Source organism: Chelonoidis abingdonii, chromosome 15 (assembly GCF_003597395.2).
Source record: "Chelonoidis abingdonii isolate Lonesome George chromosome 15, CheloAbing_2.0, whole genome shotgun sequence".
Taxonomy (NCBI): Eukaryota; Metazoa; Chordata; order Testudines; family Testudinidae; genus Chelonoidis; species Chelonoidis abingdonii.
The window spans coordinates 17852120-17996298 of record NC_133783.1 but is presented as its reverse complement, the minus strand read 5'-3'; the positions used below and the strand labels follow the sequence as shown (position 1 = coordinate 17996298).

The 144179-nt window shown below is 40.0% G+C and overlaps 1 protein-coding gene across 4 annotated transcripts; it reads right to left on the bottom strand.

Annotated features, from left to right (window-relative positions):
• Positions 1–27343: 27343 nt before the first annotated feature.
• CABCOCO1 (ciliary associated calcium binding coiled-coil 1) lies at positions 27344–101414 on the bottom strand. 4 transcript variants are annotated; one of them, XM_032784474.2, is made up of 8 exons: positions 101402–101414; positions 87133–87242; positions 82309–82478; positions 77904–78048; positions 71715–71787; positions 31932–32057; positions 31357–31497; positions 27344–28586 (listed from the first exon to the last, which is right to left on the bottom strand). In XM_032784474.2, the coding sequence occupies exons 2-8, from the start codon at positions 87201–87203 to the stop codon at positions 28512–28514; spliced, it is 801 nt and encodes a 266-aa protein (XP_032640365.1). In that variant the 5' UTR covers positions 87204–87242; positions 101402–101414; the 3' UTR covers positions 27344–28511. The 4 variants fall into 4 exon arrangements, with proteins under 4 accessions (XP_032640365.1, XP_032640366.1, XP_032640368.1 ...); XM_032784475.1 differs by lacking the exon at positions 101402–101414 and adding an exon at positions 101174–101247; XM_032784477.1 differs by lacking the exon at positions 101402–101414 and adding an exon at positions 101174–101247 and having other exon boundaries at positions 31932–32054.
• Between the last annotated feature and the right edge of the window lie 42765 nt (positions 101415–144179).

Sequence of the window (144179 nt, the reverse complement as noted above, 5' to 3'; positions counted from 1 at the left end):
CTGGCTGTCAGCAGGGGGTGCTAAGGAGGAAAGGCCTCTACACCATGCCCTGCAGGCAGAGGGTCACAGGTCTCGAAGGTTTTGGTAAACCCAAACCCTTCAGAAATGCAGAGTTATTTTCTGCCAAGTTATTTCTCTGTTGGGTCTACTTTTATAAATTCTTTTAAAATAAGTGACTGATCATTACTTCAGTAATACAGAGAAAGTGGAGAAATTCACTTATAATATATGAATCAACATGATCTCTACCTCATTTTATAGTCTATAGCTAGAAACAGTCACAATAAAGAGAAGCACATGCTCTTGTACATTACAAAGGGACATTTTTTTAAGCCTTTGAATGGATGAACTGCAGATCCCCCCCATCTCCACCAAGCCTAGAAACATATTTTAAAAACTGAAGCAGAAATGAAAAGAGAACAGAAAGAAAAGATAGATTGCTTTTCAAATAGAGTGACACATCAGAAACAATTGTCTGAATTTCCAAGGTGTCACAGATAGCAGGGTGAATTCTGGATTTTTTTTTTTTTTTTAAAGGTTTGAGGATCATAAGATCAGTCCTTTTGGTGATATACTTTCCCCACAGAGAAAGATTCACAAGGAAAGTGAAGTGTGAACAGCAAGGAGTTGGTGGTAGGGAGACAAGCTTAGAGGCAGTTGGCTGGGGGAACAAAAACCTTGTTTACTTCCAGAGTACACAGTACAGTAAAACTCCATTCTACAGAGACAGAGCACCATGCTGTACAATGTTTATTAGCCAGACCCCACAAATAAACATGCAGCTTCAAGAATTCTCCTCCTGGGGTGGGTTTTCATACTTTGACAACATTCAGGGAATTATCCCCCACCAAGGCCAACATTCTTAGACATGTTTTAAAGAAGGGATCATAAATGTTTACAACTTCAATGTATTGTCTTTTTAACACCACATTCTTGGGGCAAAAAAACCCCAGAACCACTATTCAAAATAAATACAAACTTGTGAATAGGAAAAATCTCAAATGGAAGACTCTTGTGCCTGCTAGGGTTCATAAACTCCAAGGGTACTCAAACACCTTGGCTTGGGGCTACTGAATTGAACTTGAAAATTCCAGTGACCAGTTTGTTTCACTGAAACTGAAAGGGCTCTGGACTTCTCAATGCCTACTATCATCTGCAAGGTGACTTCACAACCATTGCCAAAGGATGCAGAAACTATCTGATTTTAAATAAATAATCCAGGGCTTTTAAAATATTTTCCTGGTAGACCTTCATAGATGGTGGGGAAGAAGGGACCTTCTTTTAATTTCTTTGGTTTTATATTTCTCCAGAACTCCAGCTTATCATGTTAGTTATCTATTGCTTAAGACCATCCTGAGTATTACAGGACCAAGAAGATATTATGTTCTCCAAGAACATTATCTTATACAGCAAGTCTTTTGTCCTGCAACACGCTCAACTGGGGAACTACTGTATTGAAACAAATGCACTGGAACCCATAGACCTATGCAAACTTACATCAGTTGAGGATCCGATCTGATCTGTGAAAATTAATTACACAGCTGTGGAATTTTCAAAAAACATGGTCCATGTAACAATCTGAATGTTTATGGTTGCAATTTCTTACTTACAAGTCAGTACACATGTAATGACATCCTAAAAAAAAAAGAAAAAAGTGACAGACCTGGTAGAAAAAGACAACATTAAGAGTAAGGCAGTGCAAAAAAGATAAACAACAACAAAAAATCTTCCAGGAATTGTGTGTATCTGTTTTTTAGTACACTCTCTCCCATATATTTTTAAAAGAGAACCAGTCACAAAACTAATCACATTTGAAAAAACAATGTTATTTGATGTCTTATTTGATCTTGATTTATTTTGATAGCTCTCCTATTTCTTTCCTTGCCCATTGTAGATCTTGGCTGAGAGCCACCTCACAGGGCAGCACTGACAACTACTCCTTGTAGTCCCCATTTGCGTCAACATTCTTCTGTCGGCCTAGTTTTGTCTTTGAGGAATGCCCTTCTGGATGTCATTGTGTTTCTGCTGGGCCTTTGAGGAATGCCCTTTTCTGGATGTCATTGTGTTTCTGCTGAGCCTCTCAACAAATGTGACTTTACAGGTCTGGCTACACAGCAGCTGAGAACGTGCTTCCCAGCAGGAGTAGCCAGACACATGCTAGTTCTGCTTGAGCTAGTGCATTAGAAATAGCAGCTTGGGCTTGCTGTCCCAGTACATACCCAAGAGGGTTCGCCAGGATTGTACTCAGGCAGTTCGCCTATGTCATGGCAGCCACCCTTCTATTTTTAGCAGGCTAGCTCAAGCAGAGCTAGCACGTCTGTCTCCTCCCAGTGTAGTCATACCCTATATGGAGTAAGGGGGTAAATTTGACTCTGTAGTGCAAGTACAGAGTAAATTCAGCAGTGAATAGATGGATTCTGGAATACTGACGAATTGGGAGTATCTATTCATCTAAAGCTACTCTGAATGTTCTACAATTACTTATTCATTTACATTTTTATTACATTACACTTTTTCCATGTTTCATAAAAACATGCACCCGCCTTACATCTCCTTTCAAAAGATGTCATTCTTCCAAATTTGTTAACATAAAAATAACTCTAATCTGTAAGTCATTTGCATGTCAATGTTTCATATGTTAAAATAAACATCCCTCACATGCAGTATTTTCAGCTTCATTACAAGTTTTACTAGTTCCTCTTGAGTCATATCAATATTTACCTTGGACATAGTTTTGTTTCCTTTTGTTTGTAATACCAGAATTCCCCAAGACAAACTTATTGTTCCTGGCCTGGCTTGTCTCTGTCACAGCTTAACACTTCCATTAACATATTATGGATAGCAAGGCAAATAATCTGGTGAATTTGTATCTGCGGTTGGATAATCCTAATCCAAATGACTAACACCATTACACATCAGGACAAAAATCTGCTCTCTGTACACTGATGTAAATTACTCAATTTAACTGGGCTCACTGCAGTTACTCTGGATTTGGGCAGGTGATCAAAGCCAACAGGTAAGTCAAGAACATGGAGACCAGGGAGAAAGTTTGGAATTTGGAGGGCGCATGGGCTATAGCAGGGATAAAGGAGAGACAAGACAAACTGGGACAGGGGAATCAAATCGGTATCTTAGATGTCTTTATACAGTGCAAGAAGTATGGGGAATAAGCAGGAAGAACTCGAAGTGCTAGTAAATAAACAACTATGACATAGTTGGCATCACAGAGATGTGGTGGGATAATACACATGACTGGAATATTGGTATGGAAGGGTACAGCTTGCTCAGGAAGGACCGGCAGGGCAAAGAGGGAGGAGGTTGCCTTATATATTAAAAATGTAAAAACTTGGACTGAGATTGAGATGGAAATAGGAGACAGGCTTGTTGAAAGTCTCTGGGTAAGGATAAAAGGGGTAAAAAAAAACAAGGGTGATGTCATGCTAGGGGTCTACTACAGACTACCTAACCAGGAAGAAGAGGTGCTTTTTAAAAACAGCTAACAAAATCATCCAAAGCACAGGACTTAGTGGTGATGGGGGACTTCAACTACCCAGACATCTGTTGGGAAAATAATACAGCAAGGCACAGATTATCCAATAACTTCTTGGAATGTATTGGAGACAATTTTTTATTTCAGAAGGTGCAGACAGCTATCAGGGGAGAGGCTGTTATAGATATGATTATGACAAATAGGGAGGAACTGGTTGAGAACTTGAAAGTGGAAGGCAGCTTGAGTGAAAGTGATCATGAAATGACAGAGTTCATGATTCTAAGGAATGGTAGGAGGGAGAACAGCAAAATAAAAAGAGAATGGATTCCAGGAAGGTAGACTTAAACAAACTCAGGGAGTTGGTAGGTAAGATCCCATGAGAAGCAAGTCTAAGGGGAAAAACAACAGAAGACAGTTGGCAATTTTTCAAAGACACATTATTAAGAGCACAAGAGAAAACTATCCCATTGCACAGGAAAGATAGGAAGTATGGCAAGAGACCACAATGGCTTAACCAGGAGATCATCAATGATCTAAAACTCAGAAAAGAGTCCTACAAAAAGTGGAAACTAGGTGAGATTACAAAGGATGAATATAAACAAATAACACAAGTATGTAGGGACAAAATTAGAAAGGCCAAGGCACAAAACGAGATCAAACTAACTAGAGACATAAAGGGTAACATGAAAACATTCTACAAATACATTAGAAGCAAGAGGAAGACCAAGGAAAGGGTAGGCCCATTACTCAATCGGGGGGAAAAATAAGAACAGAAAATGTGGAAATGGCAAAGGTGCTTAATGACTTCTTTCACCAAGAAGGTTGGTGGTGATTGGACGTCTAATGTAGTGAATGCCAGTGAAAATGGGGTAAGATCAGAAAAGGCTAAAATAGGGAAAGAACAAGTTAAAAATTACTTAGAGAAATTAGATGTCTTCAAGTTGCCAGGGCCTGATGAAATGCATCCTAGAATACTCAAGGAGCTGACTGAGGAGATATCTGAGCCATTAGCGATTATCTTTGGGAAGCCATGGAAGACAGCAGAGATTCCAGAAGACTGGAAAAGGGCAAATGTAGTGCCCATCTATAAAAAGGGATATAAGGACAACCCTGGGAATTATAGACCAGTCATCTTAACTTCTATATCCGGAAAAATAATGGAACAAATAATTAAACAATCAATTTGCAAACATCTAGAAGATAATAAGGTGATAAATAACAGTCAGCATGGATTTGTCAAAAACAACAACCAACAAACCAACCTGATAGCTTTCTTTGACAGGGTAACAAGCCTTGCAGATAGGGGGCAAGTGTTAGATGTAGTATATCTTGATTTTAGTAAAGCTTTTGATACTGTCCTGCATGACCGTCTCAGACATAAACTAGGGAAATGCAACCTAGATGGAGCTACTATAAGGTGGGTGCAAAACTGGTTGGAAAACCTTTCCCAGAGAGTAATCAGTGGTTCAGAGTGTTGTTGGAAGGGTTTAATGAGTGGAGTCCCCCAGGGATCAGTTCTGGGTCCAGTTCTGTTCAATATTTTCATCAATGATTTAGATAATGGCATACAGAGTATACTTATAAAGTTTGCGGACGATACCAAGCTGGGAGGGGTTGTAAGTGCTTTGGAGGATAGGATTCAAATTCAAAATGATCTAGACAAACTGGAGAAATGGACTGAAGTAAATCAGATGAAATTCAATATGGACAAAGGCAAAGTACTCCATTTAGGAAGGACTGATCAGTTGCGCACATAAAAAATGGGAAATGACTGCCTAGGGAGGAGTACTGCGGAAAGAGATCTGGGGGTCATAGTGGACCACAAGCTAAATATGAGTCAACAGTGTTACAAAAAAAGTGAACATCATTCTGGGATGTATTAGCAGGAGTGCTGTAAGCAAGACATGAGAAGTTATTCTTCTGCTCTACTCCGCCCTGATTAGGCCTCAAATGGAGTATTGTGTCCAGTTCTGGGCACAACATTTCAGGAAGGATGTGGGAAAATTGGAAAGATTCCAGAGAAGAACAAAAAAAATAATGATTAAAGGTCTAGAAAACATGACCTATGGAGGAAGATTGAAAAAAATGGGTTCATTTAGTCTGGAAAAGAGAAGACTCAGAGGGGACATGATAACAGTTTTCAAGTATATAAAAGGTTGTTACAAGGAGGAGGAAGGAAAAATGTTTTTCTTAACTGCTGAGGATAGGACAAGAAGCAATGGGAGGTTTAGGTTGGACATTAGGAAAAACTTCCTAACTGTCAGGGTGGTTAAGCACTGAAATAAATTGCCTAGGGAGGTTGTGGAATCTCCATCACTGGGAATTTTTACAAGCAGGTTAGACAAGCACTTGTCAGGAATGGTCTAGATAATTAGTCCTGCCACGAATGCAGGGGACTGGACTAAATGACCTCTCAAGGTTCCTTCCAGTTCTATGATTTACTAAAGGCAGAATTTGGCCTTTCATTTTTGGTACCATTAAAACATCAGTGGTAGCCTTTTCCATTTATCTTCTTAACTTCTGAGTGTAATGGTCTGGAATCAGGAGGCTTTGCCATTTCCCATTTGCCTTATCTCATCCTTGACATTTTCTCTCTTGTCCACCTGCTATGTTGCATCATGAAAAGGCTCAAAGCTTTCCTGGGGAAGCTTTATGCATTTCTATACTCCGTCACCTCCTTTCCTACCCTTCCTGGAATCTCTGCTCTTTCATTCCTGCTGCAAGCTGACCCTGCACTTGCATTTCTGATGTAGCAAATATGCAAAAAAAAATCTTTGAAGGTTTTCAAGCCAGGAATCCTACAGTCTTGATTCAAATGCAAGTAAGGACAGAATACAGTACAGCATCTTGCAAAATGGCACCCTGCACCTGATTGGGACCTCTGGACACTACTGCAATATATAACAACTACAGGAAGTTTACGGGGACCAATAATGTACTGTGAAGGGACTCAGAAAATGCTTTCATGTTGAATGCTGGAGCGTGATTAAGAGTCTTTAATGCCCTATTAGACTTTTTCAGTGAAGGATTGTGACATCTACAAATGGATAGACAAACTGACATGTTATTTATTGCACTTCATGCTGGGGGATGGGGCTCCTTGCTTTTCTCTTTGAGGTTTACACAGACCCTGGAAAAATAGAGTAGGTATTGCCTGTCCTGCCTTCTCTGGATCAACTGCCTCTGGAGTAACTGAAGACTTGTTATTACACGGCTTAGACAATCCACTTGCATTTCAATAACACAAAAGTACTATGACTTATTAAAAGCTACTGAGTTGTTTCACAGAGAGTGGTGTTCTCCTGGAATCTCTGAGACTGTTCAGAGTAAAAAGAGAAAAATTGGCATCATAACCACAGCAGAGATATTCTTTTCGGAAGATGGCTTCATTTACAGAATAAGCCTCTGGTCACGCAGTTCAGTGTGTTCAGGTAGATACCTGAACAAAGCCATCCCCAAAGAGTTGCAGGGATTGATACCTAAGATATAAGATCTACCAATGCAAAGAAAAGATGCAGATAGACCTATAATGTAAAGATTAAATCTTAGAGCAACCTGTCTGGAATGGGGACTGAGGGTCCCAGGTTGCAGGAGGCACCAGGAAGCCAGTCTGTGTGCACATGGCTGGAATGCTAGCTGCAGTTGCAAAGAGACAGTTTAATTTTAGAAACAGGGAGACTTTCATGTTATTACCACCCACCACATAGTATTTGAAACAGATCCTGCTATGTACTAAGCATCTCATGCAAGGAGCCCTGAACATCTTTAACGCCAGCTGTAGTCAATGGGAACTGAGAGTACTCAGCACTTCCCAGGATCAGGCCCTTTATTTGTAAATCCTAGTGAAGTAGGGATAAATGTTGTAAATCCATTTGAGAAAAGTATATTCTAAATAAAGATGAGAAAGAGTTAAAAGTTTGGAAAAAAGCGATGTAATTTTCCAGACACTTGTGACTTGTTCAGTTCATGTTCTTGCTTAAAGCGTTAGCACTAAAATATAGCACCAGGTTTGATATACATGTATTGTATTGAAATAAAACATTCTGAAATTTATATTGGGATGTTTAAAAATCAAGCTGGCAAAGTGCTCCAAAAATGAAAACAAAGGACTTTCATCTGGGTTTGTTTGAGGTCATTTTATCTGTTGTTCTTGACAGTTTTTAAACTACTTTTAGATTGACAGAAAATGCACATATCACTCACTGAGATATACAATCCATAAGGGCAGGTCGCTGGGCACAAACCATATGGAAACATTTGGGGAAAGAAACTCACAACTTTCTGAGCTCTTAAGAGCTATCCTGGGTGCCTTCCCCACCCAGCCACATCTTCTAGGAGGTGACAGAATGACCTCTGAATAGTCTCCATCATCAGCCAACTTCTTTCTAGCTGGTTGAGAATGCTATTTTGCGCAAACTCCCCTTTTAATGAAGTGATTTTAGTAACAGGTCAAGGAGACCATATTTAGAGCTGGGTCCAGATGTGAATAGATTTAGGACTAAAGGTCACTGTTTGTCTGAGGCTGAATCGGGGCTTGCTGTTGAGTGGCGGGTAGACTGTGCTTAAATCTTGTAAGATGTTCTCATGTGATTTGGCCAAAATGGCTGTAATCCCCTAAGAACAGCCATTTTTGCACGGTCTTAGCCACATCCAGGTCAGAAAGAGGCATCTTCCCATTTTGACCCAATCCAGAATCAAGAAAAGATATGGCTTTGAATCTGGAGATTTAAACCCAAACCCTTTGAGATGCTCCACACCAATAAAGCCAGGGGTTTGGATCTAAGGTTACAGTTCTGGACCATCTCTCATTGATGGCCATAGCTGCAAAACATTTCCCAGCGTAGAAAAAGGGAGGGGATGCAACACCTGCACACACAGAGAAGATAAAAGGGAAGAGTTCAATAATAAATTAATGAGTGTGATGTAAATTCTCACTTACAGAGACCTAATAAATGATACTGTCCAATATATTGTCAGCTTTTTTCACTGTCACTTTTGTTTTGTATTTGTCCTTAGAACATTTTCCTCCATAGAGGATAATGTTCAAGTTTTAACATGTATAAATCAGTCAGTAACTCCCTGTGAAGCAATTGTTATATGAAGTGGCTCTCTCTTTTGTTTTAATGTGTTAGCTTATTATAATGGAATATTTAGGTAAAGGTGCTTTCATTTTGCAGCATTGCATACAACAGGGGTGCATGTGCAGAAACTGAAAAAAAACCAGGATTAATAAATCACAGAAATCACAGTGGGAAGCAATATTTTTTAAACAGAAGAGATTTTAAAAATGTAGGAAGTGCCTAGCCTACCAATCCTACAAACCAGGGGGCAGATCCCCAGTTCATATCAATGGCCCTAGACTCTGTTGGGCAGTCCTTGCGGCCCCTTGTGGCCTGATGCAGTACTGCAGGAGCACCCCCACCTTAATCTCTCCCCTGATTGGCATCAATAGATTCACTTTAACAGCTCAGGCCAAGCAGCTGCCAATGCACATTAACAAAACAGCACTCCCCTCTTTTTTTTTTTTTTTTTAAATAAGTAAGGCTTCAGGACAGAAGCAATTACGAGAAATAGTTCATAAGGTCTGTCACAGTTTCACAGATGGACACTCCCTGTCCTGGGTCGTCACTGAAGGCACCCTTTAAGGTTTTACAGTTCCCAGCCACCACCTCTCTTGGACTGGAGACCTACGTCTCTCTCCCTACAGACCAGGGGGCTTATGCTTGCAGACCTCCTATATCTCACTGCGACTTCCCAGCACATCTGATCAAGGTCCAGCACCTGTAGTTAACTCCTTCTCCAGGGGCTAGAACAGTGTACAGTAGTTATCAACCAACCTTCAAAAGCAAACTGCTTTTGGTCTTAGAGCAAAAGCATGATAAAGATAGACAGATATATAAAGACCAATAAGAGTTTTTGTACACGTGCTAAAAGCTTACCAGAGGGCACTCCTCAGTTTTATGGGGCCCTACAATGTAAAGTCTTTCCAACCTTCTGCAAGTGTACCCTGCTTCCCCACCCCCGCCCCCGGACAGAGGGTCCTGCCCATTTTCTGGACTAGCAGGAAGTCCACTAAAACACAGCCTTTTTACACCAAGAGCCCCATGTCTCTTGGTCTCTGCAAAACTCAGTTTGAACCAGTATGTGCAAGTCTCTCCATGGGGGCAGTACCTCTCTGGAGGGGTTTTCCACCTGGGCAATTGACCTTAATGATCTCCTTCTCCCTATTTTCAGTTCTGGGCAGAGCTGCGGCAACCCTCCCTACCTAGAGTTGCATACAATCCATGGCCTACAGAGATCCATAAACCATTCATACACTTAATACAACATGGTCCCCAGAGATATTGCAATATCTGTCACACGAGGTCCTCTCCTCAGGACCGTGGTGCAGAGCTCCCATACCTGACATCTAAAACATCAAGTTTCTGAATCTGATGAGGCTAGTCTTCTGGAACCTGAGAGGAAAATCACCACCTACTACAGCCTGCATAACTTCTACTCTCCCTCTCCCTTGCTCAGTTTCCCCACTTTCCTCTTCCTCTTTATATAGCCCAGCCCTAAGGCTGGGTAGGGCCACCTTGATTACATGCCAGGCTGTCTCTTAAAGAGGCAGTACACTCCTTCACAGATTCATTTACTGCTATGGAGCTAGGACAATTTACACAGCTAAGAATCTGCCCACAGGTTACTGATAGGCCTCTCTCTCAGGTATAGTTTACTGGCCACATTCCCATATGAATTTTCACACCTGATCTAGGGATGAAAGTTGCTATAAATGCTAAGTAATGTTATTACCCATATTATGCTTCACTGAATGCAGCTATCATTCCGATGGAGATCAAAGGCTTTATAGTTACACTTATTATTTCCTTATATTCCATCTGGTTCAGTCTCTGCTAATAAAGTCTGTCGTCGTCCTCCCCACCCCTAAAACTTGTATACAGTTAACTTCAGTAATAGAAAATTTACTAGCAATAAATCTTTAGACACGGTTTGTGTATTTAATGTAAAAATGAGCACCACTCCCGATTCAACCACTGGTGAGAAGTTATAAAGAAAAAACAACCAAACTGAAAAGAGATTGAAAACATGAGAAAGTAGCAAACAGTATGGCAGGCAGCAAATCACATCACAGAAGCCCTATTAAAATTAAAATTCTAAATGAATGATTGTAACAAAAAGGACAACACCCATCTGAAAAGAAAACATAACATTATTTTTACTATTGCTATCATTCCCTTTTCTAATTTGTTCCAGTTGCGACCTTGATGAAGCTAGGAACAGAGATGTTTGAGATGGGAGGATATTTTAGTATGTTTCTTTTCACAGAAGATCTCAAGAGCACAGATAAGGGAATGCAACATTGCATCCACCGTGCCTACATGCCCTGTCCTTTCAATGCTTTACACGTAGTTTGTTGTGACTGTATGCAGTTTAACCTTAATTGCTTGAAACACAGATTGGAATTATGTGGTGTTAAATTACCAAAGTAAAGGTCATACATACACTGTCTTTACAACCTTTCTTATGGTCAGATTCTGACATCCTTATGCATGTTAGGTTGCACCTTAATCCTGAAGTACTCTCATGAAACTGTGGGGCAGGTAAGGTGCCACCCTCCATGAGCGAGTGTATCAGAATTTGGCCTTAATGAGGAAACATTCACTTTCTGGATTAACTGGAGGCAGGACAGTCTCCCTTTGCCTTTAGTGCTTTAAATGGGGTTTGCATGGTGCATAGGCCCTCGTGTGAGTCCAATGCACTGGATTAAATCCCATGCTCCAGAAATACCCACCAGGCCTTCTCTGTGCTCCCGAAGGTTGTGTATTTGGCGGCTGGTTTTTGGTTAGTTCAGTGTGTGGCAATAACTGGCTGCTTTCAAGGTTTACAGCTCTCTGTGTCTCCAGTGATTTCTTCCTAAAACTGTTGCCCCCAAGGATATAACACTGAACAACACAACACCAGGGAAAGAAAGAGAGAAAAACGGCCATTGACCTCAGGTATGGAGAAGCAGGGGAAGGATTAAGCAGAAGAAAGAGGATGGAGAAAAAGGAGGAATGAGAGATTGAGGGGAAGGAGGACACTGAGGGGATGGAGCCTGAAAAATCCTAATGGAATGCTAACTGCTATAAATGCCTGAGCAGCTTTTCTCATCTTTTATTTGAACAACCATAGATGATAATATAACCCCCACCCACCAAGGGGCTAGCACACAAAGAAGTCACATATGGAATAGTCTCTCCTGGGTGCCCCATGAGTTAAGCTGAGGAGCTAAAAGTACCAAAAGAAAATTTAAAACTTTAACAGAAATCTGGAAAGTGCTAAGTGATTCTTTTGCTATGGGCACTGTAGGGATGAAGAGAAACTAAAACTGGGGCTTTTCTATTGGGAGGACAGAGAAGGTCTGGTGCATATTTCCAGAGCATGAAATTTACCCCAGTGCATCAGGCACACATAAATGCCTATATGCACCACGCGAGCTCTCCAGGACAGAGACTGTGGCTTCATGTGTGTAGACTTAGCATATTGTTGGTGCTGCTCGAGCATAGTAATACCTTGTACAACACAAGAGCTTAAAGTCAGGGTCTCTTTCACTTATCTGCTAAGATGATTTCTAGGCTATCAGGATATTAAGGGAGTCTTTTATATCTTTACTCCATCCATATACCCTTGTGGGGCTCCCTGTTGCTCTCTCAGGCCTTGATTCAGCAGAGCACTTAAGCAAACGCTAACTTGGCTTCTGTGGGACCTAAGCATTTACGTGTTTAAAGTTAAGCAATGCTTAAGGGCTTTGCTGAATCAGAGCCCGGCCCTCTTATTTTTGACTCTCTCCCTTTTACATTTTATCCTCTTTGTCCCACATACCAACAAAAGATTTCAAGCTATTGAGAGAATGTTTCCAGTAGCCAGGTTGCCCTCTTTTCCCTGAGGTGAGTTTAGGTGGTGGGAACAGCACCTGTAACACCAATGGGCCTGGTCTTATGATCTGTCCTCCTTTCTCTATTCTACGTATGCTCTAGGCAGAGAGGAGAGCAGAGCACCAATCACCAAAGGCAGAGCTGACCTGACATTTCAAGGAGAGGCTTCAGCTTCTACTTCACCCTCATCCTTAGCTACTCCTGATTTCTCCCACTCCCAACCCCTCCCCCAGCCTCACTTACCTCAGTGTTAGTCCCGAAAAGTAATGGTCCCCAAGGATATTAGACAGTATATCCTCTGCTCCCCACTTCCCATCCTAGGGATAGGTGGGTTTGCAGCAGCAGATCTGCTTCTTCCCCTTCAAAGGCTTGGATGGGAATTGTTTGCTGCATGGGATTGTCTTCTCTGATCAGCACCACCACTGCTCCTCCTGTTGTCAGCTATTCTTCATGCCTCCTTTCTCTGCCTCCCCACTGCACAGTACAGAGGAGGAAACACCTACCAAGGGAGACCACGAAGAGTGGAAGATGCGGTGGGGGGAGAGCTGCCGCCAACCATAGATGAGAATCAGTCAGAGGGCAAAACAGCAGAGAAAAGGGTTTGTTCTTTCACCCCAGCCCTCCCCCTGCTCTCAATGTTCCAGGACAGGGTTAGATACCATGGTGATAAAGCAACTAGAGGTCAAGGAGGCCAACAGTAGCTTGTTTCTCTTTTCTTCTCCCTGCTTGGATAGAGTGAGGAGATCTACAGGAGCTCTTTCCATGCTCCAAGGAAGGAGAGAGAGGGAAAAGGAAACTCTGCAATAGCCCTTGACCCCTCTCCTTTGTGGAGTAGACAGGGGAGCCAAGCAGCAGCAACAGTTTCTCCTTCCTCCCTGCTCTACCCCTAAGAGATGGAAAGGCACTGCCACCCTCCAGACCTGCCTCTGCAGCCAATGATGGATAAGAACATTCTCAGCTGCAAAAGAGTTAATTTAGGCCCAGATTTTCAGACATGCATTACAGACAGTTGCTACACTTGAAGGCTTGGAAGGATTTGCTTTTTATAGGTAAATGTTGATTCCACAGTACACGCACAAACTAACGAAAAAATATTTCCACGCACACTAATCAAAATTTTCAGATAAGCGAAGAAAGAAAAATGCTGCTTGAGAACTGGAGTTTGTGTCACGGATATTAATGCTGTATATTTGGATATGTGATGGTGATGATTTATGTTTTAGTAGTTATAAAGCTTTAACTTTTTGAATCTTGCCATTCACTTTTATTAAATAATTATTTTCTGACAGCCCCCTGAAATTCTGCAACTGTGAAAAGTTAAAGTAATAGTTTCAAAATTCTTAAAATCTGGATATTATTCAATGAAATTATTAAAAAAAATCAAATTCTGCCAAACCTGTCTATCACAGTCACAGTGATTGCAGTTAGTCATCTGTTCATGAGTTACACCCACTGCATTACATGTCAACTGGTCATCTGCATGTGCGCTTACTATGGATGTGAAGGCTGGGATCTGGAAATTAGGTTTTTGAATTTCTCACTGAATAAAGTTCTTCTCCAGCTCTTTTGACCCTCACTTCAACTCACCTCTTGATCTCTCCTTTCCTCCCTGCTAACATTCCTTCCTCATCACCCTCCATCTTCAACTGTTCCCTTCCCTGGCCTCCCACTCCTTTGTTCTGGAGAAGGGGATGGTTGGATTGAGTGTATTTGTGGACAGGGATCTGGCTAGATTACCCAGATTCAAGAAGAGCATAGAAAAGAACTCTACAAGAGCCAGAAAGCACAGGACTTCAGTTGTTGAATTATTGATTAAAAACATAACCAAACAAAATATAAAAATAAAAAAACTTATGGGTTTGATTTTAACATCACTCACTCCAGTGGCAATTCAGAACAACTCCAATGAAGTCAACAGAGTTACACTGGTTTGAAGTCCCACTCAAGACTGCATGTGTCAAATCAAGATATTGTGAGCACTGAAAAAAATGATCACATACATCTCATCTCTTGCTTGTGAGTTACGTGGAAGGTTTACAGCAGCTACTATATTTGCGAGCATAGCAGAATTTCAGATTTTGAACTTTGATTGCTCATGGTTTATTCAGTATCTTTAATAAAAGTTTGAAAAGATTCCCTTCCATCAAAGAATGTCTCCTTTGATTAATCAATTGAATTTGATATTTTCTCTATGGGGAACGAAAGGCAGTATATTCCTTTCCCAGTTGTTTACAGGCAGCTTCTCAGCACACAATAGAATAATTATTTTCTAAGTCAAAGAGCTGTGATTAGAAATGTTAATAAACCACTTAATAGCGTAGCATCTTTCTATTCCCTTAAAAACACATAATAGGGAAGTATCAAGTCATATTTGAATATAATCTGCATAATTTCAAAACAACATATTCAAGTGAACAGATCCTTTTAAATGCCCCTTTTTGCATTTACATCTGGAACAGCTGCAGTAGCAGGCAGCTCTGCTGAAGCTCACTTTATTCAGTGCTTCAGAATCAACATAAAATCTAGGCTGAAAATTAAGGTGAGTAAATTTACCTCTGACATTCAAAGAAATGGTTTTGGCCCCAGAGAGTATTTCTGACCACGATGCATTTCTAAAAGCAGCATTGAACTTGCTTTGTCATTTGTGCCTGGCCTAGCTCCAATAAATGCTTTTACGATTTGTTACATTTTCTATAGAACCAGGAGACCATTTATTAGCCCGATGGTTATTGTACTGTGCTTCAGTTTATAGAATAGTCATTATTCTGCCAAATAGTGAGGCTTTGTAAGAAAGTTAACCTACTAGAAAGAAATTTAGAAGGTTCTCAAATAAATGATTTTGAGGAAGATCAAACTTCCCTTTTTTGCTAGTTGAAAGATAGAAAGGTCCCTTCTTGATATAAATCATGAATAATTTGAATAGCCTTTTTTCCCCCAAAGCAAAACTCCTTTTTCTTTTAAGGGCATTGATAGCTTGGGATTCAAGCAGAAGAGTATGAAAAAGAAAGAATAGCTTATTGCTAGAAGAGAACCTGACATGCATGCTCTCAGATGAGCAGGATTTTAATTTAATTCTAACTGGGAGAATGTGTGGGTAAATGAGCACAGAGGAGGGGAGAATCTCCCCCATACTCACTTTTAGGGAGTGACAAACATAGGGGAGAAGCATTGGTAGGGGGCAGACCCTGAGGTGGTGTAAAAACTGTCATGTTCCATTGGTGGAGCTATGATAATTTACAGCAGTTGACGACTTGCACTATATATAGTTTTCAGCGGACCATCAGCAGCCCAATCAGGCAAACTGCTGAGCACCTGATGTAAGATGCTGAGTGATTTCCATTTCTGCTGAGTTATTGTCAGACAGCAGCTCACAGGATTGAACCGCAAATTAACAAGCGCCCACTTCCTCCCTTCCCCCAGTAATACCTGCCAGAGGTTTCCATGCATCTCTCTCTTCAAGCTTCATTTCATCATTTCTCTTACTGTTTCTTTTTTAAAAGAATATATACATTGAAATGAAAATTTAGCAGTTCTGAAACTGATTCCAACTAATTCTATCCCTTGAACCTCACTGTGGGTGCTACTGTCTTGAGCTCCTCCAGGAAGATCAAAGTGTATGTGGAATTTTCTCTGCACTCGTTCATGGCCATTTGGTACAGTGCCTCTGGCAAACAACATACAGGAGAAACATGTATTCAGCTATCTTACTGAGTTCTGGGAGGCAACAATACGGACCACTCTACAAATCATTGAGTCTGAGAGTAACAATACTTGAGTGTTTTCAGCAATAAGCAGGGGAATGGGGTGGAAAGGAATCGCCTGTCAGGAGTGATGGGGTTCAGAAACACATACTGTAACACTTTCTTACCCTTTAACATATATGGCCAAATTTACTCTCAGTGGAGATTCTCTGGATTTACTCCTGTTTAAATGAGAGCCGAATTCAGCCAACAGGCCTCTGTTGACTAACATTACACCACTTTATTAAAAAAAAAAATCATAATCAGTGTCAATTTGTAGCATTGATGCCCCATCTACACTACAAAAAGAACCATGTTAAACAAACATGGTGTGACCATAACCATGGTGTAATGTATTTCCGCCCCTGTTAACACAAGCAAAAATAAACTCTGTTATAAAATAGGCTGGCCACAACCATGTTATCATATGGTTATTTCTGGAGAGTCAAGAGGTTCTCATTGGATCAGCTATGCTTACTACCTGGATTTTATTTTTTTATGCCAAAAAGATTTCCTATTTTTCACAGCAAGAGAGAAGAATTCAGATACAAATTTTAATGTAAAAAATTTTATTTAAAGTAAAAGTATTTGCATGTTACACACACAGTATTAAATGAAAAGTGCCAGATGCTGGCATCGTGCCCCTAAGCAAATGATGACTGACTACACAAAGGTCAATAGTTACTGCAGATCCACATGATTCAGAATGGAGTTTGACCCACCCTTATCACAGAAAGTGTTTCCTTCACCGATAAACATACAACTGTGTTGCTTCATGAAAAGTTCTGTATTGAGTTCTAATAGAGCCTTTCACCATCAATAGTGTTGAGCTCAAGATAATAATAAAAGCAAAGGATAAACAGAAAGTAGATAATCTACTCTCTAATAATCTATTTGTATTTATTGAAAACAGCAATTCTGATATTTAATACTTACTGCCTTCATCTTGCAAACAATGAGCCAACAAAAGTCCCATTGAAATCCATGGCAGTTTTGAGTGGGCAGCAATTGAATAATTAGGCCTTTACTTAGCAGTGAAAAAAAATGGCCAAATTTTCCTGTCATTCGCATTACTCAAACTCTAAAATGGATTTGAAAAGTAAAGTTAATCTCATCAGCAGAATGGGAAGCAGAATTGTCAGTCTAAAGTGCAGAGAACATCATTACAATTTTTAATTGATTTTCATACAAGTGTTCCTTTCAGTATAAAATTAGCCCCTCTTCCCTCCAGGAATGGTCAATGGAAAGCGTTAAACTAAGCTATCACTTCTACCAGTAGAAAAATATTTACAGTCAAAAAGCCAGAAATCAAGCTGACATCTCACCCCTGGACTCAACCAAATGCTAAATCAAATAAATACACCTTGCATCATGCTCTGATACACACACTGCTGAATCTGGAAAAGAGAACATTTAGCAGAGCTGTAAAATCAGTAGAGATGGGCAATCAGGGATTTTTTTGAATGGTGTTTGTAATTTAGTCATTTCACAAAAACAGGTTCAGGTGGGCTGCCTTAAAACTGCTTATCTGGTCTGGGCTTGGAGAGACATTTGCTCTCTGTGATCTGCTAAGTATTGAAATTGAAGGGATTTAATAATTCCTTATGAGTTTTTCTCCAACCTTTCCCCTCTTTTCTCTGGAAGCCTGATTAAATGAATATTATTTCTTCTTAAGTAATTTTACAGGTCATTTATCTTAGATTTATGGGTATCAATCTACTTTAGAAGATATTAGATAGCTTTAATGTTTGACACATTCTCTAAATCATTTACTGTGCTTTCCATTTGCACTAGATGATCAGTATTCTTTTCAATATTAGATTTTATTGACAATGCACCATACAGAGTTCTATTTCATTATATTATAATGATGTAAGATAGGTGAAAGATTAGAAATTAATAAATCCAAAGGTTCACTCCTGATTGCTGACACAAAGCACAGGAATAACGTAAGTTCTTTCATATCAAAATGTTTCTCACTGATACAAAAACATGTACATTTCTAATCCTGAGTGTAGAACAGAAACTTGGAAATAGTATACTAGAATTTCTGATTTAAGACTGATGGACCAAATCCTGAAGTTCTGTTTTTACTCAGATGAAACTCATTGAATTCAATGGAGATTTTGCTTGAGTAGAGATTTTTTTTTAAAACCAACACCCACCAATCAACAAAAAAACCCCTCCTCAGAATCTGGCCCCTTAATTTAAATGTCATTGACAGTCAACAAAAACGTATATAAAACATGACCAAGTCTTCATATAACATTATCCAAAGGACCAGATCCTCAATTAGGGTAAATCAGTGTTATCCATTGACTTCAATGGAAAATCTGGTCCTATACTTATACTATACATGGAAAACTGGAGTTGACTGGAAGAGTGAAAGTACACAGGGCCAGGTCCTGTTAATGTAAAATGGCGCATGTCCATTGAGTTTTGTAGAACTATGACTTTATACCAACTGAGGTTTTTCTCCTCACGAGATATATTTTTAATACTCTTTGCTTTTGTAAGGTTTTGCTGCAAATTGAAACAACCTATTGCATTAGAGCTGCTTGAAATGTTTCAGAATATAGATTTTTGGCAATATATTTCGTTGAAACCTCAACTAAAAAAAATAACAGGGTGAATTTTTGTTTTTAATATTAAGTCAAAAAAATGTTGATGAAACGATCTTTGTGTGTAAGAAAAATATTCGTATTTTTCCAACCAGCTGTAGCTGATGTTACAAAATGTAGGAATTGGCATACATTTGTGTAATTGTGAGTAGTAACAACATTACAGTGGGCTCACTGTTTCTCACTTTGCTAATTCAAAGAATCACTAGTTGTGACAAATGCTATGGCAGGCTCACTCAGCTATCGACCCTGATTTAGTAGCAGAGGCTCTGGTCTTGCAAGATGCCTCGTACTCTCAGCTCCCACTGAAATCAATATTGGGCCCCGGGTGAGGTAGTAAAGCAATGCTGCTAGGTTGCATTATTTCAGTAAAACCTTGTGCAGACAATTAGCTAACATACTATGAAATATTACAAACATCCCAAGTCCCATTTTTTCGTAGTAAATGAAGAAAATGCTTCTTTTAATGCAGTACCTAGGTTATTTTGGTTTTGTTCACTCACTTGCCAAATCTGGCAAATGTACTAATTCTCTACGGGTCTCCCAATCAATAATACAAATTCATTAACTACTGGGGGAGGGGTCAAAAGGCTTGGGAAAATTTGTTAGCATGATCCACAACGTTTATCTGTCAGAGAAAGGAATTGAGGACATTTCTTTGGAAAGCAATCAAAGGGCAAAGTTCTCTTCTCAGAGCTGCCTGGTAATTCTTGATTTAATGCTGTGCTCTAGGGAAGGCTGCAACTCTTAACAGTAGGGAGAGTGGAATAGCTGGGCTGAGGTCTGCCTAATGGATCAGATAGTAGGATTTTTTCCCCAATAACGGTAGAAATGTATTATTGTTTACACAGTACCACAGGTATGTATGGCAGTTCAGAGGTGATTACAAAATAACAACCTTTACCCCAAAGATTATAATTTAAATTAGATATAGAACAACAAGGAATGACAACAGATAAGGATAGGGCTGGGGGGAGGGATATAATGCTGGTAAAAAAGACAAACAACTCAAAAAACAGGTTCAATTTACCAGAGATGCCTAAGAAAGGATTTGTCTTACCTGCATGTTGGTATGTATCTCATGCAGAAGATAGGTCTATAACTTGATGGATTTTTTCCTTCATCATAATAAAAATCCATGGTACATCCACACCTTGAATACTGTGTGCAGTTCTGGTGCCCCATCTCAAAAAATGTATTTTAGAATTGGAAAAGGTACAGAGCAGAGCAACAAAAATGATTGGGGGAAGGAAGAGCTTCCATATGAGGGGAAATTAAAAAGATTGGGCCTGTTCAGAGGGGATATGATAGAGGCCTATAAAATTGTTAATAGTGTGGAGAAAAAGTGATATTTACCCCTTCCCATAACACAAGAACTAAGGGTCACCCAATGAAATTAATGGGCAGCAGATTTAAAACAAACACAAGGAAGTATTTCATCCAATGCAGTCAACCAGTGGAACTCATTGCCAGGGGATGTTGTGAAGGCCAAAAATATAGCTAGGTTCAAAAAAGAAATGGATAAGTTCATGGAGGATAGGTCCATCAATGGCTATTAACGAAGATGGTCAGGGATGCAACTCCATGCTCTGGGGGTCTAGTCTACACCACAGACCTAGATGGGTATAAGGACATCACTCAGGTGTGTGAAAAATCCAGTCCCCTGAGTGACAGTTATACTGACCTAAACCATGTAAACAACACTCTGTCAACAGCAGAGCTTCTGTCACTGACATAGCTACCGCCTTTCAGGGAGGTAGATTACTACGACGATGGGAGAGCTCTCTCCAGTCGACATAGAGCAGGGGTTCTCAAACTTTATTGCCCCATGATCCCCTTCTGACAACAAAAATTACTACATGACCCCGGGGGGGGAGGGGGACTGAAGCCTGAGCCCACCCAAGCCCCACTGCCCTGGGTGGGGGTGCGGTCAAAGCCAAATCTCGAGCCCCACTGCCCCCCAGGTGGGGAGGCCAAAATCGAAGCCCAAGGGCTCAGCCCCTGACAGGGGGCCTGCAGCCTGAGTCCAACTGCCCAGGGCTGAAGCCTTCAAGCTTTGGCTTTGGCCTCAGGCAATGGGGCTCGGGCTTCGGCTTCAGCCCCGGTGGTGGGACTTGGGCTTCAGCCCCGAGCCCCAGCAAGTCTAAGCCAGCTCTGGCAACCTCATTAAAATGGGGTTGTGACCCACTTTGGGGTCCTGACCCAGTTTGAGAATCACTGGCATAAAGATTCCTCATTAAAACACTACAGTGGTGCAGCCGACGCAGCGTTTTAAGTGCAGACGTGCCCTGGGTGTCCTAAGCCTTTAACTGCCAGATGCTGGGAGTAGACAACAGGAGATGGCTTAATTTAGGAGAAATTAAGCCTGCCAACGCTTAATTAAAGGTTCTAGAAAGAATGCATGGAAGCTCAGAATTCATGGGGTCTACTTTGTGTGCACAAGGCAGAGCAGGCTTGGATTGGTGTCCCACAACACTATAAACGACCCAAACGAAAGCTCATTTAGTTAAAATATAAACCTTCTCCACTCAAAGAATTTAAAACTTGTAGGTTCTGTCTTGCTGGGAAAATAAAAATGGTACTCCTCAAGCCCAGAGGCTCCCGGGACAATGGAACTGGCATGGTTCTACTGCACAAAGTGAGTGAACCTTTTGGAACTGACAGAATTCAAGGAGGCCTTACAGGCTAAGGGCATGTAAGGAGTCATGTAGGCTACTACAACCATTGAACTGTAGGAACTTATAAGGAGAAGCTCCATAGCTCCTCTGGTAGTCCTCCTTCCAACTCCTCTTCCTCCAATCTGCCCTACTACCTGGGCTGAGGGTTTGACCCTACATGTATTTTTAAGTCTTCCCCAGACTATATGTTACATATCAAGAAGTGGTACAAAAGGAAATGTTATAGTAACTCTTGCTCTGAAGCCACCTCAGCATGGGTTTTAGATTTGTTCCTGCTTACATTAAATTCCACAATAAACAAGACATTGCCACACTCATGCCAGTATTACATGCACATTCCTTTCAGGGAGGAAGGACTTTACCTTCTAGTCTCCAACAATCTGACTGTTTACTATTCAGCACTCCGTTCACTCCACCTCGAAAGGATGTTTGTTACAACTGACATTTTTTAAAGAGACTGTGTACATATGTAAAACAAATACAACTATCAGCTGGTATAGCCAACAGTGCAAGTGTAAAGCTTTACGTCAACACAAAAATATTCTTCATGGAGTTATTGTGCAAACTTTCAAACAACAGGCCATTGCTTTCAAACAACAGGCCACAGTGTGAAGAGCATACTACCCTCAAAGTTGTTTGCCCCCTGGAAATATTTCACATTCTGTTCTGAATTCAAGTGGGACTATATTAATTTATTGGGAAAATTAAATGATTCACTGAGACTATAGTTTGATTTTAACTGCCATGTGTGTGTTGTCTGGTTACCCAGCTGCTACAATTTCAAGCTTGCTATATACAATGAATACCTGAAGAGACATCACCAAATAATCAGAAGCTAAATAACTTTCATTTTTGACTTTGCTCATTTACAAACATCAAGTGTTTTATTTGCATGTTTCATGTTCTTTGTTAGAGCTCCACTCGTTCCTCAAAAACAGGGCAAATTTGGGCATTTAGTCAAAGCAAGGAGTAGGGCAGAGCTGCTCTGCCCCACGGGAAGTTTTAGACAGGGATTTTACTTCAAAGAGAATCGCTGCCTGAGCTGCCCCATGTACAAGGGGACTGTGCAGGTTGCACTATCCTTTCTGAACTAATTGTGAACTCCCTGCTAATGTTGATGATCACTTAACTGACATGAGAACCCTTCAGGTATCTCTAAATTTATGCCAGGGGATAGGCTGGACACATAGTCGAACCAGGAACAGGGCAGTAACAAAGGTAATGCAAAGATGAGCCAAACCCATCTTTGCAACCTCACTCCTGAGCGGCTCTTTGTGTTTCTGGGCTCCAGCTAAGGATCACAGCCGTAGTGGGTAGAACAACAATAGTGGCATCAGGAGGACTGGGGTTCAGAAACAGCGGTTTCTGCAAATCGCAGAGGAATGAAAGTGAGGGATCACAAAGGCCACTCTGGGGTGTAATTCCAAGCAACTTTTACATGGAAACGGGCAGAAACAGAGACTCAAAGTTCTACATATCCTGCTGATTTTTCAGATTGAAAAAGTGTGACTAGACAGCTAAAAGAGCATAAATAATTTCTGAAAATCACAACACAAATGGCTAATATATTTAGGAATGTTTGTAGGCAACCCCATTATACAATTAGTACAACCTGTGACCAAAAAACCCCAAGGCCCTATGCAATGAAAAAAATATATTACACTTGGGGTAAAAGTCAGCAGTGTGGGTGCACTTGGAAAAACCTGCCACAGCACACACAACTTGGGGCTCAACTATACAGCTGTGCTTATCTGTCTGATCTGCATCAACATATGCTGATTATGTGGGCATAATGGGTGTGTGGATTTTTTGCAGGTACACTTATGTCCATTTGGGAAAATTTTAATTTCACATTTGTGAAAAGTGGCTTATAAGTAACTATTCTGAAAATGTAGCCAACAATTTTATAGAGGAAACCTAATTATTTGATGCATTCCAAATTCAAGCGCAGTCTTGGTGCAGAGGGACAGAAAGATGATTCAATGAGAGAAGCTGATCAAGATATTAATAGATGAAAGAAACCATTCTCTGTCTCCTTCTCCCACTCTATCTTTTCTAAGCTCAATTTCCCTTTCCTTCACATTGCTCCTTGCTTAACCTTCCATGCTTGCTTAACCTTCGGTGTCTTCCCACACTAAGGCTATGTCATCACTGCAAAACAGATGTTTTTTTAAACAGCAGGATAACTAATGCATATGAGCTATCCTACTGTAAAATCCTACTGGAGATAAGAACTTATTTTTACCACAGGGCAGGCAGGCAAGGTCAACACTGCACCTCTGATTGTGGTTGATCTCACTCAGCTACCTTGCAGTAAAACTCCAGGTGCCTTCTTGTTGCCAGTAGGATTTTATAGCAGGGCAGCTAAGGATTAAACAAAGACTGAATGGCTAGCCAACAACAAAAGCAGTTTCTCTTCCCTTGGTGTTCACACCTCAGCTGCTAGAAGAGGGACTCATCCTCCCTGATTGAACTAATCTCGTTATCTCTAGAATCCCTCGAAGTGGGTATTCACCCACAAAAGCTTATGCTCCAATATGTGTGTTAGTCTATAAGATGCCACAGGACACTTCGTCACTTTTTACAGATCCAGAGTAACACGGCTGCCTCTCTGATATAAGGCACATTTGTTATCCTGCAGTAAAAACACATCCTTTTTTTTGGCAGTGAGGACAAAGTCAACCACCTTTTCCTTTCTTTATACTGAGTCTCTCCAACTTCTATCAAAAGCTCTTCAGGGCAATGACCTGGTTAAACGATTTAAATTATGACCATTGGAAAGTACTGTGTACATCTATAGTATAACAAAAGTAATAAATAATAAAGACTAAGTATACTGAAAGTTGAAAATAGTCCCATTTGCTTGCACAATAAATGACAATGTAAGCTACTTTTAGACAGACACTAAGGCCTGGTCTACACTGGGGACTGGGGTGTCGATGTAAGATACGCAACTTCAGCTACAAGAATAGCGTAGCTGAAGTTGACGTATTTTACTTCAACTTACCTCCCGTCCTCACAGCGTGGGATCGATGGCCGTGGCTCCCCCATCGACTCCGCTTCCGCTGCTTGCCTTGGAGTTCCGGAGTCAACGGGAGCGCATTTGGGGATCGATATATTGCGTCTAGACAAAACGCAATATATTGATCCCCGATAGATCGATCGCTACCCGTCGATTTGCTGAGTAGTCTGGATGTACCCTAACACAAGAATGCAACATGACAAGGGACCTTAAAAGCAATAAGTCTGATTTTAAACAACAAGAGCCAAGAATCCTTAATTCATCATATTGTACCTACATAATACCAATACATCCAAATCCAAAGCATGACCTGTTGCATTTCATGTTAGCATTTTAAAACATAAAATGATTTTCCATTTTTAAATTAGGGCTGTCAAGTGATTAAAAAAAGTAATCATGTGATTAATCGAACTGTTAAATAATAATAGAATACCATTTATTTAAATATTTTGGATGTTTTCTTCATTTTCAAATATATTGATTTCAATTACAACACAGAAAACAAAGTGTACAGTACTCACTTTATATTTATTACAAATATTTTCACTGTAAAAAACAAAAGAAATAGCATTTTTCAATTCCCCTATTAACAAGTACTGTAGTGCAATCTCTTTATCATGAAAGTTGAACTTACAAATGTAGAATTGTGTACAAAAATAACTGCATTAAAAAACAAAATATAAAACTGTAGAGCCTACAAGTCCACTCAGTCCTACTTCTTGTTCAGCCAATCGCTCAGACAAGCAAGTGTGTTCACATTTGTGGGAGATATTGATGCCCGCTTCTTGTTTACAATGTCACCTGAAAGTCAGAACAGGTGTTCGAATGGTACTGTTGTAGCTGGCATCACAAGATATTTGTGTGCCAGATGCGCTAAAGATTCATATGTCCCTTCATGTTTCAACCACCATTCCAGGGGACATGCATCCATGGTGATGACAGGTTCTGCTCGATAACAATCCAAAGCAGTACAGACTGATACGTTCATTTTCATCATCTGAGTCAGAAGTCACAGCAGACGGTTGATTTTCTTTTTTGGTGGCTTGGGTTCTGTAGTTTCTGTATCAGACTGTTGCTCTTTTAAGACTTCTAAAAGCATTCTCCACACCTAATGCCTCTCAGATTTTGGAAGGCACATCAGACTCTTAAACCTTGGGTCGAGTGCTGTATCTTTAGAAATTTCACACTGGTAACTTATTTGCATTTTGTTAAATCTGCACTGAAAGTATTCTTAGAACAACATGTGCTGGGTCATTATCTGAGACTGCTATAACATGAAATATATGGCATAATGTGGGTAAAACAGAGGAGATATACTATTCTCCCCCAAGGAATTCAGTCACAAATTTAATTAACGCATTATTTTTTCAACGAGTGTCGTCAACATGGAAGCACATCCTCTGGAATGGTGGCCGAAGCATGAAGGGGCATACGAATGTTTAGCGTATCTGGCATGTAAATACCTTGCAACACTGGCTACAAAAGTGCCATGTGAATGTCTGTTCTCACTTTCAGGTGACATTGTAAATAAGAAGCGGGCAGCATTATCTCCCAAAAAAGTAAACAAACTGGTTTGTCTTAGCAATTGGCTGCACAAGAAATTGGGCTGAATGGACTTGTATGCTCCAAGGTTTACACTGTTTTGTTTCTGAGTGCAGTTACGTAACAAAAAAAAAATCTGCATTTGTAAGTTGCACTGTCTTGATAAAGAGAATGCACTGCAGTACTTTTATGAGGTGAATTGAACAACACTATTTCTTTTATCATTTTTACAGTGCAAACATTTGTAATAAAAATAATATAAAGTCAGCACTGTACACTTTGTATTCCGTGTTGTAATTAAAATCAATTTATTTGAAAATATAGAAAAATATCCAAAATATTTAATAAATTTCAATTGGTATTCTATTGTTTAACATTGTGATTAAAGCTGTGATTAATTGCAATTAATTTTTTTAATCACAATTAATTTTTTTGAGTTAATCGCGTGAGTTAACTGCAATTAATCCACAGCCCTATTTTACATCAGTTCTTACATTTTGAGAATCATATGGTATGCCAGATCACTCATCCTGGTGTCTCCTTACAGAACCCGTGGGTGAAAACCTGGCCCTACTTAAGTCAATGGGAATTTTGCTGTTGGCAGTGTTAATTTACTTCAATTGGACTGTTTGTACAAGTTTGGCCTGTGGGACTTGTTTAGGAATTTTAGTAGATTCCTCAGCTGTTCTATATATGTACTAAGTCTGCATGTTAAATCAGTAACAATACTTTGCACTCATATAGTACTATTCATATACCATGGGCTTCATAAATCTCCTAGAGTATGGCTACACAGCAATCAAACACTTGTGGCTGTGTCAGATGACTCGGGATCATAGGGCTATGGGCAGAAGCCTGATCTCAGGGACCCTACCTCCTCACTGGATCCCAGAGTTCAGGCTCCAGCCTGAGCCTGAACGTCTACACTGCAATTTTATAGCCCTGCAGGCTGAGTCCCGTGAGCCTTAGTCAGCTGACCTGGGCCAGCAGAAGGTGTTATTTGGGTGGTAATTTTCATACACAATTCCTTGTGAGCTATCTGTGTGCTCAAACTAGGAACTGTTGGCTTTTATAGCTGGATGTGAGCCCTCAGGTGTTTGCTGACCAATGCTATATGAGCAGAGACCAAAAGTGACAAAATCAGAAACATTAGCATAAATCAACCATAATGAGTTGTCAGAAAGCTAACCTTTTCCTGACTAAAAATATTCTGCCCATGCAAAATTCTAAACAGTTGCTTTACAAGTCATGATGTCCACATTTGAAATATGCTCTCAAGTACACATTCACAGCCGATTCCCACCCAGATGGTGCTACTGGATGTTATTTATTTTTTAAATTACTTTTGCTGAATCATGTGCAGCCACTGCCCCCTTCTGGTTTTATTCTCATTTCTGTACACACCAAGTATATGCCCATACAAGTGAAAGAGTGACAAAACAAGACACTTTAGGTAACTCATTTTCTTGCTTAATCAGGTTTAGACAGGTTTTTCATTAATATTTATTTTCACCACCATAAATGTGGATGGAATGCAAATCATTTCTTTAACATGTTATGAGAAACAAATATGTAATTTTACTGCTTAAAATGTTGTTTTCCAATATTCCAGTTAATATTTAGCCTACCCTTAGAAGCATGATTCATATTTAACCAAGTGCTTTCAAAGGGTCAGAGCTGTGTAATGTAAAAATGAATGGGTTTCACAGTTCTAGAACATATCACACAATTAGGCTTCATTTTGGGCTAACCAACATTTATACAATATGTGACAAAATACAGAACAATGCTAATGTATATTGAAGTAACAAATACAGTCAGTATTAAAGTGTTACAAATTTTCAGACAAAACTCCTATTGAAGTCAGAAGCAGCTATGTCTGAGAAAGAACTGTAGGATCCAGTCCAATGTTTATGTAATTTCGATATGGTGGACATAAAAAAGTGTTATATGATATTAGAGTTTTTAACAAGGTCAGCAAAAAATTAATATGAACTTAAGAAAATAATCGTAGATCAAAAGTGTACAATTACATGTTAATGACATTCTTTCCTTAATATATCCGCAATGTTTTCATATGCTGTTCTCTATTGTAAACCAACAATATGTATCTCCATTAGTGAAAATTTATGAAAATATTGTAGATTGGGAGGGGAGTGGGAGGTGGAATGCTAGAATCATATTTAAAAGTACTTTATAATAGGAGGAACACAAAGGAGTGGAATTGCTGAGAAGTTTAAAATTTTATCAGAAATTGCTATTTAGCAGTAGACTTCACTTTTATATTTTTGAACTACATATCCTTCTAATCCTTTTATCTTACTACGTATAGATAAATATAAATGCTAATGGGGACAGTAAAGTTGTTAAATTTGGATGAATATTTTCTCAAACATTAGCTCAATAGTTTCCTTTGTAAAAAAAATTAAATGAATGCCAACTGTCTTCTTTTGTTTTCGTAGATTCCTCTAAAGCTCGGCACTACTTCTTGTCTAGCTACTCAGGTATTTTTTAATTTGTCTATTCTCATAGTATAAGCCTCTTCCTGCATTTGCAGTTTTTCATTTATCTCAGTCTGTGAAGACAATCAGAAAAAAAAGTGGTTACGATGGAGCTATTTTGTGCTGCACATTGTCTTTGTGGTTTTGACATATTATAGTGGCTTAAGACAGACATTATCCTGTACACACCTTCCTGTTTTTCAGACATTATGGTGTTCCAGCCTGTACTTACGTGATAACACTTTATCATATTACTGTGTACAATCCCAGTGTAGTATGTCTGCCATGAACAGGAAGTGATATTGGGACAGCCATTTTTCATATAACCTTAAATTAGAAGATAGGCTAATTTGTCTGTATTCTCAGACAGATTTCACCACTAACCACCAAATCAGAAAAATTGCTCTGGGGTTTGGTTATTGCAGTGTTTTCTTTCGCTGCAGATATTAGGTCTCCAGTGTAATACATTTTACTGACCCACTACTGGAACTTAGAAAGCATATTGGAAATGAACAATAAAAAACAAGGTCTCTGAGATGTTGCTTGTCTGTCTTGATTATATACATAATAATGAATATATATATTATACATAGGAACTCCAGAATTCTGAAGCATTTCAGTGCTTAAATTTCACTGTAATATTTGCAATGAAGGTACATGGGATGTGACACATTTTAGCAAATTCGTTGGCAGTGATAATATGTAGCTGTCTGCAATTCTGTTGCCTGTAGAAATCTGGGCACACTGGATCTAATTCCATGAATATCAGAGGCCTTGGAATTTATGTAACCTTTTCAGTATGCATAGATGTATATGTCCATGGAAACAGATGGTGTTTCATAACAAAAATAGATCAGAAATGGAAAGAACACAAGATAAGATCCTTCCAAGTGTTTTAAGTTTTCTATGAAAGTTTGGAGAGGGTAAAAAAATACTTTACTGACTCCATACAAAATAATCATAGATTTAGGGCCAAGTTCTCTGTTAACTTCATATTAATTTCAAGAAAGCTATGTAATTTATACCAGTAGAAAAATTGGTCTTTATAATCTAGTGCTGAATTCCATCCAAGAAAGTTTGTAGTAGGTTACCTTTCCAGTTAAACTTCAGGGCTTTAGTCTTAAAATCCCTATATTGCCATACTCCAACATACCAAGCAGTGATGGGCAAATCTCAAAAAATTCTGAAAAGCTTGGATAAAGCACCAAAAACTCTGAATTCTTATTTGAACTTTATCCAGATCTTAGCTGAACTTTACTCAGATCTTATCTTATCTATCTTGTTCACTGTGTTTGGACCACTGTCAAGTATAAACAAACAAGTCCATATCCCATTGACCCATGTCTTCTAGGTACATACTTAATCACTTTCCTGAGGAGAACTGAATCTCCAGGTTAATTCTCTCACTCACAACCTAGCTGCCCTTCTGCTCCCATTCTTACATCCTCCTCTGATAAATGTCTTTAATGAAAATCAGCTGTCCCTGTGGCAGCTCCTGCTTCAGTCCACTACCGTTATCGTCACACCTATTTTGAGCCAGCACTGTGATCCGACACTTTATGGTATTTCCTTGATTCAACAGCACCAGAGGATGTATTACATCCATTGGAGAAACAATGCAAAGTATAAGATCGTAGTTCAATGTCTAAGAATGTAGTGGAAGGATTTTGATCATGGATCCGACAGAATCTAATGATAAGAGCAACTGGGGGTGTGGAGGGTGTCAAAGAGCAGAGGAATCAGTTGCAGGAGAAGAGTCTGTGGAGGACAGTTACTACAATAAAGAGGATATTATTCTCTGGGTAGGTAACCAGAGCTTGACAGATGGAAAAAAATACATCTCTCACTGGATCCTGCAGTTCTTTTTCATGCAAAACTCTCAATGACTTCACTGGGAGTTTTGCCAAGGTAAGGTCTGCAAGATCAAGAGAAAAATGTATATTTAATTTCTTAGAAAAGATGCAGGTTCTATTTGCATGTATAGGCCCAGACTTTTTCACCTATTTCTAATGACAAGTTGAATGGGAATACGGAATCAAACCTGGAAGGCATTACACTGGTGTCAATTTTCCAGCTGATGTTTCCCATTCATGCATAATCCATACAACTACAGTTTAACAATATCAAACTATTTTCAGATAATGTGATATCATTAGTAAAGTGTTTCTCATTCAAATATGTATATCACTGTGAGCGAATGTGCACCATATAAGATTATAATGGTATGTTCTGTTTACAACAGCTAATACAGAGTGATAGGTGCAATGAAGACAATAATAATGGATACTGAACAAGGTTTTGGCTGTTTCTCTTCAGTATGTTCAGATGTTTGATGGAGCAGGATGCAATATGAGATGGTCAAATAGTCTGTTCCACTGGGGCAACTCTTATGTAACTACATACAAAGAAACTAAAGTATAGACTAGGCTTACATATGTTTGTAATACAGAACCTACATAATAATTGAGTGTGTGTATAAGTTTCAAAGATGCATGTTTCTGAAAATTCATATTGAGCATATTCAGTATGGCACGTGTTCTCTCACTGCATCAGATCCTACACTGCTGAAAAGGAATTATTCCACTGATATGAAAGAGAGCAGGATTTAGCCCACACTTTCTAAATAACACAGCAGTTGTGAAGACGTGTTGTTATGTTACTGAATCTATTTCTGGCTCTTATTACATGTGAGATGACTAATTTGCAAGTTATGTATATCTGTTAAATCACATTCCTACAGCAGATGAATGTGTTGTTTGTCAGCACAGTGTGAGTACAGTTTACAGTCATTAATTAGCTAATTAACTACAGTTAGAATTAGTGAACATATTTCCAAAATAGTACCTGAAGACTGCCAATTATTTCAGTTGTGATCTGACCCAATACTGACTTAACATCTTCAGTGGTGAACCCAGCCATAGGATCTATGTCCAAGGATTCTGTTTCTGGTTGGAGCCCTTCTGGATGACATTCTTGATCGATTTCCTAATAAATTAAAAGTAAATGCCACAATAAATGTTTCAGTTTGAACATTCCACTATTATGTACAATATCGAAGTGTTGCCAGCCCAAAGGCACAACAACGTGCTGTGCTGGCATGTGAGAGTCTAATTTGGGAAGAGATCTTCAGAGTGTTTTTCACTGTCCAATACAGAGAATGCATACTACTGAGGTATTGTGATTGTTTCCTAAGGAATGGTGGGAGAGGCTGACTGAATACATGACATACATGCTCCCTTCCTGACCAATTAATGCATCAATGGCAACTTCATTCAGTCTTAAAACTGAGTGCACATTATACCCTGGTAGCATAAGATGGACAGAGGAATCAAACTGGTGACTTTCACTGTGCTCCTATGGGAAAAAGTGGGGAGGGTAAGGTGGCTCATAGTAGAACAGATGAAAAAAGAAACCCTTACCCGAGTTTCCACCTCTGATTCTGGGGGTAATGCAATAAATGATGAATACATATTGTAAGATATACCTTCTTCTAGCGGAGCAGGGAAAAGTGGATCCATTGGTTTGACAAGTTCAACCACATTCTGCTTGGATTAAAAAAAAACACATTGTAATACTGGATTTAATTCTTGCTCACAGCTTTGTGAAGTCCTTTTGAAAGGAAATAAAATGCTTGGCTCACAACAAACATAGTACCTTTTTGTTACCATCCAAGTGCTTGAAATTGGAAAGCCTACTGACAACTATTACAGACCACTGTTTGCTTTCTGACATGGTGTTATAAACAGATAGTTAAGGATTAATGCCTCTTTCACCTGTAAAGGGTTAAGAAGTTCACCAAACCTAGCTGACACCTGACCAGAGGAACCAATGGGGGAAAAGATGTTTCAAAAGGAAGGAGGGAAGTTTTCCTTTGTTCAGAGTCTCAGTTTCAGCCGGAGTGAAAAAGATCAAGGAACCAGCCTCTTAACAGAGTAGTAAGTTTTAGAAAGGGATAAATAGGTTTATGTTTATTTCCTTTGTAACTTGTCTGGTACCATTAGGGAATTATCAAAATTGGGCATTTGGGTATTTTTTTGTGTAACTAAATTTGTGCCCAGGGGAACATCCTCTGTGTTTTGAGTCTGTTGTCTGTGAGAGTAGCTGGTATGCTACTCTCTCCCAGAGGGTTTTCTTTTACCTTTCTTTTCTTTAATTAAAAGCCTTCTTTTTAAATACCTGATTGATTTTTTCCTTGTTTTTAGATCCATGGGGGTTGGATCGGGATCCGTCAGGAGTTGGTGGGAGAAAGAAGGGGGGATGGTTAATTTCTCCTTGTTTTAAGATCCAAGGGGTTTGGATCTGTGTTCACCAGGAAATTGGTGAAGTCTCTCAAGACTACCCAGGGAAGAAAAGTAGTGCTTAGAGGTGGTGGCAGCGATACCAGATCTAAGCTGGTAATTAAGCTGAGAAGTGTCCAGGCAGGTCCCCACATCTGTACTCTAAAGTTCAGAGTGGGGAAGGAACCTTGACACATGGGCTTCCAGGGGCTCTCATTAAAACTGAACAAGTTATCTGGAAAGAGTTCTTGATTTCCATAGGTTCCATAGCACTGCAGTTCCATACCCATCTGGATAATGAAATTCGGAAACTAAAGTGTTGGGTGTATCTTAAAGGTTATTATAAAACATAAAATTGTCACTCCTGAATAAGAATGTTTGTTGTATCTTAGAGTCAAAGGTCCCAGTTCATCACTGCATTATTTTATTAATTTCAAAGGACTTATACTAGGGTTCCACAGCGCCAAGTCAGGCCCCAAGATTATATGATGTACACCTCTACCTCGATATAACGCTGTCCCCTGGAGCCAAAAAATCTTACCGCATTATAGGTGAAACCGCGTTATATCGAACTTGCTTTGATCCACCGGAGTGCGCAGCCCCGCCCCTCCAGAGCACTGCTTTACGCGTTAAATCCGAATTCGTGTTATATCGGGTCATGTTATATCGAGGTAGAGGTGTAATAATCTTCAAGTTTATTACTATAATTTAATACTGTTCATAAGTGATCATCTAGCTATTGCTTCGAAATCAAAGAGTAAAAGAAACCAGTATAAACAATAAAAACTAAATTAGATTTTTAAAATCAATTCAGATTTAATCACCGAATGTGTTTTTTTGAAACATAGATAAGGTTTTAGGGTTTTTTTTTGTTCATTTGTTTGTTGAGTGTTCCTTGTTTTTGTGGTGCTGCCCCTGGCAATATCCCCTCAGTCTCAGGTTCTCCCCACCCAGGGGAACCCCCAACCCTCTATTCCCACCTTGCCTCAGTCATGGGCTACCGCCAGTCACCATCTAGCAGACTGGGGCAGACTGCAGTATAAAAGCCACTCACCTAGCCTTTCCCCTGCCACAGCCCACTCCCAGGGCTGTTTTAAGCCCTTCAGGGCAGGAGCAGGGTAATCACCCTGCTACACACCCTCCCCCTTAACAATGCATGGTGGAAGGATCCCTATCGCCCCAGCATCTCTCTTAGCTGGACCCTGAGGATGTCCCTCTCCTGCCTCAGGCTCTCCAGCATCTGGAGCAGCCGGCTTCTTTCCTGAAGGGTTTGGGTCCCCACCATAGCCCTCCCAACTCCCGTGTGGGTTCCCCCCCTACTTCGGTCCCCACCAAAGCCCTCCTGGCTTCCATGTGGGTTCCCTGTTCTGTCTGAGGCCTCTCTGCCCCCGACAGTTCCTGGTCTGGGTCCCCAGCCTTGCCTGTCCCTCTCACCTGGTCAGGCTCAGACTGGGCCACTTGTCCGGTGCTCCCCCTTATCCTAAAGGGGCAGTGCCTTTTTAAGTGGCGCTTGGTGTGGCAGTGGAAGCACCTCCAGTGCCTTCACTTTGCCATGGCCCTTTCACAGTTCTTTGCACGCTTAGCCCTTCCTCCAGGGCTAACCTGGGCCCTGCAACTCTCCTGAGGGCACTTCCTCATTAGGTGCCCAGGATCCATGCAGGCCCAAAAGCGTTGGAGCCCCCCTGTTAATGTCACACTCTGGTCCTTCCACAGTCTGTCTCTGGCACAGCCCTTCCTTCAGGGCTCGCCTAGGCCCTGCGAGTCCCACAGGGGCACTCCCTCTTCATGTGCCCTGGTTCCCCACAGGCCCAACAGTTCCTCTGCCTTGGCACCAGCCTCCTGCCCCAGGTGTCTGGCCCCCGATGAGACCTATGTGCTCTCCCCCCAACAGCTGCAGCAGCCTTGCTTGCTGCTTGGCGAGACGGGCCACACAGACTCTCCAAAAATAGTCTCTCATTTCTCTCCACCTTCCGTTCCTCAATGCTTGGGTTCGGCCAACAGTCCCAGCGTCTGTGCCCTGCCCCTTGTATCGGGGCGGACCACTATGCCCACATTCTCCACCATGATGTAAGAGTGCGACGACTCACTGCTGCAGCACCTCCTGCTAATCGTCCAGTGAATTAGCATTTCCAGCCTCCAGAGCACCCTCAGCCAGCTGATGTCCCACTGCCGCTGGCCCCCCATGTGCCTCCCAGGACCCAGTGCCCCTTGTCTTTGGAGTGCTGCCCCTGGAAATACCCCCACAGTCTCAGGGTCTCCCCACCCAGGGGAACTCCCAACACTCTATCCCCACCTTGTCTCAGTCGTGAGCTACTGCCAGTCACCATCTAGCCCCTGTTCGCCGGGGCAGACTGCAGTATAAAAGCCACACATCATAGGCAACAGGGGTTTGGACCTGCTGCCTCTGTCTACCCGTGGGCTGCCATCTGTAACCCCAGTACCTAATTGGCCTTCCACTAGGCCACAGCCTGGGGGCGTTTCCAGGCCAGAGCTCCCCAGCTCCCTTGGCCTTCCCCCAGCCCTGCTCCACTCCAGGTACCTTCTCTCAGCTCTCTGCAGCCAGGTCCCTCCCTCTCAAAGCTAGAGAGAGTCTCTGTTGGCTGCTACCCCAGCCCTCTTATAAGGGCCAGCTGGGCCCTCATTAAGCCAGCCACAGCTGTGGCTGCTTTCCAAGCAGCCTAGCCTTTCTCCTGCCACAGCCCACTCCCAGGGCTGTTTTAAGCCTTTTAGGGCAGGAGTGGGGTAACCACCCCGCTAGAGGGGGGTTTTACCTTACAGTTTCCCTTTAAATAGAGTCATATAGTTAAAGGCCAGAATGGACCACAAGTTCATGACCTCTTATATATCACAGGCCACCAACACCAACCAGCACCTGCCCATTTAAACCCAACAACCAAAATGAGATGAAAGTAAATGAGAGTCACAGGAGACTAAATTATTATGTGGTATAGATAAAGAATAGGAGGGACCGAATTGCACCAGTGCTTGCGGCCTGTGCAATGGCAGAGAAATGATTAAGAGAGATATACCCAAATAATCCTGGCAAATGACCTGCAACCACATGCAGCAGATAAAGGCGAAAACCCCCAAAGGTCACTGCCAGTCTGATCTGGGGGGGAAATTCCTTCCTGACCCCAAGGACTCTTCCTTCCTTTTCTGTTGAGTCTTATAACCACCCTTGAATTGTCAGATTATAACTAAATTACAACACAATTAATTTCTTTTATAAGCCATAACAGTCACAAAATTCAAACAAAAGATATTAAAAGTGCCTGACATGGCAAGTAGACTATGAAATATCTTGTTTAGTAATAACAGGTTTATGAGCAGTACTATACTTTGAAGCAAAAATGCAGTGAAAGGGGCATTATGAATTGTCCCTTCCTATATGTTGCATTCTCAGTAAGTCCAGGGGAAAATTAGAATGAATGAATTGTGGTGAAAGCCCAGAGCCAACAACTGTATTTAAATGAATCTTTCTAATGCAATACTTTCCTTTAAAAACTACAAGTAAGTCTTTGTATTTCCTTAGAACAAAACCTTATGTTTAACACCAGAAATGGTTCTATAGTAAAATTTATTTACAAACACAGAATGAGACAGAGTCAGTATTATACTCCTGCTTATAAACAGTTACAATTTCCCTCAGATAAACTTATAAGTTTCTGAAGTCTCTGAACAGATTTAAGACAAATTACACTGATCTATACTAAAATATTTGCGCTGTTTACTGAACAATTCTGAAGATTTTTAATTTTCAGAGAGTTATTTACTCATGACAAAGTTGTGTTGTTCAAAATATCCTTTTAAATCACTATAATTCTTGAGCTGTGAGAAACAGTTTGATGGGGGGAAGCGGACAAAATGGATTATGCAATCTATTTGCGCTAATATGGTGTTGCCCTTGCCACAGAAATGAGTCAGATCTTCACTGACTGCTATAGGCCCGTGGTGCAAAGGACACTTAAACCACCCTTAAAGTGGCTGATGAGGATTCCTCCATATTGGAGGAATCCTGGGCTAGCCCCCACAGTGCAGAGGGTGTCAGGATCAGCTGGGGACAAGGGAAAACGTGATAGAGACAGAGGTAGTAGAACTAAATAACAATATGCTTTGCCAGTCTCCAGGTGGTGCAATGCTCCCTGGGGAACCATGCTAACTGTGACAAGTTACAGCTGTCCAGCAGCTGCTCTAACTTGCACTGGAAGTCAGTTTGGCAAAGGTGGTTTAGAGCCGGCTTTGGATCCCCCTTCAGCTGCACCAAGTATGAGCTTGGTACAGCTGAGGATTGCACTTACTGTTTCAGTGTTACTCTAAACCTATAACCGTATACAATTACTTTTCATTTAATTCTTTTCTAGTGGGGGTTTGCATAAAAATGGACAAGTCTTAAAAAGTAGTCATATTCTTCACTGTATATATCATTTGTATTTTTTGTTGAGAACTAGCAGACTGCCTTTTTAGAAATGTGGGCATAGCAAACAATAAAATAGTATAAAGGAATATTTCTAACAGAATAACAGCAGGATTAGTAAGAAATGCTAATAAAAATGAGTTCTACAGATGTGGTGGTGGTGGTGGTGGATATAAAATTAACTTTGCATAAGTTATGAATATAGAATTACATTTCCCCCAGATGTTATCTGTTACTTAAATTAATGTTGCTTAAGTTACCATTATAATACATTTTATCCAACACTATTATATTATTTAAGTTTCTATTGCATAAAAACAAGCAATGGCTGATGACATAACTTTTAATAGTCTATGTAAACAGTTTTTAATATTCTATAAATGACTGTTTGGTATATCTTAGTAGTCATAGCACAAATGTCCACTCTCAAAATATTATGGAGATTAAAACCAGCTATTGACTTATGCAGAAATTCAAGTAATTGGAAAACTTTGCAGTATTTACATATGCAGTATGAAGTGAACCACTCTATTCATGGAATAAATGTCAGAGTTTGAAAATCAGCAAAAGCTAATAGTAAAGTCAGTTTGGATTTACTAATATGTTTGCAGAAAATCAGAATCTACATCTGATACTTGTTTGTTTCTTCTTGAATGAGAAAATGTAATATTTTGGCCCAAAGCTCTATTTACTTCAAGCTTTTCGTATCCTAAAGAAACTTTAAACTCTTTTCCCCATCTTACAAACCATCTACAGTTCTGTACTCAACTCCACATGGTTAAAACTTTATTTCTGTGTAGTAAATCTTACCAAAAAGGCAAAAGTGCATGTTATATAAAAGATGAAAAGTATTCCCAACTTTCTGCCTTATGGATCTGATCTAAAACCCAGTGATGTACCAGCGAATCTTTCCACTGACTTCAGTATGCTTTGGATCAGGCCATATATGAATGATAGCCAAATCAGAAACTATTCCTTGTTGTTTCTTCTGTATAAATACACACGCCATACTTCAGATTTTTACATGGTATGCCTTAGGGTCATATGATACCTGCAGAGCCACACAGGCTTATATCTAAAAAGTTACTTAAGTGAGATTTCTTGTGAGCCAAAACACTTAATGCAGGATTTGCAGGATTTTACCAGCTAGTCTAAATGTGCTTAATCCCAGATTTGCAAATTTTCTGAGTTTCAGACATTGGGATAAAAGCCTGTGGTTTATATGGTAGAATACTTGGAATAAACAAACTGATGACTAGAGCTCTAAACTCACACTTTTGGCCAAACCACCAGTTTAACCCCATCTTCAAGTACATATGCATACAATTTGCCTACTGTAGCTGTCTTAGCAAGCATTAAGCAGAACACCAAAATTCTAAAAGAGCACCAATTTTATGGGAAGGCTGCTGTGGGTCGCTCCTCAAATACATTGCTTATATTACTTTGCTGCAATGTGGTGTCCACATTTGAGGACATAAGCAAGCCCAAAGAGTGAAGGCTGTTATCAGATCTACGCAGTCTGAATAGAATGTCAGAATTGAGTTCTACAGTAACCAGGGGCTAAATTTTTCCTCAACTTTCTTTACTTGCATGGGAGTTGTGTATACATATTCAAGGGCAGAATTTGGACCACTTGAAGACAATTACAATTACATAAAAAAAACAGAATAATAAATCACATTTCTCCTTTACGTTCCTTTTCTTTATCTTAGAATTTATGTTAATCCATTTTAGAAATGGGTTTCTCAGCTATAGGAACTGAGCAATAAGCAAATACTTGAACTGTGAAACTCAATTTCACCAGGAATGAATCTGGCCCAAAATAGCTATTTTAAATACTTTGGTGCTATAACCAAATTCACAAAACAGGATAACTCCATCCCACCCCCCCCCCCGCCCCCCAGCCATAAATCAGTCAGTGACATCTGGCCTCAAGGACATCAGTGTCATCTGAAATGTAGTAATTTATATTAATGAACATCAATATTAATTTTTAAATAAAAAGAATTTGCTGTAGCCATTATGTTTACATACGGAATATTATTTATTGGTTGTGTTCCTCCTACATTTTGCCCATAAATTATTGTAAGGAGAAAACAGAGTCATGGTTATAAATATTTTCTCTCTGAGTTTAATCTTCTAAATATCGTCTTACTGTTTCAGCAGCTATACAAGACACTCCCCTGTTAGCCAACAGGCAGGATTTTCTTGCTACTCCAGCAACTGCTGCCAATTTAAATACTTAGACAACTAGAAAGGGGTGTTCCTACAGGAAGCAACCAAACCCTTCCTTTCTAGAGGCCCCTCTGTGGAAAACACCTCTTAATGTCACATTCAGGGGCTGCCACAGTTTCAGGGACCAAAGAAAAGGAATAATGCCTCCACTTTACTGAATTGCAACATTCTTTGCAAAAAACATTTCTTTGTTTTTAACCAGGCTTTCAATTAATACTATACAATTCTGAGATGTTAATACATTACAGACATCATGGAGGGGACAATGAAAATATGACCAGTGTGCTTCCACACAGAGGGCATCAATGCAGTACTGATTCACCTTGGAATAGTAGCTGTAAATTCATATTCTGTTCACAGTAATGCTAACCTTCATGGAGTCATGGGATTACATGAGAATCTCAGCTTTCATTTAAAAAAATAAAGCTAGTTTCTAGCCCTTGTGGTTGCTAAGAAAAGATTGCAAATATAAATCCTTGCGGCTCAGAACCAGAAGGCAAATAAAAGAAACCCAGAATTTATTATTTTTAAGTCAATACCGTGATTTCTTGGGGCTTGACTCATGATTTTCAAATGCTTGGAGTTAGCAACACTTAGGTACAGTATTACCTCTTTAAGTCATGTACTGTATTGTAGGAGTTTGGGTGTTTGTTTTTTTTAAACACCAGAAAGCATGGCTCCTGTGTGTTTGAACCCTGCAAACTACTTACTGCCATCCTCTCCTCCTCTCTCATGGAAGTTCTGCCAGCAAACAAAGCACAGAAGCTGGCTCCAACGAAAGTTGCAGGATTTTGTTAATACAGAAATACATGCTCCCTAAAGATGAAGGCTCATGGAGCATGAGTGGTTGGCACAACTTTTACAAACTTGCAGGCCAGGCCTGACATTCTTGGTTTGAAATCAGAGTTGTTATTATATATAGAGATAGAGAGATCTGAAATAAAAATCCAGAGACATTTGGACACCAAGTGTTCATCTTAGTCATCCAAACATTGTAGAACTTAGATGTTTTACCAGTCATATGATACAACTTCGAAGATATTAAATTTGTACTCGGCATGTATAGCTACATCTAGGTGATGGAAAATAACCTTTCAGAAGTGTTGCCTATAAAGCCTCCAGGTGAGCCACAAAGAAAGCAGTCGGAAAGGTGAAAAAAACAGCCTTAGATGAGCTGTATGAATTGAACAGCCTTCAGCTGTGAAGAAAATATAGGCAATCGCATGGAATATGGAAGGAACATACCATTTGTAAAGACGTAGAGGGCAGACTGCTTGTGATGAAAGACACAATATGTAACTGTGAGAATCTAATTAATGCAAACCCTTTATACGTTACACTAAACCGGTGTGAACTGATAATTATGGATATTGATGATCTCTCAGAGGCAGTGGTTAAAGATGCACTGCTGAAGATGGCACCTATAAAAGCAGCAGGTTCAGACAAAATCATGGTGGAAATTACCAAATGTCAAGGGTTTTTCCCCACTTTGAACTTTAGCGTCCAAAAAGTGGGGACCTGCATGATCACTTTTAAGCTTAACTACTAGCTTAAATTTGGTACGCTGCCACCAGCCAAAATATAGTGTTTGGCACACTTCCTGTTCCCCCAAAACCTTCCCTGGGGAACCCAAGACCCAAACCTCTTAGATCTGAACACAAGGAGAAATTAGCCTTCCCCCTCTTTTTCCCCCCCGACTTTCCCCTCCCTGGGTTACCTTGAGAGGCTGCACTGATCCAAACTCCTTGGATCTTAAAACAAAGAGGAATTAACCTTCCCTCCCTCCTTTCCCCCCACCAATCCCTGGTGAGTTCAGACCCAATCCCCTTGGGTCTTAAAACAAGGGAAAAAATCAATCAGGTTCTTAAAAAAAAATTCTCTCTGTAAACTAGGATGGAAATAGTTGATTTACGGGGTATTTCAGATATCATGATAAGCCTAGAGGGGACACCCCTCCGCCCAGTTCTGAGATCTCAAAGTTAAGAAAACAGAGTAAAAATCCTTCCAGCAAAAGGAAAAACATTCACAAGTTAAGAAAACAAACATAAGACTAATCCGCCTTTCCTGGCTATTACTTACTATTTTGAAACATGAGAGACTAATTCAGGAAGATTGGAGAAAACCTGGGTGTACGTCTGGTCCCTCTTAGCCCCAAGAGTGAACAACGAACAAAACAAACAACACGAACAAAGACTTCCCTCCACCAAGATTTGAAAGTATCTTGTCCCCCCACTGGTCCTCTGCTCAGGTGTCAGCCAGGTTCACTAAGCTTCTTAACCCTTTACAGGTAAAAGAGCCATTAACTCTTAACCATCTGTTTATGACACCAAAGCCTTGAGAGTGGTTGGTCACACTGCATGTAACTCTTAGAGCAGTAGTTCTCAAACTTTTTTTTTCAGGGACCACTTGAAAATTGTTGAGGGTCTCAGCGGACCACTTAATGATCTTTCCAAATGTTGTTTGTACCATTAGCTAACTATCATAAAGTGCTTTGGATAGAAGCGCTATATAAAAAAAACCCCTTAATAATAATAAAAGTTATTTTGTTCTACAAATAAAAGCATACAACTCATATTTTAATATCAGTAGTCCTACCTTTCTAACGTGATGGATGTGCTCTCTCCCCCACCACGGCAGCCCCCGAGCTGGGGCTGGGAAGGAGGGTGGTCTCTCACCAGCAGCTGCAGCCCTGCTGCTGAGGAAAGTCACCTCTTTCTCTTGCCTCTGCAGCCCTGCATGTCCCAAACTCCCCCCAACCGCTCTTCTCACCCCACTGCCTCCCTCCCACCTATCTCCTATTTCCCCCAAGGCCATCACCTTACCCTACCTGCTTGGCTCCACTAATTAGGTGGGTGACTATTCATTCTCTTGTGTGTGGCCGCCCAGGCCCGCACCTTAGTGGGAACTATTCGTGGACCACCTGAATGGAGCTTGTGGATCACTGGTGGTCCATGGAACACAGTTTGACAACTTATGTCTGAGAGGGAATCTCTCAGATGTGATTGTCACATTTGCAAAATAGTGGAGTCCATTTGAAGATAGGAGCAGTTTGGTTGTAGAAAAGAAAAAAAGAAGACAAATGTTATGTTCACTGTTGGACAGTTGGTAGAAAAGAAGATGGAAAGGAAAAGAACATGGTTGGGCTTTCCTTGAATTGGAGAAAGCATTCAACAAACTACCAAGTTGACAGCTGGTGCCTTTGCTATGATTTTATCAGGTGCTGGAGGATCTTGTCCAGACAGCGATGGGTTTGTATGATGGTTCTAAGACAAAAGTGCAGATGCCCTTGGCCTTTGGCATAGTGGAAGATTTCAAGGTGAAGGCTGGATTCCACCAGGAATCAGCATTTAGTTTATTACTATTCATAACTGGTGGATTTCATAAGTAAGCAAATTCAAAGAGAAGGTGGGACAAAATTGATCTATGCAAACAATAGTGCACTTATGGCTAATAGTGAGGAAGATTTCATCCAGGTGATTGATGCCTGGAACATGGAACTAACACATTTTGTCTCAAAATGAGTTAAAAAAAAAAAAAAAGCCTGAAGTCCTGTGAGTGACTCATACGGAATCAAGACAGATGAATATCATCGAGGGCCTGCTCCTACATCAGGTTTCTGAGTTTAAGAACCTTAGGGGATGGGTTAATAGCTAATGGAGAAAACAACAGAGAACTGCAAGCAAGGTGCCTGAGCGCACGGCAGTCTGGTGCAAGATAAGTGCAGGATTTATGATCTATGGATGCTCAGACTACTTAAGGGACAACTATACAAAACCATGGTAAGATCAGAGCTTCTATATGGGTCAGAGACACCGGTTTAGTGTAACATATAATGGGTTTGCATTAACTAGATTCTCATAGTTACATATTATATGGATCAGTGACTGAGTGACCAAAGAGAGGCATTTCAAAAGACTTGAAATGAGATGTTTGAGGGCAGTGAGAGGGATGACACTACTGGATCCCATGTGGAATGATACCATCAGGAGTGAGACCAAAGTTTGCAGTATTAGAGAGAAGCTGCCAGAGGGGAGGCTGATATTGTATGGGTATGTATAAAGGATGGTTGAAGGAAATCCTATTAGGGAGGCATTTGAGACTAGAGTTTGTGGATGGAAAACAAGAGGAGAGCCAACAAAATGGCGGATAGACTGTGTCTGGTAGGGATGAGTGGATATGGAGTGAGCACTGGGCCAACAAGCCTGGAAAAGACTGATCCAGTGAGCTCACCCTAGCCAGGGAGGAAAAAGGGTAATAAGAATAAGAATAAGAATATGTAGCTACATCTTAATATCTTGTAGCATATCCTAATTGGGCTGTAGTTTTAGACTCCCACCCACGTCTCATTCTCTGAATTGCTAAACCAGTAGGGGATAACAAACATAAAAATGTTAAGCTATACCTAGCCAATTACCTTTGATTATATCTTACAAATTAGTCAGTGAGGTAAGGGGAGGGATTTACACATTTACTGAAGATTCCTTTCACGTCTATCTTCTTGCAATGAAAGATGGCAAACAGATTTGCATGAGTACCTGTTGAGTTTAGCTGCATAATGGTCTACAATGTTTTGAATATTTAGATGTAAAAAAATGTGGTGGCACTACATTTGTCTCCTGTGGGCCCACCATAGCAGCAGGTACTAGAACCCTGCACAGAGCTGCAGGTTAATTACTATTGGTTTGCCAGAGCTAACATGCTGCAAATGTGAGGGAAGGACCCTGAGCGGTACAGAATGGATTTCAGGTAGAGTTATTTTGGAATTGCTTTTCTGCTAATAAAACCAAACTGTAGAAGGGGGACTTTTTGATTCTGTGATTAGTGGCTAGCTATTGCCTGACGCTAGATAGAGATTCCACCAGCTCACCTATTCTGTGAAACGTCAAGGCTTTGTTATACAAATTTATTGTACATCCTTCTTTTCTTATCTTATCCCTCTAATTAGAGTACGCTCTGCATGCAAGAGTGTCATACACAATTTCCCCAGCCCCAAAATTAAACAAAACAAAACCACCACCCAAACCAAACTATGCATTGTGTGCAGCCTCCAACTGTCAAATGTCCAGGAAACAAATTGTCTAAATTCCTCTCAGTCCATGGGTGGATCCAGTATCATTAATTAATTCTCAGCTGATATATAAGTAAAATAGTTTAATTTTTAAAAGGTTGGCATTAAAAAACCCAACCCTAAACATAATATTGATTCTAAGCTAGTAGGATATACAAATTGCTCATATGATTTAAAAAGGGCAATATGGTGTTTCTTTTTAATATGTTGCACTATAAAAATGTTCTGATGTAGGGTGATATAAAGACAGTAATGTTGCATCCTGTGCTATTAGACATAAAATACAAAGAGAATTGGCTTAAATCTTGGCCTCGGAATGTGTATGTTTCTGTTAAAACAACAATTTGTCCTGTGGACTATAAATTCAGTTTCTGTTTTTATTGGAATCACAGTTTGCTTTGGAAACAAGCGTGCAGAAAAACAACCAGTAACTTAAATATTTTAAAAACATCTCAAAACAGGCATGGTTGTGAGATCAGTTGCTATTATTCTTCCTCTGTGAACCATAATGTGTTTTAAATCTATTTCCATATTTTTAATTAACACCTAGTTCAAACAAAATCTTACTGTGGGTCTTTTTAATCACAAATGGAAAAACAAGTTTACTTTATCAGAAAATTGACTAGAGACTGTTTTAGTAACTTATTTTCATGTTCGTATCATTAAAATTAAGTTATTAACATGCATTTCTGGATTCACGGATGTATACCCTGAAACAGTTTTCCTCTAAAATTTCTAAGTTATACATTTAAAATTGCACCTCTGCATGTGACACTAATTTGAGGTATTACCAGTTTCCATCTTCTTACTACAATATTTGATCAGCACTCATCAATTTAACAAAAGAAAATACATAGCTTAAAAATACTGATGTTAAAATGATTTTCAAGGCATCAGTATTGCATGACAGTTGTGCTGCTGTATAAATTCGAACTCAAGAACTCCAGTCATATCTTTTTTTGATCTGAAAGAGACAGTATACTTCAGTATTGCTTCAGTATACCATATAAAAAGTTGACCTACTTTACATCCCACTATAAACAAGCCAATAATAACTGGCTCTCTCCTTTTATAGTATATGTTCATCAGTTTATTTATGTTGGGTCAGAAAGTAAGTTGAGTGTTTGGGGGTTGGTTAAGCTGTATTGTATGTTCCTGCAATTTATGCTGAATAGAACTGCAGTTGTGGACCGGGTTATATTTTTGTAGTATGACCACTGTACCAACATAAAAACTAATTTAAATTTGGCTTAAACCTGTCCTGGTGGATGACTGGAAATAAACTTCCTCTTGGTTAGCCTCCAAAGCCAGCTGCACCTTGGATGCGATGAGTCTGGCTGGATCAGAGGTTGTTATTGAGGGGGTATGAATCTCCTAAGAGAAGGTTTTTCTTCCCTCCAGCAAGTTTTGGAGAAGACATTTTCCAATTGTTGGGTTGTAATGGTTTCTGATGGAAGAAACCATTTCCAACAGAATAATTTTTCACTGAACTGAGTTTAAACGTAACACTCACTTAAGTCTGTATCCCTCACCAACTGTAATTTAATCTCCATTCTTTAAAAAACAGCTGATTTTGCTTGAACAAGAACTCCACAATCATGTAGAATTTTACCTCAAGCTGAGACTCATGGCAAAGATTTTGAGTTTTAAGATTATACTAAGTTTAATCTTTTGAAGCTGCAGAGAATGTGGCATTTAAAATGGCTGTTTGTAGATACTTGCTTTTGTTGGCCTCTTTGGATTTCTAAGTGACTATCAGTGAAAGATTTTGTTATTGACATCCTTGTTTGTAACTAAATGTTCAAATGATTTGATTTATCGCTGTAGGCCCGTTACATGTAATCTCAAGCATTAACATTTCAGTTTCAGTTCGATGTAAAAAATTATGAAGATTTAAGGTTCAACCAAGCATCACCATAGCACTGAGGCAGAAGCCTTGACTCTTGAGATTAGTGACTGGATAGAGTAAATGTTGTATTCTAAAAGGAAAAAAAAGCCCTTGATATATACAAATTATACCTTGTTCTAGATGCATATTTTACTACTCCATGTTTAACACTTTAAAGGGACTTTGCATTTTTTAGATTTATAAATTAATATACCCAGTAATCATACAAAGGTGAGAAATATTTTCATAAGATCATGAAAGTGGATAAGATTACAAGATTAAATCTGAATCTTGATGGTTCCTCCCCGTCCCCCATAATCAGGGGCAGCTCCAGGCACCAGCGCAGCAAGCACGTGCCTGGGGTGGCAAGCTACAGGGGCGGCGTGCCGGTCTCTGTGAGGGCGGCAGTCAGGCAGCCTTCGGCAGCATGCCTGCGAGAGGTCCGCCGGTTCCATGGCAATTCGGCAGCAGCAGCTATCTGACTGACGTGCTTGGGGTGGCAAAAAACAGAACCGCCCCTGCCCATGATCAAATGCACATCCGTATCCTTGGGGGTAGATGAACTGGCAGAGAAAATGATCATGAAGGGTGTGAAGACAGTTGTGTCTACAGTTAGGGCAATATCTTCATCATGGTCAGTTTTGGAGGAAAAATGTCAAATGGATTTATTATTTACTCATTCTGAGAGCACCTATTACCATGGCAGCTATGCTCTTCAGTTCCAGATAAATGAAACATAAAACAAAAACAGTTAATCAAATGTAAATCAAAAGAAATGCACCGCATCATTATCTGAATGATACCAGGCTAAGGCTATGATGGACAGCCAAGGGGACTGAATGCTAAAACCAGGTCTCTCAACCGAGAATGTCCTGCTACAGGATGTGTTGAAATGTAGGTCTCAGAACCACTCCCTACAGCTGCAAATCCTCCCTTTATCAGAGCTCTGTATCCCGGACAAATCCTAGCACCAGAGCTGCTGGGTTTCAACCTGACCATCAAAATGGGAACCACAACAGGAACACCAGTCATGTCAAGCCTGCAGGCCAGAGAAGTGGGAGAGAGAACATATGTGGAGCTAGAGACAGGCAAAAGTTGGGGGGCGGGGGCTGACAGCAAAGGAAAGATGGGGAAAGCATAACAGTAAGTCAGCCTTGCGGAGGGAAAAGGACTTGTGTGGTGGCTCAGTGAGATGAATGAGCGAGAAACAGGAAGCAGCTAAGAAGAGGTGGGATGGCTACTAGAGTGGTCAGGGGGTAAATGAAAGTGAATAGATTTCTCTTTACAGCTCTGCCAATATACTTTATTCTCGAGCTGAAGCACTCTGCTATTGGAGTCCTGCATTTGTCTTAAGCATTATCTACCAAGAGTGCCAATCTGTGTCAGGTGGATAAGTGTCTTGAATGAAACCGTCAACATTCATTTCAGTTGTGACCCAAGTCAAAATTTAAACTAAATTCTCCAGAGGCAAAATGACAGACCCGTAACCCTATGTCAATGACTCCAATCAAAAAAGTGTTTTGAGAAGCATCATATTACTCTTGGTTACCCTGCCACCCTTTTACATAATCCTCTATCAACCTAGACAAGCCAGCATACATTTTATTTACATAAAATAAAAATTTTATGAAGAACTCTGTCAATGCCTTCCCTTATGTGGTTTTCCTCCTCTAGCCCTTTCCCTATCTAACACTGGCAGAGTATGAAATTATTTATATATTTGTATTATTCTAGCACCACGGAATATGTCCACACTGCAATTAGACACCCACAGCTGGCCCGTGCCTGCTGCCTCAGGCTCATGGGGCTTGGCCTACACTACAAACATATGTCAGTATAATTGTATCATTCAGGGGTCTGGAAATTCCCGGTGTAGACAGTGCTATGCTGATGGGAGGGCTTCTCCCATCAGTATAACTTCCGCCTCTCAGGAAGGTGGTGTACCTACATCGACGGGAGAAGCTCTCCTGTTGGCATAGGTAGCATCTTGAACGGGCGTGACAGTGGCAGAGCTGCACCTGTGCAGCTGCAGCACTGTAAGTGTAGACAAGCCCTAAGGGGCTGGTTAATTGTGGTGTAAACATTCGGGTTTGGGTTGCAGCCTGAGCTATGGGACCCTCCCGCCACACAGGGTTCAAGAGCCCAGGCTCCAGACCAAGCCTGAACATCTACACCACAATTATACAGTCTCTTAGCCCGACCTCCATGAACCTAAGTCAGCTGGCATGGGTCAGGTGTGGATTTCTAATTGCTATGTGGACATACCCAAAGAGCCCAACTACGGGCCAGTATTCCACTGTGCTAACTCCCATCATTGACATTGGACTTGTCTTTTACATCAGCTACAAATATTCATTCCTGCACCAACAGACATACTCTTTCTCCAACTCACAGAATGTATCCATCCCAGGGTGCACCTATGCAGCTGCTATATATCACATTAGACTAAGGCATTTTTAAGCTTGACTAAACAACACAAGCTAAGAAACAACTATGCCAAATATAGAGGCCAAACTTTCAGGTCATGGCTTCTAATTTTACACATAGTATCATTTGCAGCATTTATACATGCAAGGATTGCTTTCAGGAGCTCATATCATTTATACATGTTAATAAATTATATCTCTTGCAGAACTCCATACGGAAAAACTACAGATTGACAAGAGGCCCCATTTAGGAAATAAGGCTCCAAAACCACAAATAAATTAGTTGTTGATGATGTGAAATATCCTAGGCGCATGTTTTTGTCCATCTACAGTAAATTAGTCTCAAGACTCCACTCTAGTAGGAGCTCTTCCCATGGAAGGAGGTTACATATATCATAGGAACATCATATGCAGCTCCTCAGCTCATATTGGAATGAAATCAGCAGCTGATTTAAAAGTTTTAACAATTTTTTTTTTGCAACTAAACTCATTCTTTAAATTATTAAAGTGTTTGTCTTCTTTAAATACATGTGTCAACTGGTGTTTTACTAGCTCCCATCCTCATACCCCCACCCACCCCATCTTTTAATTTTCTCATTTACAGCATCTCCTAGCAGAAAGGGAAGAGAAAGCACAAACCTTTGCTGATTACTTTCCAGACAATCTGATTTTTTTTATAAAGTAGAAGTTGCTGATAGGGAAGCAGACAGAAGCATGCTTTGATCATGATACACATCTTGAGCTCTTTTATCATTTTTAAAAAACAAAACAAAAAAAATCATCATACAAGTTTTTCGATCAAAGTGTGTCACTGTTTGCTTCCCAGTCAACATACTGCCAGAAAGTTGGCAAGCTGCCCAGAAAAAGCAGGCAGCAGCTGGTGGATTTGATGATCATCTATGAACTCTCTAATGTACAGGATAAACTGTTATGTCTCCATCTAGCGGTCTAATGCATTTGGCAGGAAATTTGAAGTCAAGGAAATTTTTGCCATTGACATCCTGTGAGCAGGATTTAGCACACAATTTTTACCATTTTGGAAATCTGTAGGTAACAAGAAAGGCAGAAAGATAGATACTTAGGCCCCATGTACCATACATAAGTGTGGTAAGTAACTATATTATAGGTTGACCTTTCGGCCAGCAGGTGTGTACCGAGCCAGACCATAAAGAGTAGTTCTTCTCTGAAAAGTGGCTTTGCAGCATTTTATCATGTCTCAATGATTTCCAGGTCAAATTTACTCCATTACAAGTAACAAGTTCCCCCCCTCACCTCCTGACTCCCAACTTCAAGGTAAGCTTGGGATCTGAAAAGCAACCTGTGTTTTTAATGGCTTGCACATCCTCACCACTTACCCAGATGCAACTGAGATGTGTTAACAGAGGTAGTTAATGACCAATTGTGGTATATACCTCTGCATACTCTGTGGATGATATCTGTGTGTGTCACAGATACAGTAGTTTCCTGCAATATCCTTGAAAATCTTATTGAATTAAGTATCTCCGGGTCCATTTACTATATGCAAAGTTTATATATTACTGTGGGCCAGAATCATATGCAACCTCTGTAGGGGGGAGATGTGGAGTAAGGCCTAGATGATCAAAGGACTACACTGAACAATGTGCCACACAAGAATGGACTTTTTGGGACAATATACGTGAAGTGGATTTTCTGGAAAATACCTAGAGGCATGTGAGTGCAAATTCCAAAGCTCTGGTTATGTAAAACCTCAACCTTTTGAAGCTATGCCCTGAGGAGTGGGCCCTTCTCTGGCTGATCACCTGTTACCTGAGGCCAAGATCAAAGGCTAAGCTGCATAAGGGAAAAAAATGAACTAGTCATGGTTGGTCTGGCTTTGAATATGAGACAGTTATGAACTTGTAACCCTGAGGAAAACCCATTTGTGTGTTTTGAAGGACCGACACCTATTAGTCCCAAGACTGGAGTTAGGGTGACCTCTGGGAAGCTTTTTAGCATATGTGTATGTTCTTTTATTGTTTTTAAATGTCTTCTCTCCAACGCTTTCACTTTAAGAGTAAATGTGCTTGCTCAGAAAGAGTTGTGTCGCAACTTATAACTGCTGGTACCTACAGCTGTTTATAGCCTCTGGAGGTCAGTGATGGAGCCAGAACTCTAAACCCAGTCTTGGGTGCTATATTCATCAGACCACACTGCCTCTCTAACTTTTAGTCCCCTCTAAAAGCAGCACAGTGACCACTAGCACAACATTTGGACATGTGTTCATGCTAGCAATTCAGAGGAAAGCAGCACAATGAAAAATCACCAACACCAAAGAAAATTCAGGCTGCTGTAGAATCTGGACTTCTCCCATCCAAATACAGACCAGGTCCAATTCTCCTTACCTTGAGAAACCTGTTGAGGTCACAACACAACAGGGTTCAGTTGCACTTAAAGTAAGGACTGCAGGTGATCTTTTATTTTGCTAGGTATTCTTTTTAATAAGGTCTGTGTTCCAAGGCCAGTGTTTTGATTTGGCACATAAAATACATTAATGTAACTGATGTGTACTTTTATGAGATCAGTTTTCTATTGTGTTCTACCATTTTGTGCACTGAAAGTAAATTTATTACTCTATAAGGAATTAATCTAATAGGACTCCAATATAATAGCAACTGATACATATGCAGTATGGCCTAAACCAGCACACTAGCAAATGTCCAATGTAATCAGATATCTTCCATTGTTTTTTCAATGCTGTTGTAGCTGTGGTGGTCCCAGGATATTAGAGAAACAAGGCAGATGAGGTAATATATCTTTCATTGGACCAACATCTGTTGGTAAATGAGATAAGCTTTTGAGCTCTTCTTCAGCTCTTGAAGGTGCAACAGACCTTTTCTCTTTCACCAACAGAAGTAGGTCCAACAATAGATTTACCTCATCCACCCTGTTTCTCTAAATTTAATCAGAAGCAGATCTGCCTTATAAAGATCACTTATCAGAAAAAGTGTCATCCTGCAAGAAGTTAGCTGTGTGAACTAAAATAAATCTGATATCTACCACAACTGTTCTGCTAATTTATTATTGTTTTTATTTGTGCAGGTTGGAGATTAAATTTCAACCTAAATTTAATTCTCTCTATTTTAACAAGAAATAGGAACCCGGGATATTCCATAAACTTTTTGTTGTGATAGAGGTTTTATTTTTCTACTAGGTAAGCACTCACTATTTTTGATTTCTCAGCGTGCAGCATTTGTGAACATAACAAAGACTAAACAAGTATGCATTAGAATGTTAGGAAACAGAAACTGCTGACTGCATGGTGAAGAAGTAATGATTTATAATATATGGATAGAGGCAATAACTGGATAGCAAGCTGTACTCAAAAAAGCCTTAACTCACAGATCTGACATCAGGAAGTCATAACCCATCGATCTGAAATCAGAATGATGGATTATGACTAAGAATATGTAGGCATGTCAGTTTCATGAGCATTCCGGGAATTGTAGTCCAAATTGTTTTACTGAGCTCATTTGAACAATTTCAGCATTTTCCAATATAGCTGATGCACTAATATTTTTAAAAAGTAAAAGTTTTGTTGGACCCATATATTTTTCAGAAAACCCAGAAAACACAAATACTGTAGACCACTGAGAGTTGCATTGAATTTTTGTAAATTAAAGCTGGCCATCTATTGTTCTCTCTTCATAACAACACTAAAAATCTAGTCAATTTTCAAGACTTTTTATGTCAACAAGAATTTTTGTATTATTAAAATTTGGAGGTGAAAAATTCATGCTGCAAAGTGAAGGATTAATTGTAGTGATCTGAGCCAGGCACAGTGTAGTGCTGTGCAAGCAACTACTGCCAATGCATCTCAAGGCTTGTCTCCAAGGAACAGCAATGCACACTACAGGGGTATTATTTCTAAAGCGCACTAATGTGTTGCGCTAACTGGGGCTGTGTAGACACTGCTAGTAGTATCCATTAAAAGCTCCTTAATGTGTTTTAGTGTAGTACTGTTTGAAACAATACTTCACTAAAGCGCATGCAGCAACTTTTAATGCACACCAGCAGGGTCTATACAGAGCAACTAATGCACAATCCATTAGGGCTCCTCAATCACGCCTCTATAAGTGTGCATTACCCCATCGTGTAGACAAGCCCTTAGTTTTGATCCCTAGCACTTCCACAGCTTCAGCCCAGGGCATTTCTTAAGCAGAGACTGCCATAAAGAAAGCATTTGAGAGGTACTGACATGTTCACAAAATAGGGTTGACGTCTTATATAGACTAAACTCATTTTATTTTTGTGACAGACAATAGCTAGACCAGGAACTCTACTCTCATGTAGTAACAGGTTAATATATTGACCCCATATGCCATCTAGTCTCCTCAAAAAGGCGTTTGAACTATACCTTCTTAATGAAAACAAGCATGGATAGGGCCATTACACCAAAATTCAGAAAGTTCAACAGATACTTATATTGGACTTAGTGTACTTAGCTACATATCAGCATTTGACAGCAAGATCTGCTAAAATATTTCCCATTATAAATCAATGCAATTATCTATAAGTGATCTAATACTTCAGCGGAATTCAATAGCTCCAGACAGCTATTTGTCACAAAGTTTGTTCTTCCCTCAGTAATTACCAAAAGCCAAAGGAAAACCCCACTTTAAATATGACTATATGGCCAAATATTTTCAGTTTGTGGATACATTCAAATGTAATTATTTATCTTCTAATCAACATTATCTTGCAGAAGTATTTCATCTGGTCACAAGAACTGTACTCAGGAGTTACAGGGCCCAGGACATAAAACAAGTCCCCTGCCTCCCCTCCAGTTCTCTATTTTTGCACAAATTCCCCCTCCCCTTACATTGCTTTTCTCTCCATCCATTTTCTCCTCACCTAACCCCATTTCCTTCAATGTTTTTTAAAACTTAATAGCTCTCTAACCAGTATAATTGTGCTAATTTTCTTTTGCATTCATATTTATCTTACTAAATGTTCCCAAGTGAGGTCACTCAGGAAGGGGCCACACTGCAGTCAGGTAACTGAGCTAGTGGATCTTTATAATGGGTAAAATCCTGGTTCTATCAACGTCAACATAAATTTTACCATTGACATCACTAGGGACAAGATTTCACCCAAGGAGCCCTGGGTCCCATGCTCAACCTAGTTTAAGGACAGTATACAGCCTGTGGGGCAATAGCTATTTTCATTTAAATCATTCATAGTTAGAAGGGCAAAAACAAGATATTCTTAATAAATTGTACAGAAACAAATTATTTTGGACAGCTAAATATAAAGTGGCTAATAATAATAACTGACATGTTACATAGTGCCTTTCATCCAGAGATCCTAAATCTTTCACAAACTTTACAAAAAGAAATCACATCACTAAAATGCAGTCACCTCTTGAAAGCATGCCTTTAAACACCAATCATAGTTAGCACTACACAGCAGATTCATATTTCTAAATTCCAAGGTGATCATCTAGTCTGATATCCTATATAACACAGGCCATAGAACTTCCATAAAAATAATTCCTAGAGCGTATCTTTTTAGAAAAATATTCAACCTTGATTTATAAATGGTCAGTGATGGAGAATCCACTATGACCTTGGTAATTTGTTCCAATGATTAATTACCCTCACTGTTAAAAAATTACTTGATTTCCAGTCTGAATTTGTCTAGTTTCAATTTAAGAACATAAGAATGGCCGTACTGTATCAAACCAATGATCCTTGTAACCCAGTAGCAAGTCTCTGACTGTAGCCAGTGCCAGATGTGTCAGAGGGAATGAACAGAACAGGGCAATTTTGAGTGATTTTCTACTCTGACTTCAAACTCTCGTGTATGAATCCAAGGATTGCAAAACTCCGTTAGCCACAGCATCACACCAAGAGTTCAGCTGATAATCCATCAGACACCAAAACTCCTTTTCAGAGTCACTGCTTCCCAGGAGTCTCATACTTCCCAATTCTGTAATTATGGCCTATATTTAAGGTTAAGATTTTGTCAAGGATATTTTTAGTAAAAGTCACTGATAGGTCATGGGCAGTAAAAAAAATTCATGCTGTCCCTACACAGCCTACAGAGGTTGGGCAGCTGTGGGAGCTGCTACGAGCTCTGGGGGCCCCCACCACCTGTGGGGACTTGGAGCTCCAGGGTTCCCTGGCTCAGAGCTCCATGGTGCCTCTGCCACCCACGGCAATTCTCAAAGACCCCTGGTGCCCACAGCAGCTCGGAATTCTGGGGGCCCTGCTGCCTGCTTCAGCACGGAGCTCCCAGGTCCCTGGCTGCCACATTGGCCGGGAGTTGCTGGGGCCCCCCGCGGCCTGTGGTGGCCAGGAGGTTTGCCCCTGCCACCTGTGGCGGCTTGGAGCTGTAGGGAGCCCCTGCTGCCCAAAGCAGCCAGGAGCTGTGGTGCCACCACTCACGGCAGCCAGGAGCTGCGGCAGTTGAGAACTCCGGGAGACCCCAAGTACCTGTGGCCACGGGGAGCTGTGGGGTCCCCCTGGTGGCAGGGTACCCTACCGCTCCCAGCCTACAGGGCTGAATTCACAGAGGTTGCTAGAAGTCGTGAATTCCATGACTTCCGAGAAAAAATCATAGCCTGACCTATAGTCTTTGTTCCTAGATGTATGTATTTACCCATATTAAAATGCATATTTGTTTGCTGGAGCCTAGTTTACCAAATGATCCAAATCACTGTATCAGTGACCTGTCCCCTTCATTATTTACCACTCTTCCAAATTTTTGTGCCATCTTCAAACTATCAGTGATGATTTTTTCTTTCTTCATTGGTAAAAATGTTGAAACAGGGTAGGGTCAAGAACCAGTCTCTGCAAGAACTGACTAGAAGCACACCTGCTCAGTGAGGATTCCCTGTTTAATTACATTTTGAGATCTATCAGTTAGCCAGTTTTTAATCCATTTAATATGAGCCATGTTAATTTTATTAAAAGAGATGAAGAGAGTGAATACCTACCTCAACCAGTTGCATTTACAGAGGAATTACTATAGGAAGGCTGGAATTACTCATTTGGAATATAGCAGGACGACACTGTGGTTAACACTTACCTTTGTGATTTACGTCCTTGAGCTAATGCTAGGTGGTCAGGACATCACTTTTATATCTTCTCGGACAGATCCTGCCATGCAATGCCTACCACCACCAAATCACAATATTGGTTCAGTATTTATTTTGTCACCAATCATTTACTACAACACCCGAGGGTTTTTTTTGGAAAATTTCCAACCAAGCATCAACCCAACTCAATCTTGCCTATCTAAGAAATCTAATAAGACCATATCTAAAAAGAGTATAGCCGCTTAGGATTCCAAGGTAAGGGGAGAGAGACAAAGATATTAGGCTTCCATCTCTCTGTTCCACCTGTTCTCAATCCCTTGCAGCACCCACCTTCTTTTCTGCTTCTAGACTGGTTGTATCTTTTTTCTATCTTGACTGACACCACACATTCATTTTGCATAGGTTACCAAATAGCTTCAGACTTCAATAACTTTCAATCACTACTCATCTGGGCTTGAACCAGTGACTTGAGGTGAAAGGCTCTAGATCAATATTAATCCACTGAGTAATCTAGTGCCCTATGCTGGTCCAGTTTTATATACATCTCATGTATTATATAAACACTTATGCAAAACTACTGTTCCCTTTATTTTGTCACGGCACCACACTGCAGTGATAAAAGTTGAATTATAAAAATTGTGTGTGTTAGTGAAATATAAATCAAGCAAATGTTAAACCATTTCATCTATTTCAAAAGTTTTGACATATTTAGTACAAAGGATTTAAATTGCACTTCTAGCCCTAAGGCTTGCAATGCGGAAGCCTGCCCGATTAATGTAATTAAAAGGACCACTTAGCTCACAATTCATTAAAAAAATTAAATAAATTTGGCCTTATTGTTTGCTTCCAACTGGCAGTGTGGTTTGTAGCTAAAAATGTCCACTTCTTTACACATAACAAATTGTTTTAGCACATCCCTTTCCTCTGCTGTGCATATGATTAAAGGAACAGAGGTTAAACACAGCCATAAAGAATTTGGTGAATTCTATTTTTGTTAACACTGGCATCCAGCTCTCCTGTCTCAGTTTTACAGCACTCTGGAAATATAGTAACTTCACTCTGAAATTAGTTAAAAAGCCTACTTCTATTGCAGAAGTTATTTAAACATCTCAAAGTTTCCTGCTGTACTAATTTTGCACTGTCCTTCATCCAATGCACCAATCAGCAGTCCCTCCCAGAATATAAGGAGTGGTGGGGGTGGAAAAGAATAAAAACAAGTTGGCAAATATACACAACTATTTCATTCTGGCACTGTTCTGTTTTAGAAAATACTGCAACAGCAGTATACTTCTGCTCCCTTGATCATGGATAATTAAAGCCAGTAAAAATCAAGAGGCAGGAAAAGAAAAAATCAGGGCTAAAATATTTTCAAAGGCATGAAAGTCTTTAATTATGGCTCTGTTATTTAAATTTACTTGCCATTACTTGAAATTTAGTCTATCCAAGAAGAATTTAAATGCTACACATGTATAATAACAAATATAATTTCTACTATAAATTCTACTGCAACATTCTTTTAATGTTGAAAACTAAACATCCCAGTTACCTTAATTTAATGCTGATGTAATGGGGTTACTGTTACTGAGCACCCCCTCATGGCCAGAGGTCACTCAGCGGCATTTCGCCTCTGTTTCTCCCCTCTTCAGGTTTCCTTAAGAACTGCAGAAAGGCTTGTCTCTGGGTTACTACCACACCCATCAGTGGCTGGCTTAATAACAGAAACAGAACTTAATCTTCAGGGTCCCACAAGAAAATCCGTAACAAGCAAAAAGTCAATATTTAGTTCCGGTGTTATCTTCTGTGCCAGTGTGTTCTCACAGCCCATCCTCCCAGCTCTTCCTAGCTGGAGCTCAGCCTTCTAGCACTGGCCTCCAGGCCCAAACCCAGTCAGGGTTTCTCACAGCAGTCTCCTGCTCACTGAGCTCTGGCCCCCAAATCCCCTTGGTTGTCAGGGTTTTCCTATAGGAACCTTTCTCACTCCCCACAGTATCCTATGCTTCCCCCTCTCCATGCAGCTTCCTGATGATATTTATGGGGAAATGGTCTCCTCTCTCCCAGATATGCCTCCTTAGTAATCAGAGCTCGCTGGCCCCAGGCCTCCGAAACTTAAGGGACAAGCCACTCTGTTACAGCTGGAAATAAACAATACAAATTAATAAAAAAATGTTTGGAATATGAGGTCTTCTTCAGGACTGATCTATAAAGAAACTACTACACCACTTTCTCCTATCCTGAGCAAAAAGCTGCACTAGTAAAAAGCTGCACTGAGAGACTATAAACTAGGGATCTTTGCATTCTTGTGAGATCATCCTTGTGTTTAAATTATCTGTATGGATTCTAAGGTGGGGCCTGATTTTGCTACCTTTACTCACAATGTTAGTATAGTAATTTACTCTGCAAACAGCCGCTGACGTTGTCGGGACCAGGGGCAGCTCTATGTTTTTTGCTGCCCCAAGCAAGGCAGTCAGGTGGCCTTCGGCGGCATTTCTGCGGTAGATCCGCCCCGGTCACATGGATTCGGCACACCCGCCGCCGAATTGCCAGTGAAGCCACGGGACTGGTGGGCCTCCCACAGGCATGCCGCAGAAGGCCGCCTGACTGCCATCCTCACAGCAACTGGCAGGCAAGCACTTGCTGCGTTGGTGCCTGGAGCTGCCCCTGGTTGGGACTACTCATGGGGTAAGATACTAGTCAACGTGAATGATGGTGGCACAGTTGGATCCTTGTTGAATACTCAGTTTTCCCAAATAGCTGCAATAGTGGGTGAAATTCATCCCTCCCCACACAAATCCTGTGTAATCTGGGCTTTGTGCAGCATGCTAAACCAGACAAAGGAAGATAAAATTCACACAATCCACAGACAAGCTGTGAGGTTGCAACCCAAACCCTGCACAGCCTCTCTTCCTTCCAGTCTATGAGGAACAGCAAGAAGAGGTTTGGGCCCACTGAGTCTCCAAGAGACTCTCCAGAGTCTGGTTCCTCCCCAATGCCATAAACTGTGCGACCCTTACCGGAGCTGCCTCAGAGATACCCTTAACTGATGCCCAGGAAGTGCAGCAGTCCTTTCTGACTCCACCCCGCACAGTCTTATGTGGGTCCTGTGCACCTGGGTAAATGTCACACCGTATGATGTATTTTGTTAATATTCACACTAATCCTTCTGTGCTCACACCCACAACATGTGGGAAGAGTACAGAGGAAATTAGGAAAAAAAAATTCACTTGTCCTGTACAGAATGATCTTGGAGGCATCATTATGGCCAAGCAATTCCTGTGTTTCCAAATTTCATTGTTTGTTAGCAAATTGGTGAGCAGCTTTTTTAAAAAAATGACCTTTATTAGAAAATAAGTAGAAAGCAGCTCATTTCACACAGTCTGCTGAACAATTACTCCATATTCAAAATGGTGACTAAAAAGAGAAAGACCCTATAATCTCAATTCCCTGAGCAATCCAGTTTCCCCCATTTTATTATATTTGATATACTATGTCTTAGGGGCTGTATTTCTTATACGATCCTTCTGAAATCTTTTCTCCAAATAAGTTGCATCATTCCAGACTTAAATTTTATTCTAATGTGTACATTTCATATATATTTATTTAATGTACACTGTACTATGAAGGAGAAAAATAATCTACAGAAAGACGAATTCTCATTTTCTCTTGCACTAGTCAAACACCAAAACTCAGTCTGTCAGACTTCTAAGCATGTCTAATGTCTGTCATCTGCGTCTGAAATTAATAAAGTCTACCCATGGTGTATGATTTTTCTATTGCTCTGTTATTCAATTTATACAATAATTTGTCATTTAAATTCACAGAAAAATATGCTAAAGTAGCTATGTGTTTTCATTGTCAGTTTTAAAGACTATGAACTTTATGACTGACACCAAAGCCCTTGTCCCCCCAACTCACTACATAGCTCTAGCAATGCTTGGGCTGACCAATTACTTCTAGTACTTTGATGGTGTACTATTTTTCCTTTATTACTTACCATTTAATTTAAGATAAGATAAGAACAAAGAGAGCCTATTAAACATAGAGCAATAAAAATATCATTAATAATAGTAGGAATATGAGTTACACCAGCAGAAGCTAGGAAATGCAGAGATAAGACTAAGATTCTGTTTTTAAGCTCTCTCATTGGATTTTGCTATTTTAGGACTCCAATGAAAAGGGGATTATTTTACATTTTAGTAGTAATTCAGACAGTTTTGTTTGCAAATGCAGCAGAAAAGGACAAAAGGTAAAATCCTTTTGGGAACTATTCTCATGACTAGTGTGAACAGGATTTGCCTCAGAGCTCCCATTCTCAGAGAGACTGGAATGTAATTATGTGTTTAGAATTCCCACATGAGGGCACTATAGTGCACCTCTGGTAAAAGAGTTAAAAAAAAAAAAAAAAAGCAACCTTGCCTCCAGCCATCAATTCCTTTTAATCTGGGTCAGCAGGGACAATAGTAATACTAAAAAAAATACATATATATATAATCTCCAATAACAAGAATGGGTCAGAGTAGAACTACATTAAATACTTCCTTTGAAGTTACATCATTACAGGTAATTTAGCATTTTTCCAAAGGTAAATCTTCAACTAATTCCTAACTCTTGGAGAATACAAAAGATAGCAAAATTTCTTTGTTAGAACAAAGAAGGTTCATTAAGGGGCCTGAATGTATAACAGATAAAAATTAAAATGATAAATGGACATCATGAATACTAAAGGAATTCTATGTGAGAAAAAATAAGTGAGAGTATTCAGCAGATATTCAAAGAACTATAAGAAGAATTAAGAAGTGACCCTTTCACCCCAGCTCCCCTTTTTTTTTTTTTAATGAAACAAGAGGCAAAGCTTAATTAATATGGAGCCTATGTACATTTTCAATGTTGCATGTGTCAACATCCTCCAAGCCTGTATGTGCAACACGTAAAATGCATTAAATGGCTTAAAGTCTGAGTCTATGAGACACAGTCATGAATTCCAACTGCCCAGTGTCCAAAACTACTGGAAGTTTTGCCAATCCAAAATTCAGCATAGAATGCTTTCAAAAGCCTAAAACCACATTTGTATTGTCTTACCTCAGTGGAAGTAGAATACTGTGCAATCTATACATCTATTGCTTAAGAATTATGCTATTTCCTTGTACTGTGTAGTTCAAAAAGAAATTCCCATGCTGTATTTGCAACCCGCATTCAAATACATCACTGACCCACTACCATGGTATACAGCACGCACTGCTCTTTGGGCAGAATAGAAAGCCAATGAAAGTCTTGACACCTACAGGATATCTGAAGTGGTGGAAATAAGACTTTTGTATAAATAAATAGTATAAAAAGTGTGGGCCCTTGAAGGAAAGACTCGACACTAATTTGCAGGATAAACGAGGAGGTGAAAAAGCTGCTTTTCTGAGTTTACCTGCCTTTTTTATTATTTAAGATTACACATGCGCAATTGCACAGCACAAATTAAGATTTTTTACAAAAATCTCCCATCACGAGTTCAACAGCATAGCAAACTGCAAAAACAGCCCCAGCTGCAGACACGGCAGTCCTGTGGGAAGCAGCAGAGGGGGGAAGTTACAAAACACTGCCAGATGCAAACGGGGCCGTCTGTGTGAAAATACAGGGGAGGATGGAGGAAGGCCAAGTTCCTGAGATAAGAAACCAGGTGTGCCCAGTTTGCAGACAAGAACAAAATGCCTCAATAATAAGGTATCCAGGCCTGTGGGCCTGGGGTCATTCCTACAGGCCCTAAAATGTGTGTTGTAAAAGTGTCAACATCATCTCCTACGGCATATCTTCTCGGTATTATATGAGGGGGTTAGAACAGAACCTGCCACAAAGGTCAGCAGGACCAAAACGCAACACAATACTGAATATTACAGGATAAATGTTACTAGAATTTAAATGGGCACATTCAGAACAGGATGTGGTCCAATCTTTAGCACAACTCCATCCATGGCATGGAACCTCCAGAAGCTGTGCAGGCTATCTAGACTCTGCAGTCACAAATAAAGCAGATCTTGGGTGCAAAGGCAGCTTCAAGGAGGCCACATAATGCTTATACAGCCACTCAACACCTCCCCATCCCAGAGTCACAGTAAGAGATTCTACTCATTGTTGTATACAAGGACATCAAGCACCAGGTGTAAGTGGAGACACTGAATGATGTTCAAGTGGGTAAGAAGATTCCTACCTAGTGAGTTATAAGTCAGTTGAGGACAGACTGAACAGGGTTACTCGGCTGAACAACTGTATATGTCCAGAGTACTATAGGAAACTGAAAAGGGGTAAATCAGGAAAATAATCTCTTTGCCACTTTAAGTGTATTCGGACAACACTGGAGTTCAAGGATCCAAGAGATGTCTTCTTTTCAGCCTGCCTTCAAAGACCCAACTTTCATCTTCCTTTAATCTATTATATGCCACTTTCATGAGCGCAGTAGTTGTGATCACACTACAAGCTCTGAGATTTTGCAGACAGTCCTGTAAACCTAAGAGAAATGCCCAAAGTCGGAAATTAGGCAGGTTTGCTGACAATTCTGAAATGGACTTCAGCTAAGACCAAGCCCGGCCCAATAACCCAACCTCAATGGCAATGATGGAGAAGTTTAGGGCAAGAATAGAGAGTCCAAAAGCCACAGTTACTATCATCACCTCCCTGAAAAATCAATTTTTTCCTCAACAATGACAGAGTATAAGAACCTGGACCCAGTCCGTTCCCCTCCCATCAAAAGAGGTGCTCTTGGGTTACTACAGCTCTAAGGTTGGAACACTTCCCGGCACATAGGGCAGAGAGCTCATGTATATGAAGTTTCCTCCTTGGGCAGACTAGCAGCTCCCTGTTGTATTAATGGTACAGGTTCCCTCTTCTTTGCACACCAGGTGCACAGAGCATTCAGACGGCCTATCTGGATTCATGTGCCTCCATCTTTTGATATATGGGGCCTGTGACCTAGCACTATTGGTGAAAGTCCCTCTCATGCAGACAGTCTATACAAAAAGTATGCACTATTTATGTCCCATTTTTAAACCATTTAGTTTAAATGGTTAAGTGGGACTCCAATGGTGTATAAACAACATTGCACAGGTATATTTTGGCAGGCTGATAAATTTAATTAACACAGAAAGTGAAAATATTCGAAGTTCAAAGCTCCGGATAAAGTGGCTGCTTTCTTAATTTTCCATATACATAACTAGACCTTTAAAAAGTCTACATATCTATAAATTTATAAAAAATGCAATCCAATACAAAGAACTGCCATTTTCAAGCTTAGTTAAAATATCAATTAAGTTGAAAGAAGCTATCCACTTTTTTCCCTTTAAACAAAATTACATGAAATAATTTGAAAAGTTCACCATTAGAATATCGTCAAAAATGTCCTCTGCACAAACAGAATACATAAATTATAACAAAGATGGAAAAGTTGGTCCCTATTCAGAGCTCACTGCTGTGAGAGAAAGAATAATGTATCCCTCTAAAGCAACATTTTAAACATGGTTAGGTGAAGTGGATTTGAAATTTGTTCAGGATTCTTGCATTGTAAAAAAAAGTGTCCTTTGCCTTTTTATGTTTTGATTAGTGAGTTTAAAGACTTGCCAACAATCTAGATTGTTAACAGACCACAACTGTTTATCTTTGAAGTCTCTTATTTTTAAGATAATTTATATTTATATATATATTTACTCATTATATTTATTATCTTTTTATTGAATATAAACTATTTTCATTACTAAGGTTTATGTATAAAATACAAGTTATAGAACATATCAACTGAACATACTGTACAAAATTCAAGTATGATTATTTAAATCATGTTATGAGTTTTGATGAGGTTACAAACAAGAGATAGGCAATCAAAATAACATTATATCAATTAAATGCTTAAAGATTGTAGATCCAATGTTAGGTAGACAAACTCTCCATTGTAACATATGACCACATATAACCACATATAAATACTGAGGTGAAATTTAGAGGACACACTGAACTTTCTGAAGCATTTTAAGAGGGTAGCAAAAACTATCTTTATTACCGAGATCTTATTATTATTTTAAATATGAAGAATCTGTTAACTCTTCTTAATAGCTAAATGGGTAAAGGTTGTTAGAGATGAAAATATATCCACAGACTAAAAAACATTTATCGTTAAAAAAACAATATTGTCTTAGTGAAGACGGTCAAGCTCTCCATTCGCAACAAATGCACGATGAGATTTCAAGATGGCTGTGTAAACATGTCATATGGATATTCACATGTGAAGATGTATTTGCATGAGTAACCACAACACTTTCTAGTTCCAGAAACATTTTTGTGAACACAATTTTTGTTGCACAAATTCGCATGAAAAGCAAGTAAATGGGAGTCACAAAAGCAGTTATGCAAATTCATGACTTCCATTACAACAAATGTTCATGAATCTTTGTGTGCAGTAATTGCCTAGGTCTAATTGCCAACTAGCAACAACTGTGGTGGTGATATCTGCAATGTGTACACTTGGCCTTGCAGACTGGACTGTAACCATCAAATGATATCACACTGGATGCCAAATAGAAAGCAGATGGTATCAACTCTCAATCACTAAACTTGGACTGAATTTGAACTGGTGACGTAATGTGAAAGACTATATCCCCTTGAACAATTTGTTCACCCATGCTGTCCTTGCTGAGGCATTTTAACTGAATACTGATGTCTTATTCTAGATTCAAATAAGATGTTTCTGGTCTTTTTGACAGATTCCTCACTATTTCCTTTTTTTTTTTTTTTAAGAGCTGGTTGGAAAAATTGACAAAACATTTTTGCCAGAATTTGCTGATTCATCCAAAGTGAAATGTTTCACAGAAATGATGCTATTTACATGACATTCTGCTCGAAACCAGGCAGATTTTGAAACCTGTCTGGTTTCCTCATAGCTCATCTGCTTGCCTCTTCAGCAGGCAGGCTAGTGGGGAGCCAAGAACCTGGAAGCCACGTCTCCCACCGCCTCCTGAATGGGTTACTGTATTTTGGGGGCATTTTTGTTGTTTTACTTGACTAGTGTATGAAAAATAATTAGCGGTGGGTGGAGCACCTCCACAAAAGATAATTACTGTCCCCCGCGCAGCTCTATTTAATTATAGAACTAGTCAAGAAAGCCATTAAGAATGCCAAAGGACACAGACAAAGTAACCCATTCAGAAACACTAGAGAGGCAAACAAAATTCATACTCAATCATTTTACCCCGAGCTACTTAGCTTCACCATTGGAAAGGTCTCCTGGTCAATAAAGTACTGCCAAGCTTGTGAAGGGCTTACACTAAACCCAACAGCACTTCTCTGTCAGTAACTCAATAACTTTTAAATGCTGCATTTAATCAAATCCAAAAGTTTAGGGAGTATTTTAGGCATTAATGGCCAGAATTCATACTGATCTGGAGAAAAATTAGACAACTGGAAGGGTGACAGGGGACACATGAAACTCCTGCTAGCTCTTTACCACAGCCATAGCCTCAAACACCTCTGCAATTATATATAGATCAATTAACTAGTTGATGTCAGCCATTAACACATTCCAGCATAATACTACCCTTATAACAATCATTGCTTCTTCTTCCAATAGAGGTTAACATGCTGACACATTGAATGATTTCTCTCTCAGACAGAAAAAATAATAATCGGGGGGGCGGGGGGGGAGAATGGGACAGAGAAGAGGAAATGGTGAGAAGGGGAAAAGGAGCGTGTGCACACAGCCCCAGCATGGGGATGAAGGAGAACGGGAAACCCTAGAATAGGAGGAAGGGGGCACAAAGAACGCTTGGTATGGGAGACGGAGAATGGGGACCACAGTAATGGAGGCAGGGGGGAACACAGAACCCCTGGCATGGCAGGGAAGGAGGGAATGTGGGGCACACAGTACCTCTGGTGGGGGAGAGATTGGGATATCTTGATATGGGAAGAAGGAGGGAAGGGTGGGAAAAATGGAAATGAGATGCATACAAATCCCCTGCCATGATGGAGAAGGAACATAGAACCTCCTGAGAAGGAGAGGTTGCAGAGATCTGACAACAGGAAAGGGGGTGGGGCACACAGAGTCCCTACCTGGGAGGGAACAGGGGTAAAGGCGCACACACAGATCCTGCCATGGAAGGAAATGGAGGGCCTGGGGGAAGGTGGGATGAGTGTGTGTAAGGAGCTGCTGGTATGGGGGAGAAGAGGAGACCCTGATATGGGAGACCCTGGATGAGGGGCACACAGAGACCCTAGCAGAGAGGAGGTTAGCAGGAGTTGCAGGGCATAGTTGAAAAACAGGGCGTGGCAAACAGGATGTCTGTGGTGGAGAATGGAGGAATGCAAGGATACGCAGAACATACAAGCAGCTCGGCTTACACAAGCTACAAAGTGTGCAACCTCCTAGCTTTAAACAATCATAGTAGTACAGTAAAACTACTGAATGTACTTTCTTCAATTTGCTTTGATGTTTTGGCTGAAGTGATACGTACAAAACAAAGCCAGGTGAAGACATGAACATTTAAAGAAAGACACCAAGCTTTGAAAAGCGTGCATTTAACTAGCTATCACTGTGCCCCTAAGTGTGAACTTAAGGGCAGGTCAATGCTATCTGGTAGGTTCAGACTACAGAGGTGTGAATAATAGTCTGCTTCCAAGTGCTGTGCTGTAACTCCGCTATGTGGATGCTGCTGGTGAAAACTTAAACGTTCCTACTGCACATTGATGTAGTCCTGTTTGAAGGGGACTACGTTCATGCAAACTAGGAACCTTTTCATTCATGCCCACAGCATCCACGCACGGGAGTTACAGTGCAACACTTTGGTGTGCACTGCTGTTCAAACTCCAGTACTCCAAACTGTGGGGCAGAGCAGACATATCCTATATGCTTAAGGAAATTTTCTAATATATATGTTTAGTGTGTAAATGTGTGCAAATGTTCAGTTCAAAATGTCAGAATTCATTAATCAAAATCATTTCTCACCCCAATCAAAGGGCACTAGTTCTATGTCAATATCAAGTTTCGAATTTCAGCTCTTTTAGAGTAGCTTTGTCTAAAAAAGTTGTAGTAGAAGTTTTTACAAGATAAAAAGCATATTCCCTTTCCCCGCCCCCAAACTCAAACATAGAAAAGATACTGTTCAAACTTAAAAAAAATAAAATAAAATAAAAATCCACACATTTGGATAGAGAGCAACCTTAGATAAATTCAGCCCCAAAAGCTTAATGTTTCTGAAAGCCAGGAACACACAGAAAAAGGACATTATAATGGAAATTGTTCTGAAACTCTAACTGTACTGGCTGATATCTAGCAACTGCTATAATATTGAATGTGCACTGCCATTAAATTTAATCTTAAATATTGTTATTGCAACCTGACCCACTATGATATCTTTAAAGAAAATGATATCGTATAGTACTACTTCAAGAAGTGAAACTCAGCTGTCATCTGGACCATAAAATAGCAGATTACTCCATCATGCTGGCTGGAGCAACTAGGAATAAAACTAGATTTACCAACCACATTATTTTTATTAGGAAATGTTTCAAAGCAGACATCATCCCAAAAGACTTTAGACTCATTCCATCCAAATATACACTACAGAGAGCAGCAAAAACATGTACTGTGTAAAGTACAATTTGTAAATGTTGTAGAAAAATATTACAAGACATGCTGTAATATATCATCCTATCGAAGTAAAATAAATTAACTGAAGACAGAAATAGAAAATAATAAAAACTTCTACGCAATTCATGTATTAACAATTTAAATCTTTATGAGATCTGATGAGCGTTAATGGGAACTGCTCCACTGAATCCCTGTACATCAAGATTTAGTCTGGTACCCCACTTGCTCTCTCTGAATTTGCACGCTAATATAAGTACATTAAATCACAAACTAGATAGCGAAATCTCTGGACTTGGTACGGAGAAAACAACACCTGAATGAAAATCTTGAAGTTAAAGGTGGTAGGTTAGTGTAAGTTTTGTATTTGCACACCTACGCTCTGAGACTGCAATGAGCTCTGAAGGGCACAACAATCTGCCCCATAAGTTTTCACTGCAGAACTGAGAAAATACTTTGTAAATAATTTATACGGCAATTGCATGTACAAATCCGATATCTGCATGAACAAATGTCATTTTGTGTATACAACTGTACATCCAAATTAAACTCATAATTTACATGCCAAAATCTTTTAAATATTAAGTCCAGAAACTTCACAGTGCTACCATTTTGACATTGAGTTCATTGACATCAATGGAGCTATGCTGATTTGCCTCAGCCAAGGATTTGACCCATTTTCTTATTAGAACTTCTTTCTATACCCAAAGGGGGAAGCTACCATATTTAACAACAACACTGTTTATAAGGGGAACATTCATATACTGCTTAAAAACAAAAACTGAAGGCATTTACACAACTATCCTGTAAATTTACACCTCTCTGTCATTCAAAAGACATACATGTATATCCAATTTTTCAGTCTTTGTAGAGTTGGAGTGAAGTAGTAGTAATGGAGCTGACAATTGGACAGGCAAGCCTAAAGTCACCAAACTTGGTAATATGCATGCTGTGTGTTTTATCACCTTACCAGACAAACCATTCATCTCTTTCAGTTTTGACCTTTTATTCCTAATCAACATAAATCACCTCAGCCAATATTATTCAAAATACTTTAACTGAAGTGAAAACATAGAACAAAACATATAATGACGAGTGTTTTTTAAATAAACCACCAAATGCAGTCTTCCCTTTAAGGAGTTGGTTCTATTATGCTTTTTTCATAAAAAATATAGTATATTATAATATTAATCGGACCATGCAGGACCACTAATTATGAGTTGTTTTTATGTAACTGAAATTTTGTTAATTGGCATGACAAGGGATAATGTATGAATAATTTAACCTCCTTGATTCATTTTCCATTTCTAGTCTGATTGGTTCTACACAAGTAGTAACACGGTCACTTAGCAATAACTGCAGTGAAAGATCAGAAATGAAATCTGACTGAGAATACTGTACAATTGTTTGCATTAGAGAAAAATAAACTTTAGTAGTCCTATAATCCATTGCTCCAAGTTTCTTCTGGGAATTACATGTTCCAATTTCCCTAAAAGGATCTCTGTTATAAAATTCTCTCCGTTCTGGTTTGTTGTAATGATGTCTCTTTTGAAGAAGCATGTGTTGGGGTTAGAACTCTAGACTTTTAGTGGGTACTGTTCCCAACTCTGACATGCTGTGTAACCTGAAGCAAGTTACTTATCTGATTTATCTCAGTTTCTACATTTGTAAAATGGGGATGACGTTAACTAATCCATATCCCGCTAGCCATGTCATAGTTATGATCATTCAGAACCTCGCAGCAGCTCTAAGGACAGAACCTAGATCTTCTAGCTCAAAAATAAGAGGCCCTTCCACTTGAGCTAATAGAGAGGATTTCCATCAGCTGCTAGCAGCAGAGGGTTTACGAAACAAAACCGAGACCACCTGATTCTATCCAGCTGAGGGCAATGGTGCATATGTTTTAGTGATTCCCCCATTTTGGAGAGAACACTTATGTGGATGGGAGAGCTTTAGACCACTTGCCCTTTTCCGCATCTGTCACAACTGTTCAGTAAGGAAATTGTTTTAGCCCCAAATACCAAACTCAAGCTCAGACTGGCCACTAAAGAGATCTAGGGCAGATATCAGTATTAGCATTGCTGGAAACAGAGCTCATTACTGAGCACAGATATGGGGCACCTCCACCAGGAGGGCTTATATGTCTTCTATGGGCGATGAGCTTTGAGTTGGGCTTGTTGTTAGAGGTACCACAGCCCAATAGGCTTGAAGCATGACTGTGCCTGTAGGCAATATTAATGGAGACAGACAGCCTACTTCGTTGTCTAAGGGACTGCAGGAACATGGGGCACTAGGTAATGTACTGCTTTCCAGATAAAATCTGGAAATGAAATCATGTTGAAAGCAGAGACCTTCAGTCATATAATGGGCCTGATTTTCATCCCAGGACATGTCTGCACAAATACTTAGATATTTGCATTTAGAGAAAATTACTTTATTGAATAGCTGGAAAGCTTTAAATTATAGCTTATTAGAGTGAGTGTAAGAAAGCAAAGAAAACAATATATAACTATCAATATTTATGAAGCACTGAAGTGTGGTCAGAGCTGTACAATACAAAGAAGATCAAATAAGTGCTGCCACAGGACCTTACAGTCTAAAAGAGACAGACAGGCAGGCATATAATACATCAGATGATCGGAGGAAGTTCCAAGTTCAAAACTGCTGCACATTTTTGTTGTGGTGAAATTTTTGTAAACTAGATTTGTTGCTATGGAGGATCATCACTGGAATGCTTCACACCATAAGTTTATTTTAAAGAGGGATTTGAATATTACAGGATAATTGTGTTCTGATACTAGATAGATGCCAAGGCAAATTGGGTGACATTCATTCATGACAGTGCTCTTTTCCAGTGCTTTTATCCGTACTGCACCAAATGATTAATAAGGAAGATGGTGTCATTTTGGCTAGCAGACATTGAATAAATGTCAGCTAAACCACTGTTTCATTACTGAAAAGCTGCATTCTGACTCAGATAATTGATTTTAGCCATTCAGAAATGAGCTTTACATAAAAACAATTTTAAAAGATTTTCAATTAATTTATCATATACTAAAAATGTAATATACCTCATAAATTACAAAATGTATAGGTGAAACAATTTCTTAACTGAAGCTTCAATTTTTAAAAATAATTTTTGCCAGTATGCAAGTGTTAGCCAACCATTCACCTGATTAGCTAACACTGAAAAATAAAATAACAAAGACAAAGGGAAATCCTGATTCCATTGAAGTTAATGGGAGTTTTGCCAGTGACTTCAGGGGAGCCAGGATTCAGCTCAATCAACGAATGATAACATGCCCTGTTGCACTGTTACAGGTAAAATGTAATTTCTCTAAAATGCTAATGACTGCTTCAAGAAGCAAACCTTTCATATGTTTTATTAAGCCAGTGAGAAGAAACATGGAAGAAATTGGGTAGTACCATCTGTAAACACAAACTGCCAGCTTCAAGCATAAAGGAAAAATACTGAACATTTTTTCCCTTTATTTTTATTAATATTTATAAGCTAAAATTCAACCTTTTTTAGCAAAACGACTGATTGCCTCCTCTCATAAAATAAAAGCATAAAACCTTTTCAATCTATTGTGAAATATATCCTCAATTAGTAGAGTCAAGCAGAAATAAACAGATGAACCTGAACATTTGATTAAAGGCTAAATCTTAAGTCAATGCATTTTTGATAAATGTGTCCATGCACATGCATAAAAATTAAGATATATGTGACAAAGTTTATCAACACAATTACCTGTTTCCTGAGTGCCTCAGAAGTCTTGCATGTCTAATTAAAAAGTTCCTATACAATCAATATAATTATCTGCTGATAGCTGCCATTAAAAATAATGGGCCTAGGTATACTAGAACTGTGGTTATCATGGAGTTACTGTACGTAATCTTTTCTGATTTGAGTACTAATTTTAAAGTGGAGGCAGGCATTATCTAATTAAAATCCTGAAGATCATTATTATAAATACTGTACATGAAGATATTTTTAACTCAACAGATTTAACATTATAACCAAGAAAACCACATTTTTCTAAGCCCATAACTCATTTTGGAGACCTATATCACCGTATCTAACTTCTATTCTTTAATCTGCTATTCTATATTGTTAGCACCTGAGCAATTTTGACAAAGTTGCTTTGAGCTTTATAAAACAGATGTCACAGGGCATGCATTAAATAAATTCTGCTTAATCAGTTCTAGTCATATAAACTACTTACCTCATCGCCTATTACAAGTTCTTCCCTGGGTTTATGGAAAAGATATTCATATAGTTTATAGTGTTGAAATAAACTGAAAAAGAAAAGAAAATGCAGCTCCAGCACAACCACAAATCTTTGGAAAGGAAGTATTCTAAACACATTTGTTACCCTAGGAGTTATTCTCTAGGTCAAGGTGACAGATACCTGAGCACTAATAAGAAGAGACACTTGTTGAGCTCTAATTCTAGCTACAATATGTAAACCATTTCAGGTACTACAAGATTCATATCAGTTATAATAAACTCAATATGACACTTGAGATATCAGCTCTACCATTGTGAAATTGAATTTTGGGGCTTAATATTCTGCTCTGAAAATGACTCAAAAGTTAATTGTTACAAGGGCATAATTTGACCTGCAGGGTCTTTATTAATCATGATGGCATGGAAGTAGAAATGAAGCCAACTGGACTTTCAGTTTGTGTAGAACACAAATTACTGCCCAGCATTTCAACCTCCCACTCCATTTCCAAGCCAGGAATGAAGAAGTTAGTAAAGATAGTCTCTTAAGGCTACCTTTCAATTGTTAATACCTTAGTTTTCTCTCATTCAGGCTTCAGGCCAAGGCAATGGTATTGAGAGAGCATTTGTGCTGATGGATAGCCACCCTTCTGTCCATAGACAAGGGATGTACACCCAGACTCATCCTGTTGTATCACACCTGCAGCATTTGGTACCACTGATCACCAAAACTCCTGTCATGGCTCCAAGAAACTGCAGTTGTAAACAGAAACACCTTGAAATGTCTGGGTCTTTATTCACAGAAGGCACGTCACCTCTTAAACACTCACCTGCTGAGACCCACAGGGCTCAATCTTCTCCCCTATGTTATACAAGATATACATGTATAGTATAGTAAGTGTCTGAAAAAATACACTGATTTCAATAATACAGTTCTCCAGATTGTTAAAGCCCCCCGTCCCTCCAAAAAAAGTCACCAGAAGCAATCCTATCTTTCAATATAGAAACAGCTGACAGAGGTGAAAAGCAGTAATTCCTAGTGTTAACACCACAAAAATTTTATAAACAATTCTTAACAATATGGAAGAATTTAGAGTAACTAGTTTAGAAGGAAAAATGTTTAACCTTGCTTAAGTATTCTTTCACAGAATTCTAGAGAGCAGAGAATTCTTGTTCCTCTATACAGGCATGCAATAGTAAGGCATTGGAAATGCCAGAAACACAGTTAGCATTTAATCTGCAATATCAGCCACTGCAGGAATTGAGCAAGACAGTCATAAAAGCTGCCTCCCCAGAATCCAGTCATGAGTCCAGGCATACGGGAAGGTCAGGAGTGGAGCCATAGCACTGAGGATCACAAGATTCTAAGCAGTGCTGCAGCCCAGAGAGCAGCCCCAGTCAGCTGCTGTAATTAAGACAAGACCTCAGACCAGTCCAAGCTACGCTGGTGGCCTTTCCAGACCTGGGAGCAGCCCAGAATCAGGGGGATACAGAAGTGGTTTTGCCTGTGCCTTTTGGATAATTAATAAATAAATAAATAAAAATAGTTTTCCAACAGATTTGCACAAATGCATTTGCAATACTTTCAAAATTATGTTTGTGTGTGCGCAAACAGTTTTGTGCATGTAAGTAGATGGGAACTTTATGGTGGCTCCTTTGAAAGTTTGGCCACTTAACTGTATCTACTGAGCAGACCCTACAAAATGTAACTGTAGAATATAACTATTTCAGCCACTCAGTTTAATTTCTTAACAAAACAAACTGAGATTACAAAACAAAAATATAAACAAGAAATTCAGCTGTGTCAAACTACAAATTCTCTTCATCAGGCACAGATTACACACACAACTAATCTGATCTACAGTATCTGCCATTCCATTTACAGCACATTTTGTCTGCAATACTTCAGTTCTGCTTCCTGTCATGTTCTGGTAGTGAGATATACGCCTATGTTTACACAGGCCTCATAATTTATCTGGAACTAATTCAGAAAATTTTGACTTTCAGATAACTCTGACTTTCCCCACCTTCTTTGCCATTTTTGGTAACATTTTAGTGTGGATCATTTGTAAATGCCAAAAGCAGAGGTGAAAGTAAGCGAGTACGTCCCGGTACGCCATACTGGTAGATCGGCTTCCCCTGGCAGCAATTTAAAGGGCCTGGGGCTCCCAGCAGCAGCGGCTGGAGCCCTGGGCCCTTTAAATTGCTGCCAGAGTCCTGCTGCTGGAGCCCTGGGGAAGAGGCAGCAGGGCTCAAGCGGCGATTTAAAGGGCCTGGGGCTCCTGCCACAGTTATCGCCCCAGGCCCTTTAAATCATCTCTGGAGCCCTGGGGTAGCGGCGGTGGGGCTCCGGTGGCTATTTAAAGGGTCTGGGGCTCCGGCAGCCGTTACCGCCCCAGGCCCTTTAAATCGTTCCCGGAGCCTGCCAGAGCCCTGGGATAGCAGCGGCAGGGTTTGGGCGGCAATTTACAGGGCCCAGGCCATGGCCACTGCTACCGCCCCAGGCCCTTTAATTTACCACCGGAGCTCCGCCGCCGCTACCCCAGGGCTCTGGCAGCAGGGTTCCGGGGACAATTTAAAGGGCCCAAGGAGGTAGTGGCAGCCAGAGCCCTGGGCCCTTTAAATCACTGCCAGAGCCCCCGGCTGCCACTGCTATCCCAGGGCTCCAGCAGTGGGACTCGGGTGACGATTTAAAGGGCCTGGGGCTCCCACTGCTGCTACCCTCCAGGGCCCTTTAAATCGCCGCCTGAGCTCTGCTGCTGGAGCCCTGCGGTAGATGCGGCAGGACTCTGGCGGTGATTTAAAGGGCCTGGGGTTCCCTGGCTGCTGCTACTGCAGCGGAGCCCCGGTCCCATTAAAGCTCCACCAGACGCCAGTGCCCTGGAGTAGTGGCAGCAGCCAAGAGCCTCCTCCAACGGTGATTTGAAGTGCCCGGGGCTCTGCTGTGTCTGTAGCTGGTAGCTCACGGAGGTGATTTAAAGGGCCCGGGGTTCCCAGCTGCTGCTACCACAGCCCCAGCCCTAGTCCCTTTAAACCCTGATTTAAAGCACCTGGGGATTTAAAGGCCTTGTCTCTTTGGGCAGAGGCCATGCCTCTTCTGGATGAGGCCCTGCCCCCTCCTAAAAACTCCAGAGTACTAGTAAGTCCTTTAAGTTACTTTCACCCCGGCCACAAGACATGTGACTAATGAGTCAAATACCCTGTTTGTCTTATTAGCCATTAGTTTTAGACCTTTTTATTTTATGTATTTACTGAAAGTGCCCAGAAAGGAGCCAGAATGACAGTGCTGAACAATCAAATCCTCTCTTTATACCCACAAAATATTTCATGGTATATTATAGTGGATTGTCTCTTATGTATAATAAATAAAATGTCATAATCATTATGATTTTGGAAGTTCTGAATTCATTCCTATTTTTAACCTAGCACCCATAATCCTATGTTGAGGACAAAAATTCTCTAAGAGACATAAATTTAATGTACTTGTCTTTGTTTCTGTTGTTACCAATGGTGATTTTGGGGGGGGGGGGGGGGGGGAACTTCCCAAAGCTCCTGGTCTTTGGGGTAGCTTGGGGGAGAAGCAGCAAGGGGTTTGGGAAGTTCGGAGGGTGATGCAGGGGGGGGGGGGGGGGCGGACCAATGCTACTAACAATTGCACACATGGTTAATTTTACTCATGTTACTATTTAAAGGATAGGAGCTTTTATGATGTCATGTAAGCAGGTGAAGGTGATTAAGACAGACATATTTTCCTAGATCAACTGTTTCCTGAAAAAAACTGGCAAGAGATAAGCTGATGTGTATTTGCGAAGGGAAACAAAATGAAAAAGAGGATAACAGTTATCTTTCACCAAACCTGAAAGCTGCTGAACAGTTTGTGCCAATATAGCTAAGCATTCATCCCTATTTCCTTTATACATCTCGGGTTCATAAATCAACTGTAAAAATTTGATCTTAATTGAAACATAACATATTCACTTTGAGTGAAAAGAGCTACAGACCTATAATTTAAAAATTTAACAAGTAAAAGAAAGATATGAAAATACATTAAGTAAAAATGTAACAAAAATTAGTTATTTTTGTGTTTGTATAATTTGAAAACGACTTCAAAGCTTAAATTTACCAATTTATTTTTTAAAAAATATGTAAGCGGCTGAAATAATGGTGTACTTTAGTGTATGTATATATATTTTGCCCACAAATTTGGGAAGGATTTTTAATATTCATGCACACCCTTGATTAACACCCAGATTAGCTGTTAGCCAGATTAATATTCCACTGGTAAAGGTATAGGGCCTGATCCTACACCCACTGAAGTTAAGATTTCAATGGAAGTAAGACTAGTTCTGTGGTCTCATAGGTCAAAACACTACGAACTACATGGAACTGATCAGTCTAAATACATAGTTACCCAAGAGCCATTGTGGTCTTTCAATGAAAGAACCTTTGTTCCATAAAAACATATGAAAGTTTTAGAAGGAAAAAAAAGTAAAAAGTTAAAATGACATTCCTAAATACCAAGACATCTTTTATTTTAGGGCTAGATCATGACATTTTGTTCTAGTCCAAAGCAAGGGGCAGTTCATTTTTGCACTTTGCCTGGAGTACTCTGGGAGTGAGATTTTCAGAATCCCCCACCTCGTCTCCCCACTGCTCAAGACAGGGAGTGCGCTGCACACATGTATACCTAGTACGGTGTATGCTCCTCAGTGTGCTGGAGGTATTATTCTCAACTACCTCTCATCCCTTTTTGCCCACTTGCAAAAGCAGGGGATACAGTGGCTCTGTGGCGCATGCCACCTGTCATGTGCTGGAAACAAATGGTATGGTATATTGGGGTAAAGCGTGTCTTATGTCCCCTTACTCCCTTGCACTGGTATGCAGGATAAGCCACTATCCAGCCTTTCATTTGTTACATTTAAAAAATACATATTACTGCTTGTTTGCAGCCACATCTTTTCTTGTGCTTACGACGACAGTAGTTTACAAGCTGGTGATGGACCTCTTTAGTACTGTTATACAAGCTGCCTAGGAAAAGCAACACACTAATGATTTCTAGAACAGCATTGTACATAAAATGCTACTGGATTTCCTAATTCATTCATGAGACCATCCCAACTTGGCTTTGAACATAGTCAAATAATTGTCATGTTTGCAGTGTTATAGTAGTGCTGGTCTCAGGACACTGAGACACAAGATGGGTGAGGCAATATTTTGTACTGGACAAACTTCTGCTGGTGAGATACAGAAGCTTTTAAGTTAAATAGAGCTCTTCTTAAGGTTATACAGATGAAAGTCACCTGAAGAAGAGCTCTTTGTAGCTTGAAGCTTGTCTTTCACCAGCAGAAGTTGCTCCAATAAAATATATTACCTCACCCACCTTCTCTCAAATAACGTTCATGATTAGTATTTATTCATTATGGCCGTGAGCCAGTACAGTACTTAAGTAAGTACATAACTTTAACCATGTGAGTAATCCCACTGAAATCAATTGGACTACTCACTGGTTTGAAGTTACATACATGACCAAGTGCTTTGCTGGACTAAGGCCTAAAACTATTCCATTTATAACTGAATCATTAAGATAACACTCTATCCTTTCCCTCCCTTCTCCATTCCTCACCAAAAAAAAAAAAAAAAGGAGTAACTTGCTGCTGCCCAATTGAAGAACAGAGAATCTTCACTATCAAGACCATGAAATAGGATAGAGTGTTAGTTTAAACTTTGAAGTCGTCGGGTTGTATCATTTGAGGTCAGAGACTTGTTTCTTAAGTAAATGGTTTTACGTTGTTGGGGGTTTTGTTTTGTTTTTGGGGGGGGGGTGTTAGTGTAATGTTCAGGAGTTTTTGGCAAAAGTTTGATCATGTTAAACTAAATAACTCTCTCTTTTTATTGGCAGATACTTTACAGTGCTGAACTATTAGAACAGGGCTTCTCAAACTGGGGGTCAAGACCCCTCAGGAGGTCGCAAGGTTATTACATGGGGGGTCACAAGCTGTCAACCTCCACCCCAACCCCTTTGCGTCCAGCATTTATAAAATGATGTTAAATATATTAAAAAGTGTTTTTAATTTATAAGGGGGGGTCGCACTCAGAGGCTTGCTTTGTGAAAGATGTCACCAGTACAAAAGTTTGAGAACTCCTGTATTAGAATATAAACATAACTGATATTGGGAAAAAAGAATACCTGATCTTCAAGTAATTGATTATCGCCTTGGCTTGATCAACACTGAAGAAATCCAAGCCACCACTTTTTTCTGAATGAGACTCCCCTATTCCAGCCATTGCTCTCCCAAGCTCTTTTATGTTGTCTTCTAATGTAATATGTTTGGCTGCAATTCAATCCAGAAGAACAAAAACTAAACATAGATGTGACAGATGTTTTCCTGGCACAGTACTGAGAGACTTTTTTAATGTTTGAATAGTTGCATTTGAAGCCATATAGAATATTTTCTTAAAAACTGGACAAATTTTATTGCTTATTTCCATTATTCTTATAAATAACAGTAGTCTTAACATTCCTTCACAACACCATTGATGGTCACTTTGTCCTGAAGGGACAAAAGTAGATAACATACAAACTTCTTAGTTGATAGTTTATTTACTCAAATATTGTCACCATAATTACATGAACAGAGAATCAGGGACAGATTCTATTTCAGATGCATGGTTTGTACAGTTATGAATCTTTTTAAAAATATATCCGGTACTGCTCATGCGCTTTTGATGCTGTCTACTGCAACATGAAGAAACAGAAGAATCAGATGCCACTAAGGGTATTCAGTATTTTTTGAAAAATTTAATCCAGTCACACGATTGATTAAATTTGTAAGTAAATTAACTTTTTATTAGAATTAAAAGTTTTCATATCAAATTGGCGACACAGGTTTTCAAAGGCATAAAGGACAGTGAAACAGCCAACTCTCATAAAAAGTCAATGGGAGTTGGGCACCTAACTCCCATTTGTGCTTTCAAAAAATCTCTCTCTCAACCATTTAAGACAGGCCAAAATGTGAGGCTTTCATGGCTTCCATTTATACTACTTCTTTCTCCTTGCTGTCAAAACTTAATGCGCACTTCCTAATGGGAATAAATGTTACAACAAGAAAGTTTTCGATCAGAGGAGTCAAGTTAAGTCTTTCCAATTGAAATATCTGGTAATATTTGTTTGTTTTGGTTATAGTTGAAAAGAAAGAAATGCAATAATGTGAAAAAGCAAATCTTAGTCCACTAAACTCTGTGTAACAAGATATGACTATCCTGGATAAAGGCATATCTCTTTTCAGTTTGGATAGATATTAGCAAAAGATTAGATCCAATTCTCACAACAATGGAAAGGAGATTTGAAAGCACCGGTTGAAGATCAGGATAGCAAATGAAAACATGGGGCATTACATAATTTCTTTATGCTATTTTAAATTGTTGATGATGTTTAGTATAGGCTGCATATAGAAGACTAAGTTTCCTCAATGGAATTAGATAGATAAGTTATTTACTAATAGGGGGCTACCTAGTTAATAAAGGATATGAGATAGAAAAAAGTGTTTCATATGACCTGCTCTCCAAAATAATCCTTGCCATGATCAGTTTTGGGGTCTAATTTTCTTCTCACTCATATCAGCATAAATTCAGAGCAACTCTGTTGAGGACATGGATTTTAATGACTAAAAACTGGTGTGACATTAGAATTAGGTGCTGAGTGTACTTTCTAAAAAAGTAGTCTGTAGACCTCTACCTTGATATAAGGCTGTCCTCGGGAGCCAAAACATCTTACCGCGTTATAGGTGAAACCGCATGATATCGAACTTGATTTGATCCGCTGGAGCATGCAGCCCCCCCGGAGCACTGCTTTACTGTGTTATATCCGAATTTGTGTTATATCGGGTGGCATTATATCGGAGTAGAGGTGTATTTCCACAACGGTTTTTTTCTTAACTGAAGACATTACACTAAATTGCCATTACTCTCAGATTACAGTTATACCTATCATATTGGGCACCATAGTACTAAAACTATGAAAGATACAGCTACCAAAACATCCGTTGTTCTGTCACCATATAAGGTACTTAACTAGACGGTTACTCTATGTTTCTACCACTGACTTTGAAAAAGTCCTAGCAACATGAGACTAAAATTCAAAAAGGTTGTGACGATACTATTGTTTTTATAAACTAGATTGACAGAGGAAAATTTGCAAATGTTTCATAATTTCTTATAGCAGTCACTGAAACTTTGGTTTGATGAGAAAGAGGCTTTAACATTATTGTGTGTCATTACCAGAACTACTGTGGACTTGAAGCTTTTTAGCAGTTTACTTGTTCCTTTATGCTATCGTGAATCCAGACTTCAAAGTGGATAAGTACACAACACTGGTGTAATGGCAGGTTTATTTACCCTACTACTTTAATTCCCTATGGATCTACTCCTTTGGTTGTTTGTACAGGAAACAAATTAAAAAAAAACTTACAAGATGCTTACGGTGTTTCAGAAATCAAAACCTTGTAAAGTTCACCACCTGCGCTGAACACAGAGGTATCAGAGAACAGCCATGGTGGGAAAAGAGGAGAGTAATCTAGATACGCAAAATGGGGTGTGAATAGGGGAGAAGCCACATGAAGTGGAAAGACTGAATGATAGAATTGGGAATGCCAACAAATGGGGAGTCCCCTAGAAGTAAAGCAAGAAAGAGTGAAGCTATGGGGTTACAACAACACATGAAGAAGGGACAGAGGTCACATCTGAAAGGGAACTGGAGGGCCTGAGCACTCCTGTCAGGTGCTGGGCACCATAAACTCCCACTGACTTCAGTAGCAGTTGAAGGTGCTTAGGGATCTGAAGGGATCAAATCTGGGCATCAAATACTGTCCATGGCCATATTTTCTACAGCCTTCAATCTTCAAGCTAGATTGCAGTCTGAAACTAGCTCTACTTTGAATTATTACTCTTCCAACTGAAGCACAACTAACAGATTACCAATCCAAAGTAGTATAACTTATGCTGCCTCAGGTCCTGTTTCAGCATTGTATTTAAGCATGTGCTTAACTTTATGCACTTGCATAAGTCCAACCACATGCAGCAAACCATTTTAGCACAAGATGAACATTAAAGACATGTCAAAGTGCTCATTGACTTAAATGGGAATTCAGCACACGTTTAACTTAAACCCACATGCCAATCTGCCTCCTCCAGCTTCTCATTCAGTCTTAGTGTTCACCTTTCCACTCACCTCTTTGCCCCAGGCTCTTTGTCCAATCAATCACAGTTCTCTCCTCCTACCTCCCTGCATTGGTTCTCAGTCCCAGTCTCCTTGCACAGTGAGTCCCAGTCTTCTCGCTAGCTTCCAACCCGTCTCCTTGCTAACCAGTCTCAATCTCACCCTGCACCCCAACTTCTGGTTCTAGTCTCCCTACCCCTCCAAGCACTTTCCAGTTCCAGTCTTCCAATCCCAATCTCCTCTCCCAGGTCCAGCTCATGCCCCATTGCATTTGAAAAGGCAGCTTTCTTCTCCATACTCATTCAAAGGAGGGACATGGAGGGTTACTGAGATAACAGGAGACAGACTCCTTTGTTCTCAGATGAGGTGTCTGAACCCAGCATAGCTCACAGCAGAACAGCAACTGCAGGGAAAGTCCTGCTCAGTCCCAGGATGGAACATGCCCAGTAGAGACAAAATCTTCAGTGAGTTAGCTGCTAAAATCTAAAAAAAAATCTCACTGAGCATGTGTAAACAGTGATTTTTTTCCCCAAAAAGTTTATAACTTGGCCAAATTTGGGCAGATTTTCACAAGGACGGAGAAAGACAACCCTGATACACAAGCCACCCTCCTCCTAATTTCAAGTCTCTGCTCCAAAGCACGAGATGCTACATCGCTTAAGAGAGGAAAAAAAGGTCACCAGGATATTTTAGCATGAGCAAAACAATGTATTCTTCCACATCCTCACTGAAACAACTGAAGTATTTCCAAAAAAATTTGGCCTGAGGAAGACACCTGGCATGGAAAATTTCAGCCCAAATGGCTAAAGTTTAACAAAGTTTTGAGCAACTGAAAATAGGGTTTTATAATGGGAAATGTCAGGAAACCCTAACAACAGGCAGCACTACCAGTCCTTCCTATAGTATTATATATACACACACATACACCCGGGAAAACTTATTTCTGACATGCTTCCATTCTTCTCCACAGTTTCGTTAGTACAGTTAATTCATATTTAGGTATTTGTGTAGTGAACACTCTGCAGCAAGATAACTAAAATTCCTGAAAATAATTTTCCTAACCATGAAGCATATGTAAATTCTGGCAAAATTCCTAATTAATTCTATTCAAGGACCTTTTGCAAAGTAATAATATGGTAAAAAGTTATGTGTTTAATTTTTAAAAAAATTCACCTATTCTGTTCTGAAGGAATCAAAGTTTAACTGCAGCCAAGAGTTATATCCAAAATACAATGTACACAGCATGCTGATACTCAGGGAGAAAATGAATCATTTAATATTTATTTCTAATAAAAATATTACCACTTACATTAAAAACAATTAATCTGAGAACATGCTAAGTTTCTGTTCAAGTGAATATTTTAAGAATTATACTTACTGCTGAGGTTCTCCAACAGAAAGTTTAAGATGGCCATGAATCCTGAGAGCTGTAGATGAGTGAAGTCCATCTCTTTAGCCCACCAAAATCCCGACACATAATAATCTAGTAAAACAGCTTCCTTCAAAGATGTCTTAATTTGTCTGAAATTCAGAAACTCTTCCAGTTTTCTGTGGTAGAAAGGTGAAGTATAAAATCAACTGAGAGATTCCACAAGTTTGATTTAGTCTGCCAGCAATCATGCGTGTACTCCTGGCATCTGATTCAGCTATATCATTCAATATATCAGGGATCCCCAAGGCGCCGCCCGCGGGGGCCCCTAAATGTGCCCGCATCCTGTCCGGCGGCTGAGCACCCGCCAAAATGCCGCCGAAATTCGGCAGCATTTTGGCAGCGACGCTTCTGGATGACGCCACTTGCCACCGGCACGTGACATCATCCAGAGGCGTCGCCACCGAAATGCCTCCGGTTCTCGGCCGCCGCCACGGTCCTTCGTCTGGTGCCCGCTAGACAAAAAAGGTTGGGGACCACTGCAATTAAAACATTAATGCTGTTCACAGGACAAATCAGTAAATAGCAGCATGAACCCAATTCTTCATAAGCAGCAGAGTCCTGTGGCACCTTATAGACTAACAGACGTATTGGAGCATGAACTTCCATGGGTGAATACCCACTTCGTCGGATGCATGAATGAATGAATTCTTCATGTTTCCAGAAGGAATGTTTAAGTATATTAAAATACGAGTTATGATACCACATTTAAGTGTAAGTTATGAAGAAAAAAATGGTATGACGACTTCATCTGTATATCAATGGGTGCACTTGGCATGTTTTTACTGATCAAGAATATCCCGTCTTGTATCTTTAGGGTGAGATGTGGAACCACAAAGCCAAAAGTCTTTTATGTAACAAACATGTAACAGATATAAAGATCTAAAATTCACAAATCACTGAGTGAAATGAAGCTGAAAATCAGCTTTTATTTTCTTGGGAAGTTTTAGGGTGAAATGAGACTAGAAAGGAAAAATACCATGAACCCTATCTTCACATACACTTATAAAAGTAAGCTTCATTACAACTCCACTTTCTACAAAAAGGTCCTAGCTGCAGTTCCATCTGGGAGCAAAGTTGAGGTTGCTGTCACAACACTATGACTCAAACAGCATGATAACGTGACACTTGCTTTTATAATAATGATAATGAACATAATACTCACTGGTGACGATAATTGATTTACTATGTTGTACTAAGAAATCTGTCTGGAACACTCAAAAATCAAATGGGTCATGTACACAGTGTTAACATGTAAATTAGGTTTAGGCTAGATGATTGGGTTTGAGGCCAAATCAGGGCTAGGGTTTAAGCTCAGAATGGATGGTGACAAAATCCCACAAGTCATTTTTGTGCAATTTCAGCATCAAATGGCAGAATTCTCATACCACCATTTATTGCTGCAATATTTCCTAGGGTATCTGTGGTAAGCCACGGCCATTCATGCACAGGCCCATACTCTAAACACTGACCTCTACCATGTTCCAACAATGCAATTTCAATGGCACCTGATCATAGGGCCTCCCCTTGACTGCAACAGCCCTCACGGCCCATCAGATGACACAGAACAGAGAAAACATTCTAGGCTACATTTTTTCTCAATATAATGTAATTTTCGGTATTCTTTTTCTTAGTATGTTTAATATAACCAAGCATCCTATTTGCCTTTTAACTGGAGCTGTACTGAGTAGGTATCGTCACTGAATTAACTCCTCTTAAGTCTCTTTTCTCAGTGGTTCCTGCAAATTCATCAGCACAAAATTTTTCACCCGTGCTTACATTTTTTCGAAATTTAGTTTAATCTGTAATGAAGTTGTCTAATATTCAACATGTTTAAATCTATCTGGGGTTTGTCACAACCCTCCAAATCTTTACTAATCAACTGCATAGTGCCATAGGCAACTTTCATCAACTCACTGTACACTTCCTCAGTCATCCTATTATTGATTCCTGGGGACTTCCTTACCATTTCTCTCTCTCATTATGACTCTTTATTTCTCACTGCTACACAAGTTTTTAATTGATAATAAGACTTTGCTCCTTATCTCAGGCTATTCATGTTATTTAAAGTTCCCTTATGAACAAACCTTATATTAGATCTGAAAATCCAATTAAATAATATTGGGCAAAATTATCAAAAGTGCCTAAGTGATTTCGTAGCATAAGTTTCATTTTCAAAAGTGATTTGGGCACTTAGGGGGCCCAAGTCTCCTTGAAAGTTAATAGGGCTTAGACTCCTAAGTCACTTAGGTGCTTTTGAAAAATTTTCATAATCTATTTTTTTCTAAATAAATATGTTTAGAAAGGAGCAGTTTCTCCTTAGAAAAGCCATGCTTTTTTTGACCATATTTATTTATGCCTATTGTATTTAAATGCAGAATTAGTACTATCTTTTTTTCTTTTCTTTATTTTTCTACATTAATGTAATGGATTAGAAGGGGACAGGGCTGGGGACTTTAGTTTGCAATTCTGCCAATGTACCTCAATTGTGTTTTAAAGAAAACAGGTTAGCTTCCATGTTCTCTCAGTCCTTGGCCTCTCAATTAAGATGGCTAGTAATGGTGCCAACTGTGATAATTGTTTTTACTTCCCTAAAAAATCTGAATATTTTTCTCTGCTTCTTATTCCCTTCTAAAAAAACAAAGTACTATCAGATATAGGAATAGGCAACTAACTGTTTGTTCACGGTGTTCACGAAGCCAAAAAGTTAAATTGTTGAAGGGTACAAAAAATAAATGTGTTTTATTAATCAAAGGCTCACTAGTGAACAATATAAAGAACATAATTCATTAAGTTTTGTTTAAAGCATTACTTCTGTCCTACATGATGAATTTGTGTAGTCTGTTAAAAACACTTAGTCATGTACTGAAATGGAAGTGGAGTGTGGCCAACTATGAACTTTCCAAAGTTTGAAACAGTCCATAACCTCTGTCTTGTAAGCTTTTGCCAACATTATGCTTTCACAATCAGTATTTCAAGGGAATTAGGTTTTTTCTGATATTCATTTTTTCAGTGTTCTGCAATGTATGTGATTGACACAATGATAGATTCTTTATATATCTTCTATTATTACTATAGCTATTTTTTTCATGGAAGATGCTCAGGTACTATGGTGGTGGGCAGCAGTATAAAATCTTTAGCTCAATAGATAAAACAAGGAAATTGCTATAACACACCAGACGCACAGTCCATTTAGCACAATAGTGACCAGGAAACTTTACAGTATATAAAAATGATGCCCTATGGTGAGACACAGATGTTTCAATACTGGTACTAAATTTTTTGTGCTACCTGAAATGCCCTTGAAGCATCCTCTTTTCAGTCAAATGCAGTACGTCATAATTAAAGATCCATCTGTGAATGTGTGTGGTCTCTCAGTATTTTCCTTTCTAATCTTAGATGAGAGATTTTGACAAGAAATTGTGTTACAGGGTGATAATGAAATTTGGTCTCAATTGACATGAATGTTTCATTCTCTAATGCTACAAGTAGAAGATCTATTGTGCACGGTAAAAGAGTAAATGGGAAAAGAAATCTTTTTAATATTAGATGGGGAAAAAATGTCTTTCAAGTTTCTCTATGCAATCCTACTAGGTCAGCAATAAGTGATCTTTCTTCTAACAACAAAGAGAGAGTATTTCAAGGTAATGAATCATATCTTTTTAATATTACCTACAACATTTGTATTTATCCACTAACGGCAGAATTTTCAAAAGTACCTAAGTTACTTTAGAGCATAAGTTCCATTGACTTCAGCATGCTAAGAACTTACTAGTAGGTGACTTTTCAGTGGGATGTGTGTTCCTCAGTCACATAAGCACTTTTGAAAATGTCACCCCTGAAACTTAAGGCCAACACATTCAACTGTGAATGCCTAAATTTTGACTCCTAAATTCTTAAGAACTTCAATACCTTCATATGAAGCTTTTTGCCACTTTCCTAAGGGTCAATTTTCATTATATCCAAATTCCTTTATTTTTTCAGCTTTAGACATTAATCTGAAACCTAAAATTGATGTCTAACACACTGGAGCAGGCAGTTTAAAGTGCACAGTTTTGCCCTACTCTACTCATGTTGAAGTCAATGGGAGCTTTACCATTATCTACAATGGAAGTAGTTAGCTCAACACACTGAACACTTTTGAAACAAATCACACCTGATATATATTTAAAAATCTCAAATATCCAAAAACATATCAACTTGCAATATCCATACAAAGGAAGTGAGCAAAGGAGAAAGAAAAATGAAAAGATGGAGAGAATATAGGAGGAGAGTACATTCTGAGACCAACATATTTTCTTATTTACTCTACTATTTCCATTGTTCACAAGTGTCCCAAAAATTGGATTAAATCATCATTCACTTAGCATACAAGTCTTCCAAAAATGCCATTTGCCCATATACATAAATAAATATTGCAGTGCTAGTGGAGTTAATTTAACCAGCTATATTAAATAATTTTCTTGCACAGAATATTAGTATTGTTCATTTCTTTTGCAAATGAGATTTTTAATTTCAATAAAGTCACGAATTAGTATCATAGTGAAAGACTGAGGTAGTGACAAATTCACTACTTTCCACCACCTCCAGAATTTGACTTAACGTACCGGTAAGTCTTTTATAAAGGCAACACCACATCAAACGATCAATATCACAGTTAACACACCGGATATCTTCAACAAAAACAGTTGACGGATAAATCACAGAAGTCCTCTTTCACCAAGACACAAGCACCAGCATTATCTATATTTGTTATATATTATAGTTACTTACTTTTGAACCCCTTCTATATTTTGTTCTGACAAAGCACTAATTTGGGGAAGAGAAAGAAACGTCCATGCCATAATCTCTCTATCTACAGGATCTTGTTCTTGGCCTTCTTCCTATACAAAAACAGTAGATTGTATTTAAAAAAAATCATCTAATTTATATAACACTTTTGATCTCAAAGACCTTTACAGAATGTATATACAAAGATAATTCATCCAACACCAAAACAGAAATGCAGCTGTAATTTTCTGCCAGAAACACAAGACAGTAACGGTGTTTAGGGATGGAGGTGAAGTTAGGTGGATACATGAAAAATAACTTATTCACCCACCTTAAACTAACAGGGAACTTATACTTCTACAGACAGACACAGCTCTACCATTCTATTTGCTCTGTACCCAGAAAAACAAATGCTTGACTTTTCCCTATTCATCTCAGTAGAGTGTTAACCACTAAACCCATTTTTGACAATTTAATTCTGTACAATTAAAAATAAATACATGATTTTCTAATAATCTAACAATAAAAAAACTAGAAAATGTATACTGTGATCTAAATTACACAACTACTTTCCGAGGAAAACGTATACTCATAGTGCTGAGAGTAATTGTTGTCCTGTAGTGCGAATAAGAAATACTCATTCAGAAATATTATAAATATTACAAGGGAAATACTTGACTGGATTATATAATTGACTTCAGTGGGAAAATTTAGAAAGTCAATCAGTAGGCAAATAAAAATTTATCAGAATAGTTAGGTAATGAAACAAGATGTCAGTCACCGTCAGTGACTGACACTTATCTATTGGCTAGTTTACACTACTAAAATGTCCTGCAATTGGTGCAGATGAATTTGTGATGAACAGTTCATACACAAACTTAGACAAATTCAAACTATGTTCAGCAACATTTCACTAACTGTGGGTACGTCTATACTACAGGATTATTCCGATTTTACATAAACTGGTTTTGTAAAACAGATTGTATAAAGTTGAGTGCACGCGGCCACACAAAGCACAATAACTCAGTGGTGTGCGTCCATGTACCGAGGGTAGCATTGATTTCTGGAGTGCTGCATTGTGGGTAGCTATCCCGTAGCTATCCCATAGTTCCCGCAGTCACCCCCGCCCACTGGAATTTGGGTTGAGATCCCAATGCATGGTGGTGCAAAAACAGAGTCGTGGGTGATTCTGGGTAAATGTCATCACTCATTTCTTCCTCCGTGAAAGCAACAGCAGACAATCATTTCGTGCCCTTTTTCCCTGGATTGCACTGGCAGACGCCATAGCATGGCAACCATGGAGCCCGTTTTGCCTTTTGTCAGTGTCACCCTACGTGTACTGGATGCCACTGACAGAGGCGGTACTACAGCACTACACAGCAGCATTCATTTGCCTTTACAAGGTAGCAAAGATGGTTACCATCCCTATTGTACCATCTGCCACGCCATTGTAAATTGGCGATGAGATGACAGTTATCAGTCATTCTGTACCGTCTGCTGCTGTCATAGGTGCTCCTGGCTGACCTTCGCTGAGGTCAGCCGGGGGCGCAAAGACAAAAATGGGAATGATCCCTGGGGTCATTCCCTTCTTTATGTTGTATCTAAAAATAGATTCAGTCCTGCCTAGAATATGGGGCAAGTGTACAAGAAAACCAGTGTATCAGAGAACCAGAGAGCACAGCCGCTCCGTGTCAGATCTCACAGAAATGATGAGCTACATGCCATTCTAGGGGGTGCCCCTGCCACAATACCACCTGCTGCTTCCCTCTTCCCCCAACCCTTCTTGGCTACCATTGCAGGTCCCCCCATTTGTGTGATGAAGTAATAAAGAATGCAGAAATAAGAAACACTGACTTTTTAGTGAGATAAAATGGGGGGAGGCAGCCTCCAGCTGCTATGAATGTCCAGGCAGGACATTAAATGGTGGGGGGGGGAAGAGGAGCCCAGCATCCCTCTGCTATGATAGTCCAGGCAGTACAGAATCTTTTCTTTAGACATGGAAGTGGGGGGGGCTGATGGAGTTCAGCCCCCAAGCTGCTATGATGAGGACGGTTACCAGCCATTCTGTATCATCTGCCGGGAATACCGCGAGTCATTCCTATTTTTACCTAGGCGCCCCAGCCGACCTCACCTGAGGCCAGCCAGGAGCACTCACGGGCTGATGATGAGGACGGCTACCAGTCCTACTGCACTGTACCATCTGCCTCCGGGGAGGGGAGAGAGGAGGAGAGGATCCTGCTGTTCAGTGCCCCAGCACTGTGTCTACCAGCAGCATGCAGTAGACATATGGTGACATTGAAAAAAGTCAAGAAACGATTTTTTTCCCTTTTCTTTCACGGGGAGGAGGGGAGTAAATTGACGAGGTATACCCTGAACCACCTCGGACAATGTGTTTGACCCTACAGGCATTGGGAGCTCAGCCAAGAATGCAAATGATTTTCGGGACTGTGGGATAGCTGGAGTCCTCAGTCCCCCTCCCTCTCTTCATGAGCGTCCATTTGATTCTTTGGCTTTCCGTTATGCTTGTCACACAGCACTGTGCTGTGGACTTTGTATCATAGCCTGGAGATTTTTTTCAAATGCTTTGGCATTTCATCTTCTGTAACCGAGCTCTGATAGAACAGATTTGTCTCCCATAAAGCGATCAGATCCAGTATCTCCCGTCCAGCCCATGCTGGAGCTCTTTTTGGATTTGGGACTGCATCGCCACCCATGCTGATCAGAGCTCCACGCCGGGCAAACAGGAAATGAAATTCAAAAGTTCACGGGGCTTTTCCTGTCCACCTGGCCAGTGCATCTGAGTTCAGATTGCTTTCCAGAGTGGTCACAGTGGTGCACTGTGGGATACCGCCCGGAGGCCAATACCGTCGATTTGCGGCCACACTAACCCTAATCCGATATGGTAATATCGATTTCAGCGCTACTCCTCTCATCGAGGAGGAGTACAGAAACCGGTTTAAAGAGCCCTTTATATCGATATAAAGGGCCTCATTGTGTGGACGGATGCAGCGTTAAATCGGTTTAACACTGCTAAAATCGGTATAAACGCGTAGTGTAGACCAGGCCTGTGATTCAGCCTTGCTGTGAGGATTCAAAGCACTTTAAAATGGAAGCTATATCATTACAAAATTTTAAAATGGAATTGCTGTGCAAAAATGAATATCTATCAACTAATAGTTTTTGGATATTTCTGTACTGAAGCAAAAGAAAGTGTTAGTAGCACTAAAATATCAAGAATTGTATACATTTTTATACTCCTAGGATTCAATCACATACCACTGAAGTCTATAACAACTTTTTCATTGACTTGAATGAGGAGGGACTAAGCTCTTGGAATAAGGTTCGGGCTCAGTTACACACAGAAAGAAATGGAAGAAAGCCTCCAAAGGTGGCTAAGTTTTAGCATTACTGACATTCACACTTCAAGGCCGTGAGAGTACCGGTAAGGTGGGAGTACAATTTTGGACTGGTGCTCTGCTAATTCTACTTGTAGCCAGAGAGAGAGAGAGAGACACTGCAGAGTACCCCCTTTGCTGCAGCAGAGTTGTAGCATGACTTCCACAACCTTGAAGATGGCGTAACTGGACAGCTGATTATGGCTGCAGAAAACAGGACTGCAAGAAGCAATGAGTATCAAAGATCTACTGGACACACTAATATTTGCTGGTTAAGGATTAGTCTATTTTCGTATATACTATGTTGATAACACTCACTCTTCTTAGCTTTTCATTTTATAGTCTCCAACTATTAACAATATTGACCTAAAGTACAGTGTTACAGTTCAATAGCATGAAAGCAATGAAGAAAATAAAAACTTCTCTCTGACACAAGTAATATGTAATTGCTTCTATTTTTAATGGTAATAAAGCATTTATTATGAAAAAAACTATGTTAGTAACGTTATTATATAGAGTACAATATATTGCGAGATTATTTTCCTATCATGCAGCCACAAACAAGTAGCTCAATATACTAACATTTTACAAATACTGAAAATAACCTCCTGCTTCATTAAAAACAATACTAAAGAGTTCATAAATTACTACCAGTGTCACAGGCCAGAATAACCCTTCAATTCATTTGCAACAATGATAGCAAGGCTGAAAGAATGGCTGCTACCCACATTTCTGAAATGTAGTTTACTATAGGATCATTTCTCTCTCCCTCAGAGAAACAAACATGTAAGGTACTCTAATATGTTAATTTACACAATTTTTATAAAGTAAACACTGAAATATGATTTTACATCTTTAATATTTAAATCATATAATATACTATAACTGACATCTGTGGCCTAAACCTAATGTGAACCTAAAATAAATTAACTAAACATGGCAACTAGGTTCCAAAGTCTGAAAATGGCTCTTCAAATTCTGTGTGTGCACATGTAAACGGTGCACGCTACATTTCTAACCAGGTCTTTGGAGCGTAGCGCGGAACTGGAGCACGGAGCTGCAGGTTTTTGCCTGGCGCTGGAGTGGAGCCGGAGAGAAAATCTTGACTGCTCCACTGCTCCATTTTTTGTTGTTTTTTTTTCATTTTCAATCCAAAATGAATGATATTTAGCAAGAAAGTCCTAAACGTGCCAAAAAGTTTCAGACTGTATAACAACTGATATTAACATCTACTTTACCACTTTATGTAATATGTCACAGTTATTCTCACTTCAGCTGAACTCAAGATTTAATGTACAGATACAAAATTACAAAGTTTTTTGGAGCTATGTTTTATTAAAGAATCAGATAATTATCAGACACCCGGCAACACTGCAGACTGCTTCCACACTTCTGCCAAGGTTAGGCAAGTACATACTCATGTAGATTAGTTAGATAGATTAGTATGTGTTGATACCTCTTTTGTAAGGGCTGATCAATAAGACGTGCTGAGTGCTGCGATTATGGAAAAGTGTGCCGCAAGACGCATCATTTAAGATATCACAAACAGCTATATTGCAAAAAAATATTGTTTATGTTATTGATATATTAAGATATTGCAAGAGATATTAACCACTTAAGCTCATTTCTCACACAGGCTCCCATTACCGGTACATTTGTTCATTTGTACATGCTCCCATATCACTCTGGCAGACTTATTTTATATGTCATCTGTTCAATGGTCTTTTGGTAGCATTGTTTGTAATTTTAAATTTACTGAAAAAGTCGCATGCAGCAGGCATATAAACATACAATAAACATTTTTGCATAAATTAGGAGTGATTTCTGTGATATATCAAGAGTGATTGGAAAATGTCCAACACAACTTTGGGGGTCAATCCTTAGGTCATTTTAAGAAAAACCGTTTCTGTGAACATGTGTCCTAAAATTCTTCCTAAGGGAGCTACAGTCTCTTCAAGGAGGTGATGAAAAGTTAATTTCTGATTAATATCTCAAAAACGCTTTAATATAAAGTAATGAAGTTATGTCTGTGTCTTAGCATTAGTATGTGCTACCATATTACATTATACAAAATTATTTAAACCATAGGCGTCCCAAACTGGCGGTTGGTCATTTTTATTTCATATTTCAAGAAAGGCTTGTCGTTGCCTGCCCCTGGCAAAGGAGGGGTAATATTATGTTCCATAATAAGTTAATAATTTTTGCTTATTATTTATTATTACGTTTAAAATTTATGGTTCCAAATTTGAAAAATAAGTAATAAGTACAATTGTTTGTATAATTCTAAGCAGATTAAAATTTTTAAACAGTTTTCTCAGAAACAGTTAATTATACAAAATAAATTAAGAGTATCATTTTAATGCATGTATTAGCATTAAATGATATTCCAGGGTTATATCTGTTAAATAGTTGAAGATTTAAAAAATATTAAATAAAATTGGCCCAGTCCCCCCAGTCTGCGACGCCTGTAGTTTAAATAATTTTATTTGAATGATGTTGTATGATAGAACGTTGGAAATAAACTTTAAAGGGGAAAGCGGATTCAAATTACAAGCACAGTCCTTTTCGTAAAGAGAGCAAATTTTTGGAAATATGTATAGTAAGATGAGGCCCTGAAACATAAACTCTTGTGTCAGAGGCCCAGTCTGAGGCCTGAAGCCTGAACCAAAGTACTTCCAGGCATTGCTAAGCAAAAGGTGGGCTGTGAGCCAGAGACAGGCCTCACTCACAGAAGTTAGCGAGAAGAGGCTTGCTAAAAGCAGGTGCATTCACATATAAGTGCTAATAAGAGGAACTTGTGCCAAGATGGCGCCTGGATAGCCCTATACAAGGACACTCCATAGACACAACAAGGAACAGGCAAGTGCATCTTAAAGACAGGACAGCATGATGGATAGATCTGTTTGTCTGGAACAACATGATCAAAGGGGAGACAGAACCCTAATGAGCCAAGAGGCTGTACCTCAATACATCAGTAGGGATGAGTAATCTGTCCTGTAACTGTATAAAAGTAGGTCCCGGAATGCACATCTTTGTCCAGCCTAGGGAGCAGTGGAGCGTCCCGCCACTGACTAAGCTGTGTCCATTGCCAGGGGACACATATTCATAGTATGTCCTGTAGAGTCTATAGGAAACTATTACTGTCCTTCGTTTGACAACAAACCTGGCTTGGGTTCCTTCGTACCTTACTAGAGTCTGTGGTTATTGGGGGTTCTCTCGGGGTTTACTGTGTCAACTATATGCGCAGAGCCGGGGCAGCACGCAGAGGGAACATGCACGCAGCCAACTGTTATCATCATCGAAAAAAGAGCAGAGCACCACATCGGTAGCTACTGACAACAATATGTTTTTCCTTCATCATGCTGGAAATATTATACAAGATAGAACTTGTGATTTGCTCTATCTATTCAGGCTGATGAAACAAAACATATTTCCAAAAGTTTGCTCTCTTTACTAAAAGGATTGTGCTTGCAATTTGAATCCGCTTTCCTGTTAAAGTTTATTTTCAACCTTGTAACGTGTAGTCTCATTACTTCCCAACAATTAATGTTGTAGAACAGCGATAGCACATACTAATGTTATGGCACATACCAAATTTAACTGATATATCTATATTAAAGCATTTTTGAGATATTAATTAAAAACTTGGAAAATATTTTGAATATTTTTACCACAAAATTTCATAAGAAAAACTAACTTGCAATTTATAAATGAAAATTTATGTTAATTATGTATATTAAAAATACTTCTTACTTCATTAAAACTGCAAGAAACATGTTAAAATATTAAAAACACTTTGATAATAGTTTTGTGTAAAAAGAAAATGTAATCATTTTTGTCCAGAAAATACAAAATAAATTCGAAGTACCTTAAGTGGTTAAGATATCACAAGCAGGTACATTATAAAAAAAAAGTAATGTTTTTGTTAATTCCTTTTCGAAGACCAAAACAAGAAACATTTGGATTCAGTAGCAGCACAAGATTTGGCTGTGGCTTCAACAAAAATAAAATAAAATAAAATTTGCCCCCCATGATTGCTAGCCGATTTATGGAAAAGGATCTCAACGACATCTTTACTTTTGAATTTGAAAAGCCCAAATTTGGATTTGGGGAAAAGCAAAGAAGAAATCGGCAACGTGCAAGGTGGAAAAGGAAGTGAATGGCGAGCTCAAACCATGTAGCTTCAAGACAAGTGAAGCAAGTGCCATGAAAAGTTTCAACCTTTGGTGGCATGTAAAACATAACCATCCTGAAAACTATGCGGCTCTAGTTACAAAAAAGGACCAGGAAGATGAAGCAAAACAGAAAGCTGACACGGCTAAATAACGTTCACCGAGCTCTTTGAAAACTCCTGGAGAAAAGACTTTTTGCGGAGCTTCATCTGAAAAGAAATCCAAAATTGAGCAAACAAAACTCATACTCTTGCCTCATACTTAAAGTCCTCAAAGGTTACAGTCACCATGGATGCCAACACTTTCCGTGAAGGGCTGATGGAAATGGTTTGCTTGAGTTCAACACCACTCACTACCTTCAGGCTAAAGAACAAAGGATTCCAAAAAATTGCAGGTGAAATGGGTCAGCAGCTTGGCGTTTTGACAGGGCACGATGCGGTTCATCATTTAGTTGTCAGCACAGCTAAGTCTGGTCGCGAAGAGCTCAAGAAAGCTTTGGAGCAAAAATTGTGCTATCTGAAAATGGATGCAGCAACCTACGGAAACAGAAATTTCCTTGCAATCAATGCTCAGTACTACAAAGAAGGAAAAGATAAAGCTGTGGTAAAACCTTGGACATAATTGACACTGAAGGGCGTCACAATTCTTCGTATGTGAAAAGTCAAGTAAAAGCTGTTTTAGAAAAATTTGGGATCAATGAAATGCAAGTCCTGAGCATCTGCGTTGACAATGCAGCAAGCATGATGTGTGCCATCAAAAATTTCAGCGAAGACAATGAAACCATTTCTACCTCTGTGAACAGGGTTGTGGACAGAACTGAAGCTACTCTGCCTGATGAAGCAACTAAAGGAATGGATGAAATCAAACTCAACATGGATGCTGCTGTGCAATGGGTTAATTACCCTAGCCTGATACTTCCAACATGGCTTCATGAGGACGACTCAAAAGTCCAACTGATGAGGTGTGGTATTCACACTCTTCAGTTGGTAAACTGGTATGGACTGAACAAACAACACGCGAAGAAATTACAGGCAAAAATTTGACAAGTCATTGTCAAACTATGAAACCCACGTATTTGAAGTGTTCTGCTTGATCTACATGGGGTAACTCAATCATTGGATACTGTGACTCGCTGGGGTTCAACATTTGCGATGATTAATTGGCTTCTCGTTTTTCAATCTTACTGTGAACAAGTGGCTGCTGCTGGAACAAGAGAACTCAAGTTAACAAAAGCTGAATGGGATGAAGTGAAGAACCTGCGAGACCTCTTGGCAAAACCAAACCAAACCACCATGAATCTTCAAGCTGTCGATGTAACCCAGGAGTTTTAATGAAGGAATGGCGAAAACTGTCAAGATTGTTGCAAGAAAATGGTGGACAAATTGCAGAAGGAATTCTATCCTCCATGCAGAAACGCGAAGAGAAGCTTTTTGACAATATTCATTTCCTTGCTGGAGTTTATATTGACCCACAATATCGGATTCTTCTTACCTCAAGGGAAATACCAAAGACAAAGGAAGGGCTCCTGGATATTGCTCGATGACTCGAAAAACAAAGTCTATTACTACATTTGAATTCTGCAAAAGAGGTTAAAGAAAACGAAACACAACAAAAGGAGCAAACAACAATTGAATCTGCGGTTTCGGAAAGTTCACATCCTTCAGAAATAGCAGGCTGTTCTGAAACTTCTGTCTCCACTCTGAACTTGAGATGTCTTCAACCATCATGGGGAAATGGAGATAATTCAAGCATCAATTCTTCAAAAGATGATGTCTTCGAAAAGGAACTGGATAAACAAGTAAGATGCCGGCAAATTTCTGCAATTCGTAATTGTAAAGAAGCATTATTTAAGAGAAACTTTCGGGAAGATTGTGAGGCAATGGAGTCTATTGGTAGGTTAAAAGTAAGTCTGTTTTTGACGCCAGCTACCCACACCGCATTCAGGCTGCCTGTAGAATTGCTTGGAGCATGCCAACAACTCAAGCTAGTGTAGAGTGACTGTTTTCGGCTTTAAAGTTCATTTTAAATGATTTGCAGCAGCCTATGAAAGACAACTTGATTGCTGCAATAATTTTTTACAGAATTAATTATGACTGATTCTAGTTTGTATCATTATTGGTGACATTTAAATTGTTTTAAAAGTCTGAATAAAAATAATGTTTTTTCAAAATTACAGTGTGCAGTTTTTTATTTAGTTAAAAATTACAGTTGGAGCACAGAGCAGAGTCGGAGTGGAGCTGGAGCACCACTCACTATTGGTGCCGGAGCGGTGATAGAGCACAGCAATTCAAAAATTTGATTGCTCCAAATCCCTCTTTGTAACAGATTTCACTCCACCACTCAGTGTGTTCTAGCTGTAATTTCAGCAGCAGTACAAGTTTGTAGCCTGACACTAGTCAAGATACGCAACAAATTGCAACAGGTCAGTATTCCTGATAAAGAAGAATACCTGGCACCATCTACCGCCCATTTCAAGTGAAGACCATTGGTGAATAACTAGTAAGACTAAAACTGTCAGTATTTAATTATGGAGAATAGAGCAAATTATTTAGAATACTAAATTTTTTAAGATAAACATTTGGATAATTTAAAACATTACTATTGTATTTGTAATGTAATGTTTTGTCTTCCTTGAAAGAAATTATCTAGCTTTGTTGAATATATATTACATCTTTCTGCCTATTGAATACAGCATTCTGAAACACTTAGTGTCTTTTGTCATTAGAGCATCAGATGGAAACACCAATCAGACTGCACAAAAGATGCAGGAATCCTATATTTCTGGAATTCCTCAAGCAAAGCTTCCAAAGTACTCAAAGAAAAATGTTTGCAGGACAGTCATAAGGTTAAACATCATATATTGAAAAGCTCCAACTCCTAAGTGAAAAACAAATAAGCTAATGGTGGCTTAAAAAGTATACTATCAGTAATACCAGAGAGGGTCTCTCGACAGACTGGTGTATCCATGAGGCACATCTGAAAATTACTCCTGATATGATATCCTAGAAGAAAACTGAACTACGTCCCTCAAAGGAGACAGAGAAAAGTGAATGTAAAAGTCTCTGTACTTCTCAAAGGATTTATTTATTCATATTTATATGAAATTACAATATAAAAGTACTCATCTAGTGCTTTGGGCACCCAAACAAATCTTTAAAAAAAAATACACTAATAAACAAACAGACGCATCAAATACCTCAGATCAAATCAAGTAACTCAAGTGTGTAGAAACCTGAGCTCCTCCTCCAAAACAGTGCCACAGAGGGGCTGGGGCTACAACTGTAGACAAAATGGAGGCCAAACCACTGTCATATAAAAGGTGCAGCTCACTTATTACTACCTTATAAGGCATTTTATTATTAAATTAACTATCAAATATTTTAAATCCAAAATCTGTCTACATGAAACCATTAAGATAAATAAATTGTTATTTAGGATTAGGAATTGTAAGAGAGCCTCCGTTGTCCCTTCCATCACTGGAAAATTAAAATCAACAGCCCCTATTTTTAACCACTGTACTTTTCTTGCTGTCACATAAATAAGAAAACAAAATAGCCACGTTAATTTCAATTCCATTCAAAAGAGAGAAACAGATATGCCACATACAAAGGACAAAGCCTGTAAGCTAAGAAATGGAGGACTGTTCTCATATGTTGGTGTCCATTTGAAGGAATAAAAAGTAGAAATAAAACAAAAAATACCAGAAGCACTTGTGTCCTTTTAATAACAAAATACTGCATTTTTCTGAGATGCCACAATTCAGATTTCAGGATGATTTTGGATCAGCATATATTTGTTCTGAAATTCAACTTTTACTATTACTAGACAATCAGCAGCTCTGAAAACAATCAATGATATCTCAGTAATAAAAATACTAAATGAAGAAATAAGACCCTAACTGTTTATACTGTATGCTGCACTGTTTATGATTCAGATGTTGTGTTTTCTGCTAACAGTAATCTATAATTGTATGTTTCTTATAAGCTCAAACAATTAAGACAGTTTAATCAATCTAAAACAAAACTGTGTATTGAGATCCTGCAGATGATAAAAGAGCAAAAATAATAGCAGTGTACCCTGTTTTATGTAGTGCACGTGAATAACAACATTAGATTCTGCCAAAACCTGAAACTTATGTAATTTAATGCAGAATACATGACTTCACCATATTTGTAATCAAACAAATTCTTGAGACAATAGTATACACTATAAACTTAATCTAAAATACATTAAATGAACTAAGAATTTTGAGTAAAAGATTATAAAACCTAATAAAAAATAGACTGTGTGAATACATTTACTCTAAACTCTTTATAAGAATTGTTATAAAGTTGTATAAAAAGAAAATACTTCTGTTGTATATTTCAAATACAATCTATTTTCTACAACTTGCTTTCTTTTGTACAGCATACTTATTTTAAACCACAATTTGATTGAATCCTACCAATTTTTTGCTGTTTTCCTGACCAAGCTATTTACAGCTACTAATATAAATAAAAGTAATATTTTGGAAAGTATGTAAACCTCTCATACAACACTATAATATTTAGTAATACATTTTACAGAAGAAGATTTCCTTCAACAAGGGCTTTTTAAATTCCCACTATCAAAGAGAGAAATAATCTTAGAGTTTTGTATAACAACCCATCACCACACTGTCTGAGTGCCTAAAGATGTAGATATGTTGCACTAGCTGAAAGTTAACCAATATCAACTGCTTGAAAGACAGCCATGATAACCACTACACCACCAATACTCCTGAAAGTGCAGATGACTGGAGCAACAACTCAGTGAAATAGGTCAAGCTGACACATTGTAAAGTATTGTTAGCACTTAAGTTTTTACAGGCCAGATCTTCTGTCTGCTCCACTTCACAAATTTGAGGAATTTAACTTTATTCACGCATTTAAACATCTGAAACCACCACTTCTGACTGAAATGAAGGTCAGGTTTATTTTCTAACGCTCTAAAGAGAAGGACATGGAACGCGCATATTTAGGCATTTGGGGTTAAATAAGCCCCCAGAATGGACAGAATTAGCAAAATAACACTATCTCATGATACCATCTGAAATACAGGTATTTGGAGGTAGAAAGTTTGAGCTTAAGCTAACATTGACCTAAAGAGGAATAACTTGTACTCTTGAGCTTCCTCTGAAATGCAGTCCATAGAGAGTTATGCGGCTACTCGTGAAATCACAAATCTATCAGCCAAATCAGAGATCCTAGAAAAAAAGACCATTCAGGAGGAATGTTGTGAGGATTTGTGAAACTCCCTAAAAGGCTTTGGGTGCATTAATCAATGAAAGGATTACATGGAGACCAAAATATATCATCTCTGATCAATCTAATCTTGTTTCTATATTTTTCACGTCACTTAAAGTAATACTGCATACAGACCAACAATGAAATTTTAAAAGTTAAGATGCATCTCTCAGCATGAATAAATGAAGAAAAATCTGTATATTGAAAAGTGTCTATAAATAACACAGAAGATCCTGGGTACAATACCTATATATTACAAAAATTTTGTTTAAAAACAAATTATAGCTGAGTAACAATAATAGACTTACCAATCACATAACTTACAAATTCACAAGCACTTAAAAGCAACTATAGTTAAGGACATCATAAATGTTACAGTCCACATAATATGAACTAATTATTCCCACTAAGTATGAAGTAAAGTTACTTTATCACAGCACAACCTTAACGCTGATAACCTTCGCTAGTGGTTTCCTTGCTTTTAATGAGGCAATCAGTAAATTAACAGAGTTGTCAGTTAGTAACACCAACTGATTTTAGAAAAGCTTTTGGTATGGGAATTTCTCAACTTGTGTATGTGTCCTTCTTAAACTCTCTTTATTTTAAATATCACAAGACTATATCATGCATAATACTTTCCTTTCTCACAGAATATGAGGGTTGGAAGAGACAGCAAGAGGTCACCTAGTCCAACCCCCTGCTCAAAGCAGGGCCAATCCCCAGATGGATTTTTGCCCCTGATCTCTAAGTAGCCCCCTCAAGGATTGACCTCACAACCTTGGGTTTAGGAAGCCAATACTCAAACCACTGAGCTATCACATTTCATTTTCACCCACGCTTTTAGTACGTACACTCTTCTTTTTCCCTTTTGTGCAGCTAGCTGGAGAACTAGTAACATCTCAAGGGTTTAAATAAACAGGATGTGACTTGTCAACAAATTATTAAACAAAAGACGTGAGCGCTGCTGGCCAACCTCATAACATGAAGCCTGCCTCTTGCAAAGCACAGCTGGGCCAAGCACCTCACATGCAGGAGGCGGCTGAGGTAGCCAGGCCTGGCTGCACCCCTTCCCCTCCACCCGAACGCGGGGCTAAGCCCTCGCACATTCAACGTCAGACCCAAGCCTAGAACCGCCTCCCGTCCCAGCTCTGGCCCCCAGCCCCGGCCCCCGCGCGGCGCTCTCTGCGTCTCAGGCCAATTTGCCGCTGCAAACCTGTCCCGTGAGCCGGGTCTGGGGGCAGCACCGCGGAGCTGGGGCCGGTGGGCGGGAGGCTGCCCTGACGCCGCCGCCCCGGCCAGGCGCTGCCTCCAGGCGGGGTAATGGGGCCAGCCCTCGCCCCGACACATGCCGCCCGCGAGCGCGGAGCTCCTGGGCAGGCGGAGGGGGCTGGGGGCAGGGGACGCTCGCTAAGGGGCGTGCAGCGGGCGCCGGGGCCGGTACCTGCCGGCTCTCCTTACCCCTTGGGCCGCCATGCGGCGGGCCCGGTCTCTGCGTGCCCTGGGGAGGCGGCGTTAGCCAGGGCAGCGACCGCGAGAGCCAGGCCCCTGGCAAGGTCCGAAAGCTCCCCCGTCTCCAACCGTGCGCTTCCCGTGAGTGCGATCCGCCTTAGCAAACCTATGGTGACCCTGGCTTGAAACGCACAATACCCATCCCCTCTGTGTGAGCCCTGCCCCATAAACCCATCCTTGTGTGAAGCACCGCTCTCACTGCACCATCCCCTTCTGTGACCCTCTCACTTCACAGCAACCATCCCTTCTGTTAGGCCCTGCCCCATAACACCTATTCCTTGTTGTGACCCCTCCCCCACAGCACCCAATCTCGTTGACATCCCCTCACCCCCACAACACCCATTCCCTGCTATTGACCCCCTCACCCCACAGCACCCATTCCTGTGTGACCCCCTTCACCCCACACACCCATCCTCTGTGTGAATCCCCCACCTCCATAACACCTATGCCTGGTGTGAGCCCCACACAGCACCACCTGTTGTGGACCCTCACAGTATATCTCTGTTGACACCGCCACTGCCACCAGCACCCACCCCTTTGTGACACCCTCCCACCCCCCATAACAACCCATCCCGCTTGAAGCCCCACACAGCATCCATCCCTGGTGTGACCCCCACCCCCAGCATCATCCCTGGTGACCACCATAGCACCCCGCCCAGGATGTGGTCCTCCCCACAGCCCCATCCCCTTGCTGACCCTCCCCCCACTCCCATAGCACCCATTCTCTGTGTGACCCTTCTCACACTCCACAGCCAACTCGATCCTTGGGAGTGTGACACACGTCACTCCTGTGTGATGCACCCACCTCCATGGACCAGTTCCTGGAGTCATGACCTCCACCCACCCCCATAGATGCCGCATCCCCTTGTGAACCCCCCCCCCTCCCCACCCACCCACACACCCACAGCACCATCAGGTTGCCAACTTTCTAATTGCACAAAACTGAACACCCTTGCCCCACCCCTTCCCAAGGCCTGCTCTGAGGCCCCGCCCGTGGCTCAATCCATCCCCCTTCCCTCTGTTGCGTGCTCACCCCCACACTCTCACTCACTCATTTTCACCAGGCTGAGGCAGGAGATTGGGGTGTGGGAGAGGGTGAGGGCTCCAGCTGGGGGTGCAGGCTCTGGGATGGGGCCAGGGATGAGGGGTATGGGGTGCAGGAGGGGGCTCGGAGTGTGAGAGGGAGCTCAGGGCTGAGGCAGGGGATTGAGGCACGGGAGGGGATGTGGGGTGTGGACTTCAGGAGAGACTGGGAGTTTGGGTGTGGGAGGAGGCTGGGGCAGGGGGTTGGGGTGTGGGAGGGAGTTTTGAGTGCAGGCTCTGAGCAGCACTTACCTCGGGTAGCTCCCCAGAAGCAGTGACGAGTCCCTCTGGCTCCTAGATGGAGGTATGGCCAGGCAGCTCTGCACACTGTCTCTGCCTGCAGGAGCTGCCCCTGCAGCTCCAGTTGGCCACAGTTCCTGGCCAATGGGAGCGGTGGAGCCGGCGCTCGGGGCAGGGGCAGCGCATAGAGCCCCAGTGGCCATCCCTCCGCCTAGGAGTCAAGAGACATGTCAATGCTTCCCAGGAGCCATGTGGAGCCAGGTAGGGAGCCTACCAGCCCCATGCCAACTGGACTTTTAACAGCCCGGTCAGCAGTGCTTTCCAGAGTTGCCAGGGTCCCTTTCGACTGGATGTTCTGATAAAAAAACAGACACCTGGCAATCCTAACAGCACCCATCCCCTGTGTGATCCCCATCCACCCCCATATCACTCATCCAGGAATGTGTGACCCCAAACACCCATAGCTCCCCATCCACAAAGATGTGACATCCCCAAACACCCATCGCTGCCATCCAGGAATGTGTGACTCCCCCATCACGCACCCATAGCACCCCATCCCTGAGTGTGTGACAACCCCCACACCCAAAGCACCCCATCCACTAATATGTGACACACTCCTCCCCCTCACACCATAACACTTCCCTGTTCCTGGAGTCTTTCCCTGTGGCGGGGAAAGACCCAGGCAGCTCCCTGCAATGGGGAAAGTCTCCGCTAGCACAGGTATGAGTATCAGTGTAGATAGACAGTGAGACACCACTTAGGCTAGTAAAGGCTCCCTGAACTCTGTGGATATATCCCCAATGTGGCTGGCTGCATACCCAAGCAGTGCCTCCTATGTCTATACTGTTGTTTTTAGCAGTGCAGAGTCTCGCTGCCTCCTAACTGCTGGAAACTCTGCACTGCTAAAAACAACAGTATAGACATGGGAGGCACTGCTTGGGCATGCAGCCAGCTATGTTGAGGATATATCCACAGGGTTCAGGGAGCCTTTACTAGCCTAAATGGTGTCTCACTGTCTATCTACACTGCAACTCATACCTGTGCTAGCTATCCGGGGAGGCAAGGGGGTTCTAAACATCACTAAAAGAAGGTTGCAGTGTAGACATAGCTTCTATGACTCAGTCCCCACGTTGTAAAATTAGGGTAATACTACTTCCCCAAATAGGAGAGATTGTGAGGATAAATTCATTAATATTTTGGCTATGGTCTCAATCCAGCAAACCACTTTAAGCACCCATTGACTCATTGACCCAGCATTTACTATTCCACAATAAAAAAAATCAAGAAAATATCAAATAGCTTTGGAAGCAATTGGCACAGCAAACTACTTACAAAGTTATACAAGCAAAGTAAACTTTAACGTGTGTAACTTCAGGCACACGAGTAATGCATTGACTCCAATGGGCCTACTCACGTACTTGAAGTGACATATATGTGTAAGTGCTTTGTTTGATTGGGGCCCATAGTACAGTAGAACCTCAGAATTACGAACACCAGAGTTACGAACTGACTAGACAACCACACACCTCATTTGGAACCAGAAGTATGCAATCAGGCAGCAACAGAGACCAAAAACAAAAAACAAACAAAAAAAACCAAAAACCAAGTACAGTACAGTACTGCATTAAAAGTAAATTACAGAAAAAGGAAAGAGAAAGTTTTAAAAAAGAGATTTGACAAGTTTAGGAAACTGTTTCTGGACTTCTTTCATTTAAATTAAGATGGTTAAAAGCAGCATTTTTCTTCTGCATAGTAAAGTTTCAAAGCTGTATTAAGTCAGTGACAGAACAACCAACGTTTTGTTCAGAGTTACGAACATTTCAGAGTTACGGACAACCTCCATTCCCGAGGTGTTCATAACTCTGAGGTTCTACTGTACTTTTCTTAAGAAATGAGTTGGAAAAGCCCCAATACCCAAACCACCTTCCATCTCAGGTAATTAGTCTCCCTACTGAAGATCCCCCTGTAATTTCAACTGGACCTATTCTTTTATTAACTTCCTGTACTAAATTGTTCTATGTTGTTCTAAAAGCTGGTTAAGATCATATGGAGAAGGTGGCAAAAATCCATAGAGTTTCACAACAAAGACATGAAAGAGATAAAATATAAAGACTCTTATAAAAGTGGTGTACCTATTCAAGGGCAAAAGGGCAGGGACAATGAAATCAGTGAATTTATATTTTTTCCCCACAGACTTTACATGTTCTTAAGATATAATAATAGTTTCTTTGCTTTGCTTTGTATAGCACTGCATTGCTATCTTCTTTGTTCTGCACACAAAATGAAACAATAATGTTAACTGAAAAGCCTCGTTTTGACTATTTAAATATACTTTTAAGATACTTTTTTCAAAGCAGAAATGTCTAACCTTCAGCATGAAGCATAATTATTATAGCATGTTCAAGGCTGTCAAAAATAAATGACTGCCCTTTCCCTAAAGAGTTTAAAATCTAGAAGATAGACATATAGAAGATGGGGTATTCAGACCAAGGGGCAAGGGGTTTTTTAATGTAATATTTTAAATACATATTTTTAAAACTATATAACACTTTTAACATTTGTTTATCTCTAGCTTTGAGATTACAGTAGTACTTGTTGTACAGTTTGGGACACTGGCTCATTCTTCTCTATTGTATCAAATATAAGTCTTCACCTTCAAGGCCCTTCACGGTCAATCTTCCAGTTCCGAATTTTCCCCAAACTGTGTGCTCTGCAGTGTCCAGCCCCTTCCTGGACCATTCACAGGAATAATGATTTTTGTTTGCTTCTTTAAAGAGTCAATACCTAGCAGCTTGCCACATTAACTGGAGTTAACAATCACTTCAATTCAAATACAGCACTGGTTTGGTTTAGACTAAAATAGAACAAGTTTACTAACATAGATTAAGAAATGCCACGTAAAAATAAAGGTAGGAGATGGTTACAAGCTAATAACAGTGAAAAACACTCTTCTAAAAGTCTAAAACTTGATCTAGCCAGGTACAGCCTTTGTTTAAGAAGGTTTCTCTCACCAATCACTTTTAGGTCAGTGTAGCTGACTGTCTGTTAGTCAGGACCTTCCCTAAAAGTATAGGAGCTGGTTCCCCTTTGTCTTCCTAGGTGAAAGATAACTCAGGGTTCTTTGCCCCCTCTTTTATAGCCCAGTGAAGAAGGATACCCGCCACCCCCAAAATGAAGTTCATTCAAGCTGTGAGGAAGGAGACATGGAGTCTGGCAGTAAAACAAGTCCCATGCTGGTTTCTTCCCCTGCTGGTGTTTGCTAAAATGCAAATTGATTTGTTCCTCCCTCTCCAATCTTGACATGTGGTTGCTAATCGATTCTGATGATACCTGGCTGGAGGCATTGGCTTTCCTGTTGCCTGGGAGAAACCTGTTTACCCAATCCCCAGACTTGTCTGGTAAACACATTTGTGTTTCACATTTCCTACATATTTGTATGGTCCCTTAGGTGTTTACCCTGCACACAGCTCACAAGAATATTAATGATCAGTGCATTATTAATTTTCCAATTATACCTTACAGGATACATGTCAGATATAGTTTATGACATTAATGAATTGGGGTTACTGAACTGGTCAGGCCTGATGAAACTCACTGCCAGGTACCAATGAGCCCCTGACCCTCTTTTATTGGGATGTTGTTAGGGTCACAGCCACACACATTTTTCTTGGCATTACCTACCAGCTAGCCTAAAACGCTCCCTGCTCAGTTTGCTGGCTTTTGTGGATCTCATTCTTAGGTGCCTAACTCCCCTAGCATTGTACAGGAAGCCTGGACTGTGGATTCCATTAGGTGGCAGGGTGTCTAACAGCAGGCATTGTAATGATGACCCTAAGTCCCCTTGTGTATTTAATACCTTGGGTGAAATCCTGACCCCACAGGAGTTTTCCAATTGACTTCACTGGGGCCAAGGATTCACCTCTTGTTGCGAATATGCCCAAAGACATATAGTAAACCCTTGTTAAATTATTATTCAGTGCCACCAATGTACTTAGTGCTGCACAGAACACAAAAAAGGTAACTCCTGTCCAGAGGAGCTTACAGCCTTATTTAACGCTTAACATTATTCTTGTTTTCCCCTGTATCAAATTTGTGAATCTTGACAGAGCATTCCTTTATAAAAGTTGTCTGGGAAATTCACTTAGAGCTATTTTTATACAACTCTTCACTATCTAGTATGTAGATCTTCTGAGACACCTGTCAGCTAAGTTATCCACATTTCTTTATTTTGTGCATCAGCTCTCCAGGTTTAGACTCTTAAAATCAATTATACTGAGTGATGACAGAACCCTAAGAACTCTTAGTTCATGTTGATGGCACACTGCAGTACTACATGCACATTTACATTGACTCCTAAAATTTATTACATGGTCAGGGACTAATATGAACTATTGATAAATAAATTCAGTGTTGGTAGGAAAAAGCACAGGTCCCAGGAGATGGATTACATGTTCTTAATGGTCTTATCCATATAATTTCTAAAAATTCTATTATCCTAAATTCAATCCTTGGCACTAACTATTTAAATCTTTTGGTTGAGATCAAGAATAGTATCAATTTATTATTTGCTTCTATCTTCTTGATGGACTACTCCTTGCAAGGACAAGATGATAGAATCACTGATACAACTCATGTTTTCTTTCTTTCACTTCTGTGAACTATGTTATTTTAATACTTGGCAGTTCGTGAAATTAACACACATCATAGATAGAGCACTGGACTAGGGCTGAGTTCTCTCCCCAGCTCTGCCATAGGCCTGCGGGATGATGTTGGATGACTCACATTACCTATATGTGCCTCAGTTTCCCCATCTGTAATATAAGAATAATGATACCGCTGTCCTATGTAAAGAACTTTGAGATCTACTAATGAAAAGCACTATAACAGCTAGGTAATAAATTATATTATATTTATTATTAATTAGGAATCCTGATATTCCTACTCCCAAAAAATCCCTATTGATATTAATGGAAGCTTTGCCTGAGTAAGTACTGAGTGAAAATTAAGGGGAAGATTCTGGGTTGCGCTACTCGAAGAGACAGCCAAGGGTTGAGTGTACAGCAGGGGCTGGCAAACTTTTTGGCCTGAGGGCTGCATCGGGTTTCCAAAATTGTATGGAGGGCCGGTTAGCGGAGGCTGTGCCTCCCCAAACAGCCAGGTGTGGCCTGGCCCCACTCCCTATCCGACCCCTCCTGCTTCTCGCCCCCTGACGCCCCCCCTCGGGACTTCTGTCCCATCCAACCCCTCCCTGTTCCCTGTCCCCTGATAGCCCCCCGCCACCCCATCCAACCCCTTCTCTCCTTCCTGACTGCCCCCCCATGACCCCTTCCCCATCCAACCACCCCTTCTCCCTGTCCCCTGACTGCCTCCCAAACCACTGACCCTGACTGCCCTCTGCCACCCCATCCAACCCCTACTCTCCTTCCTGACTGCCCCCTGGGGACCCTTGCCCCCTTCAAGCCCCCCTGTTCCCTGCCCTTTGACCGCCCCTACCCCTATCTACACCCCTGCCCCCAACCACCACCCTGAATTTCCCTGCCCTCTATCCACCCCTCCCCCACCAATCCCTGCCCCCTTACTGTGCTGCCTGGAGCACCAGTGGCTGGTGGCGCTACAGCTGCACAGCCCAGAGCACCAGGACAGGCAGCCACGCTGCCCGGCTGGAGCCAGCCACGCCACCGCACAGCACAGAGCACTGGGTCAGGCCCCAGCTCTGCAGCTGCACTTCCCCAGGAGCTTGCAGCCCTGCCGTCCAGAGCATGGTACCGGCAGCAGAGCGAGCTGAGGCTGCGGGGGAGAGGGAACAGCAGGGGAGGGGCGGAGGGCTAGCTTCCCAGACCAGGAGCTCAGGGACCAGGCAGGAGGGTCCCGCGGGCCAGATGTGGCCTGCGGGCTGTAGTTTGCCTACCTCCGGTGTACAGGATTGGAGTGGAGGGGAAAAAATTGTGTGTGATTGATTGGGTCTCTCTAGAAGAAGGTCAGACATAGCTTTGCATGTTGTAAAAACAATGACCACCTGGAGTTTGTGTTTCTTTTTCTTAAAAAATAACCATGCATTGACTGTGAAGCCTATAGAAGAGAAGGAAAATATAAAACTGGACCAATTAACTGAAGTGAAATAATTGTCTCTGGATAGAACAGCTTATTGTGGTATACATTAAAAAGGAGGAGTCAGGAGAATGATTAATTGCTATGTTAATACTCTTAAGTATGATGATACAAGATCTGCTATTAAAAGCCACATAGCACTGATATAGTCCTGCTGTTACAAAGGGCAGATTTGTTATTGAGGGAATGAAACCTGCAGTGTTGTGCAAGTTACTAATCCTGATACAGGTTTTCCTGAAACCTAACCCACAAGGTCAGGATTTAATCAATTTGTTGTCGTGAGTGGACAGCAAAAGGGATCTGTGCATCATATGTGGTTGTAACAAGCAGAATTCCATTAAGAATTTCCACCTGCTTTTCATCCTGAGTTTACATACCTACGATTATAAACATGATTTATGATGTTTAACCAAAGGTGAATGGAAAAGCTTTTGTAAGTAAAAATCTGTTTAAGGACTCTATCAATAGTAGTTTGTGTGTAGATATACTTGAAGTGACAAACACATTTGCATTTTGTAATAAAACTTGTGAAAATCAGTCCCTCAATTTTTTAATGCCAAGCTGAGAAATTATGGAGTGTTTAAGTTGGATCTGTCAAATTTGTTTCCACCTCTGTGGAACCTGCAAATCCTGCAATTTACAAAAGTCAGTCTGGTAATTACAGTATATTGTAAATGGCTCCATATATATACTTAAATGCTCATTTGTGTGCACAAATGAGGATTTTGTGAACATAAGTGGTCCATGCAACAATTATGAAAGAGCATCTTAGTTGCCTGCTTTTGAGAATCTATCCATTTATATCTACACATATATTTTGATACTGACTTACTATCTTGAATTAAAAATAACAGAAGCTATGGTGCTCACCATTGAAACTGCAGATTGAACTCCAGTCTTCCATCCAATAGGAGTTTTGCTTGAGGAAGAATCCAGTGTTGGGCCTATAATATTAAATTAGAAAAAAGGAATTACTTAACCTTAAAGAGCTTGAACTTCCATTTCTTGCACATTGAAAATGTTCACTGAAGCCAATGGGCATTTTTGTTGCAGAAGGAATGCAGGATCAGGCCCAAAATCTACTCATTACCTACCAAATTATCATAAGGAATATGGAGAATGTTATATTGCATCCAAAAGTCACATTTAATGCCATATATTTTCTTTACACATTATTTCATGCAGCGTTTGTAATTCTGAATAACGTCTTTATGCGGTTGGATTAATATACAGAGTAAAAGAGGAAGCAATTGCAGCTATACTACTGTCAGATACAGAGCATTGCACAAACTGTAGGAATTCACAGTGTGTGCTCTACATGGAGCCAAACCAATTCTGTAAAATACTATGAATAATTCTACAAAACACAACGGGATCCACCTCACTGAACCCCATTCAAACAGATTTCTGATTTTTTTTTTTTGGACAGTGATTGGTACACATATGTCAGGGAAGGTCAGAGTTTCAGAGCAGCAAGAAGCAATTATACACGTTGCTTCTCAAACTATAAATCACAAGCTTAGTGAGTAATGGGCAGTTTCCAGTTTGTTGTGACCCAGCTAAGGCCCATGTTTTGTACTGAGCATTTTTGTACATTATAGAACATATAATGACAACCTTCAAAAAATGGCAAACTGCTCAGACATAATGGCAAGCCTTGAAACAGCTGCAAGACTCCCAGGAAGTCTAGCCAGCGTGTGGGGCATGGCAAATAAATAATTTTATCATACAAGGTCTCTGAACACATCAGTAAACTTTGCAAAATAAGTTAGTGTTCCTCCTTGCTCCCGTTACTGTATTGTGAGTTGTTCTCCCTCAAATACTTGCAATGGTAGTGGATCCTACAGGTAATGTGATACAGACCTGACAGAATATGCAATACAGACCTGACAGAAAAAGTACTTTAGTCCATCATATAGTTTATTAATTAAACTATAGGTAAGCTATAGTACATTAAGATAAAAAAGAATGGGGGAAGGGAGTGGAGAAAAGGGGAACATAAATATATGCAAAACATTCTCTACGACTGTACATCCAAATGCAAAAATAGTTTAGGCTATACATTTTCTCCCACTTGTTACAATTTGTAAATTTTCACCAAATCCCAGGTCAGACAAATAGCTGTGACCAAACCCTCAGCTGGTGTAAACTGAATAACTGATTTGCACTAGATCAGACTGACCCATAGTTCCTGGGGCTGATACTCAGTATTTCAGTTACTTATTTCTAATATGCTCTCTTAAAAATCTGCAAAGGTTGAGAAATCTGAATGCTTGTTACAGTAATTGCAGGAATGCTACAATCCATATTCACATGAGTAATCCTTACTCACACAAGTAGTCCCACTGAAGTTACTGGGACTACTCCTGGTACGAGTGCAATGGTTTGTTTAATATCTAAACATAAAAGGTCATTCTGTGATCACCAGGCAATGTGGTTAGAATTATGACAAGGCTGTATAGTCTCACCCTTCCCCTTTTCTACCCTGATTCATCTGAGGTTAAGGACAGATCTTGGCAGAGTACATTAAAGTAAAAGGGTTTCTAACTTAGTAATCAGTCTTGGGAGCACTTTCCTTCTTGGATTCTGAGTTTGAAATATATGCCGTGCAAGCAGATGTTTATAAAGAGCTGCAAGGAGGAGTTAATGTCCATATTCACTCCAAAAAGATTATGTGCTTGCATGTAAAAAATGAATTTGCAGAGCTCTGGAGAGCTTACGTATATCACTGCTAGTAAAAAATAAAACTAATTGAGCAGGGGACCTGAGGCCAATACATATATTTATATAGAGAATATAAGCACTCCTTTTTTTAACTGTACAAACACTCGGCTGTAATGTTATAAGGAACATTCATAGATTTATTCTAAAAGCAGGTCAAATCTTTTCTTTAGATCTGCATGTTGTATAATCAAGGTAGGGGCTGACATTAACCTCTTTGAGAAAACTACAGTCCACCCAAATTCTAGTATTCTCCGAAAAATACATGCCTCTATATCTACATCCAAGTTCAAAATGGTGGAGGGAGAGGGGAAGGATGGCACCCCTTCCATCCACTGTTTTCCCTTGGTGTATAATAGCACCAGTGAGAAGTGTGTGTACCCAGAGTCAGTTTGGGCACCAATTCATACATCATATATATCTAAATAACCAAAGGATATTCTGATCAGTAATGGGCAGAATTGCCAAAATGCTGGAGTTATTTTATGCTAATATATTTCATACAAGGATTTACATACACCATACAAGTTACAACATACTTTTGATGGAGCGCAAACTTTTGTTTTTTGAAAATCCTGAGATCTTTAACCAGGAGCACTCTCTGAATACAATGGGATATGATTCTCCTCTCACTTACACCAGTGTAAATCTAGAGTCAATCCAAAATGTTGATGGAGTTACATTAGTGTAAATCAGCATGGTTTCAGTGTCTGATGTAACTTCCCTTCTTCTCTGCACCCAAAACATGTACTGTATATATGAGGATGGTATTTTGTCATGTCTTTGCATATAATGCCCATTAGTAACACTTCATGTAACCGGTATTATTTATCACTTATTCTTATTATTAATAAGGCACCCAGTACGCTGGTACTTAGGTACACTTTACTTAGTTTAAATCACAAGCAAGCACTAATTTCCCCCCTAAAATAGGGAATATATATACTCTGTGATATTCAGTTTATGGTACACTGTAAAAGCCAAAGTATAATTTAGTTATGTCTGATTGGATTACACTACTCCAATAATTTTGTAGTTTCATCTGAGAAAGACAACATATTGATTCTCTAGTCTTCCCTTCCCATCATTTTTTAAAACAGTCTGTGGAAAAAACACTTCTCGTCAGAAATTACTTATGGAGAAGGTATGAAAGGAAGCATGCTCAGAGGTAATACGGCAGATTAAGAAGTTTATCCTCATTTTGACAATGTCATTTCCATGAAAAACCAGGAATCTTTGTATTAAAGTGTTTTTTCCATCTGTGTAACTTGTGCAGGCTATGCCCTAATTTAGTCTTTGATGACCTTGCAGTAGACAGAACATGTCCTTCTGAACAGGAGACTTTGTTACTCTAATTCCTCTTTAGTAGTAGTACTTCCAGCAGTTCTTCTCTGCCGCTTTCAGTTTATGCAAGCTCCTGTATTACATCTTGTCATTGGATTGAGTAGCCATGATTATATTAGTTTTCTGCAAAGCTAGGTTAAATAGGGCAGCAGCATATCAGTTCACATAGAAGGATATAGGAGCTTTGTCTGTGTAAGGAGTGAAGTATTAAGCCCTTAATTTTTTTTTTTACATGAAACTTTAGAGTTTGTAGAATGCACCAAAAATCACAAAGACTCTAAAGTTGCAGAATCTTACAGTTTTTTTACACTATAGCTCTGTACCTATAACTCTTTTCAGGCCCAATGCTGCTCCTGTTGAAGTCAACTACAGAATTCCCTTTGATGCCAGTTGGAACAGGATCAGGTTCTTAAAGAAGATTTTGCTTCATGAGATACTTATTGTGTCTCATATACAAAAAGGGAAACAGAGGGCAGCATCTCCTGTGCCTCTAAAGCAAAAATAAATTGTAGTTCTTCCACCTCCTATGTTGGGGAAGGGCTCACTGAAAATGATCACTAATTATTTTTCAGTTATTATCCTCCCCTTGCCCATGCCTAACAAGGGCACTACTTCTAATTAAGGACGATTTAACCTTCCATCTTCAACAAATTTTTGCTAGAACCATGCTGTAAAAGTATTGTTAGAATTTTTTTTATAATATAAGAGTTTTTGCCATCACCATAGGCTAAAATGGCATTAAAATGTCTCTAAATTCTCACAAAACAACACAAAAAAGCACTTCTGGGCTGACACCAAACATGGAAATTTTCAGCCCCAAGATAGAACTTTATAAAAAATTATCAGTGTCTGCAGTCTGGGGGTTATAATGGAAATAATTTAAAAAGTCATTGCAATAGCTTTTGCAACTATCAAAAGCTATGCGTTCATTTCCATTTGTATAATAAAGGTCAGTAGTCATATTTCTTTCTGTATTAGTCCAAACAAGTTCTAACTACGGTACCATTGTTAATAAAATGTAAAATATTATATTAAGTTGATAATATTTGGCTATTTGGGAACAATGTAACCAATCTCCATCTCCTCTACACTATAATTAAAGAAATCTGAACATTATTTTGAGCCAAACTTTCATCACAGTGTGTACTTTTAATAGGTATTGTATATTTCATTTCACACATACACTATACTGAAATGTAATACCATAATACTACTCCTGGGAACAAGCAACATAATTAAAATTCTTTGTGAGTTTGATTTGCTCGTTACTTTTTGCCTTTAAAATAAGTAAATTGTAATTAAGAGCCACTTTCTTGGATTTTATCTACTGGTTGTACAGTTTATACTTTAGATTTAAAATAGCGGTTTAGACAATAATGCATAACAGCAGAGTCATTATTTATAATAGCTGTGCACCTGTGGTTGATTGTCAGTTGTAAAGCAAAGCTTAATGCTTTCAATTCCCTTGTGTACTATAATAGGAGTGGTAGTGACCACTATACGTGCAATAGTTTAGGATGTAATGATACTTTCACTAGAGCCTTACTTTTCTGATTGCTTATGACTTTTCAAATATATTTCTTTTGGCTAGAAATTCTCCATAATTAGTACCAGCCCAGATGCATATGTATTTTTTGTTTGTTTTTGTAAGTTCAGGCAAAATCCATTTACTCGTTTGTTAGTTGAGTATGTGTAAATGAAATAAAATAAAGGGAAAAAAATCACAATTGTCCCATAAATGCCAAATCAGATATTTTGCACATGCATAACTCAAAAAAATGTCTGTCTGGATTTTGTTTAAATGTTATTTCTTCCAATGCTCTCACTTAGATCTGTAGTTTTAAAGCCATACACTGAATGTTTTTGTTACATACATATACAGTAGGATCTTCCATTAGAGTTTTTTGCTGTATCTTTGATTTTGAATGCTGAGGGTATACACATGCAGTGTACTTTGCTATTTAGTTTTTCTTTTGATTCTAACAGAGCTTTGAACTATCTGAAAGGTGACCACACAGGTCGATTCTGTGAGTGGTGAAGCATAGATTTGCAATGGGAGAACTATTGCAATGATTTGGTTACAGCAGAAGAGGGATGTGTCCACACTGCCACTACACGGATATAACTCCCAGCAGTGTGAAGTTACTTTGGATATAAACTGGAATTACTTCCACTGATAGATGTTTGAAGAACAAATTTGTGTATGGATGCATGGAAAGTCATTTCTACAAATATAAAAGGACACTTCTTACCTGGATTGAGTTTTCATGTGTAGACATAACCTTAGTTTCCTTTGTCTGTGAAATAGGTGTAAAAACATTTACCTATCTTACACTGGTCTTATAAGGTATAATTAGTTAAGGTTTGTAATGTGCTTTGAGATCTTTGAATGAAAGATGCTATCTGATGAAAGTGCAGTGGGTTATTACTATTGTATTGTTGTTAAAGCTATGCTAGTTTCTAGCACCATTAAAATATAAAGGGAAATGGAATTGTTGTTCAAACTGAAAAGGAAAAGTAATTTTCATAGGATCTGAGGATCTAAACAATGAAAAAAGAAAATATTTCAAAAAGGAAAGTACTGACCTTTGAAGAAAATAACTGTAAATGAGACAAGCAATCAGCTTACTCTGGACTGGGATGATGTCATTATCAATTAGTGAGAGTACTTTCTTTTATCACAGCCATCTATCTGGTCTATGTCCTGATTTAGTGTACTGTCACAGGGCCAAAGTCGACTGTGGAGTAACTCCACTTGGATCAATGGAGTTACACCAGGAATTAGCTTGACTAGTGATGCAATGTTCGTATGTGACAGAAATACTTAGAGAAACTTTGTCAGAAAAGAGCAATACGGAGAGATTCATTCCTGCCATAAATCTCTTCAACTTCATGTTAATGTTATTTATTCACTTGAGATACAGAGGACGCCATATAATATATGTATATTGTGTAATATGGTATAGTGGTTTTGTAATGTAAACTGTCCATTAGTAATGCAAAGCAACTTCTTTTCATCATCTAGATCATTACTGCCAGTTTTTCTTCTAGGTTTCCACATGTAATAAATCCTGGTGAAGTCACCATCTTGTTCTCCTTTCCTTATACTTCTGCTCAAATCATTCTGCCCTAAAATGTGTTTAAACTGGCCCTGACATCTTACAGAGCTGTTTAGTTTTAAGAAAGTCTGTCCTTCCCTCAAGTTCTGCACCTGAAATCCTGATCTCATGGAGGTCAATGGGAATTTTGCCATTGACTTCAACAGGAACATGGTTTCACCCTTTTAACGCTGCCTGGAGTGGCTCACGACCATGAGTGCCTACTTCACAGCAAACTGTCAAAAAGCCAGGCAGACATCCCAAACTGGTGGTATGGTCTATAATTAGATTTTATTAACCTAATAACAAATATGAACTCCCGAAGTACTACAAGTACAATAGTCTTATGATGGAGTCACAGACACTTAGACACTCCAGTCTATCTAGCTACCCAGGCAAGCTGGATTTATTGATAAATAGTCACTTATACCAAAAATCACAAATATTCCAGGTTACACCCAGTACGAAGAGACCAGTCACTCATCCAGGCTGATTTGCATCCTAGATCTCATACCAAACACAATACTGGTAGCCAATTGCATATAATTAACTAAACGTTTACTAGCTAAAAAAAGAAATGAGAGCTATTGAGAGGTTAAAGCAGGTAAAATATATGTACAGGTGAGTCACAGTCTATCATTCCAAATGGTAGCAGAGATGTAGCAATCTGTCAGTTTCCCAAAAGTCTCTCAGGGCTATCTATAACAACCCTGGCGATCTCCGTCTTCTTGTTCAGTCATTCTGTCCTGTTAGAATCCAAACAGTCCAGAGATGAAGAATTTTTCCTTGTGTCCATACTTGTAGCTTCTTTTCACAGCAAAACAATCTGACACTGTCACTACCCACATGGACTCTTTCTTTGAGGGTGGAGAGGAATGTATTTAGAGTCTTTGATCTCCGATCATCACACACAATGACCACTTGCTTTCAAATGTGCAAGAATTAGTACTTGCTACAGTGTAAGGTATAGAGCCCATGTAATGGCTCCAATACCATACCCTCTCCCTGTGACCAGAGTATCGGGCATGATTGGGGTTCCCCAGCGTGCTAGCAATCCCTAACTGCAGTATGAGTTCCTCTGGGCCATTGGCCATCCTATAAGGTAGAGTAGCCTTCAATTGCTTGGTGTGTGGCTGGTCCAGGATCTAGGGAGCACAGTGATGACTTTAAAACACCTTTACATTCCCTTCTTTAGCTGTGCCGTTATGAATGTAAGGGAAGGCTATATGTATTTCTGTTTTCAGCTCTCTGCCAGCCAATGACACCACTCCAAATCTAGTAGCTGCTACCACATAATTAAAATCTTCTAAAACAATTGACACTTGTTAGTGTTTCACATATAAGCTTTTGTACAGATCAATACATAACATTTATTTTACATGGTGTCTTTTGGGTAGAAGGGTAGTCTACCATGGAGGGCAGTAGTACCTAGTGGTCTGTCCACCCTGCCATGACACTTTAAGGCAGAGGTCCCCAAACTATGGGGTGCACCCCCAAAGGGGGGCACAGAGGACACTTTGGAGGAGCATGGCATGGCCTGGGCCAGCCCCCACAGGAGGCACGGAGGGAGCACCACCTAGCCCCTCCCCATCCTCCGTTCTGCTCCGATCCTGCCTGCAGCCACATTCCCGGCTCCTGGCCCTGTGCCTGGCCCTGTCCACAGACTCAGTGCAGCTCTGCTCCCAGTCCTACCCCCTGCCTTGGCCCCTGGCTGCACCTTGATCCCTGGCTCCTCTCCTGGCCCCAGCCCTATCCCCAGATGCGTCCCCAGCCCTGGCCCCCTTACCTCTGTCCAGGACCTCCACCACCCCTCAAGCCAGGGCCCCACTCTCAGCCCTGGCTCTGGTGGGGGAGTGGGGTGAGAGTGCTGACAGGGACTTGGGGGGCATGACCCTCAAAAGTTTGGGGACCACTGTTTTAGGGCATCTTTTCTAGTCCTCTTCCCATTCAGAATCAACAGTGCAAGTACAGAAAAGTCAAAAAGGCCAGTTTAGCCAAAGACCCTACTAAACTATAGACAGACTTAAAAACATTCTATCTAGTTACTTATATGGTCTCACTGACTGTAGTATCTAAATACCTCCTAAGAACTGAAGTCCAAGAGCACTTAAATGCAGTCTTGTGGCTATAGATATCAGTATCACCTCATCTAATACCATCACTTGTATTTCCTCAGACTGAAAGTTTTCATTCTCAGTGTCCAGTCTGCATTGTCAGATTTTCTGGAAACACTTGAGTTGAACACACAGCTTAAGTTGCAGCTCACAATTTTGATTGGTCAGGCTGATTTGAACAACTCCAAGAGTGTAACATATACACCTCTGTTTTGCAGCTCTGAATTGAACTCAGATAACTGTGTGTTCCCAGGAAACAGGACAAAATTGCTTATGGCAAATATAGATCAGCCATGGCAACACAATCTTAGAGCAAGGGCCTGGGAATGAAGGTTCCTATTGCCACTTCTGTCACTTACTTAATTTGTGGCTTTGGCCAAGTCATTTAGGGCCAGATTTGTAAAGATATTTAGGCACATAATCATGCAGAAAGGCACCTAGAGGAATTTTCAAAAGCACCTATTTGTATGTTTTGGTTTCTAAGTACCTTTGAAAAATTTGCCTTTTAGCTTCTGCAGGTCTCTGTTTCTCCAACTGTAAAATGGGTATAAGTACTATGTACTTAGCTCCAGAAGGATCTGAGGACTGCTTCATTCATATTTATAAAGCACTATGAAGCTGTAAATCTCTATATAACTGTGAAGTATCACAATTTTATTGTTAAATATATTTATTGGTTGGAGCGTCAAAGTTCAATAATATATACTCAATGGGAAGCCAGAAAAGTAAATACAATACAGATTTAAGTACTGTACTAAATTATCTGGGAAGAAGTATCTTTGTTAATGAAGAATTTGTTAATGAAGAATTTAAGGCAGAGGTCCCCAAATATTTGTTAATGAAGAATTATTTAGGAAATAATCAAACCTATGCAAATTTATCCTGGTATAAGAACAATCTCATCTGTGCCAAGGGCCTAGTTTTCACCTCATGGTAGAGTCAGACATTGTGATTACAGTTCTCTGATTCTTTCTCCATTACAAGTTTTTCTGTATGTCCTTGAGCCACTTTTCTATCCTTCAGAGAATATGACTAATTGACCAGAAAGGGCAGAACCTTCAATTTTAAACTGTACTATGCTTTTTTTAAGTGGCTTGACCAATGATATGCTAATAAAAATATTAATGCATTATACACCTTTCCTTTTTTGTCTTTCATCCCAAAGGATCCCCTAGCACTTCACAAACTACATACATGCAGTATTGGCAGAATTCAGCCACCTCTGGAGCACTAGGAGGCATCAAAGAGTACGTCTAAACTAGACTGTTTTGCTTCTGTTTTAAATAAAGTATCCTGCTTGCCAGATAATATGATTGTTAATGCTTGTCTACACATGCCCAAAAGTTTGTGGCTTTCCTTGGGGTCCAGCCTAAAGCCCAATCCTGTTCCCATTTTACACTTCCAGAGAAGAGAGATATAATGGGGCCTTAGGGAAAACTAACTAAACAAATCAAACACAAACTCCCCAAAACCACCTGCTGTACTACCATGTACCTCCACCACATGGCCACACATTGTTCTTTGTGTTGTAATGGTTATCTGTTCCACTTTTCCTTGGCGGTATTCAGAGACATACCACAGCATGACAGCTAGTTAAACACGAACAATTCAAAGTTATCTGACAAGTTTTCTATTACCATGAGTTGCAGTTATGAATGATGTAGCTAACTAGCATGTAATTTCTACCTTGCTGCTATATGAGGTAATGGCTCAACACCTTGCAACTTCTCCATGACTTTAGCTGGGTGGAAATAGTCTCCTTCTCTGCCAGATCTGTTGCTGGTGGTTTTTATGAGGCTGGACCATGTCTTATACATGTCAAAGAAGTTGCTGCAGCAGAATCTTGTTTGCTGACCGGTTTTTTGGTGGCATTCCTCCCACCAAAGAGTCCATTTCCCACATACAATCGTGTGTCAGAAGTCACTGGCACTTTCCTGGTTTGACAGTGTGCAAGCTAACTCGTTGTTACATGGTGTTGTCACAGCCTTGTTAATTTTAACAGGCTGAACAATGTGAGCACAGGGGGTTACATCTCAGTATAGGAGATGAATATTTTGTGCATTGGGATCTATTATATTCCATATTTTGTAACAGGCATAGAAACCCATAAAAGACTTCACAGTTGTAGAGCTAAAATCTTAGATCTGACTGATTCTTTTAATGATATATATTGTGACAAAGTTCCTCCTCTGCCTTGGTGGGGTGGGTCCTGCACTTATTGGCAGATTTGCTTGCCTCAGAGATTCATGGCAGCCCTCAGTTTGGCCACTTTTGCTAGTGGCTCAAACCTGCCATCCACTCAGCTAACCTCATCACTGGCCAGCATGAGGGAAACTGAGTACAATCCCCGCAGTCTCTGTGTCCCACCTCGTGGGTCGGGAACAGGCCAGATCCCTTTCCAATTTAGACCTTCCCTTCTGATGTTTCCCACAGACCAGGTCAACTCCTCCTGTCTCTGATCAGGAGTTGGGGGGATGGGGGGAACCCGGGCCCACCCTCTACACCGGGTTCCAGCCCAGGGCCCTGTGGATAGCAGCTGTCTACAATGTTCCCTGTATCAGCTGTGTGACAGCTACAACTCCCTGGGCTACTTCCCTATGGCCTTCCCCCAGCACCTTCTTTATCCTCAGTGCAGGATCTTCCTCCTGAAGCCTGATCACGCTTGAACTCTTCACTTCTCCAGCAGCATGCCTTTTCACTCCCTGCTCCTTGCACACACCCCCTCACTAACTGATGGGAGGTCCTTTTTAAACCAAGTGCCATGATTAGCCTGCCTGCTATAACTGATTCTAGAAAGTTGTTAATTGGCTCTAGGTGTCTTGATTAGCTTGCCTGTCTTAATTGGATCTAGCAGGTTCTTGATTGCTCTATGGCAGTGCCTGCTCTGGTCACTCAGGGAACAGAAAACTGTTCATCCACTGGCCAGTATATTTGCCTTCTACCAGACTCCTGTACCCCACTGGTCTGGATATGTCACTATATATGTATATAAAATTTTCTAGAGTGCTTGTGGGATCCAAAAGATATTTGAATTGAAAAGGCTGTTGGGAGTAGTACATTCATACCAACATTTATGGCTGTACCACCTAGTTAATTGTTTTTAGTTTAGTGACTGGATTTGTTCCTGATTTCTACAGTTGTATGATTCCCATGTAGAGATGGCTGAGTGGGCAGAATGGGGTTGATTATAATTGGTTTAATAACCAAAAAGTAATTTTTTCCATTGTTTGTTCAGCATTTTACTAAACATGTGGCGTAATTACAGTTACATTGGCTTGTCGAAACAATGATCTTTTGTTTTATTTTCAATCTGATATTGCTTATTTTGTTGAGTTGCACTGATTTAAGCAAAATATTAATTGAAATATAAAACAGATTTTCTTAGCATTCATGAAAACACCAGTAATTCACATTTGGTGTTCAGTGCATTTAACTTTTCTTGGAAATCACTGTTCACAGCTCAATTTGGTACCTCACAAACCCTCTCTTTTTTGTGACAGTAGTAGCACATGTGCCACATGCTGCAGTAATGGGTCAGACAAACTCTAGTTTTTCCACTAAAGGAATTCCTTTGAGTGCCACCTTTGGTCTTAAAAATATGCTGAGGTAGCTGCTCAGTATCAGTGTGATTGCAATAATTGTATGCAACTGTCTCATTAAAAACAATTCAACTTTATATAGCCATAAATAAGCTACTGTGTAGTTGTAATTTCTTCCCAGGCTGTTAAGTAGTATAATACAGGTACTTTTGATAGGGTAGGTAATAAAAAAATCTACCAACTATATATGTAGGCATCCTGTTTTATTTTCAGAGTCATGTTTATATTTAATATCTGTAGTGAATTATTTAACCCAAATGTAAACTGAAAATAATGTGCATTCAGAGAAAATGTAACAATATATCCAGAACGAATGTCTCTATCTCATTTTCTGTTCATGATTTTAATTCAATGCATTGAATTTCAGTCATTCATAAACTAAATATGTTGTACAATCAGCTTTCTGACCAGATATACAGTATGCTGAATTAAATGATTTTGTACAGAAACACATAAAATCTGTCCACTATCTTTAGGAAACAGTAGGAAACTTGCAACCTTCACTATCCACTAATATGATTCGACGTCAACTGTGAAATATTCCAAATGTTTTCTGGGTAACAGCTTCTGCAGTTATCACAGCAAGGTTTTAAAAATAATAATTGTATGTTAGAAACATAGTACAATGGGGTCTATTCTCTAAGGGATGCTTGGAGGTCTCCAGCCACTTAAATCTCAGAGGGAGGTTTGCAATAAAATGCAAAACTCCAGATTTCAGGTTTCCCTACAACTTTGAAACCAGATTCAAAAGTCTTGGTAAGGTTCTTCTAAGTGATCCTGAGCCAATTTATAACTTTGCATTGAAAGCATGTAGTTTCTTATGGCTTGACACAAAAGCAGGTCACAGAAGCCAAAGGAAAAACAGGATGTGAAGGAAGCAGAAATGATCCACAGTATCAAATGAAGCAGAAATGGGAAGGAGGATAAGAATGGAGTACTGGCCTTGAGACACACTGAGGAAGAAGTTGTTTAAGATCTGGTGAGAGCTGTTTCAGAGGAATGGAGAAAGCAGAAACTGGACTAAAGTGGGTCCAAGAGTGATCTTAAGGTGAGGAAGATGACATAGTGATTGTGGACCACTCAATCAGTGAGCTAAGAGGAGGGAGATAGAGTGATAGTTGGAGAGACTGGTAGAGTCAGGAATAGAGGTCTGATTCTTATTGACTTCGCTTTGGTAGTAAAGTGGTCTTAAAATGGGTCCATGTAACTTTCACTTTGGTATAAATGAAAACCAGGCCATAGATTTTTAAGGATGGAAGAAGGAAGGACATATTTGTATGCAGTGGGAAAGCAGCCAGAGGAGATAGACAGGTTCACAGTGAGGGAAAGGAAGGAGGCTGTGGTTGGGACAAGAGAGGTTAATAGCTGAGAGGGAGTAGGGTGAAGGCCAGGTGGAAGGATCACAAGTGGGAAGTCAGTGAGAGATCTCACAGTCATTAACAGGTGAAACGTATGGGAGGTGAGGCGAGGAAGAAAGAAGCTGGGGGAAGGGGAAAGTTATGACAGATCTTGTCAGTCTTCTCCTTAAAGCTATCTAGTATGGGAAATAGTTGTGGAAATTGTATGCTTTTGTCAAACGTTCACTTTTTAATGATAACCACTACACCTTTTCTGATACCCTAATTTAAAAATACTTTGGGAGAGAAAGGGGATAGAAGTAAATAAAAGTACAAGACTGTACTTCTCAATGCTTATCTTCAATGGTAATTTTAGTAGAAATCTGGAGGAAAGTGAATCCAGAATTGCAGGATGGATGAAAGAACCCTGGAGGCTAATTATGGGTTTCTCATCTATTTTGTCACCACTGAGCCTTATGGCTTGGGGTTTGAAGCTGCATTAAAAAAACCCAACAGACCTTGATATCTAAATTTGCTCCATGTTTTATTATACATCATGAGCTATATTTAAACTGTTTTTCTGTTTATATCAAAATTTATAGTAATTAAAATGCAACTGTAGCCATCAGTGCACTGTGCTGCTCTTTCTGAAATCATAATTGCAATTTTAAACAAATAGATAATTTCCTAGAGTTTAAAGTTAATGTTTATGTCCTTATAAACTTCTCAGTGACAATACTCCTGCTGTGAAAACAGCAGCTGAAGGAGGGTAGATTAAATTCTTTTGGCCAGATACTGTTCCTTGTTGTTTTTATTAGAAAAACTCCCACTGATTTTAATGGGAGATGGATCAGATTCTGACTTTAATAATATGTAAGTCTTAGATGTATATATATAATATCACCTGTATATGTATACACACTAATTTTAATGTCAGCATTCCCTCATCAAGATTTACCCACACAGAAAATGCTGATCATGTGACATATAGTCACTACTTTAAAATGAGTACAGTGTGATATTTTCAAAATATCATTTGGGTTGGGGAAAAAGGCCAATGTACAGATTCTAATGATATTTAGACTCTAAGGTTTTCATATTTGGATGATGTTGAGACTCCTGTATATTGAACTCTGGATCTGACTGAATTCAGCTCCTCCTCCAGCAGACCTTAAAATGCATCTTAAGAGGGTTTATTTGGGAAGGTATGTTGGTGGTTATTCAGTAGCCCTGCCTTGTAGTTGGGAAATTTCTTGTGCGGTTGAACAACAACTGGTGACGGGGGGTTAGGATTGGCTGCGTTCTGATGCTTAGCCTGTTCTAATTCCAAGGCCTGCCAGTGGACCTCTCTCTGTTTTTCCATCTCTCGTTGGAAGGCTGCATCTTTTTCTCTCAACTCCATCTCTTGTATTTTTTTTTCCAGGTCTCGCCTGTGATCGGCATTTTTTATTTGTTCCTCTGCCTCTAGTCTCGCGCATTCCTGCTTTAGGGCAGCCTTGGAACTCATGGTTTCTGTTTTCTTGTGTTGGGGTGCCCTCTGGTGGTTATTGTCTGAACTGCTGGCTCTCCGTTGTCTCCTGGGTTCTGCCTAGCAACTCGTTTTTCTTCTTCTTGCTACTCTTTGAATGAATAAATTAACAAAACAAAGCACTTTTTTACCTGTGTTTTTTGCTGGTATTTGACTCTCAGTGGGAGCTATTGTTTAACAAAAGACCCTTAATGTCTCCTGCTTAAATGCAGCAAGCTGAGCAGAAGAAGAAACAGAAAAAAAATTTCTCTCTGGCTCCTTTTAAAACCAAACCTTTCTTCTCTGCTAAAACCCCTAGCGGGAAAATAAATAATATTCCTACTGGCTTCTGGATTCTTATTCCCACGTCTGCTGCACCATGGATTAAGCTCCTGTCCCAATCTGACCTTAGCGTCCAAAATCTGGTGCTTAGCATGAACCTTCCCCAGGCTTATTACCAGCTGTGGATCTGATCTCGCTGCCACCATCGGTTCGGAGTACCTGATCAACTTCTCCGGGTCTCCCCAACCCTTCCCTGGGGGGACCCCCAGACCCAGAGCTCTGGTTCTACCGGCAAGGGAATACTCCCTTCCTTCCCCTCCCTCTCCACCCAGACTTTCCTCTGGGCTAACTTGAGAGAGCTGATGCAATCTCTTTACATCACAATACCAAGAAGCTGTCTCCTTATTCCACAAAGAGACACACCCCAAACAAGGAACAAATGTCCTATCTCTCTTTCCCCTCCCACCAACTCCTGGTGTCTGCCGAGCTACCCTCCATAGATCTAACACAAAGAGAATCCCTTCCCTTGCTCCTTAACCTACCCAGAGAGAAAACTCAACAAGTCTTAAAAAGAAAACTTTATATAAAGAAAGAAATACATAGAATATAAACTCTGCATCAAGATGACAAATACAGACTATTGCTTATAAGAAATATGAAATAACGTCTGATTCAACAAGATATCCAATTTAAAACATTCCAGCAAACTCCACACATGTAATACAAACCAACATATAAAGCCTATTGTTTTGCTACCTTGTACTTACAACTGGGACGAAGGTAGAAAGAAGCTTGGAGATAGAAAAAAAAAAGAAGCTCTTCCCTCATGACCGAGAGAACAAACAGGCAGACAAAGACAAAACTACCAGAAGTTCCCTCCCTCACTTTGAAAATCGGTTCCTGAATTGGTCCTCTGGTCAGGTGTTTGGTTCCCTCTGTTAACCCTTTACAGGTAAAAGAAACATTAACCCTTAGCTATCTGTTTATGACAATTTGGGAAGGTATGTTGGTGGTTATTCAGTAGCCAGCAAACACTTCTTCCATAGAGGTCCCCATCATTTCAGAATTTTCAGAGGGTCCTGAGCAACCTAGTAAGCCAACTATCTTCTTCAAAAGGTATTCTGGAGGACAGGAGTGAAGAGGGCAAAATCTTCCACTCACCTATCTTGCAGCAATGAAAACAAGAAACCTATTATGACATATTAACAGACTAGGGTCACTGGCTTCACTAATGGGTTTACATCTGTAAATATTTGTGGGAATTATAAAATCAGTAAGGTTTTTTTCCCCCTGAATATCTCTAAGGCATTCAGTGCTTCTGTGTTTGGACCTATTCATGTGGACACAGTCTGATGTTCAGCTTCCTGACTGGATACAAATAGCTAGCTTTCATATTCAGAGACAAATTTTTAAAGGGGCCTCACCTGGGCAAATATATTTGCTTCTGAAAATTGAAACCAATAGGAGTTACAGATCCATAGTAGTGTTCAGAATTAGGCCCCGATTTTGCAAATTCCAAAAGCCTACATAGTAAAGCATGTGAACGTTGGGGTATTTATCCAAAACAAATCCTCCAGCTCATTGAGGCTTCATCCATGACTATTAATAATCCATCTTTGTTTCACCTTTTGGAAGAGAAATGTTGGACTAAAATGACAAACTTACTTTCCTGTGCAGAGGCTGTTTCCCTGTGTGACTCATCTATGTATTGTATTCCAGAGCACAAGTATGAATCACAGACCACTGATAGAGGAATACGAATGTATCTATTAAGGTATATTTCCTTCCTCACTTTTGCTTTTTTACTTTAAAAAATGAACACTTTTTTCCTCCTAGCTATGAAACTTTCCAGAATAAAATGCCTCTGGGATGAAAGCAAAGTGAGCTAGTTGGCAGTGTTAGGGAATACTGCAAGAGATCTCAGTATTATCAACAATGCAGGACCCAGTTTTTCTTGTGATTGAACCTAGCCAGAGACAGAGATTTAAGGCAAATTATTCAGCAGCATTTCTTCTGTGCTAACTTTCATATGAAAGGGAAAAAACTAATTTCTTGGGCTGGGATCATCACAATATTCAAGATCTCTGCTATTAGGTATCACAGAAATGGGCACTCTGTAAGAACCTAGATAAATTAAACATTGCTCCCAAGATTAATAGCTGGTGTGTAATAAATAAATATGTCTTATGAGAGTCATTGCTGATAAATTTTTAAAGAGAATATCTGGCATTCATTAAAGTTGGTATGAGCACGGCCATTGACTTTAATGGGTGCAGGATCAGGCATGTGATTGTAATGAAAGATGTCAGAGTAACAATACTGAATATAGAAACTAAGGCCTCCTCATTTCCTTTATAGGAATAGTACCATAGTTTTACCTTGCTGCCCACAGTACATTAACCAATTGACACTACGTGGATATTTAACTTTCTTATTTAGACTTAATCTATTTTTAGTCTTCAGTCTCCTCTATTATGCGTGAGTGTCACCGGGGTGTTGTGTGTAAAGGGGGAATGCCCCGTTTAGCATCACAATGTTGTACTAGACACTCCCCCTGAATCTGCTCTTTTTGCAGAGTTGTCAAATCTCATTGCAAAAAGTCCTTAGCCGCACCCTTGCTTGCTGGGTAGTACTACCTCTGGCTCTAGCCCTATGGGTGGGACAACTCCTAGCTTCCTCGCAAGGCTTGACAATAGCAGCCTGGGACTCTGGCCCTTTGTACAGGGCGGGGCAAACAAACAGCCCGTAGCCTTCTGGCTGGGGCAAACAATAGCAAACTGGGGCTCTGATCTTCTGGGTGGGGCAGAGCAAAACAACACTCTAGCAGTGACCCCCAGCGGTAATCCCTAGTGGCAAGCATAGGGTCAGGGTAGGCAAGTCTGGGTTCCGACCCAGGACCATATGAAGTGGGTAATCTCCTTATTAAGGATTCAGGTGTCAGCTCCTAACACTTTCCCTGGGTTATGTCTTACCCTTGAGTCCCCTGTGGGCTTATCCTCCTTGGGCAGTGCCTTAGTGTCTCTGTCAGCCTCTGCAGTCAGGGGATACTCCATAGTGTAGTCTGGAGTACCCACCTGTGCAGTCTGGAGAGCTGATGTTTCTTCCACAGGAGCTGGCAGTGTCCATTCATCCTCCAACCCCAAGTGAACTGACTAGTTGCCTTTTGTCTGTTCCCTCCCTCAGAAGCATGCACAGCAGGGGTGAAGGAGTGTGGCCTCCTCTGCCAAAAGTAGGTGGTTAACTCCACCTGACCAGTGTGGGGTTTATACACAATTTCAATATTTTTTCAACAGAAGGCCCTGAAGATAGTCATTCCTTTTGATTAAATTAAACTGACAGAGCCATTTTAATATTCACCTATAGATAGATATTAGGGTAGTTTGTATTTAACAGTATTGAGTTGAAGTGAATGTCTCCGTACCACACTATTTTTCTTCTGAGAACAATATTTCATGTTATGTTTGATTCTTTACTAGTGGAAAGAGTTTTAAAAAGTAATTGCAAACTATAACAGAACTTTAAAAATGCAAGACTACTGCTAATATTTACTTTATGCTGTTTCTTTGCTGCATAATTATGTATTCAAGACATGAAAAATAATATGTAAGCCTTCACAAACCTCAATCTATAATTAACATCTGACAAGATTATTCGTCCAGCTGACAAAAAATGTCACTTTTAAAGGCATGGTATGCAGATTGATAAAAACAGGCAAAGGGAACAAAAATTGTTCTGTGTGTTTTCACTGGTAGAATATGTGCAGTTTTTTCCCCTTTTTATAAATACTTATAGTGACTACATTGACTTGGCATGCAGATCAAAAGACTGACAGACTTTATTCCTGTTTCTGTGCTCTACAAACAATGACATGTACAAGCCAATCTGTGCAGCTTTGAGCCAGTAATTGAAGGTAGTGCAAACAGAGACTTTAAAAATGAGTAGTGTACAATTAGATTGTTAGTAATAGAGAGCTAACAGATGCTATTGCTATTTCATCGAGTTTCTTACACCTCTACCTCTCATTTTTAACAAGCATCTTTGACATCTTGCCAGTAGACAGGAACAGTCATTAACTGTACAAATATATCAATTCAGAGACTATACAAGAATAATATGAAGTACTCTGATTTCTTGTAGTTAGCTTATGTAGAAATGGAAAGTTAATATCACTAGATTGAGATCTTTTGCATTCTGTCACAGATATTGGTCGCTAAGTGAAGCTGCATCTGCAAATGAATAAAAATGGCCCTTTTCATTTACAGGCAACATATTTCTTCTGTATCTGGCTGAGTTGGAAATTAGCTATAGTATTTCTCTTTAGTAATTTGTGTTGTTGGTGTATTATTCCAAACATGATAGTACAAGCAATTCTGTTTTTAAATACAATACTCTTTTGACTAGTACTGAAGCAAATGAATAAGAAATCACTAACACGGCAAATTATGCTAGGTCAACATATAATGCTTTCATTTTCCAGATGTCTGAATTCAAGGCATTTCCTCTAAAGATGTTCATAAGTATTCCAAGTTAATGCATTTTCCTGTTATGTCTATCAAACTGTCACTATATCCATGTTGAAGTCAGAGGCAATACATGGATTTAAAAACAGTATATCCAGAAACTTTCCTTTCCTCAGCATTTCTTTTCAAGATCTTACTGCAGATCAATTAGATTAGTACTTTATTCAAAATTGTTTGTCTTCCATTTATGGCTACAGATAGTCTCAAGAGTAAGATTAGTTATGTCCTCATCCCGTTTATGATGCTATTCCAAATTTGTCCTAATTTTAAATTGTTTGGGTCAATTCTCCCCGTATAAGAACAGTGTGTTTGCCTATTTACCTGAAATTGAAGACCACACTAATTGGGAATAAAAAAAAAAATTACAGTTTCCTAGAATTTAAATCTACATCCCAGACTTAGAGTGAAAGCCATTGAAGAAACACAGATAGTAATGGTGGTCAATTTTTTGTCTATTCTGTTTTTGATGGCAAATTGGGGGTTTTGATTAAGCAAAATTTGGGGAGGGAAAGTGTCTCCTTTCCATAGAAAATGTAAACTTCATTGAAAAACCAAACACCTGGAAACTCAAAGTGTTTTCACTTTTTGATCAAAATCTGAAATATTTTGATCTGGATATACTATCACATTGCCTCATATCATTATTCTTCACCAGTTGGATTTCATCTCGCCCATTGTACTTTTGCCATGCAAATCCCATGATGCACTTTTACAGTTCAGAGAGCGGAAACCAGGTGCATCATGGGGGACACACATGGCCTGAATAGGGAGCCCAACCTATAGAGGAGTATGGGAGCATGAGGCACCACAGGAGCATTTCTGAACTGAAACGTTGTTAGTTGGGCAAACTATTTCATTTTTCAGTCAAAATATTTTTGGTTTAGATTTTTTATTTTTATTTTTACTGAAAAAGCACAATTTTCTATGGTAATTTTTTTCAAACAGTTGCTATGGAAATAAGATGAAATAAATTCCCTGGTTTGGAGACTGCCGAAATTTTAATGGGTGTAGAACTGAGTCATATAGTCCATCCAGGAAGGCACTGCATTAATAGTTTGGAAGCCAATAAAGCATAAATCACCATGTTGGCATTTGACCAATACAGTAGGAGACAAAGTCTAGAAATATTATTGAAATGGCAGAATAGTCTACCCACATGCTGTTAAAACACACAAAACTGGGCTATTATTTAATTTTCTAATTCCTAGGTTATAAATTCTTTGTGGCAGGGACAACGACTCTCTCTCCGTTTCCGTACAGCATTTAACACAATGTGGCTCTGAGCAATGTTGGGGCTACTTGGTGCTGCCATAATATAAAAAATAAATAATGTAACAAGTTTCCTCTTGAAATGTGTGAATTGTCTCTATCTTCAATTGCTGTTCACTTCTGTGTCTATGTATTTGATTTTTGATTGTCCATCTTATGTTTATGGTTTCAAATTCTTCCTAGTGTTTCCTCTTAATTCTCTTTTGACTAGTTTGGTGTCATTGTGCAAAATTCAGACATTTAATGTTCAATTTATTTTAAACATCAGCTGTTGATAATTCAGCTCTTCATAATTGGAATTTCTGAACCAAATTTACTCCTGCTGTATGCATCTCAGCCAGGATCCTCATTATATTGAGAACCCTATCATCTGAAGATTTAAATCCAGATAAATCTAAAAGTAACGCCTTACTATTGGTTACATGTTGTGCATCACTACACATCTTGGAAAAAATGTGAATATGCTCTGCTTGTGTGAACATATACAGAAGTTGCTTTTCTGAAAGATGCTACATATGCTGCACGTCAGATAGCAGAAGGCAGGATTGGAAGTGACTAAGTAGTTAAAGAATGATTCTGTAACACAATAGTAACTCCCGAATTTTAGAAGGGTCATCTCAATAATTAAAAGCCTGATGAATGGAAGTGATAAGCAACAAGCTGTTGGGTGCAACTGCCATATCACCTCCATTATGTGAGAATAATAACCAATTAGAAATCTGTAAAAATAGACTGATGAAAAAAAAATGGAACTCATTTATCCAGAATTAAGGGAGATTAAGCTTTGTTTCATGGCCATACTATTCAAAGTGCTCAAACCTACTTTGATTGTTTTAAGTTACTGAAAAAGACTTTTTATTATGAGATTATATGCATTTTATTCTTTTGCCATACACAATCCACTCAAAACCAATTTCTCATTGGACAAGGGGCAGATGACTCAGAAATAAATCAAAGCCAGAAAAGTTTAAGAAGCTCATGAGGAAAGGGTGAAAAAGGGCCTTATCAATGAGACATTTTATTTCTACATTTGTCTGTTTAAAGGAATTACTGCAAGATGCAAGTACATACATTGGGCAAAGGAAACAAGCAATTAAATATCTGATGTGAAAAAGGAGCAAAGAACTAATAGATTACATCCCTTTTTATGTTAGCCAAAGGATGGCTGTGATAGACTAGTTTAATCTTGCATTTGGTAAGAAGTAAAATTCAGTGGAATTTGTCTTGACTATTCCTGTCCTATCCCTTTGGGAATAGTTGGGCACTGAAGTCTCCTCCTTTTCCTTTTCTTTTTCTTCTCTGCATATAACTCTAAGCTGGCAAGAGAGCAAAGGATAGAGAAACTTCCTATGTCAGCTTGAATAAATAATGTTGAACTCCCAGACTCTGGGTCAAAGGAAGTGTTTCTGACACAATTGAGTGATGGACAAAAACTAGGATTTTAAAAAAGGAAGCTTGATCTTCTAGATTTCATACTATACAAGGGAACTGTGACTTCAAGGTATTTTCATTGCCAACAGTATCTTAGAAATGTACAGTGAAAAACTGTTTTCATTTTGAAACTGAATTTGTCTTTCATCATTTCTGTAGCACCTCGATCAATTTCCCCTTCCTGCCCATTGTCTTTATTAACCTGCCAAATCACACACAATTACTTCTAAATCTGTATCTTCTAGCTAGTACTCAACCATGATATGCTAGCTAACTGACCGTTTCTGGGATACGAGGATCGTGACTACCCTCCTTATTTTTATGGTCAGTAGGAAGGGGATTGCTTTCTTCTGTTGCAAAATGGGATCACAGTACAGAGGAGGAGAAGAATCACAAATCTAGGAATAATGAAAGTCACTCTATTTGTTTTCTTTGAAAAAATAAAGGTTGAGTTAAAAAAAATGTAACCAGCATCTTCTACTTTGATTCAATTATTTCAGTACATTATGAAGTTACAAGTATGGATTTGAGATTGAGGACAAAACTACTGTTTGGGTTTTTTCCCCCTTCTCTTTGGGCTCAGACCTCAGTTGCTCACACTTAACATGGTAGAAGAGTGGGGAGACTAACCACCTCCGCTGGTCATAAAGCTGCTGTATGCTGAGTCCATGAAGAGAGTTAAATCAACCTTGCACCAGCAGGACCTGTCAGCCAGCTGGGAATTCCACCAGGAGCCATACCACCAGCTGGGGGTGGCTGGAGCTGGCCAGCTTTGGCCATGCCCCTCCAACCATGCTCCAAAATGTCTCCTTTGTGGAGGGGGCAAAGAGAAGATCAGCTGTGCTGGTTTTAGACAACCTCCCTGGTAATGTACGACAGGGGAAGCTCCAGCTGTCCTAATCAGACAGCTTTTGGTCCCTTTTGTCACTTCTGGAATAGGGACAAAAGGACATAACCTGGTTAGAAATTTGACCCCTAATGTTTAAATTTGAGGATATACATTTAAACACTAAATAAAATAAAAAACAGATTACAAATTCAATTACACCTGACCATACTGTCCTACTGATTATAGATGACATGAAATTAGTCTAATTTCATCACTGTGATCTGCATTTAGTACCTGATTCTGATCTCACTGACACTAGTTTTATACAGGTAAAAACTACATTGACTTCAGTGCAGTTAATCCAGATATACAACAAGAAGAGATCAGAATTAGACCCATATATATATATATATATTTTGTAACATGTTCCAGAGGCAAGCTTGCCCATCTCCGACAGCTGCTTGTTTGCTACGTCTGTCTGACTTTTTTTAAAAAAAATGGCAATTTTTCCAAGTTTCTAATGCTAACCAGTGTAACATAACATCAGTTTTCCCTTTTGCAATCAGGTTTTAACAATCAAAGCCAGATGTTGTTTTCATTTACAACCTTGATCCTCATTCAATAAGATTTCAGTGTTTTACTATCAAAAGCCATCTTCACTTTCCTTTCAATGTGGCAGGCTCTTAATGCTTCCATAATCTATTTCACCTTGGCATTCTGTATTGTCACAAATACAGCATGCCTGATCAACCCTGAATGATCGCCTTTGTGTTCTTTTCACTTTCTTTTCCTGTTTCTTCTATACAGCACCCTTTTTAAAAACCAGGTCAGCCCAATATACATCAGGGCATTTCTCTGTATTGAGATATTTAGAGATAATTAAGCACAGGATGGGACAGGGGAAGGAGAGGTGGAAGCAGATGAAAAATTATCGATTTCAAGATCTGAACTTTAAAGAATTGCTTGATCCTTTTCTTTCAGAGATTCTGCTCATACTGAGGAAAGATACAATTGATGTATTCTGTACAGTCTGTGGGGACTTTTTTCTTTGTTTCATTTTATGTGATAAAATACAGACGATTCTGCATTTAAGGAAATGTTTCTGCAGAGGATGTAAAATAAAATCTTGTAAACAACAAAGTCTCCACATCCTATGCTGCTCATGGACACACAGTACAGCTACATCCTTGTATTAGTAAGATTAAAAATAATCTTATTCATGGAGGAAAGTAGGAACAGTGGGCCAGATCCTATTCCAGGTATCGTTTTCTACATATGTCTCAGGGCATAATTTGGATCAAAGTGAGCCCCAAATCAGTCATTATCAAAGACCAAGCAGGGCCGGTGCTACCATGAAGGCGAAATAGGCGGTTGCCTACGGTGCCAAGATTTAGGGGTGCCAAAAAGCGGTGCCCCCAATTTTTTTTACAGCTGTTCCTCCCCAAGCATGCGGTCGCTGCTCCACTTCTCCCGCCTCCCAGGCTTGCAGCACCAATCAGCTGTTTGGCGCTGCAAGCCTGGGAGGGGAGGAAAATTAGAGCGGGGGCGGCATGCTCGGGGAGGACGCGGAGCAGAGGTGAGCTGGAGTGGGGAGGTGCTGTATGGCTCCCTGGGGGGGAGGAGCTACCAAGGGGGGGGCGCCTCAGGGCGAGGGGGAGAGCTGCCGTGGAGGGGGTGCCTCAGGGTGGAGGCGGGGGCAGAGTTGCCGCAGGGCTAGGGGGGGTGCCTAGGGCGCGAAACTTCCTTGCACCGGCCCTGAGACCAAGCATAATAAAATTTATTCAAATGAGTCTTCAAAATATATGATAGCTTCTCTGTTTTGAATACATTCCATGTTTGATTTCAACTGTTCTGAAACAAGGAATGCTGAGGCCAACTAATAGCAATTGAACAACTATTTTTTTCCTGAGGGAATCTCCTGGGTCATTGCAGGACCAGCGCTAGGGGTTTTAGCGCCCTAGGCACACGGCAATTTCACCGCCCCGCACCCTGATCCCACGGCTCCAGTGGAGCTGCTGTAGTCGTGCCTGCGGAGGGTCCGCTGGTTCGCGGCTCCGGGGATTTCAAAGCCAACGCAGCATTCAGTGTAGTTTTCATAGATTCATAGAGTCTAGGACTGGAAGGGACCTCGAGACGTCATTGAATCCAGTCCCCTGCCCTCATGGCAGGACCAAATACTGTCTAGACCATCCCTGATAGACATTTATCTAACCTACTCTTAAATACCTCCAGAAATGGAGATTCCACAACCTCCCTAGGCAATTTATTCCAGTGTTTAACTACCCTGACAGTTAGGAACTTTTTCCTAATGTCCAACCTAAATCTCCCTTGCTGCAGTTTAAGCCCATTGCTTCTTGTTCTATCATTAGAGGCTAAGGTGAACAAGTTTTCTCCCTCCTCCTGATGACACCCTTTTAGATACCTGAAAACTGCTATCATGTCCCCTCTCAGTCTTCTCTTTTCCAAACTAAATAAACCCAATTCTTTCAGCCTTCCTTCATAGGTCATGTTCTCAAGACCTTTAATCATTCTTGTTGCTCTTCTCTGGACCCTCTCCAATTTCTCCACATCTTTCTTGAAATGCGGTGCCCAGAACTGGACACAATACTCCAGTTGAGGCCTAACCAGTGCAGAGTAGAGCGGAAGAATGACTTCTCGTGTCTTGCTCACAACACACCTGTTAATGCAACCCAGAATCACGTTTGTTTTTTTTGCAACAGCATCACACTGACGACTCATATTTAGCTTGTGGTCCACTATAACCCCTTTCTGCCGTACTCCTTCCTAGACAGTCTCTTCCCATTCTGTATGTGTGAAACTGATTGTTCCTTCCTAAGTGGAGCACTTTGCATTTGTCTTTGTTAAACTTTATCCTGTTTACCTCAGACTGTTTCTCCAATTTGTCCAGGTCATTTTGACTTATGACCCTGTCCTCCAAAGCAGTTGCAATCCCTCCCAGTTACTGGACTCCTTCCAGAATGGTGCTATTGTATGGACAAATATACATTATTGATACATCCTCTTTGCTGTCTAGCGTCTTTATTATTTAGGCCCCAATCTTGCAATCTGATCCATGTGCGCACTACCTTATGCCCAGTGAGATCCTTCCACAATCCCACTAAGTCAGTGTTGCTTCATATGGGTGCAAGGATCCATCTGTCAGTACCAGACAGCAGTATTGGGGCCCAACAGTCCAACTTATTTGGTAGAAGCCTTATATTCATGAAATGTAATTTTAAAAGAAGGTGGTATAGTCAAACTAACAGTCAGTGATCAGCATTGACCTGAGCCTGTAGTGGTGTAAAGATCTGTCATGTGAATTGACAGAACATTTGACAATGGTGAGACCTCATTTCTCATCAGGTATCATGCCAACTGCTGAAAGGAATACAGTACTGTACATCAGTTGTTAGACAAAACACAGGCTGCTGTGTGGATTTTATTCTTTATGCCAGAGATTCCCTAGTTCCATTTTATTTTTTTTAAAGTTATTTGCAAGTAAAAGATTGTGAATGCAAGTTAGAAAACATGACTCTGCATATCTGAGTAATTTACCCAAATCTCTGTCTCAAAATTGCATTCCATTTTAACATCTACAATTTCTTTGCTAAGAAGGCTGACAATTAACAAGATTCTTTAGATTGTTGCTGTAATGTGATATCTCTAATGAAAGTCAGCCCATCAACCACTTTATCTTTACAGGTAGCCTGCTAACTTTAATTTGATTTTCTTTTTAGTTGGCAAAGCTTTTAAGTTGGAGATATAGATAGAGGCAGGTTGGGAAGTTGCTTAAATCAAACTATCTTTAAGCTGCCAAATGCTGTGTGTGTAGAAAAAAAATCTGTAGAAAAAAAAGTGAATTAAATTGTTGTTAATACAATTGCTTAAATTGTATTAGCCATTTCTCATGGCTTTTGGGTGTTTGACTGGCACCAGTGCAGAGTTGGCTACAGAGACTAACACTGTTATTTGGTGTTACTACTCATCACACCTCTTATTTAGAGAAGATATCACTGAAAGGGTGAAGGATCCAATGTCAAATTGTTCCAGTCCATTGGCAGCGAGGTGGAGCAAACTACTGTTAGTGAGCCATATTTGGAATTGAGCTGCTTACAATCAAAGTCTGCCAGCCAAACACTTCCCTGCTGAAGACAAAAGTAGTGAAACTGAAAATTTCAGTGGACTGCAGAAAACATTATTTTTGCAGATGTGTCCTTGGGTGCAGTTCCCATGTCTGCATTTTTGCTGAGAGGAATCAGGGTTTAGCATTTACCAATGTCCATCTGAGTATTTTGTGTAATTGCCATGCAGCCAGAATGCATGATATTGCTTGGTGGCTTTGAGGACTAAATCTTACCTATGGTGTCGGAAGTTCGGGATTCAAATGCCAGGAAAGACCTGATGGTGGATGTGAAAACTATAGCACCTTACATTTGAGGGGGAGAAAGACTGCCCTAGTTTAAAAGGCTCTTGCTGTGACTCAGGAGAGCTGGTTTAAATTTCCTGCTTAGCCACAGGCTTCCCCTAGAGCCTTGGACAAATCACCTGCACCCTCACTTCCCCATCTGTCCAGAAAGTTTAATAATTCCCTACCTCACAGTAGTATTGTGAGGATAAAATCTATTAATGTTTGTGAGGTGTTCGGGTACTAGATTGATGAACACACCTTAGGTACATAGGTTTGTAGTTTAAATCAAATAATCTCATATAGAGTCCAGACAACTACTTCAGCTAAGATAAAGACATAGTATAAGATAATTTCCCCAAGTCTAGTATCATAATTGTGAGTTACATTTAAGAAGTCAGGCAATGCTATACCACAGCTGATATGCAGTACACCATTTTCTGCATAAACAGTTTCCATTCTCTTGTATTCATTCTCTCTCCTTTGCAGTAAATAGGAAACTTGTCTGAGAAAGAATTGCAGGACTTGGCTCCTCATAACAACAAGAAATGATTAAGCAGAACACAAGAGTAGTTTTTAATCTATATGATGAACCTTCCCTACTCCCTGCTGGTCTAATTTAAATTAGAGGATGATCAGGCACTATATTAAAAATTGATATTAATTTCTAATGTAGTGAGACAATCCTGCACTGGAAGAGCAGTGGTGGATGAAGTATATTGCAGTAGGAGGTCTTTTCCAACTCTAACTTCTGTAATCCTGGGTTACTAGGTTTCAGTGGTAAATGAAGAACAACAGTGTAATTCAGTCATTAATTTATGGACCTAAAGATCTCCAGAAACTGTCACAAATCTACATGATGTCCATGCTCATGACTGATAGATTTTGTTTTTATGTCTCCAATGACATTAAAGATGCCGCCAGAAAGGTCCTATTGGCTACACATCTGAGGAGGGTCAAGAGTCTAAGTTATTCTAGCTAAACTTGGAAGTAATTTATGCTTAATAAATTGGCTCGAGCTCTGCTAATTCTAACAGTTGTTGGCTGAATCACTTTGCACAGTGTCAGAGGCCAAAAAAAAAAAAAGGTACATCTTTGGAATTTTTAAACAGAAGCTACATCTACTACCATAGCTGACATGGTGGCTACATTTCCCAGCCTGCCAGAGAGAACTAGAGAGATTGAGACTGAGACTAACTGGAACCACCAAGATGTAGGTGGATAATTCACCATAGAAAAGAGAGGGGAGTTTGAGCCCTAGTGACTCATAAGGCTCTTGCTTTTCACTCTAAAACTGCTCATCAGCATGGACTTCTTTATAAATCCTCGACCATGTCCACTCCAGGGCCACACGGGGGTGAGGGTGGAGGGGGGACAGGGCAAGTGGGGCAATTTGCCCCAGGCCCCACAGGGGCCCCCACAAGAATATAGTATTCTATAGTATTGCAACTTTTTTTATCGAAGGGGCCCCTGAAATTGCTTTGCCCCAGGCCCCCTGAATCCTCTAGGTGGCCCTGGTCCTCTCCACTCTGTGACAGTGTTTACTGTCCATAGGTATTGTTAATAATCTAGAATGAGGAAAATCTGGTTCATTAGGGTTCCCCTCAGAAATCTCAAAGGGACTGCATCCTCATCATCTTTACATAGAAGTATCAATCAATATATTGCATGCAAAGCAGCAGGGAACCAGGCCCACAATGAGGCCATTGGAGAATAAATTCTTCTGAGATAATCATTGCACATTCTTTTGATCTTTTGTTCCCTAACTAGTCAGAAGACAAATGAGGTCATTGTATCCTGGAATGTACAAGATATAAAACATATACTCCTGTTTGGGTAAGGGAGTCCATCTTCTTTAATGGTGTTAACACACTGTAATGGCATTGGCACCCACCTCTCAGGAGCAATTTTTCCAGTTTGTTCACTCTGTATATTAGATTGCACTTTGGTATCATCAGTTTCATTGGTTTGTTGAAGGCCAGATACAGATTTTGTCTCCCATGCTGGCATGACACCATTAATGCCCTCTGCACCTTCCCTTGCAAGAGGCTGAGGTCTGCTGTTTTACATTTAAAGTGGAGGACAACAAGAATCCTACACAATGGTTGGAAGGTCTCCTTCTACTATTGGATTGTCCCCTCCATATCTGTGCTGTATCACCTTCTGCGGAGAGCAGCAGACATGCAGGCTGCTTCTAGGGGCATTAACTTCCAGGTAGTCACAAGTGGAGTACAGAGAGTGCATGCGCCCTAGCTCCATTTCCTAATTCCTTGAGCACACAGATTTAGCAATGAAGGGCTCTCTGTTGCTTGCTCTATTGATTGAGCATTAGTTATATAATTAATAAGAAAAGTAAATTAACACAGTAGTTTGTCAGGGTTCTGCCCTGTGACCAGAGCCAGAGGTATTAGTTATTATGAGGAACTCAGTGTGTACTTGAGAGGCACTTACACTTAGGAAAGGTGTTTTGCCTTTGTAATATTTTTATTAGCACAGTTAGCAAAAATCCCAAACACTCCAGCCAAGCAAAGCATATAGATAATATAAGATGGTCAAAAAATCCCACATCTGAGCATCTATATAATCACACCATCTCTTGCAGAATAACCCAAAGTGCTAGTCATCATCCTCATCATCATCACCAGCACCAATGAAAGTCATTCTGCCATCTCCCAAGGCACGCAGGCCATATACAGCTTTTATAATATGGAAAAAGCAGCAGAGTCCTGTGGTACCTTATAGACTAACAGATGTATTGGAGTATGAGCTTTTGCGGGTGAATATCCACTTCGACGGATGCTTGTGGTACTATGGTACTAATTCTTAATGCATATAATGCCTACTATGCCTAATGCATATTCAATAGGGTCTTCAGCCCCTTTTCCTTATCTGTATTTCCTCACCCTACTAATGTTGGGGTGTCCTTCTCCCATAGGTTACTAGGCCTTCTACCATGGCATTCTTATGGTTGAATGTCTACTGATGCTGGTATAAACTGGCATTTTGTCATTACCTGTTATCAGTTTAATCATACATATTACAGCATTCTATCTTGTGATATCTTATGATCCAGAGTTACTCCTGGTTAGCTGCTTATGCTAAGGTTTTTGGGCCATAGGCCTTGATGAGTTTAGCTAATCTATTGCCTGATAATGCTCATTGCATTACTGCCTTAATTTATACCCATACCTTACTTACCTATACCTTCAGATTACATCTCACAGGATCCTGGCCTCAGGTGGATGGTCATGCAGCTGAACCTCTGCTGTCCCTACCTTCCATATTCACTACCTTGTGCCTGCTTTGGCTACCCTCACTCCATGGATGGGAAGAAGATCACTGGGACCTATAGTAATGATGTTTGCCTTATTTCATTTTTCAAAAAACATTCTCTTCAACAGTTTGATAAGAAATAATACTTTTTTTTTAGAAAATAAGATATTAACTGTCTCCCACAAGCAAGTTCTTTGAGTTTTAAGGTTTTGTGTTTTTATTCCAACTCTCTGATTAAGGTTTCAAGGCATTCATTTTGGTCTAACTTTTTCCCTGGTTGAGACAAGACTTATAAAATCATCCCTGTAATATGACTTTTGCAGCATTCCATCTTGGGCTCCAGAGGTGATCCTGGCAATTACAGGCCTGTAAGTCTGACTTCAGTACCAGGCAATCTGGTTCAAACTATAATAAAGAACAATATTGTCAGACATATAGCTGAACATAATTTGTTGAGGTAGAGTCAACATAGTTTTAGTTAAGGGAAATCATGCCTCACCAATCTACTAGAATTCTTTGAGGAGGTCAACAAACACATGGACCAAGGGGATCCAGTGGCTATAGTGTACTTAGATTTTCAGAAAGCCTTTGACAAGGTCCCTCACCAAAGGCTCTTATGCAAAGTAAGCTGCCATGGGATAAGAGGGAAGGTTCTCTCATGGATTGGTAACTGGTTAAAAGATAGGAAACAAAGGGTAGGAATAAATGGTCAGTTTTCAGAATGGAGAGAGGTAAATAGTGGTGTCCCCCAGGGGTCTGTTCTGGGACCAGTCCTATTCAACATATTCATAAATGATCTGGAAAAAGGGGTAAACAGTGAGGTGGCAAAATTTGCAGATGATACAAAATTACTAAAGATAGTTAAGACCCAGGCAGACTGTGAAGAGCTACAAAAGGATCTCTCAAAACTGGGTGACTGGGCAACAAAATGGCAGATGAAATTTAATGTTGATAAATGCAAAGTAATGCACATTGGAAAGCATAATCCCAACTATACATATAAATGATGGGGTCTAAATTAGCTGTTACCACTCAAGAAAGAGAAGGGGAATTGCAGCATGCTCGGGGAATGGCAGCGGTGGAGTGGAGGTGAGCTGGGGTGAGGAGCAGTTCCTGGCTCCCCTGGGTTACTCCCTGCACCCGTAGGCCCCAGCTCACCTCTGCTCTGCCTCCTCCAAGCACACCGCTACTCGCTTCTCCCTCTCTACCAGTGCTTTCACGCTGCAAGCCTGGGAGGGAGGAGGGAGAAGGGAAGCGCGGAGCACTTAGGGAAGGAGGCGGGCCAGGGATTTGGGGAAGGGGCAGAGTTGGGGAGGGGTCACAAGCAAATTTGCTGGCTTAGGCGAGCAATACACTGCTGGCTAAGGGGAGATATGATTGAGGTCTATAAAATCATGACTGATGTAGATAAAGTAGATAAGGAAGTGTTGTTTACTACTTCTCATAATACAAGAACTAGGGGTCACCGAATTAAATTAATAGGCAGCAGGTTTAGAACAAACAAAAGAAAGTATTTATTCTACACAACGCACAGTCAACCTGTGGAACTCCTTGCCAGAGGATGTTGTGAAGTCCAAGACCATAACAGGGTTCAAAAAAGTACTAGATAAATTCATGGAGGATAGATCCATCAATGGCTATTAGCCAGGATGGGTAGGAATGGTGTCCCTAGCCTCTGTTTGCCAGAAGTTGGGAATGAGTGACAGGAGATGAATCACTTGATGATTACCTGTTCTGTCATTCCCTCTGGGGCACCTGGCACTGGCCACTGTTGGAAGACAGGATACTGGGCTAGATGGACATTTGGTCTGACCCAGTATGGCTGTTCGTATGTTCTTACGTCTATGTTGTAAATGTTTGCATTTGTGTTTATATTCCAATTGCTCAACAAAGTAGTTTGGAGTGAATGTAGAATACAGGGAATATATTCATATTATACTTATTTGATCCTTGGGCCAGATTGTCAGCTGATGTACATTAGGATAGCGTAGTTGAAATCAGTGGAGGTTTGTTGCTTAAAATCAGGGTAGGATCTGGCCTTTAATGTTAAACCTGAACATTGATACCACTAATTCTAATTTAGAGGCAAAAGACTTGGTTTTCATCGCACACTAGTCTTACACCATTGACTACAGTGGAGCTAGAATCACTCCTGACTGGCACTGGCATAAGTGTGGAGACAATTTGGTCATCTCAGACACAGTCAACTAGACAAAAAGTTTCTCTGATTTTTTTTTATCTAATTTAAGCAGGCGTGATTCTACAGGATGAAATTTTGCAAACATATCTTTTGATGTATTTTGCATGATGCAAAACATATTAGCTTTGTCCTATATCCAATGGGCCAAGTTCTGACCCCGCTTACTCTGGATTTACACCAGTGTAACTACATTAATGTCAGAGTTATTCCAGATGCATCCCAGTATAAACAAGAGCAGAATTTGTCTCTGTGTTTGAGAGGATTCCATGTCTATTGTGTATATTTTCTTCCATTACAGCTTTCATGTATAGTTTGTTTCTTCATTTAACTTTTATTCGCTTTACTTTGAGATATATTTTCGAAGCACTGTTTGAAATATGCTTTTTTCCTCTCTTACAAATCTATGTATGGATAGCCAGGTATCCCCCACAGCTTAGTGAACATCAGAAAAGTGATCACCTCTCGATGTCACAACCAACCATTATTTCATCCTTCTTATAGTTAACGGAGATTGAATTTTAAGCTCAATAATAAGGTTTTGTAAAGAAAAAGTGTTTTTAATTAACCTAATGATTAAAACTGTTTTCATGATTGTATTATTACTTGCAGAGTGACCTCAGCCAAGTCATTTAACCTTTCAGTGCCTCAGTTTCCTCAGACATAAAATGGGAATACTAATAATTGCCACTGTCAAAGGAACACTGTAAGGCTTAATTCACTATGTGTACTGTCTGTGAAGAATTTTCGGATCCTTGGATTGAAGGCAATATGAAAACGCAAAGTATTTTATTTTATATATATGCACATTGTGGCAAGGCACCTTCTCAGTCTCTCCAGCCTCTGCTGCTTTTAGCCCTGGTGAGACAGGCTTGGGTAATGCGGTCCCCCTTGGGACACAGGAGAAGTCTGCTCCCCGTATCTCCACCAGTCCTGTTTAGCGTATTCTTACTCCCTTGTGGGAGAGAGTACTGCCTCTCCTCCTGGTGAGTTTCGCTGTTTTGCTGCTCCTACACTCCTGGCAGCAGGGCTTCTTCTCTCTCCGCTCTCCCGCACTCCTTCCTTCCTCCCAGGGAAGGGTTTAAAAAGGTCTCAGGCAGCCCCAAGTTGGAATCAGCTGATCCTAATTAACCTCAGGTAGCTCCACCTCAGCTGATTCTAATTTGCTACTTTGGTAACCCTTTCACAGCTGAACCTGATTGACCTGTGGTTGCCTCTCAGTTGATAAGGAGGAGGGCCTTTTAACCCTCTGGGACTGATTCCTACCCCTCCCTTGCAGCTGTCTATCCTGAGTTTATCACATATCCTCCCCTTCTGCTCAACACTACAGGGTTGGGCTACTTGGGTCGGCAA

Coding starts and splice junctions, on each gene's coding strand:
- CABCOCO1 (XM_032784474.2), bottom strand. CDS start 87,203: ATGGCATGGACGTTTCTTTCTCTTCCCCAAATTAGTGCTTTGTCAGAA. Junction 32,058..71,714: donor AACTTGTAATAGGCGATGAG/GTAAGTAGTTTA, acceptor TTTTAATCCAAG/CAGAATGTGGTTGAACTTGT. Junction 31,498..31,931: donor AATCAGAGGTGGAAACTCGG/GTAAGGGTTTCT, acceptor TTAATTTATTAG/GAAATCGATCAAGAATGTCA.